This window comes from Triturus cristatus, chromosome 7 (genome assembly GCF_964204655.1).
Source record: "Triturus cristatus chromosome 7, aTriCri1.1, whole genome shotgun sequence".
Taxonomy (NCBI): domain Eukaryota; kingdom Metazoa; phylum Chordata; class Amphibia; order Caudata; family Salamandridae; genus Triturus; species Triturus cristatus.
Window position 1 is genome coordinate 771204669 of NC_140590.1, and position 121896 is coordinate 771326564.

The 121896-nt window shown below is 46.0% G+C and overlaps 2 protein-coding genes across 3 annotated transcripts in view; one reads left to right on the top strand and one right to left on the bottom strand.

Moving 5' to 3' along the window:
* LRRC45 (leucine rich repeat containing 45) overlaps positions 1–43929 on the top strand; it is a 416324-nt gene extending 372395 nt beyond the window's left edge. The window contains exon 18 of the mRNA XM_085617558.1: positions 41015–43929. Within this exon, the coding sequence (XP_085473684.1) occupies positions 41015–41211 (197 nt within the window). The 3' untranslated portion in view covers positions 41212–43929. The remainder of the gene's footprint in view (positions 1–41014) is intronic.
* Positions 43930–53820: 9891 nt separating this feature from the next.
* Positions 53821–119777, bottom strand: DCXR (dicarbonyl and L-xylulose reductase). 2 transcript variants are annotated; one of them, XM_085617560.1, is made up of 8 exons: positions 119637–119777; positions 115123–115220; positions 112758–112912; positions 112561–112603; positions 112188–112287; positions 76848–76912; positions 76326–76443; positions 53821–54833 (listed from the first exon to the last, which is right to left on the bottom strand). In XM_085617560.1, exons 1-8 carry the CDS (start codon positions 119686–119688, stop codon positions 54730–54732), a joined length of 735 nt encoding a protein of 244 aa, XP_085473686.1. In that variant the 5' UTR covers positions 119689–119777; the 3' UTR covers positions 53821–54729. The 2 variants fall into 2 exon arrangements, with proteins under 2 accessions (XP_085473686.1, XP_085473687.1); XM_085617561.1 differs by lacking the exon at positions 119637–119777 and adding an exon at positions 119166–119451.
* Positions 119778–121896: the final 2119 nt, after the last annotated feature.

Below are 121896 nucleotides of genomic sequence, written 5' to 3' on the forward strand. Positions count from 1 at the left end.
CCCTTTAAAGAGGGATAAAACAAAATATGCAATGTTATTTTTACTACTTTTCCCTCTCCAGGATGTTATTTCTCCAGGATGGCCTTCCCAGACTCCTCAGTGGAAATCTGTTGTCCCTAAAAATAGAGTTAATTACAGAGTTTTTTAGCTCACATGTCACTTTATAGAAAGATAACAATCACATGCAATTCAGCTGTGGCCCCATGTCAAATAAACAGATGTTTTTCAGCATCAAGATACCTCTAGGGGTGAACTTATCCTATAAAAATGCACATTGTTTTCAGACTTACATTCTTATCAGTGGAATGCAGTTTGAATATCATAATATAATAATCTTGTGACCCACGTTTGATAGTCTCCAAAACAAGTATTTGCAATGCAATAGGTCTCACATTTAAAAAAAATAATTTTTTTTTAGAGTTAGAGCTATTGGTCTTGTAATGGAAATGCTTTTTACTTATATGTGCGAGACCTCTTGGATGCTTTGAACACCTGATTCCATCCATTGTTGATTACCTGCTTTTCTACACTTGGAATCTGCAAAAATGCTCTTTGTTGGCTTCAATCGTTTCTTTCCAACAGATTACAATCTGTTGCTATTGCCCTATTCATGTCGGCAACTTTTCCTTTAAATATGGAGTGCCTCATGGTTGCTTTTTGAGCCACACATTATTCAATATCTATATGACAAAATTTGCTATAGTAGTAAAAACCTTTGTATTTCATCTTGCATCGAAGCCGACGATACACCAATAGTTGTATCCATCTCCAAAAATCTTGATGACACTCGAGCCAACTTTGCCATTTATATGAACTTCATGACAGAATGGAGGAGTTCAGACTGCCTCTAATTGAAAGGTGACAAAAGTGAGATTTTAGGTTTCGGCAATTGTTCCTGGTCATGGTCTCTGAAATGGTGGCTGGATAAACTGGAAAAACCTCACTTGCGCCCCAAATCTTGGGAATCATCATCAATACTCCGCTACCCTTCTATAAACAAATTAACAGTATTGCTTGCTGTACTCAAAGCACTGCGTAAAATCCTACCTCTTATTACAGTACCTTCTGAGGCACTGATAGTTTCGAGTACAGAGTACGGTAAATCACTATATCTAGGCACCCTCAAAAATATTACAAATTGATTCCAATTCATACAGAATGCTGCATCCAGATTTGCTCTTGACATTCCAAAAAGAGTTTCCATTAAATGTCTCCTAGACTCCTTGCACTGGCTACTAGTGAGTAAACGATTTCTGTTTGAAGCCCTGTGTGTCACCCACAAAACGTTCTACCAGGCTACACCATGTTACATTGCAAAACAATACTGGTGAGTTAAACCCTGGCCAGAAATCTTGATTGCACCAAGCAACATCTCTCTTCAGGTACCAAAGATTGGGAGGCAAAATCTTATCTTATCACACACTGGTGTCATTCTAGGCCTTTTAGAATAAGAGAAATGAACAATCACATGATTTTAATGAAAAACGTAAAAATGTAGTTGTTTCAACTGAAGCTCTAACCTCCCCTGTTCTTGGGCTGATTCTACTCAGGCGCTGGAATGCATCCTGTAGCTGAGCATCCTATAAAGTTAATATAAGTAGATTTAAACTGAAGTAAATTTTTTTATTTTATTTGAAAAGTTTTATAAAGCGCAAACATGACCCGAGACGAGTATCAGAGCGCTGTACATCAGAAAAGAGAGGATATGGTTAATCACTAAGCAAGTAAACATCCAAAACATTTGTAGAGAAACCAACCCGCATACAATAGGAGCGAAAACAAACAAGAGGAATCATGTAGCGAGAACATATGTTGCATCCCGAAAATGTCTCAAAAAAAGAAGATAACCATGATTTCTCTAGGGTATACAAAGATTAGTTATATTGACTTCGGGAGGATTGAGCCAGCTGGTTATTCAAGAGACGTTCTTTGACTTGAATTTTGGAAGAGGAGGTAAAAGTGTTCGAACGGATATCAGGAGAAAGAGCGTTCCAAATTCTTAGGGCGAGACCCAAGAAGGCGCGATTGTATGTTCTTTTCTTTTTGAATTTGTGCGGTTTCAGCAGGAGAGTGCAGGAGCTTCTTAGGGACCGAAACATACCAGAGAGTTCGAGCTTATTTGCCAAGTAAGAGGGAGTATTATGGTGGAGCGCTTTGTGCGTCACGCAAGCAATCCTGAACCTAATCCGATCATTGAGCGATAGCCAGTTGAGCTGAATTAAGTCCGGTGTGATGTGATCATGTTTTACGCGAGCCCGTGACAAGTCTGGCAGCAGAGTTCAGAGTGGTCCTTAGGGGGGTCAGACTAGCTTTGGGCAGCCCGGCTAAGGTCACAATTCCCTATTCCAGCATGGGAGATCACTAGGGACTGGACTACAAGTTGCAGGTCCACAGGAGGTAGGAACCGCTTGATTTTCCTAAGCGTATTGAGATGGTAGTTGGCTCCCCTAGTTGTTGCGCTGATATGTTCTTGCATATTGAAGAATGCATATTGCACTATATCAAAGATGGCCGCAGGGGTCAGAGAAAGAGCTCCGGGATCCAGGGATCACTAAAACGGGAAAATCCCTGCTGCCCCCCCCCTTCCTACGACCTCCTCTACACCGATGACCACATAGAATGCAAGGGTGACTCACCAGTCTAATACCCCCAAGCGGGCGTCCCGGGATAGCACTGTGGAGACTCCGCCATGAACCGAAAGCAAGCTGCCCCTGCATAGAAGAAGATCGGGAAGCCACGGCGGACTCCTCAGAAGATGATCCCTAACAGCCTCGCTTGGACCCGAAGGAAGTCGTAACTACATTTTTTAATAAACCAACTCCGGACGGCAATCTAGCAGGACTCTGGACGGTCAAATGCCTACAGCTGACAACGGAGGACTCGGATGCTCCCTGACGCCTTCGAGACAGAGGGAAAAAGTCCCTGAGGAACTGGACTGCAGCGAGTAAACAAAGAATCAAGAGCAGGGTGCGCTCGTCGGGACTGGTAAGGTGCAAAGAGGAACCCCATCTGGTTACTACAATGGGAGGCTCTGGACTCGATTCCTTTTGCCTGACCCTAAGATGGCGTCAATGTAAAAGCGAAACAGACACCTACCGATAGTGCAAGTCCCCTTAGCTCCCCCAACCTGCTTCACCAGCCACATATTTCGGGACTGCTGTCCCGGACTATGAATCGACGACCCAGTGTCACGCACATTAAGATCTGGAGGCACAGAACACACAGCCTCACAAACACAACCGGCCTGTCCCCAAAATGGCGGCCATTCGCCACGAACTCACAAACTCTTCACAGAACGCCCGGGTCCGGCCATCACTCACTGTGAACAGAGGAGTAGGACTAGGCACTATTTATTACTTCTCTGGCTGCAGTAAAGGTGAAGAGGTTATTCTTCCTAAACCAACCTGGAAAAGACCTGCTAACAGCTAGTGTGGGGTAACTATCTTCCTACAGGGCACTGTTGGAGAAGTTGTGTGTTTTTTTTTTTTTCTTTCTCCCCCCCCCCCCCCCCCCCAATCGGTTGATCAATCGATCTGGGCTAGTAAGGACTGCTCCTTGAACAGGGTCACCTCACGGGTCTTCCTCAAACCGGAAAGGAGCCTGTCTATTCCTGGCGACGCTTTGGCCATGTTAGAAAAACACTCCCACACTGGAAGGGTGGTGGTGTTCTCCCAGACATACACTGTGGTAGCTTGGCTCGAGGGGTCAGGAATCAGGCACCGTGCTAAGCATACGTCATACCCACACAATAACCATGCGTGCATCCGTTCCAAAAACGACACTACACCTTAAAAATTATACTGAAAATATATCTCTTTATCTTCTTTTCTCTTAGTTGCTGATTAAATAAATAATAATACAATCACAGTACACAAGGCTTTTCCTGTGGAAGGGTAAGTCAAATAAATAATACTTCAACGATTCAATAAATAAGGTAGATCATAAATAATCAAGGCATAAATATAAGTGCATTACATATAGGGCAATTAAATATTATGAGGCAATAAATACTGCGAGACAATAAATACTGTGCGACAATAAATACTGTGAAACAATAAATACTGTGAGGCAATAAATACTGTGAGGCCATAAATAGAATGAATACAATAAATACAGTGCTCTCAATAAATAATAAAAGCCAACAGTGACACTTGAAAATCAGTTCACATTCCTGAGGTACTATGGGATGATTTGGCCCAATCCCAGCTTGTAGAGTTTTGGATGACCTGAGGGGTGTACTACCTGGCTTGGACAAGGCTGAGGCCTAAACTGAGGTAGAACAAGGGGGAATCTAGAGATCTGGCTCTCCCACACTACACAACCCCTCTGTATTAGTCTCAGCTCACCCCTGGCACTATCAAGCTGGTTCCAGCACCTCTCTAGCCCCTAGGAGGGTCTCTTAGGGCTCCACAGGGCCTTAGGCGCCCTCTATTCCACTTACTGCCCTTTTTATGAAGTTCCGGCACCGCTGGAGTCGTGTCGACGCCGTGAGGCGGTTCCGGTTCGATGTCGGCGGCCTCGGCTCGATGACAGTTCTTGTCGACGCCGAGAGGCGGTTCCGGTTCGATGTCGGTGGCCTCGGTTCGATGACGTCGGGCGGTCTTGGCTCGATGTCGACTTCCGGCGGCTCCGGAGTGCGATCTCCACTCCCGACCTCTGGTGCTCCTTTCCTCAGGTTCCGGTGACTCCGGAGTGCGACCTCCACTCCCGACCTCCGGCACGATTCTCTTCAGGTTCCGGCGACTCCGGAGTGCGATCTCCACTCCCGACCTCCGGTACGCTTCTCTTCAGGTTCCGGCGACTCCGGAGTGCGATCTCCACTCCCGACCTCCGGCACGCTTCACCTCGGTCTCCGGCGACTCCGGAGGGCGGACTTCACTCCCCCGTCGACGCCGCACACTCGACCTCAGGTGACTTCCTCCTCGACCTCTGGTGTCTCCACGACCTCCGTCGGCGCCCTCTCTCGAACTCTGGCGGCTCCGGGTACGACGTCTGCTTTCCAGTCAGCGCCGCTTCTCCACCTCGGGCTCCGGGTCTCCAGGCTTCTCGACGTCGAACTTCAGGAAGTTACCAGTAACCAGGTCAGGAACTTGCTGTTCTTTACTTTTAAGGCCTGTTCTGGCTGTCCAGGTCCTTAAGATGGTTTTTCTTGCTTTCTCCCACACAGGGCTCCAGGCTGGGCTCAGTCAGCAGAGACTAGTATCAAGGGTGGGTTTCTGGACCCCACTCCAGGCACAAGTTTCCACCCCTGCTGCCTCACTCCTTCCTCCTTCAGTTCTGTGCTCCTCTCTCTTCACCAGTCAGGTGCCAGCTGCCAACTCTGAGCTGGCTTCCCAACATTCTAAACCTGCCTCACACTGTCACAGGGTTCTAGAATGTTCTGGAAGGTGCTGGTAGGTTCCAGTGATGTCACAGGTGACAATGGGTGGCCACCATTTTGTGTTTCAGGCCCTCAGACAGAAGTTCCAGGGGTAGATAAAATGGCTCCCTGAATCTGCATCAATACTAAAAAGTCTGGTGGTTCCCAAAAAGGAAAAAATACTAACAGGGTTTGAGGCAAGAGTGGGACAAAATAAATAATGATGAGGAGGGACCACCCAAAGGGCTGACAGGTCTAACAGGCCACTGCTGCTAAAAAGCCCCTGGTCTACTCACCACACCGATCTCTCCTACACGCAGGCTAACAGCTAACACCCCAGCCAACCCACTGAGGTCAGACACGTTATTCACTTTAAACATGTGGGCCAATAGCGAACACCCTAGCCAACCAGTGAGGTTAGACACAAAATTCACTTAAGTCATCAACCCGGGTTTTGCCTCGGTAGTCTAGATCAGGTGTCTCCAACCTTTTCTGCAGTGAGAGCTACTTCTGATCCGTGAAAATCATTGCGAGCTACTAAAGGCCAAGCAACTTGTACATATTCCCAAAGTCCCTCCATGCCTAGCTTCATTGACGAGGAATAAACAGACACCTATTTAGTGTCTTCAACAAATTGGCAAAACAGTTATTTCAAGCGCTCAGCAGATGTAGGTCAAACAGTCAACAATGTCCAAGTCCAAAAATGGTGCTCAGGAGGAAGGGATTGGTTCCCACAACCCCAATAGGACAACCAAGGTGGTCCAGAACTATACTCAAACACCTCCGAGCACTCAAAAATCCAGGTTGAAAAAGTTCCAAAAATTAGAATTGCAGCCCTGAAGAAGTTGTGAGTCTGATATGACTTTACGAAACACGTGTATTGAACTGCTGTCCTGATGAATAAACAGTGGATGAATCTTATCAACTGATGATTCTAATTTTTGGAACTTTTTCAACATGGATTTTTGAGTGCTCGGAGGTGTTTGAGTATAGTTCTGGACCACCTATTTAGTGTCTGCAATGCACAATATGAAACAAGAGAGCCTGTTATTAGTCCTGGCTTTCCTCTTCAACAAACTGCGTACGCCTGACCTCTGCCATAACCAGCTAAGAAACTACAATCATAAGAAATCATACAAAAACTATAAATTTCATACTAAAAACCATAACCTGTACATCTGTCTCTCACACCTTTTCATCCACCTCACTACTACGTTCCATAACTCGGTAATAGAACCTCAGTGATCATCACGCACAACATGGAACACTTCTCACATAGGCTCAAAAAATAAAGGCAACACCTTTCCGACCAGAAACCCTACCTGGATTGGCTTGCACTGCAGGTTAGTAAGCATTATAAACAAACGCTGCAATACAAATATTTTATTATATCATACCTCCTTTTTCTACATCATCACATGACCAGACCTTGAAATGCCGGAGTTCAGGGTGTGCACTGAACTAATTCTCTCATAACAGACTTTAAATTTGTTCCATGTAATAATAACCAATACCACATGTATGGTGCACATGACTTGCCACTAAGTTCAGTGTTATAGCATGATCATCAGGGATGATGGTAGTCAATGATTGGTTCATGTTCAAAAGTTATTAATTCTAAAAATGCCTCTCAATGTAAGTACTGTAAAATGCTGTTCATACGAAAGAAATATACATTATGATTTTCAAAACATTCCATCATATTTTTATATGCCTTTTGTGCCACTATTTGCATTGTTTTCAACTCTTTACTCACGCAAGGAAGGGGCCTCAGACCGTCGCTTCCTTGGCCCATGCTCAACTCTCCTAATTAATTTATTGGCCTCGTTTACAATAGAAACATATGGCCACTGCAAGGGTGAGGAACTGTTTTGAATGGGATACAGTAGAAGTGAATTGTGAAGCCTTGCACTTCATTTTAAATTACTCACATGATATCATGAAACTAAATGCGTTTTACACGTATTTTGTGTTTTAAAAAAAAGCACCTCTTGGAAGTTCTTCCTGGGCACAAACCGGAGCCAGTAATTTAATTTTACATTCCATTTCTTAAATTATTTAATCAAAATGTAATGAAAAGACTTGTAAAATTATGTTCTTGGTTCCGTTTTGTGGCCAGGAACAATGTGCAAGGTACACTATTTCAAAATAAAAGATGCCCGTGAAACGCTGCTTTAATTTAATGATTAAATTAAAGCATAGTTTCAGATTGATTTATTACTAGTTCGAACTACTGCTCATGTTTCAGATGCCTCGAATAACGGCATGGCCCGGCATCTATTAAAAAAAAATAAAGTTTGTCTTGGCCACAAACCTGATGGCTGTCTGGTTCTGCTTCAGGTGGCTGGTACTGCATCTCCTGTATCGCAGCATGGAGACCTAATTATGCATTCTTTGGACTGGAAGAGGAGAGTGTGTGTGTCTTCAGGCCAGCGGTCTGAGCCGCATTTCTCAGCAGTAGCAAACGACCTTATGTTAATGTCTGCACCAGATACAAGGACTGGACGTCTTAAGGTAGCTAGAAATCACGAGAGCTGTCACGGATCTTAACCCTGCACGCTAGGTTTAGAGGGGGCAAACAGCGTTTTGACGAGCAAATCCTCCCTGTCTGAAGTGATCATTGCCAGAGATGGAAAGATTACTTGGAGGAGGGAGCATCCGCGCTGTGGGTAACAGTGCAATGTTTCACCAAATGCCCCCCCCGACCCCCTCTCACTACTCTTTTTACAGTGCCAAGGCGATGTCGTTTCCACAGCAAAATTAAAGTAGTGTAAAACAAATGTCATCTCATTGATTGCTTAAACCTACGTGTTCTAAATAAATGTGCACTAAAGGCACAGGTGTACTCCATGCTGGCCGGATAGATCGCTGCGTTAAGAGTTTGCTGTTTATAGTAAATCACTTTTGTATATGGCATTTCATACCGCCTGCTGCCATCTGTAAGTGCTGTAAACAGTAGTAGATATTACTATTATTACCCATTGCATTGGTACTCAATCTACTGAGCTCAGACGGCTAGATGGCTGAGTGGGCCTGGCCGGCAGTTGAACCTGCAGCCCAGCGCGCGTTTCAGCTCAGTGAGCCATGCACCTGCTCATCTGCATCTGTGTGCTACAAGCAGCTCACTGGTTGGAAGCCCGGCGTGCCCGACGACGCCTCTTTTTCCTCCAGAAGTCGGTAAAGAGACTAACAGTGAGTTGAGCCGCAGTAGCACTTTTTATTTACTCTGCGGTAGCAAGTACTATATAAATGGAGAGTTATTAAGAAACGTTAGTTAAGACCGCAAGACTCTTATTATTTAGAAGGCATGTGTACCTCTGGAGTTTGCATGGTGCTGGCCTCATCAGTGTTAGGACCTTTCCATTTGGCTAATTCTGACGCGGGCTGCCGCTCCGGCCGCAAAATGCACAGGATCATGGCAGGAAGGCATGCAGCAAAAGGTGGGCAGCAAAAGGCGCGCATAGTGGTTCTCCGTGGGCAGCCAACACTGCCCATGCGCTGGCTGACGTCAACAGTTTCACCACGCCCTAGATGGGCTCAAATTGCAATTGGTTCCCACCGCGGCAGAGAAGGAACTGCAAAAGGCCTAAAAAATAAACAAAATGACAACAATAGGCTACTAAAGTGGGAGTCAGGCCGTGAGCTACTGGCAGGGCATCTGCGAGCTACCGGTAGCTTGCGATCGACCGGTTGGAGACGCCTGGTCTAGATCATTTCTCTACAGACTTCTGTGCTGAATCGCTCCTTAATCCCCTCACAAGCGCACCCCCTCCGTCCAACTAATTAGAGACAGTATGGCAACCACCACCTCATCCCGCCCCTCCCTTCCCAAAGGACTAAAACCACACGGCCTGAACTCCTTCTCCATCATTTCCCCCCCCCAACTTCACCCCTAAAGCAAAAAGGAACCTTAAACACCGGCTGATCAGGCAACACCCAGAAACCCTAATTGCGGACACATACTATTGCTCTTCCAAAGGCCAGATAAATATTTACCTCATTTTCTACACCATGAGACCTGGTAATTGGAAAAATGTCCTCAAGACACATCTGCACATATCTAAAATAACCAACACCACCTACAGCTGCAAACATACGATCACACTCCCTGATCGCCCCAAACTTAGCGGCAACACCTCCATAACCATATACACCAACGGCACAGTCTTGATCCAAGCCAATAACGACAACCTAGAAGCCTTCGACTCCCTCTTCCCCTCACTCCGTGACGTCCCTCCACTTTCTCATAGCTCCCGACCGTCCACCCTCTTATTCCCGAATAGAAGGCCCCGCCATGCGATTGCACAGGAAACTCACAAGACCCCCGCCATGCCAGACAACCTCCCCCCTCCAGACACCATCCGACACTCCGTTCACCCTTTCCAGAGAGGATTCAACTCTCTAACACACCCCCAATCAAATCAGAGCCCCGACATAGACGTGACTTCCCAAGCCCATTCCAACCAACACCCACCTCCCCCTTCCATAACCCAACACCCCCCAAGACCTCTGTCTTGCAAGCCTGCCTCCTCCCGCCAACCTCCATCCTCCCCGACTGCGCCCAACTTTCTCCCCCCACCCATTCGTAATGGATACCACAACACAGATCAGGCCCTCCAACCCCGCGAGCAACACCCACCCCCACCTTCCTTAATCACCCACTCTCAACAAACAACCTGCGATCTCAGGTCCCTACCCCTGAAGCCTATCCCTTTCCCTTCACTGCCACACAAGAGATGGCAGCGGGACCCCCGCCGAGACCGCCCGCTCTCAATATCCAGGACTTTCCATAGAGGAAATTGGGGCAACTGCAACACCAAAAGTCAATGCAGAGAATCCAGCCTACACCCATACCCAACACCCCCATTCATGATCACCACTCATGCAAAGCCGCCCAATATCCAACCGCCTAGATCTTTCACGACCCCCAACTCTACTCAGTCTCAGAGACCCAGAAACAAAAGAGCCGCAACGCCCGTCCGAGACGCCTCTTCCCCTCTCTACTTAAAGACGAACCAGCGACTGGCCCTGCTAGAGAGCCAGCTAGAAACGATCATTCTGGGCCTCTCAGAAAAAGTATGGAACCTCACCACACTCGGAAAACCCACCCGACATCCACTTCCAACTCCCCTACCCGCCAGCACTAATCACTCAAGGCCTCATGAGACCCAACGGCTCAGCTGGAACACAACCCCCCTCCCAAACCAGGCTCAAAGACCCATAAGAACAAGAGCCTCCTTGTCCACTAAAGAAGCAATAGATCCTGCCTCCACATTTGACACAACCACTACTGTCACCTCCGGATCCAAGATTCAGGTGATCACTGGTATGGGAAGAGACTGCCCTCCCACCAGACCCATAAGACCACCAGCCCTCCTCACTAATATCCCCAGAGCTCCCTTAACGAAGAACCCCAATAACGAGAGTTCCAACACCAACTGCATGCTCATCAACTGCAAGTCGGCATCCAAACATGCAACCGAATTGGCAGAGACCATCCTCACACATGACATTGACATCACATTCATCACCGAAACTTAGTTAAACGAGTTCTCTCCCCCAATTATGGACATGCTTGTGCCCCCGGGCTTCGCTTTCTTCCACAAAGAGAGAAAAAAACCAGAGAGGAGGGGGTATAGCAATCATACACAACAACAGCATCTCTGTAACCAAAACTGACTCCGTCAAATATAAATCTTTCGAATGTCTTACTACAACCATTAAGATGAGTGACAACAACTCACTACACTGTCATCCCCTCTACCATCCACCAAGAAACACCTCCTCCTTCGGAGAGCACCTCTCCGACCTATTAACTCATTCCTCACTCCATGGCTCAAACAACATACTTCTAGGTGACCTCAACTTAAACTGGAAAGATGAAAACATTGTGCTAATCAAAACCCTCAATGATTTTATAAGCAACCTCAATCTCACCCAACACTGCACCGAGGAAACCTACAACAAAGGTTCTATCCTCTACGCCATTATCGCTCATGCACACACAGTCTCCATCGACCACACCTTGCTAGTGGACTGGTCGGATCACCACATCATTTTGTTCCACCTAAACCAAAGGATCCAAGACAAACACGTGACTCGGGACCCACTGTGCTGGGTGAGAAATCTAAGCCAAATCCCTCTTGTTGACCTGGAGGAAAGGGTAAGCTCCCTTCTCCCCTTACACACAGATGAACAATCAGCAACTGAACTCACTTCTCAGTACAACTCCACCATGACCTCCATTATGGACCAAATAGCCCCCCTGAAACTAAAAAGAGTCAGGAACATTTCTTCCAGATCATGGTTCAATTCAGACTTAAACTCAGAAAGAAGAGAACTAAGAGCGGCGGAAAGACTGTGGCAAAACAACCCTTCCACAATCCTACGAGTTAGACTCAAAGCAGTAAGAGGGAAATACAACAAACACATAAAAAATGAAAAAACGTCCTTCTGTTGCAACACCCTAGACAAAGCTAAGAACAGACCCAAGGAACTATTCAGCCTCATCAAGCAACAAACCAACAAACCTCCTATGACACAAGTTATAAACTCCAAAAACCTGTGCGACAACTTTGCCAATTTCTTCAACGACAAAATCTCCAAGATAGAACTCTCCTTGGTCATACAGAAAAGCCCCCACCGCCCGCTGAGTCAGAAGATTTCACACCTAAACACCCCCCCAACTTATGGAAATCCTTCAACCCTATCACCGAAGCAGAGGTCATCAAAATGATCTCTAACACCAAACCCTCAGCACACGTCATGGATCACCTACCGGCCCAACTAGCCAAAAAGCTCGAACTATGCCTAGCCCCACACTGGACTGAGATTATAAACAGCTCCTTGAGCACCGGAGTCATGCCTGACTGTCTCAAAATTGGCCAGGTCACTCCTCTACTGAAAAAATCTGGCTCTGTCACAAATGATCTGAACAACTTCAGACCCGTCTCTAACCTCCCTCTCCTAGCGAAAATTCTGGAAAAATGTGTTCTCATCCAACTCACTCAACACCTAGACAGCACCAACCTTCTTGATCCCCCCTCAATCAGGGTTCAGAAAAGGATGCAGTACAGAGTCAGCGATATTAAATGTAATAGACGATATGCACAAATCTCTGGACAAAGGCCAATGCTGTCTACTCACACTCTTGGATCTATCTGCAGCCTTCTACACGGTTGACCACAAACTACTCATCAAAGCACTTCAAGAAAGGGTGGGAGCAGAGGAGGTGGTCCTACAGTGGTTCACCTCTATCCTACAGAACCGCACCCAAAATATAAAAATCAAGGATTTCTTGTCTGACCCACTCCCTGTATGTAGGGGTGCTCCCAAGGATCAGTACTCTCCCCACAACTTTTCAACATATATATGGAGCCCCTTACCGCCATACAAAAAAATAAATCCCTTTCCTCCTCTATGCAGACGATACCCAAATTTACCTGGAAACCTCCTCCATCGAAGACATCCAGAGACTGAACGTCATTCTACGAGAAGTCCTGCACTGGCTCTCATGCAACCACTTAAAACTAAATCAGGACAAGACGGAAATCCTCCTCATCTCTAACAAAGAGGAGAACACCCAAATCACAGAATTGATAAAAACCATCGAAGCTCTCAATCATAACCTCACCCTAGCTGATGCCGCAAAATCGGTGGGAATCACTCTGGACCCCAAACTAGACATACACATCAAAAACACCGTAAAAAGCGCATTCCTCAACCTACTCAACAAAATTAAACCCTTCATCCCTCTTAGTGACCTCAAACAAGCCACACAATCCCTGGTACTGTCCAGACTGGACTACGGAATTGCAACCCTCACAGGAGCAGCAAAATCCCATCTAGCTCCCCTCAGATCAACTCTGAATGCAGCAGCCAGAATGGTCACCGGAGTAAAGAAATATGATCACATCTCGCCTGCACTCAAAGAGCTAAAATTGCTCCCTGTCGAAATGCGTGCCACCTTCAGAACCGCTTGCCTCACGCACAAAGTGTTGCACACTGGGAAACCCGCCTACCTGGCTGCTAAACTACAGAAGGCCAGGCAGTCAAGAACCCTGAGGAGCACAGCACAAACACTCTACTCCTTATCCCCCCGAAATCTCACAGACAAAAATCCTCATCTCGATCTTTTGCAGGAAGTGCGCCGAAAATATGAAACTCCCTTCCAGTACAAATCAGGAATAACCCCTCCTACATAAAATTCAAAAGGCAACTCAAGGACTTCCTCCTCAACCGATCTTCCCCAAACGGATAGCTACAAGCCAGTCGCCAAAGACATACCATAGTAGCACACAAACACTTTGGCCTCAATGACCTCTACCTCACTCTCTGCAGTGACTACCTCCCGCCCCCCACTCACCGGCTGAACCCATCCGTGAGTCATGGGGTTTCCTACGACTACCTCATACAGTCCCTGTACAGTCTACTGCGATATCTTACTTACAAGTGATATGTTTCCTTTATATATACTAAATTGCTGAATGTATCCTATGAATGATTCTTGCTGTAAAGCGCTCCGATACCTTCGGGTCTGGTTAGCGTTATATAAAACTCATAATAAATAAATAAATATTGAGGTGTTTGTTTAGCGTGATGCCTGAGGATCTAGTGGAATCCACCACGAGGATTGCAGTTGAGGGCCGTAAGATGTTTGAGCCAGTCTTGAATGGGTATGGAGTGGGTGGGCGGGGCGATCAGGAGGAATCAATCTTGAGAGTGTTGAGCAAAAGATGATTGTGAGTTAGCCATTGTTGAGTGTTCAGTAGAACACAGTTCAGCATTTTGATATCTTCCAGAGAGCCCATTTTCATATAGAATTGCGTATCATCAGCGTACATGTGGTATTGTATGTTTGAACATTCCGGGATTTCAGTGAGGGGTTCCATGAACAGGTTGAAGAGTGTTGGAGAGAGTGTGGAACCTTGGGACACTCCAATTGAAACTGGAGAGAATGATTCTCTTTTATCCTCTGCTTTCTGTAGGAATGAGTTGAACCAATTTAAGACATGGCCGGATAATTCCATCCTTTTTTCAAGAATATCAATCGTGTTTTCGTGTTTTACCTTGTCAAACACTGAGGCTAGATCAAGAAGAATCAGTAGGCATGGCACATTTTGGTCTAGTAGACTCAAGGCGTCATCAACAATGTGGGTTAGGGCTGTGTCAGTACTATGTCCCCCACCTCTAAAACCAGATTGGTATTTGTCAAGCAACTGAAACTCTTCAATGTGATTGCAGAGTTGTAGGGGTACGCATTTCTCAAGAAATTTAGCTAGAGTCATGATGTTGGAAATTGTTGGGATCAGATAGGTCTACATTGGGCTTTTTTGGAATGGGAGTGACTTAACCTATCTTTAGGCAATCAGGAATCCTACCCTGTACGAGCGATTCATGGATAATCATGAACTAGAGAGGGAGGATAGCGGATCTAAAGTCTTTGAAGAGTTTAGCCGGCAAGGGATCATGGAAATGATTAGAGGGTTTTAGTGACATAGGCCCACATGCATCAAAGCAAAAACCGGTCGCAAACGGGAAGATTCTCAGAATCTGCCCCTTTGCGACCGGTATTTTTGCATTTGGGATGCATCATCCCAAATGCAAAAATCGCAATTTAAGGAATCTCTAAATTGCGATTCCTTAAATTGCGATTGCATTTAAGGAATCCCAAATTGAGATTCCTTAAATGCAATGCATCAAAGTAAAAAAATTAGCAATTTCGCTAATAGGGGGAGCAAATTACCATGAAGTTGAACTTCATGGTAATTTGCAAAAACTTTGAAAAATGCACTTTTGTGCTTTTTTCAAAGTTTCATGTTGCGCACACACCTGCCCTTAGAGCATGTGTGTGTGCAACATATGTGCACAGATCAATTTCAGGGGTGCAATAGGGTGTCATTTTGACACCCTTGCACCCTTGAAATTGCATGAGCAATTTGCGAGTACCTACTGGCACACGCAAATTGCTCATGCAATCTCCAATTCATTCCTATGGGCCTGGAGGCCCATAGGAATGAATGGGACGGCATTCCTTAATTGCGACTCGCAATTTGAGAGTCGCAAATAGGGAAAGTGTAGGAATCGCTATTTTTATAGCGATTCCTACATGCATAGGCTTTTGCAATTCCTTAATTGCGATTCCTTAAAAATCGCTATTAAGGAATCGCAAAAGTCTTTGTCGATGCATGTGCCAGATAATGATTCTTCGAAGCTCGACATCATCGGGCAGTCTGAAATTTTTCCATGATGCGTTATTTTTTAAAGTTAGGCCTATTCTACTGTAGGACAGAGCACTCTCCGAGGTTAGGCAGGTCGCTGTAATGGACCGAGCCCGATGAAGTCTATTATGTGATGCATGTTGGAGTTCTAGTACGATCTTTCTAGACTTTTCTTAATTGAAAAACCTCCATTTACCATTTGCAAAGGACCAGCCATAGGTTAAGCTGGCTTTTTCAAACTAAGGTACACATCATAACTTTGGCAAGCCAAGAGCTATGTGAGAAGAAGCCTCTTACAGCATGTTCCCAATCTCTCCCATAACCGGCATTATGACAAAAGAACAAGGCATAATGGTACTCATGGTCACTACAGGCAATAAGGGACAAGACTGATCAGTTGAAATGACAACTATCAAGGGGCTGCAACCACTTTGTCAAAGTCAGAAGTGGAAAGTTTAAAACAAATAGTTATAGCACAGTTTCCAAACTATATATTGTGCAGTAGGAAGTAATTTAAATAAGACTGCCTCCATGGAGACTGGCAGTGTTGCTTGAGAATCAGCGTCCTACACTTAATCTACTCTCCAACTGAAACACGCCATCATTAAATGGTAAGGGAGGCCTGGGTAGATGGGTACACAGGGGTGTACAACGTGACCTTACTTGATGTAGCATGCTCTGGGGACACTGGTGAATTTGAAGTATCACAGTTCCAGATAACTCTATTGGCTGGTCTGGAAGAGCTACCTAAATGTAGACGGTATGTCCCGATACTTCTTCAAACCATCCCTGGAAGTCTACTTAAATGCGGACTAAGACCGGCCTCTATGAAAATGTCCATGACAAAATGTCTCCTGTGAAAAATAAGAATAACGTTTCCTCAAAGAGTATACCGCTGCAGATAAGTTATGCCAATAAGCAATCTTATCTAATGTCTTCAAAGACTGAAAACTGCTCGAAATGAGGTCGATCCACCATAAAAACGCCAAAAGATGACTAACCTGCTAAAAAATCATAACGCAATGAATGCATTAAGAAAATACTGGATCAAATTAATTTGCAAAAAAAATTGCTTATAATTTCCTATACATTGGTTTTTAAAAAGAATTGCACTTTTGCAATCCAAAAGGCTTTTGAAACAACTTTTTACTTATTCACAGATAGCTTATAGTTTTCTAAAAACAGCACAATGTAATGTCACGATTACGAGAGGGAGCATCTTAAACAAAACACGCTTTTCGTGTTTATAAAGTATACAAAACAAAAAGTAGTGGCAAGTGGTACAGGAGAGAATACTGCGTACCTTTGTTAATTTATGGGAGTTGTTTCTGGCTCTGGTAGACACTAATGAAAGAAATGAAAGTTTGGAAACAGCTGCTTGTAATGTTTATCTGGGTCACGTGCCTGCTTATGGGCCATGCAGGCTGCGCACTAGAAACTGGGCAAGCAGGCTCCGTTCTGCTACCTCTGCAACTCCATCTGACAAGACGTCTCAAAGGTGGTGGGCAAGAGATCAATTCAAAAAGTTAGAAGACAGCTAAAAACAGCATAGTTTAAAAAAGCTGCAGTGGTGCAGAGCCAGAGTTTACACTGGCGTTTAGAAATAAGGAAATTCGGAAGTAGAACAGTATTATGCAAGCAAAGCGATAAAATACATTTATCTTATTTTAATTAAAGATGGGTCTGCGCTATGCGTCTTTCCTCTCCAAAAAGTACACTACACTGCAGCTACAGTACGACACCCTCTCTCACTCAGTCACTCCAAACAGCAGCGCCTTATTCGAGATATTATTATTCTTATAGCACATTGTGCAATTAGTGTGGGTTTGTATCGCTGGTGACTGGTAACTTCATGCCATTCCAAAGACCATTTGATGAGTGTTGCCTGCATGGAGCTGAGTATCTGTGACTGATCTACCATTGTGTTTGATAGATCAGCAGCAACTAAACCACTGGTCTGGTGGTGTCAGAAAGAACGAGGCCTGAGTGACCGTCTGACTGTTCGACTCCGGGACATAGTGCACCGGCCACTGAACCTAAGGCCTCTGAGTATTTATGATTTACATCATTTAGAGGCGACTCCCTGCTTTCTGTAGGGGCCCCATCATATTACGTTGTGCCACTGGCTAACGGAAGACTGGTCAGACATACGGCCGTGGCATTGTGGTTCGTAATTGTGTTTCCGTTGTTTAGTTTGTTCTGAACAAATAAACATGTCTGGCAGTGTGCCGACTGGGAACCTTGTTGAAGTCTTAGCATGGGGTCTCCACGTGCCCACAACACATGTACCGAGAAACCCACAGTTGCGCTTATGCTCGGAGGGTGAGGGGAGGGCTCTTAAGCGAGGAGGTAGGGGGAAGCTAAAAATATAAAGAACAGCGACGGAAGGGCAAGATAAGGCGGCAGTAATCTAAATGCCTTAAATAGCGTCCAAAACATGAAGTGTTGCGCCCGTGAAGCGGACGCCATGCTGAGACACGAGTGCAGGGAAAGGAAAACAAAAAAGAGTGCAGGAGGAACGAACATACATTAAAAATAGTACACATACAGTGTAAGAACCAAGTTAAGTGGCCAGTAGCCATGGTAGGTTCCAAATGAAGACAAGGTCGTACTAAGGAGGGACTAACAAGCCTATTAACAAATTCGAACGCAGCATTTACGAAAGACAATGACACAAACCAATTCAAAATATGGTCGGACAGAGGGCACGACTTCTCTCCCATACTCTACTACAGCAGTCTCGCAGAGTGAGCAGCGCAGGCGTGCTGCCGCTAGGCTTGACCTTAAAATGAATGGCATGTTCAGAGACAACCAATAATGAAAGAGGGCAATGCTTAAGCCACAACTTCTCAACTACAGGGAATTTCTCTGTGAATTTTTATTCCTTAATTTTAAGCACATCTGTGCCATTGCAGAACGCAGCAAATCTAATGCAAATTAGTCTTGGGTCCATAATACAAGGAGTAGTCCAGTTCTAACTTTTAGGTTATATACAGTCTGCTCATATACATACACATTATATGTTTTTGATGGATACTTTTATGCGCAGATTCTTCACCTTTTAAATATTTCCAGGTGCTAGAATGGATCTGGAAATTTTTATAGCAGTTGCTCCTGCTCCGCAGTATGTGAAATCGTTGGACTCTGCAACAACCTCGTACCGTTGCAGGAAGTCACAGTGCAGTCACATTAAGGGGCCACCCTTGAAAACTGACATCAGTTTCTTTCTTTCTTTCTGGACACTTCAACATGGATTTGGAGCTTGTTCCGTGCTTTCTCTATAGAAAGTAGATTTTGCGTCTATAAAAATCGGACAGTGGGGGCGGAGTCAAGATGGCGGCGGAGTAGGACATGCACCTCGGTCCCTCCGGCGCCTGATCAGCAAAGCATTGATTTAGCGGCCTCCCGAGGACTCCTAGGACCTGCCTGGTGTAGCGCTTGGTGCCCTGCAGCAGCGGAGGAGCTGTGAGATCGCCGGCGGGCCCTCCCAAGGTGCTGGCTGTCCCGTCCCGATTGCGGCCTGTGGCGCGGCTGGCGGAGGAGCCAGGACCTTGCCTGTGAATCGGGGCTGACGCTGTGGAGCCCGGCTTCCCATCGGGGGCGGAGCTACAGGCCGGAGGTGGCGACGTGGTGCTGTCGTCCGGCGTGCGGAGATGCGCGGCCTGTCCAGCGGGTGAACTCAGCAGTGGGGGCACGGATTCCCGCCCCGGCACTGGGCAGCGCTGCAGCGCCGGAGCTTGAGCGGACCGGGCCGCCCCGGTGACGCGGTGTGTGGGATGGCGCCCGGACCCCTCCGGGTTCCCGTGAGGGAGTTGCCCCTGAATAGGGCACGATGTCTGGCAAGGCCCGGGGAGGCAGATCCGGGCGGGACGGTCCGCAGCGGGGTGCCACCCCTTCGTCGCCGTCTGGCGCTGGTGCCTCTTCTAAGCCGCCTGATGATGATGCGCCTGTCACCAAGGCATTTATGCTGGACTTGTTCAACGCCATCAAGGAGGACATCACCAGCCTCCGCTCCCAGCTGGCTTCTGACCTCCGGGAGGTGCGTCGGGATGTGGATGGTATTGGGGAGAGGGTGGCGACCCTGGAAGAGCACGACTTGGGGCTCGCCGGCGACGTCCATCAGCTCCAGCAAGATGTTCTTCGGCTCACAGAGCAGAACTTGGACCTCCAGGCCCATGCGGAGGACTTAGAAAATCGGTCCCGACGGAACAATATCCGCATTCGTGCGGTGCCGTGGGATGGAGAGGCTGGGGACCTGCGGGACAACGTGGAGGGCCTGTTTCTGCAGATTTTGGGAGAGGACGACATCCGCGAAGTCCGGATGGACAGGGTGCATCACGTGGGGTTGCCGAGAGGGACGGGGGCTCCTCCCCCCGACAACCTGGTTTGCGTCCACGATTAGCATCTTAAAGAGCGTATACTTCGGAAGGCGAGAGGGACTCCATCGCTGCTGTACCGGGACCACCGTCCCCAGTTGTTTCAAGATCTGGCGGCGTCGACGCTGCAGAAGCGCCGTGACTTTCGCCCCGTGACGTCCTTCTTGCGAGACCAGAACATCTCCTACTCATGGGGCCACCCGTTCCGGCTGATCTTCCGGTGGCGGAACAGGCTGGTTCAGGTCCGCTCTCTGCAGGTTGCCAAGGACCTCCTTGGTTTGGACGACGTGTCCCCCCCGCTGGGGGCTGGGGACTCGCCGGTGAGGCAACGTCGACGCTCCTTCCCTTGGCAGCGAGTGGGGCGCCCTGCCGCTCCTGTTCGGCCAGACCCTGAGACCAGCGTACAGGAGCAAGATGCCGCGGTTGCCTCGGTGGTGACTGTGACGGAGGCAGCCTTGCAGGACTCTTCTTCGGCTGCCTAACTACTCGGGAGGCCTCTGCTTGCTCGACGCCGGAGGGCCACCCTCCTTTCAGGTACCACTGGGTATTGATGTACTTTGCGAGGAGACACCCTGGGTCTGTTCATTGGGGGATAACTACAGTGGTCCCGGCTTTGGGGTTGTTGGGTTTTCTTTTGTTTCAATTTACTTCTTGGTGAGATCCTGGTTGTGGGGGGTCCCCGGAGAGGGTGGGGGGGGGGGGGTTGGTTGAGATTGGGGAAGGGAGGGTCCGGTGGTGGCGGCCGGGGGTGGCATGTGCGTGATGTGTGGGAGATGTCGGTTGTGTGGGGGATGGAGGGAGGTCCTGGAGTGAGTGGTGGTACGCGCCTTGGCTACGAGCGGGGGAGTGGGGGGCGGCATTGGCTAGGGTCCTTGGTCTACTTGCCATGGCAGGGCATGAGGCGACAACTGGCTGCTGGGTCCGATGAGACGCATGACAACTTAGGATGTGACCTGGAGTCTCCCTGGGCTGGGATCCGAGAGCGAGGGATCTGGGGCACGCTGCCGGTCCTGGTTTGGAGAGGGTGTTTTGATCACGCTGGCAGATGGGTGACGGTGCTGGAGTGTGAGGGGGGAGATCTGGTGGAGCAGAGAGAGGGGTGTAATGTAGGATGCCTGTTACATTAGGTACTTGGAATGTGAAGGGGCTGAACTCTCCCCAGAAACGACAGAAGGTCTGGAAATACATTCTGGATCATCACCTGGATGTGGTGGGACTCCAGGAGACGCACCTGGCTCGGAGAGACGAGTCCCGTCTCAAGCATAGGCAATTCCCTCTTATCTACAGGTCTTCAGCGGCATCGAAGCACAGGGGAGTGGCCCTGCTGTTTCGTTCGACCCTTCAGTTTCAACCTCTGGGGTTGCGTGGCGATAAGGAGGGCAGGTGGCTCATTGTTAAGGGAGTGCTCCTCGGCAGGACTTGCACGTTCCTAGTGGTATATGCTCCCAATGCCGGGCAAAACCGGTTCCTCCTGGAGCTGTTGCGCTCGGTGGAAGACTTTGTGGAGGGCGGCCTCTTTTTAATGGGCGACTTCAATTTGGTCTGGGACAGGGACTTGGACTGTTCTCACCAGCGGAGAGCCGAGGCCGGCCTCTTTTCTGAGGAGACACGTCAGCGGTTTGAGGAGCTTGGTCTGTTGGACGGGTGGCGCTCTCTGCACCCCCTCTCTCATGATTACACCTTCTTTTCCCACGTGCACAACTCTTACTCCCGCCTTGACCATGTTTTCTATAGCCAGTCCCTCCAGGGGTCTCTGAGGGAAGCGAAGATTTTTCCCCTCTCCGTCTCTGATCATAGCCTCCTGGCGCTGGGCCTTCAGTGGGATCCGGAGGGGACTGCGCCGCGAAGGTGGTTTTTCCCGGCGTCACTGGTGCGGGACGAGTCTTCTTGCAACGACCTCCGCAAGGCGATTCGGGAATTCTTTCAGCTCAACCCGGTACGGGACACCTCGATCTTCACTACCTGGGACGCCTTGATCTTCACTACCTGGGACGCCTTCAAGGCGTCAATCCGGGGTAGCTGCTTGGCCCTCAATGCGGCGCTCAATCGGCTGCGGAGGGTGGAGCGGGAGGCGCTGGAGAAGGAGCTCTCCGCACTAGAGCAGGCGCACAAAGCCAACCCGACCAGGCAGACGTTGCGCTCCCTTACGGCTATTAGGGGCAAACTTCGAGCCCACTATAACAACAGGGCTGAGTTCACTCTTCTGAAGCTCCGTCATCTCTCTTACTCCCAGGGGAATAAGGTGGGGAGGCACTTGGCCCGTCAGCTTCGCCACCAGCGGGAGAGGGAGTACATAGGGGGCATAAGGGATGCCGCCGGCTCGCTACAGCACAACGACGCGACCAAGGCGGAACTTTTCGGGGACTTTTATGCGGCATTGTACTCAGGGGACGCCCTGGACCCCACTGCCCAGGAGGACTATTTGCGCACTCTTCCGCTTCCTCGCGTATCTCCCGAATGGAATGACCTGCTCTCTGCCCCTATCACTAGGGAGGAAGTGTTGGGCGCCATTAAATCTCTGAAGCCCCGCAAGGCGCCTGGCGCGGACGGGTTCACGGCCCTTTTCTTTACAGACATTTGTGGTGGAGGTCTGTGGATTTCTGGTTGGCCTGTTTAATGAAATGGCTCGCTCGGGGGTGTCCTCCGTCTCCATGGCGGAGGCGGTCATCTCGGTGATCCCCAAACCTGGCAAGGACCCCTCTGTTTGTTCATCATTCCGGCCGATAGCGCTTCTCAACCTAGATGCTAAACTCTACTCTTCTATTCTGGCGTCGCGCTTACAGGATTTGATGCCGGTATTGATTCACCCTGACCAATCGGGTTTCATTAAGGGACGGCAGACCCATGATACCACCAGACGGGTGGTCCACCTTATTGAGAAGGCCAACCGGTTTCATATTCCGGCAGTGTTGATCGGATTGGATGCCGAGAAGGCGTTTGATCGTGTGGACTGGCAGTTCCTGTTCCGCACTCTTCAGGCCTTTGGCTTCTCGGACGGGTTTGTGACCATGCTTAAAGCCAACTATAGCGGCCCCCGATCTAGAGTCGCGGTGAACGGATACCTGTCCCCCTTCTTCTCACATTCGCGGGGTACGCAACAGGGTTGCCCTCTCTCCCCTCTGCTGTTTGCCCTGAGCATCGAGCCTCTCGCAATGGCAATCCGGGAACACCCGGACATTCGGGGACTGCCCTTCACGGGGGAGCAACATAAGATTTCTCTGTTCGCGGACGATGTCCTTCTTTCCCTTGCGGATCCGGCGCACTCCCTCCCCCATGTGCAGAAGGCCCTGGCGCACTTTGAGGAGGTTGCGGGGTTTCGGGTCAATTATAGCAAATCTTACATCCTCAATCTCACGCTCTCATCAGCGGAGGTGGACCGGCTTCGCCCGCTCTCGCCCCTACCGTGGTCTCACTCCTCCCTCTTGTATCTGGGGGTCTGCTTGACCCCCACGGTGGGCAAGCTGTACTCGGCCAATTTCCCTCCGCTCTTGGCGTCTATCCAGGCTGAGTTGCAGCGTTGGAAGCCGCTGTTTATCTCCTGGCTAGGCAGGATCCATGCGATCAAGATGACGCTCCTTCCGAAGCTTTTATATCTATTCCAGGCCCTTCCTATTGCTCTGGACGGGGACTTTTTTCGCCGCATAAAGACTCTCATGCTCCGATTCGTCTGGCAGGGGGGCAGGGCTTGCTTTTCTTTTACCACTCTTCGGCGGCCACGGGCGGAGGGAGGGGTGGGCCTCCCTGATATGCATCTCTACTATAAGGCAGCGCAATTGAGGGTCTTGGTGGAGTGGACCCAGCCCCTTTCGGAGAAGCACTGGCTCCACATGGATAGGAGTGTGGCAGGTCGCACGATCTGGGACCTGGTGTGGAAGCCTAAGGGGGATAGGCCCAAGAATGCTCATCTTAGCACCCCTACCTGCACCACCCTTAATGTTTGGGATTCTGTCTCCGGAGACGAGCGATGGACTACTTTTCCGTCGACCTTCACCCCCATACATTTCAATCCGGCCTTTCCACCTGCGCTCCGGGAGGGCCCCTTTGACGCCTGGAGAGAGGGAGGCTGCCTAGCCCTCACGCATTTGTTCCACGGCTCTGCCCCGCTGACTTTCCCGAACTGTGGGCGGAACTATGGGATTGCTGAGAAGGAAAGGTTCCGTCACGGCCAGTTGCTACACTGGGCTCTATCTCCGTCGGTTCGGGAGGCGGCGACTAGGCCACCTACCCCCTTTGAAGCCTTTCTTTCCCGCACCTCGACCATGCGTGGGGCTATCTCTTTCATCTATAGCCACCTCCTGACCACAGCTGTCTCGCCTCGGCCACGATATATGGGTCAATGGGAGGACCTTGTTGGGCGAGACATCACAGAAGAGGAGTGGTCCCAATTATGGCGGGACATGGCCAGACATAATCATTCGATGGAACCTCCAAACTTCATCGCATTTTTCCTAACTCCTCCGACAGATGTTGGAGGGGCTGTGGTTTGTTGGGGGACTTCCGCCATATCTGGTGGGACTGCCCGGTTATCCGCCCCTATTGGGAAGAGATTTTGTCACATATCAAAGACATCCTGGGGTATCCTATCAAGGATTCACTGGAGCATGTGTTGTTGGGTCTTAGGGACCCACTTTTAGAACATCAGACACGTGCGGACAAAAAAATCCTTTGGCTTTGCATCGGAGCGGCTAAAATCACTTTGGCGGCGGCCTGGAAAAAGAGGGAGGCCCCAGCGATTTCTCTATGGCATGCGCGGATGTGGAAGTTGTTGAGCATGGAGCGAATGGCGGACATCTTTCTGGGGGACTTCAAAAATGTTGCTTTCCGCTGGGGCCCTTTGGTGCGCTTCCTTTCTCGGGGGCTACCAGCCGCGGTGTGCCCGCCGTCGATTCGAACCCTCTATTTGTTTCAAGTGTGAATAGCGTTGGAAGCTTGCTGTAGTGTGACTGCGTGCTGCCACCACTGGAGGGTTGGGGGAGGGAGGTGGGTGCTTGTTGGGGGTGGGGGGGAGTTTTCCTGGTTTCATTATTTTTTATTTTTTTCTCGTTGTGGAAGATTATCGTGTCAGTCCTAAACGACGAGAGGGGAGGGCCTGCGGCCATGGGTTTGGCTGGTCCAGCCCTGGTGGCTTGCCTGTTGATGTTCATTCTAGAAGGGCGGACTTTGAACGCTTGTATGGCGTCCGTACTGGCGGCCTGGACTTGGTCCCCTTTCATCTCCTTTAGATTTGATGCCCTGCTGGGCCGGACAACAGGACTTTTGCTAGTCCTAGTGGCCCCCCCCTCACCTTGTGCATCTCCCCTGCGTGGGAATTGTGGCGGGATTGCCACGTGTTTTCCTTTTTCTCCTTGGTTTTTACCTTCCTAAAATAAAAAACAACTTTGGAAAAAAAAAATCGGACAGTGTGCCAGGGAAAATATGTCCCCCCACTCCAAACGAAAGGCTTCAAACAATGGCACAATTGCCAGTCAGGTCCACACAATGTTTGCCTGTCATGTCTAGGCATGACTCAAACTTGCATTTGAATACCATCAGAGAGAGGAAAAAGTATGTCACGGAGCATCAAAAGTGAGGTAGGTCTCTATCCAAGAATCTGACCCACTCCTGCTTCAAATTAAGGGCTTGCTTTGAGGCTCGCTCCAAGTCCCCATCTTGGCACAAGTTGAATACTCAGTCCTTGGACAAATGGCACAGCAAGCGCAAGAAATCAAAGCCCTACTCATTGCAGTCTTGCCCCTCCCACACCAGGGACGTGCTATGCAGAAAGCATACCAAGGATCTGTGCCACAAGTACCATCCTCCAACTCCGAGCCTCTTCTGAGGCTTGACCTTATGTGCCCAAATCCCCTGGACCGTCATCGATCCCACAGTAGATAGAGGCTTTCAGGGAGCCCAGGCCGCAACTGTTATGGATGGTTTTGACTCCCTCTGGAGTGCTTTAGGGCCCAAGCCACAGCAATCACCAGTTGGGCTTGTGCCAGCAGGTTTGACTCTGGCACTGATTGACTCAGTGGTGCATTCTCTCTCTTCATTGCCGCTGCAGGCCCATGCCTCCATTCCAGCATCAGAGGCCTCGTTAGTGCCATCCACTGAAAAAGTCCTAACAGGAGTGCAGTGTGGCAAAGGCCACATCCTGTTTCTTTCTGCAACACCATGTGCCCAGTACCCTTCCTCAAGTTGACACTAGGCACCTGGTACAGCCTTTGGCAGCAACTAGCATGCAGTCTTCCATAAGAGACAGACATGAGGGAATACTGTATTTATGGAGAGCTTCTGTTATGTTAGGAAAGAGTCTTTCTCTCTGTACAAATTATTACAGGATACCACACTTTTTTATTAAATCATTTTATTGGCATTTTCAGCAAATAACAGTACATTAGTATCTTTTGTGAATGTAGCGTAACATCCATTATTTATACGTCTTGTCATGGATTACAGTAACATCTAAATACATGTCACACCAGGTGTTGTCATACAGGATGCCATTTTTATAGAATGGTAGGCAGGGCTAGATATGAGTCCATGCATGATAGTCAATAGGCCGTGCCTACAGTAGGGTGATCGCTCTCAATTTCAGCCCTGTGTATTAAATGGTTCTATATGCCAGCCAATGGTTTAAACTGGAGAACTGGGGTAATATAACTGGGGGTACACCGTGTCTAATGTTTAATCCCCTAAGAAGGGTCGCTTAGTTATCATAGTCTGGTTAGGTCTCATGTCTCGCCTGCGCGGGGGGGGGGCGTCTGCAGTATCATAGGGAGAATGTTGCGCGCACTGTACGGCTCCGACTCCCTGTCCGGACCCATTTGGGGGTCCCTCCAGAGAGTCCGGGGGCGTGGTTGTGTGGTAGGGGGACGATTTTCCTGGGACCCTGACTCGTCCGAGGTTTCTTGCACAAAGGAGTGAAGTAACATAGCCTGCAACATGGCTATAGGGTGTTTGCGAGTTCCCTTAACTTCTTCGGACCGAAGTACCTCCTCCTCTGCTGCGCCCCATTTTCCAGGATACTACACATACATTGATATTTATGAAGGAAGAAAAACTGCTGTTTGCATCTACAACTGTACCTTCCAAGCCGTAAAAGTCTTCCTTTAGGTGGCGCAACAGATGGGTAGCAGGGTTTGATCTACATCGAATTCACTGAATTTTTCTGCAGCAGTAAAAAACAGAGCTGGCAAAATTATCAAGTTTAGCATCACCCTTCCAACGTACACACACTACCTCCAGATCAACCAGCATCACTGACAAAGACTGGAACACCGCTCACAACACCCACCGGCTGGAACACAGCAATGGCCTCCCTAAAGTCATTAAGAATATCAACAATTGAATCATCTCCTGCTCCTACACCCTGGCTCCCTTCAAACAGAGCAATATAACAAGATCCAGACCCCAGACCAGTTTGTACATGGAGAAACTCAGGCTGATAAAATTAGACTGCAACCAACTGGAGCGCAAATGGAGAGTGAGCCAGGAGCATGTTACAATCTGCACTAAGACACTACCAAATGATCCGTACCGCAAACTGCACAGACCGCATCGATGATAGCACCAACAGAAGCAAAGAAATCTTTGATATTGTAAAAGATTCCACCTCACCATCAGCCGCCTCTAACTTGATTTGAATTTTTGTAATGCGCTGTCAAATACTTTGAGGCGTCTTGGCGCTAGGTTACAAGGCTGGAAGTGCGCCCACTGCTATTCTTGCCAGAAAAGCCATGTTTTTAAGAACTTTTGAAATCTAAAAAGAGATGAAGCTGTTTTCTATTTCAAGAGGGAGCAAATTTCAATTCAATGTGGCACAAACCACAAAGCTCCTACATCTCCAAGATAAAACTTTAGAGGGGAGAACTAACAGATTACTGGCCCAGCTTGAGCGAAGAGTCCTCTGTGGGACATACCTTCTGAGTTTTCCTCTCAGGTAGGCTGGACCTGAAATGTGGCATCCTAGCAGCCGATTACTGAAGAATCCGAAGTTTGTTCAAAGAGACGTTTGAGAGAATTTAATATAGGCCATTGCAATAGTCCATTATAGTTACTACAAGGGCCAAGACAACTGTTTTCAATAAGTCAGATGGTAGGACCTGGACTATTTTCCTGATAATGCGAAGCATATAGAAGGAGATAGAGATCACCTTATGGACTTGTTCCTTGTATGCAAGTCTGTCATCAATCAGTATCCCCAGATTTTTTACTTTTTTGACTGGCGATGGGAGTAAGCCTAATTCGCTGGCCACGATGAAGGGGACCAGAAAGAGGTGTTATTGCCGAATAGGATAACTTTTTCTTTGAACAGTTTAATTTGAGACAGTTGTTATCCATTCATAGGCTCGATGCCCTCATACAATTCCTGACAGTCTCATTCAAGTCTGGGCACTTGCTGGACAGTAGAGCCACAATTTGGGTGCCGTCAGCATATGATACAAACGACAACCCAAAGGATTTTACTAAATATGCTATGGATGTAACATAAAGATAAAAAATGGTAGGGCTTAACGACAAGCCCTGTGGAACCCCGTAAGTTATACAGAAAGGTTCTGGTCAAAGTCATCGAGGGTTACAGATTGCACTTGATCTGTCAAAAAACGCAATAACGATAGAGCAATAACTTCTATCGCCAAGCCTTCTAACCGGTCAATCAAGAGATCATGATTGATCATGTCGAAAGCTGCAGACATGTCAAGTAAGATAAGGGCTGTGTAGCCGCCCCTATCTACTGTGTCCCTGATTGTCTCAGTGGCCAAAATAAGAGCAGACTCCGTAGAATGCCCTTTGCGAAAGCTAAATTTGGTGTCATCCAGCAGATGGTTATGGTCTAGGAAAGCAGCTAGCTGGGAATTCGTGCCTTCTCAATCAGCTTGGCCAGTAACGGAAGCCTCAATACAGGTCTATAGCTATTTGGCTCAGGGGGGTTCAGATTAGGTTTCTTTAGCAGCGGAAGAATCGCTGCAGATTTCCACAGTTTGGGAAAAAGACCTGTTCGAAACATAGCGTTATAGATTTTCATAAGGTGAGGAGCCAGTAAGTCAGGCACAAGCTGAACAATCATGGGGGGAGGAGGTCAAGGAGCCTGACTTAGTAGCAAGAATGGTTTGTTCAACTTGCTACTTAGAAAGACTCAAATTCCATAAAAGAGATCTTCTTTTTATCCCTAGGGCGGATGCCCTTGGTGATCCGATTTGTGACTGAATTAGAGGAACATCTGTTCAAGATGATCTCAACTTTGTACTGAAAGAACTGTGCTCATGAGTCACAGAAGTCCTGATTATATCCTTCTGAATTCTTAATGGCAGTAGAGTAGAGTTTGGTGACAGCTTGAAGCAAGGCTTTATTGGAGCAGCAAGCCGTTCAGTAGATTTATTATAGAAGACCGGTTTTTCAGGAAGGATACATTTTTGTATTCTGCAATCGAGGCTTTGTATTTATGTTTTTCTATTGGGTCATAGGTTTTCCTCCAGATGCGTTACTGTTACTGACAGGACCGCTGCAACAATCTTTCAATTCTTCAGCAACAAAATCATCACCATTTACTGCAACTTCAACCTGAACCAGAAGACCTCGCCAAACGCATCCTGATCTTATCCAAAGAACCAATACAAAACATATGGCCTGTTATCACCCTAGCAGAAACAGCTGCCACCATGAAGTCATCCACTTCAGGGGCCCCCATCGGCACCCGGCCCCCACCAAACATACTCCAGAGGACCGCAACTCATCAGCGCCATGCTCACACACATTCTGAATGCTTCCATCTCTCCCCGGACTCCCCAAATGCTTGAAAGCACGCAGCTGTCCTCCCATTGCTGAAGAAACCCTCTGCGGACCCTTCAATGCTTGCCAACTACAGATCAGCCTCCCTGCAATCATTCTTGGCCGAGGTCTTATAGAAAATCATCAACAGATACCTCAACGAAAACCTCAATGATCACCAACTCCTTGACACCACTCAGTCTGGTTTCAGACACAGCCACAGCACAGAAACCGCCCTCATCTCTGCCATGGATGACATCCGCATGACTCTGGACAGTGGAGACACAGTGGTACCTCATCCTCCTGGACTTCTCTGCAACGTTTGACACATTGTCTCACCCCATCATAATCCAAACCCTACACCACATATGAATCCAAGGACATGTGCGCCGATGGATCTGCTTTTCCTGATTGGAAGGACCCAGTCATTTAGCAGGGCACTGCACACCTGCGACACCTGCAACCTCATCTGAGGAGTTCCACAAGGATCCTACCTGAGCCTGACCCTCTTCAACGCATACTTGCCAGTATCATCCGCTCTCACAACATCAACGCCCTCTCTTACGCCAATGACACACTACTCATTCTACCCCCTCATGGACTAGATGCCCAGTACCTGGATCAAGTTCAATGCCTGCATGACTGAAATCGCCCACTGGGTGAACACTGACAAGACCGACATTGTGATCTTTGGGAAGAGCTAGAACCCATTATTCATCCAAGAATCTCGGTATCATTAACAACAGCAAACTCAACACGATTGACCAAGTCAATCACATCACAGCCTCATGCTTCCATACCTTGAAGGTGCTGAGGAAGATTTTCATATGGCTCCCAATCTGCACCCAGAAAAACAAAATGCACATTCTGGTTATAAGCAAGCTGAAATACGAGAACACCGTCTATGCAGAGATTATCAAAAAGCTCACCAAAAAGCTGCAGACCATTCAGAACTCGGCAGCCATAATCACTCTCAACCTCCCATGCCACACACACATTACACCATACGTGAAGGAGCTCCACTGGCTCCCCATTCACAAATGAGCACAATTCAAACTAATCACTCACACTTTAACAGCACTACATAACACTGCCCCATCATACCCCAGGAATCATATCTGCTTTCACAAACCTTCCAGACACCTCAGCTCGCCCAGACTCCTACTTGCATAAATTCAACACATACGGAAAAAGAGATCTGGCAATCGAGCAGTCTACTACATCGCTCCTAAAGCATTAAATGACCTGCCGATACACATATGAGCCGCCTCCTTACTTCTTGAATTCCGCAAGAAGCTGAAGACCTAGCTTTTCGAGTAGTCCCACTAGTGACTGTAACTAGACACACCTGCTCAGTACTAGGATACACTCTGGGGTGATAGTACGCTGTACAAATCAGCATAACAACATGTAGCAACAGATGTTTTGCCTATTTGTCTAGCCTTTTGGCTAGGTTCTGCACTACAGAAATACCATATATTAATACATGCATGTATACAGATACAGATATACATTTGGGAGGTTTTCACAACAAGATCCGTTTTGAAAATTTGGAGTGGAAGCAGTATCCCACGTGTGCATATACCTCTGACTGATAATCACAGTTTTGGACAGCCATTGTTACGCACATCACAAACCCTACTGGATGTTGGTTTACCACTGAGAAGTGAACCCATAGATGAAGCATGACACTGCTGGTGGTGAGGGCACAACGTTCTTTTCAGATAATTTTGTGCATCTCAGGGGTTTACAAGTGACCATTTCGTGAGGATTTGTTTTGGTGAAAAAATGGTTTTCATTGGAGTGAAGTGAGAGAGCTGTTTTTAGTTAAGGAAAGACAGATTGCCGTCCTTTCACAGCTAGAGTAGAAAATGAATGATTTCCTTTACAAGTTCTTCTAATCCTGTGGGTAATTGACAAATGGGAGGAGGATCATAGGGTTCTGCTGCTCATGTACCTTTTCCGCCTATGCCTGATCAAAGGAGGGACTCTGTTAAAGAACGCACAATGGCAGAGTCACCTTCTTGTTTTGCTACAGGTAGCCAAGAAGTCAGACTGTGTGCAGAAACGTGGATCCATCAGCTGCAGACCAGGATACCTCAAGTCTCGAAAGGAGTTGCTTGGGTAAACCCAGGAATAAGCAGTTACAATAGTGAAAACGAAACAGAATAATTGCCCTTGTCAATGTTTTTTTGTAAATAGATAGGAGGGAGAACTGTGCTTAGTAGTTTAAGAAGGATTCGACGTAGTTGCTGTGACACTCGAGAAAGAGCTTGTCACCACAAACGATGGCAAAGTTACAAACAAATTTAGATGATATATGGAAGGGGAGGGTACCAACTCAGTAGACCACCATTGTCGTGACCAAAGTATAGATGACTGACCAAAGAAGAGCATCTCTATCTTACCAGAGTCAAATTGAAAGGAGATGCCTCACATCCTGGTGGCAAGAGCAGAAAGACAATTCTTGAATTCGAGTTTGAAATGTTAGTGCCTCCCTTCATGCAAATGATCATTCCAAACAAAAATAGGAAAATCCAAAGTAATGGTAGTCCTCAAGGGGTGCAACATAAGTGAGGAACAGTGTCAGCCTTGAGGCAGACACTTGGGCACGCCACAGATCACGTATTTGAAGGAAGACTTAAATGGGGTAGCGGAGACTCCTCGAGACCCATCATTGAAGAAGGAAAAATTACAAAACTAGGATTTACCTTGCTTTACAAAACCACTGAAGCAATGGCTGCTAACATTGAAGGAAGTTAGACATTACATCATCGTGCTTCATAACTTATTGTGGGTTGAACACAGCTTCATCGCCATTATGAAAAAGGTCACCCTCATCTGTCTAACATTGTCTGATATCAATATTGTGCAGGATGCAACCGAGCGCCACAACATAGCACATTTTCTTAGTAGCATATATCATTATTCCACCACCAAAGTGCAAACTGCAAATTACAGACTTTGTAATTCCGAAGGCACGCTCAGTGGTATGTCTCATTTGACACATCTATATGTAATTGGTTCATCATGTGCCACTGCCATAGCTTGTCTTAAGTGTAAGATCTGTAGGGCCTATGTGAATGTCTGAAATCTGACTTGCATATCTAGTACCAACCCGGGTCCTCTGGACACGGTGCAACCGCATGATATATGTCAATCAATCAAAGATAGCTTTATTCGATAACAAGTATCTTAAAAGCGGTAACATACATACAATCATCGATAAAAATACGAGTTATCAGGTGAACCAGTTTAAAAATATACAATAAATAAATAAAAAACATAAGTTCAAATTTCCAGGGAGTAGATAATAACAAGCTGTTTCAGGTAGAAACTTTATACAACCATAGAATTAAGTTCCAATGTATATATATATATATATATATATATATATATATATATTGGATTATAAAATGACAGTGCAATAAAAATTATCAGAGCAGTTTAAAAATATTTTAAAAACTCTAATTTATTTAGAGTTTCAGACGTAGGAATTTAAACCTTACTATCCAAGCACGGCCAAGATACTTGGCCAAGCCAAAGGCAAAGAGGGTCCGTGAGTCCGTCTTCAGAATACGCAAAGCGACTCTGTGCTCAAAGGTGCCCAATAGGCTACAGATTGGTTTTAGCCATCTTATTCTAGCCTTCTTATAGGCGGGGCAGGCAAACATGAAGTGAGCCACGCTTTCAGTTGGTGGTTTACAGCAGGGGCAGTCCGCTGTTGTCTGATGTGAAGCACTCCACTTTGCAGTTAGTTCTCGTATCGGGAGTGTGCCTAACCTAAACTGAATATAAAGTGCCCTGTCTCGTGGCATCTGGGTAAAATCTAGGTAGGGTTCTAAATGTATGCGCTGCTTGTGAAGATAAAATTCTTCTGTGAGCCTTCCTAATCTCGAATTACTGTGCTCTTGTGCATCTACCCATGCCCAATACCGCTTTTTAAGGTCAGCCTTACTAAGTGGGGTCTGGGTATCCCACGACTCCTTCATGCCGAGCGCAAGAACCAACTTTTTAAAATTAAACAGCCAGCTGATTCTTTGGTTACCATCCAGGGCCATCGATTCCGTAAGCGCGGAGGCATAGCTAACAAGCTCAGAGGTCCGACGCAGGCGGGCCCAGAATAACAAGGGCCTTAACCTGGCTATGTCTTTAAAAGAGCACCTACCCATATCGCTCATCAGAGGTTTTGATGGTACCTTACTGGGAAGCATCACTAGATCCCCAAAGAATTTGTGTTCAGATCTACTAATTCCATCCACATTATCAAAGCCCCACAATTCAGCACCATAAAGGGCTGAGCTAACTGCTTTGGCTGCATAAATCGCAATAGCGGGAGCCACATGTGTGCTCTGCGAGGAGCGATGTTCTCCAAGTAGTGTTCCTGCCACGCGTTTGTGGCTCAGAAGCCTTTTGTCAATATGATGCCGCCAATGCATTTTCTCAGCAAGCCAGATACCTAAATAATCAAACGTTGGGACTCGCTCTAAACGGGTTCCGTCTAGTGTGAAATTGCCTCTATATGGCCTATAGGGATTAAACACCATAAGCTTAGTTTTAGCGGTGTTAACAATCAACCCCCTAGACTCACAGAAAAGATGATATCTATCTAAGAGCTTCTGGAGCCCAGCCAGAGTTTTAGACATAAGAAGAGTGTCGTCCGCAAAGAGCAGGGTAGGAACCCTGTCTCCTGCCAGGAAAGGGGCATCCGATGGAAATTCTTGTAGATAACTAACCACTCTGTTGATGTATAAAGAAAACAGGATGGGCGCCATTACGCAACCCTGGCGCACTCCTCTGTTTACAGGGATCCTGTCTGTCTTCTGGCCTTGAGCTCCCCACCTTACTTGGGCATAATTGCCCTCTTGAAGGCGTATCAGCAGATTCAGAACCATTGGGGGATCCCCATATCACCCAATAGGTGCCACATCTGCTCACGGGGTTCCAGGTCAAAGGCAGTCTTTAGGTCAATAAAGTCCAGATAAAGACTGCCCTTGCCAATTAGAACAACCTTCCAATAGATTAAAAGCAATCTAAATGCTTGGTCCACTGTCCCTGTACACGCCCTGAAGCCCGCTTGATACTGGGAGAGGATATTCTTGTCATCCACACAGTGATGAATTCTCTGAAGCAACACCCTGCCAAATACTTTCTGCATGGCATCAATCAAACTGATTGGGCGGTAGTTGGCAGGGTCATCCCTTTCACCTTTTTTAAAAATAGGTACCACCTCTGCACCTTTCCATGAATCAGGTACTGTGATACCCTTTGCAATAGAGTTGATTAAAAGCATAATGTAATTTGCCCAATTGGGGGGGTCTGCAAGAAAAAGATCTCCCGGTAGACCGTCCGGACCTGAAGCCTTTGCTGGGACTATTTTCTTAATAGCCACCTCTATTTCTTTTGTATTAAATGGATCAATGGCATCTGTAGTGGGACAGCCACTTGTGTAGGCAACTGATCCAACCTGGGAAATTGGGCTGGACCACGAATAAAGTTTCCCAAAGTGGTTAAACCAATCTTGATTTGTAATGTGGTTAGGAATTAAGTCAGGATCTTTGTTACCTGACCGCCTGACCATATCCCAAAAAAGATTGGGATCTCTGGCTACACTTGCGTCCTTTAGGTTTTGCCAGTGTGTCTCATCCCACTCAATCTTTGCATGAATGATAGCAGTTTTGTACTCCTTTCTGGATTTCCTAATTAAGGGGCAGTGTCTAGTTTTTATTGCTGCAATCAAAGCCTTTTTCTTCTGTCTACAATCCCCATTAAACCAAGTCTGGCGGTTTTTACGGCATACGACTGGTTTACCAACATGATTCGCTATAATAAATAGAGACCCCAGCTGAGTCGTCATGTTTCCAAATAGCTCTGGAACCCTAGATAGACCATCCTTTTCGCTCAAGGCCTCCTGCAATTTAAGTGTGCTTTCACTGAGTGTACGCCTAATCTCGGTCATTTGAGATTCTTGTGCCGCAACTCTTTGCCATTTAAGGTACCCACTGCATTTTGAAGGGACCAGTTCTCTCGTCCTCATAAGGGGTCCTATGGCCTGGATTGAGGGAATAGAAAGGGCCCAGGGTGATTCCATAATCATACTTAACATGTTATGGTCGCTATCAGTAGCAGGAACTACTTTCATATCTATTATGGCTCTCCAAAATCTAATGTCAACTAATATGTAGTCAATTCGAGAGGGGCAAGACACTCTGTTGTATATGTGATCTTGCTGTTGCTGAGGAACATTGCATTTTGCATAGAGCCAGAACATTAGTTTGACATTGGGGCAGTTATATCATGGTGCAGGTCATTTTTACAGTGATTGACTAGGACATTTTATTATTTTGGTACCCTTCTCCAATATCCTTGGATGGCGAGAGTGCATTTGAATGCATCAAAATCTGTGAATGTAGCAATGGCATAAATATTGCATTGATGACATTTGTCAGTATGTCTGTAGATAAACAGTTTTGCCTCTGCATGAAATCTAATTTTCCTCTTTGGACCCTATTTTTGCTGGTATCAGAACTGTGTGCACTGGGACACCGGTATTCAGTGCTATAAAACTGGTTTCACCTAATTGGTGTAGTCAACTTTCTGGTAAGCCTATTGTAAGTTAGTGCAGAAAATGCACCAGTCACATGGAAGTTAAATATCGTCTGTGGGTTGCATTGTGTATGCACACCACCCCTATATGACAAAAAATATATAGCTGGCAGGAGCACCACAATGCTCTAGCTGGAAGCTGCAGGTAAAAAGAACTACAATGACAAATGCCAGGAAAAAGTGTCCTTACCATGTAGGACAACCTACTTTTTTATAATAAATAAGTCACCCCTAAAATATGCCTGGTAAGCTCACATGCGGGGTTCTTAATATATAAAGCATTGCATACAGTATATTGGGACTAGCAATCTCTCAATGTGAATAAGTACTCAAATGCTTTTTTTCAGTGGGAAAGGATGGCTGGATTTTCATTTTCCATGAACAGGTCTAGGTGTAAAAAATATCCTATTTGTGAGGAAAGTATCCTATTTGTGAGGAAAGTGGTGTGCTACATGGCATAGTTGTGCGACTTCACTGTGTAATATGCTCACAGTACTGTCTTGGGTCCAGTATTTGTGTGAGGAAGAAAGTCACACAACACGACAGAAACCCAACACCAATTTATAGAAATAGCTCTTATTTTTATGAATTTGTCGACATCAAAATGCTCCTGAAGTTTCTGGTGATATACATTTTCATGTAAATTGTAAATCACTGCAAAATTCCAATAAGCATTGGCAACCTCAAAGCTTGGAAACTTTGTATAACTTTTGAAAAATTTTGTCTGGCTACTCTGGCCCATGTTGGGCAAACAACTCTGACAGGGGGAAGGTCAGAGGGGCCCAATGAGGAGAAGTTGTCACCAAAGCGGTTTCAAGCTCAGTTCCAGGCTCTATGGTTGAACCACCATAGTGTTTACCGGAATGGTACTGATTTAAAGGATGCTGATCGTCGGCAAGGGGATTCCTGGGGCTACTCCTCAGTCTCCAACTTGTCAGTCCACAACTTGGTGGGGTGACTTTGGCCACAGGGGTCGATGTGCCTCAAAGTACTCTTCAGTCCAGTTACCACTGGACTACTGGTCTCTGGGCACAACAAAACCAGTGGTTCCTTTTGATCGAAGGCTAATGTCCATCTAGGGTGACTAAGCTGCACTCTGACGACTCTCCCAGGTCCAGCAGACTCTGGTGCAACTTTTGACCATCAGGACGCAGCCTCCTAGGCTGCAAGACCGCGTCAGTGGAGGTTGAGCGATATTGGCTACTGACTGGCCAGAATAAACTTCTTCAGCTTTTGGGGCCCTGTTACTGTAACAGGAAGTCAGCCAACTGACTCTTTGAGTTTACCCCTTCAGTATTGGGGCTTGGGAGCGACTTCTCCAGGCACTACAGGCACAGTCCTCTCTTTGGCAGCCCAGGGATTAGAAGGTGCAGTCCACTGTTTGGTGCAGCCTCTTTTGCCAGGTCCAGGGAACAGTAGATTAGTCCTTCAGTCTTTGCTCCAGTCCACATATGATCTTAGGTCCGGGTGCCATGTTTATGCCCAGAATGAGTGACACTTACTAGCCAATGGGCTACCAGGACCTTTCCTGCCTCATGACAACTCCCTGCAAAGTGTGGCATCTACCTATCCCAGAGTGCACTATTCTGCCTACTCCTAAGATCAGAGGACCCCTCTCTCGGTTTGTGGCGCTTGGTAGCCCTCCCTAGAGGTGTGGCTACATAGGCACAAATAAAATGGTTTGGCAACTAGTCTCCCCGACGCCTATCAGTCTACCTAAACAAAAGAGCAGCCCGCCACGTGAGAGTCCACCATTTGCCCTTCAGAGGCGGCTTCTACATCGGAGCTTGTTTTTTGGGCTCACATACAGTGTGACTTCATGCCAGGGAAAGGTTACACCCGTTCAAATGCCAGGCTCTATTGCTCTCACTCCTGGGAGTAGTCCACACCTCTTCCCCAGGAGGGCAGAAAGCTAACTTGTGGCCAGCCACTGCGAATGGCCACTGGAAGACTTGGGCAAGAGTGGAAACTTTCTAAAGTTGCCTTTCACTTAAGTTACATTAAATTCGACTTGGGCATTTAGTCGGGTTTAATATAATAATTATTTTGATGCCTTGAAGTACTATCTTTAGTAGTCCCATTCAAGAGTTAGCAACGCTGTGTTGTCCATGTTTAACCCTGTACTTGCCAATTGGGACATTTAAAATTACATGTCCTACTTTTTAATATATAGCACCCTGCCTTAGCACTCAACAGGGCTGCGATAGCAGGGACTTGTATACTTTAAAAAGGGGAAATTGGGCCTTGCCATTAAGTTAAATGGCAAAGTCAAGGTAGCAGTTTAAAACTGCTCTGCCAGTCTGAAATGGCAGGCTGGAAGTCATGTCTTCTCGTTGTCACATCCAGGGTGGCACAACAAATGCTGCAGTCCAGATGGGATACTTTAAATTACAGGCCCTTGGTACCATATTCTATGGATTTATACGTAAATCAATTTATGCCAATTAGATATATGTCAATCAAACATAAACTGTTTCAGGATCAAAGCACTTGCAACTGAGATCTGGTTAGCAGGCCCCAGAGCACTCTGAATCAAAACACCAGCAGTATCAGTCCAAAGCTTTGTGGTTGATCATCCAAAAAGAGGCATTTCCTTACACTTATTTTATATATTTGCTTTGAAAAATGGTAGCAAAATGATTCAGTCATTATCCACTTAGTTCCAGAAGACCAATGCAGTGATACGAGTAGATTTTATGAAAACCACAGCGGAAAAAGAACTTTTACAAAGGGTACTTTGTGCTGAAAGAAAACTGGTTCAGAACCACTTTGTGACTCACTCCCACTCCAGAGGCCCTATACAGATTCCTGGTTTAAGAATTAACAACCCTGATGCCATAGCCCTTTTGGCTCCCTGATCACAACCCATCTCGGCAGACCACATTACCTTCACATTAAGGACTCTCCCATTACTGCACCATCGCCGTTATCTGCAAGACACTTGAATTGTCACCTCATGGCCCCCTTCCCTAATTAAATGGCCTATGCACTTTAAGCTCATCGCCTCCCTTATTGATTAGTCTGTGATAGGATTGGCACATGGACTCGGCCCCTAACCACTGGGCTAGCGCTGATCATAAGCGCCCTTTCTCAGGCATAATTTTTCCGTCCCAATGATGATCTCTCTACGTTAGTGGGGATCGAAACGTCGTCGACACTACATCTTCACTCCAATAGCTTTTGCCTTGATTTATGTGGAGGACCAGATGTATTTTATCATGTGACTACTGTAAATAAGTAAATATTGCCAAGTCACTGCATTAGTAATTGAATGCCCGAGGTCTGGAAATCTGGTGATTTCCTACCCCATTTTTAACCCACTGCACTTCGGTTAATTAAACGGTGTCTGATTGCTTGTTCAAATAAATTATTTTCCTTTTTGATTACAAAATTGCACAGATCATTATGTTGTTCTGTTTAACATTGCCTATACTTACGTGATAGAGACCATTGTCTCTTAAAATAGATAGTACAGTGGCTTAGCACTTGTTTAAACTAGCATCAATTGATTTACTACCTCTTATTGGTGGTGGCAATTTTTCTGTTTCGCTGTTTAATTTCAGTGTTTTATTGTAGATAGTATGGTCATAGTGTGCTTCTTATTTATCGCATTTGTTATTCTGTGTTATTTTCGCAGGGGGGTTGCTGTTCTTTTGGAACAGGCTATTCATTCATGGTGGTATAAATGTGTACAGTATTTGTGCTATTTTTTGTTTTGCTGCATTTACAATTTTCCCTAAATGAGGGCTTTTGCTTTGGATGCAGGCTCTAGAATATATTCTCAAATTGGTCAATATTTGATCAAGAATGTATTTTTCTGGGCTATTCCTCTAGCTGGACAATTTATCGTTCTGCTTTCCATTAGTAATTCATGCTTAGTACTTTTGTCCAGTTTAGGATGTAAGCCCACACAGACGTTATTTATTATAGTAATTGCTTCAGCCCATTTAAAAAGCTTCCCAACTCTCCACATTCAACCTGACTCTGTTCTAACTACAATCTAGTTTTCAAGCACAGGCAAAAAGAAATACCTTGGTAACAGGAGTTGGTAGGGTGAAAAGGGACAGGAACCACCTAACTCATCTTCGTACAGCTTTATTTTCTAAACTTTTATAGTTCTAACACCCCGGCTGTCTGATACCATCCTACTGAAGAGTTTTCCAATTCTATGGCTGAAGAACTAATCCAGGTGGTTCTATTGCATCGGTGGTACTATTGTGATTTATCTTTGCTTTTTAAGTAACAGTTGTTTCAGTTTCTTTGTACTGTTCGGTGCTCCGCTTTCCCTAAAACCATAGATAATTTTAATTTGCCTTAAGCTTGAAGTCTCTTGTAGGCAGGGGCAGCTTGATGGGTTTGTATAGAATGCTGATGTGAAATCGGGCATGAATGGCCACCACAGATTAGTTTAAGGAATACACTGAGTGTTGGCTTGAGGTAAAAGTGAAAGGTATGGTATTGTGGAAATGGTGGTGCAGGAATGGGCAATTGTATAAAAGGGATGGGATTGAAAGGCGTGGGAAGGATTACTTAAAGTGCTGCATACTACAGGCAGCACTTTAGCAGCCACTGAAGGCTGCTTTTAGCTAGGGCATATGCATGTTGCATGATGTCCACTCTGCAGCACCGTTTAGCAGTCAAAGATAGCGATGGATGGTTTGAGCCAGTATGTAATGCATGTGCTTTTGGTTGTTCCCTTTCTACAGCACAATCCAGCAGTCATCGTGAGCTGCTTCTGGATAAGGAGAGTGAGATCGCCTCCCTGCTCGAGAAGCTCAGATTGAAGGATGCAGACATGCAGCGAATGCGTGAAGAAGAAGCACAGCGTGCAGGCTTCCTGCAGAATGCGATCTTGTCCTATGTGCAGGGCTCCCCTCTTGGTGCCTCCAGTCCAAGGAAATAAAGCGTTGCAGGAGAAGTGTCCACACCGTCAGGGTTTCTGGCAGTACCTGAGCATCTGTGACGGAAGAGTGGTCACAGCTATTTACAGCCCATTGAATGCAGGGGAGAATACCCTAGTCAGACTCATCCTGGAAGTGGCCATTTTAATGGACCTGTAGTTTGCAGGCCTCAAGGTGGCTGGCAGACTTTCATATGGTGCCTAGCTGCTTGCTATGTCTTGTAATAGGGCAATGGAAATCTTGCTACAGACAAAAAGTTTGCCAGGCTGTCTCATGGGCAATGGTGAAGGGCATATCCAGAGATAAGGCAGGCCATATAAGTTATTACTGTTCAATTTCCAGACTTTCCAAATGTGTACCACATCCAAGAGCGTCTTACTTGAAACGAGGATTTCTAAGCCAGTATCATTACTCTATAATATGCTGACTGAATCAATGGAGTGTCTCTTTACTTTTCTTACTGCATTTCATGACATCCCATTCCAATTTTCGTATAGAATGCCATGGGATTGTTGGACGCTGAAGTCATGCTTGACATCCAGTCTCGGTGTCAAAATAAAGTTCTGTGTAGACTATAGCTTTAATGCAAGTGACATTGAGGGCTGTCAAGTCTAGGATTCTGTTAGCACCAGAATTTAGAAGTAAAGGCTCTGGCTTGTGCACACTATTTTCATACTTTAAAACAACCATTTATGGATAGTGCTCGCACTCATTGACAGAAATTCACTTTGTGTCCAAATCCAGCTTACCATAGGGATATTTTCTTGGGGGGAGGGGGAGGGGCGTTGTGCTCCAGTTGATCCTGGTCATCGGTTCAGAGAACCTCTTCTGAAACAAAGGAGGTTCAGGAATAAAAGGCGAAAGAACAACTTGGGTTGAACATACTGAGCCTCTACAAGGCATTATACACCTTTGAAATTAAGATTGAAAAACTAGGTCTAGTCCCTGCCGGGATGACAGGTTTATCAAGGCCATTTCACACTAAGTGCCCTACAAAATTGTCACAAAACTATGAAAATGTTGCAGAATCTGTTGCTCCTGCCGAACCTTTGTGAGCCAGCATATTTCTCAGAGTACAGGATAAAATAACTTGAAGTCCTAATGGACAGGAGGCCTTGGACAATTTCCATCAGACGAGATACTGTTACCCACTAGACATGCTGACATTTCAGTCCACTTTCAACGAAAATCAAGAAAGTGCACTTTTTCTGGGCATGATGGTATTTTCATAGCTCATGATGGGAGTCTCTCCAAGAATGACAGGAAGACTGATAGTGCCAGAGTATTGAAGACTATAAACTGACAACATTAGCCTTTTGTCAGTCTTATCCCGTTGATGCAAAAAGGAGAACAGAGCATGGTCAGTCGACATTTTTTGAGAATAAATTACTGACTCACACAGTAGTCGGGAATGTCTTAATGGCTAGTAAGAGAATTTCTATAGTGTGTATGGCAATCAAATGTATAGTCCACGGCAGAGAAGAGATACATTGTTAACATGTTGGAACTGAGGGCTGTCCACATGGCATTTAATTTCTTTCTTCACCCCATAAAGATGAGTTCTGCTTGGATCCAGCCATGCATTAAACGATGCTCAACATCCGGGGTCCTCAAGCAATCTACAACGGTTTGTGAGCACAACTATTTACTTACCAGATGTGGAAAGTGTATACAAGAAAATACACCTTGGACAGCGTGTTTTCAGAAGATATTAAATGGGTTGTTAAAAGCAAAGTTCTCAAGGAAATTTTAATCTGGTGAGGGTTTCCACAGCTAGATGTCTTTGCACCACCAAGAAACATAGGGGCTTATTTACAAGCCTGGTGAGTCACTTTTAATATGGGAAAAAGTGATGTACCGGCGGCACAAGGGGCTTGTAAATAAGCCCCACAGAATACTGACTACGCATCAAGGTATCTTGATCCCAACTCTGAGCTGGCAGGAATTTTTCTACAAGCTTTTACCCCTCTACCTTTCCTGCACAAGTCAAAGGAAGGATCTTTTGCATATTCAGCAAGTAAGGAGTCTAGGACCTTCTACTGGAAGTCTCTTACTGAAGCTGTGCCATGCAGACTAGATTTCCTGTCCAAGATAAAAAGTACCATGCAATACCAGTCTTCCAAAAAGTAATTTAACAGCTTGGGTCCTGACTACTAGCAGTATGGCCATCTGAGTCTGTATTCCGAACTACATAAACAGCCTCAAGTTCAAAGATCTTCATTAATACCTTCCTTATGCTTTCAATATCTGAAATACTGCTTATGTTACTTGACAGTGGTTCTAGAACATCAGAGGAGATAAAGTACAAATATTTTTTATTAAGCTTAAGCTGAGCTCTTCTCCTACAATACCCAATTCTTCATGGAAGGTTTACATAGTCCTTTCCACATTGGTACGCTCTCCTTCCGAACCTAGAAAAGTTTCATTATTGATGGCCTTTGCATAAGAGAGAGTAGCTAGAGAGCTTCATAGCCTGTTTTTAACGAGTTCTTATACAATATCAACCTCTCTTAGCACTGCCCCCTCAAAATTATATCTGATGTTTTATCATTTGGTGTTCACTGCCATTATATCTCACCGGGTGAAAATGTCCTTACAAAAATGCACATTGTGTTATGTGAACTAAATTAGACACATTTCTCTTTAGATGAAGGTAAGGAAGTAAAATTGAGATAGTATGAAATTAATTAGATAAGAAAATAAATCCACACTACTGTTTCTGAACTTTGGCTCTGAACCTATGGGATTTCTACCTAATAAGTAGACAAGCACAAGGTTATTAGTCTTCCAATTAAGCCTCAAGCTTATTCTATGAGTAAAATAGCCTTGCATCTTAGAAATATTCCCTTTGCTTTATTGTTGCCTTCACCGTCATGCCATTAGTTGATTGAAGTGAGTCCTGTTTACTCAGTTGGTAGTTGCTAATGTTTTCCAAGATCCACAAAACCTCCTACCATAATAGGCCACTCCCTTAACTTTGGTCAGTCCATAAAGGGAAAGAGTATTTGCCGTTCTTCATGTTTTTGTGGATGTCTTAGGCGCCAGTGACTCTGGGCCTGTTATTGTGATAACTTGGTGCAGGGACCAGCTAGGTAGCCAAGCTTTGTTGGGCTTGGTTTGCCTGTCAAGGTTGAGCTTCATTGTTATGGCCAAACCAGGAATTGGGTCTTAGGGGCATATGTATCAAGCCCTTTTCCCGTTCGCAAACGGGCCGATTCTCAGAGTCGGCCCGTTTGCGAACGGGAAAAGGCCTTTTGGGATGCATCATCCCAAAAGGGCATCGCAAATTAGAGAATCGCAAAATTTGCGATTCTCTATTTTGCGATTGCATTTAAGGAATCGCAAATTGCGATTCCTTAAATGCAATGTATGAAGCCTAGAAAAAGTGCAATTTGGCCGCAAGGAATCGCAAATTACCACCAACTTCAAGTTGGTGGTAATTTGCGATTTCTTTGAAAAATGCACTTTTTGGCATTTTTCAAAGTGCCATGTGACGCACAGACATGCCCTTAGGGCATGTATGTGCGCCACATGTGCATACATACATATTTCAGGGGTGCAACAGGGTGTCCTTTTGACACCCTAGCACCCTTGGAACTGCATTCTCATTTTGCGATTCTCAAATTGCGAATCGCAAAATGAGAATGTCTTCCCATTCATTCCTATGGGCCTCGTAGCCCATAGAAATGAATGAGAAGGTATTCCTTAATTGCGATTAGCAATTTGCTAATCGCAATTAAGTAATGCCAAGGAATCGCAAAACATTTGCGAATTTTTTATTACATCCTGTTTTGCGATTCTCAAATAGCGATTCCCTAAAAATCGCTATTTGAGAATCGCTAAAACGGAATTTGATACATATGCCCCCAGGTGAACAACAGCCTGTGCGAAGGTCAGTAGCCAGCTTTAGGGTCTCATCCAGGGCTTATAGTCAGGTGGCGCGATAACCAATAAAGATGAAACTAAAATCTCAACACTTTGTGAAGCACATTTACTTCAAGATAGGAACATTGGGGCACTTGCCTTGAGGCTGAGCCTAGTTGTCCCACATTCAGCTTTAATCTCCGAATGGTATCCGGCATATGATGAAAAACGGTGTGAAGCTGAATATGTGTTGTACAGTTTGGTTGGGTTGCCCTACACTCCGAGCTCTCAGATGTGTGTGTCCAGCAAGAGACAGCACCTTTATTCCATGTTTCTTGGCACATGTCAATGTCAGGGAAGCCAACTGTCTCAAGCTGAGCAAGGAGAAGCCAGAAGTAGTGATAGTCAGCAAGAACACCTCACCATGGGACTCCAACTGCTAACCAGCCGAACTCGGACCCACACCCAGATCTCATGCCAGGAATCTCAGAATAATCATCTACAGCAAACTGGACATGACTGCACAAGCCAACAACATCACTGGATCCTGCCACCACACCCTGAAGTTGCTGTGGAAGATCCTCAAGTTGTTCCCAAGCAAAACTAGAAAAACTATCCCTCGCACCCTAATCACCAGCAAGTTGAACTATGGGAACACCCTCAAGGCTGGGATCACCAAGTAACTCACTAGAAGGCTACAGTCCACCCAGAACTCTCAATAATCCACACCTTGGGGAACTACACTGGCTTCCAATACACAACCATGCAGGTTCCTGCAATTCCATAAACAACACTTTTAAATCCAGATTTTTATTCTGCCTTAGGAGTTGATCCAGAAACATAATGTTCGAGGCATATGAGCTGCAGATTGTACACTTAGCATAGGTCGCCATCTGGTGTTGGGCCCGGATGTTTGCAGTTTGTTTTTCTTCTTGGACCGTGCTTGGAAGTCACGAGTTTGGTGACTCCTCCTTCGGTCCGTACTGCGCATGGGCTTCGGCTCCATCCTCAGATTGTTTTTTTCCGCCATCGGGCTCGGATGTGATACTTCGTGCTCCGGCTTCGAACTTCTACGGTTCCAGCCTCGACGGAAAATCCTCGATTCTTCGAGTTCCTTCATCATCTTCATCTCTCGAAGCGGCACTTTTTCCATCCCGTACATCGACACCGGCCTTCGGGCCCTCCGCGACTCCGGTCCCGGCCGATGGAAAGGACTCCGTTTAAAAAGTGCCCAGAATGTGGGTCTAAATTTCCCCGCACCGACCTCCATCAGGTGTGTAACCTTTGCCTCTCTCCGGAACACGAGGCTCGAGACTGCCCCGCCTGCAAGTCTTTTCGATCGAAGAAAACGATCCGAGATCGAAGGGCTCGACGCACCATGGCGCACTCATCCTCGACAGTTCCACCGGACATCTTCGGAGACGACGCCGAAGCTTCGGGGCAGACACACACCGAACTGGGAGAAGACATCGTCAGCGCTTCCGAGGCCGACGACTCCGACCTGGAGGACGTAACACCAGGACAGCGGGCCGTGAGTACAATGCCCCCTCCCAGCCCCGCACCAAAAACCAAAGAGACTCCGGTTACTCCCTCGCCTGCCGGCCTGGGCAAAACCAAAACCAAAGCCTCGATCACCCCACCTTCGGGCCCGGTGTCGAAGCACTCAAAGTCTCACGGCAGCTCGGGATCGAGCCAGCCGACGCCCGGTGCCGATAAACACCACTCGGCACCGAAGCCTGCAAAATCCAGCTCGACTCCGAAACCACCGGTGCCGAAGCCTGGACACTCGGCGCCGACCAAACACAAACAGAAATCGGTCGGCACCGACGCTCCGGCGCCGAAACAGCATTCGACGCCGAAACACACGGAGACCTCCAAAAAGCAAGGCGTACACAGAACATCGAAACCTCCGGTTCCGAAATCGCCGGTGCCGACAGACGACTCGGCGCCATTGGCTCTGTTTACACCAGACCCTTTACAAAAGACTTTGTCCAGAGATCCAAAGACTGGCCTTTTGACTGTGATTACTAAGAAGCGTCGCCTTGAGGCTCCGGCTCCTCCTCCTCCACCCAAAAAGAGGGACTCAGCTACTTCTCCCCTTAGAGTACCCTCCCCACTGCCACCCCCCCCCCCCACCACCACCCCCTCCACCTTTACCTCACTACGATCCGGCCCCATCCCCAGATCCGGATAACGGGGACCCGGACAATGACCCAGGGGACGCCCCAATGGATCCCACTCCACCAGGGACCCCAGATCCATGGGAGGATTATAATAACCCTGATGTACCCAATGTACCTCAAGACGACCTATACCCATCAAGGCCGTCTCCTCCAGAGGACTCTTTAGGGTTTCACCATTTAGTGCAGAGAGCAGCACACTACCATGGGGTGGACATGCACACGGAACCAGTGGAAGAAGACTTCCTACTGGATACATTTGATTTACAAGATCGTTCCACTGCTATTTTACCCATGCTTAAGGGTGTCACCAAGCACGCTACAGAGGTATTCAAAGACCCTGTCAGAGCCAGAGTACTAAACCCTAGAATAGAGAAGAAGTACAAGGCGGCACCCACAGACCCTGCATACATCAAGGGCCCTGCTCCTCTAGATTCCCTAGTTGTCTCCACAGCTAGAAAGCGGGCTAACTCCCAATCCTCAGGAGATGCCCCACCACCAGACAAGGAATCTAAACTTCTGGACGCGTCTGGTAAACGCACCGCCTACCAGGCTGCAAACATGTGGCGCATTGCAAATACACAAGCACTGCTTGCGCGATATGATAGAGCACACTATGATGAATTAGAGGCTCTTATGCAGCACCTTCCAGAGAAATACAAACGCCAAGCTCATGACCTGATACAGGAGGGCAAACTAATCACAAACACCTCCATTAAGTGTGCCCTCGATGCAGCAGACACTGCTTCTAGAGCCATAAACACCAGTGTCCTGCTTCGCCGCCATGCCTGGCTCAGGATATCAGGGTTCAAGCCTGAAGTCCAGACATCAATACTTAATCACACCTTTGACCAGCAAACACTCTTTGGCCCAAAGGTAGACGAAGCGCTCGAAAAAATGAAGAAAGATACAGACACAGCGAAGTCTATGGGAGCGCTCCAGACCCAAGCCTCTAAGCGTTCTTTTCGACGCTCGTCCTTTCGTGGCACAGGTAGAGGCTCCTCCACCGATAATGCCTCTACCTCCTACAAATCCCCTCCTCAAAATACCTTTTCAAAGGGCAACCAAAGAGGTGGCTACAGAGGCAACAACAATAAGGGCAGGGGCAAAACCAACAATACCCGTTCTGCCACCCCACCCGCACAATGACTCCCCTTCGCTCCCCCCAGACCATTCCACTCCGGTCGGGGGCAGACTACAAGATTTTATCCACGTATGGGAGTCCATAACATCGGACAAATGGGTGACCCAAATCATTCGGTCAGGGTACTGCCTCGAGCTAACATCTACCCCACCCAATATCCCACCAAGGCACCGCCCAATGTCCCAAGAGCATTCCACACTGCTCAAACAAGAGGTGCTCTCGCTCCTCCAGAAACACGCCATAGAGCAGGTACCCGACAATCAACGAAATCTAGGGGTCTACTCCCTATATTTCTTAATCCCAAAGAAAGACGAGACCCTCAGACCCATTCTGGATCTCCGGCCTCTAAATGCCTACATACATTCAGACCACTTTCACATGGTCACCTTACAACAAGTCCTCCCACTCCTCTGCCAGGGAGACTTTCTCACAACACTGGATCTGAAAGACGCGTACTTTCACATTCCAATACACCCCTCTCACAGAAAATACCTCAGGTTCGTGGTGGACGGGCAACATTACCAATTCAAGGTTCTCCCCTTCGGGGTCACCACTGCACCACGGGTGTTTACCAAATGCCTAGCAGTAGTAGCAGCACACCTCAGACGTCAACATGTTCACGTCTTCCCTTACTTAGACGACTGGCTCATAAAAGCCGCGTCCTACCACCAATGCGTGCAACATACAAACAGCACCATCCAACTGCTTCATCAGCTAGGCTTCACGGTGAACTACCAAAAGTCCCACCTCATACCATCTCACACAAAGCAATATCTCGGGGCCACCATAGACACCTCAAAAGGTATTGCCTATCCAAACTCAGCCAGAATCACAAGCATTCTAGCCTTACGCAAAATATTCCTTCCTCAACACTCTCTACCAGCAAGAGTGTTTATGAAGCTCATAGGGATGATGGCGTCTTGCATCCTCATAGTGCCCCATGCAAGACTCCACATGCGTCCACTTCAGGAGTGCCTAGCACAACAGTGGAACCAGGCCCAGGGTCAGCTGACGGATCTGGTGTTGGTGGACGGCCGCACACATCACTCTCTGCAGTGGTGGAACACCACAAACCTTTCCAAGGGACGGCCGTTCCTGGACCCGGTTCCCCAAGTGACTCTAACAGCGGACGCATCGCTCTCCGGCTGGGGAGCGCACCTCCTACACCTCACAATGCAAGGTCTATGGACGCCACAGCAAAAAACGCTCCACATCAACCATCTGGAGCTTTTGGCGATCTTTCTAGCCCTAAAATCTTTCCAAAAGCAGATTTCAGGCAAAGCAGTCCTCATTCGCACAGACAACATGACTGCGATGTATTATATACAGAAACAGGGGGGGACACACTCTCCCCAGCTCTCCCGCTTAGCCCAGAGCATATGGAGATGGGCAATTCCCCAAAACATTTTTCTCCTGGCACAACATGTTCCAGGCGTACAAAACACCATAGCAGATCTGCTCAGCAGACAGACTCAACAACTACACGAATGGGAACTGCATCCACAAGTTCTTCACCCATTCTTCCAACAGTGGGGGCATCCTCAAATAGACCTCTTCGCCACCCACGAAAACAAAAAATGCCCAAGCTTCGCCGCCAGATACCCACACCCATTGTCCAAGGGCAATGCGATATGGATGAACTGGTCAGGCAGATTTGCATACGCCTTTCCACCTCTCCCACTAATTCCATTAGTGGTCAGGAAACTACAACAGCACTCCCTCACACTCATTCTGGTAGCTCCGACGTGGGCCAGACAGCCGTGGTACACCACGCTACTACAACTATCAGTGGTACCACATCAAAAACTGCACCTTTCCCCATGCCTCCTAACCCAGAACCATGGAGAAATCAGGCACCCGGACCCAGCTCAGCTCAACCTGGCGATCTGGCTCCTGAAATCTTAGAATTCGGGTACCTTAACCTTCCCCCTGATTGCATGAACATCATCATGGAAGCCAGACGCCCTACCACTAGAGCATGCTATGCCGCAAAGTGGAAAAGATTTGTAATATACTGCCGTAACAATACAATCAACCCTCTAGATGCATCCATACAACACATCATATGCTATCTGCTCCATCTTCACAGGTGTAACCTGGCGTATTCATCCATACGCCTACACCTAGCAGCGATCGCTGCCTATCTACAAAACAGACAGCATTTGTCACTCTTCAGAGTGCCCGCTATTAAAGCCTTCATGGAAGGCCTTAAACGAGTAATTCCTCCCAGGGGACCACCCTCCCCTGTATGGAATCTAAATTTGGTCCTTACACGACTAATGGGTCCGCCCTTCGAACCAATGCACAAATGTGAGCTACAATTTCTCACCTGGAAAACAGCTTTCCTTGTAGCTATCACTTCCCTTAGAAGGGTTGGTGAAATACAAGCGTTCACCATACAGGAACCTTACATACAAATGCATCACAGCAAGGTCATACTTCGAACTAATCCGAAGTTCCTGCCCAAAGTCATTACCCCCTTCCACCTCAATCAATCAGTGGAATTACCTGTCTTCTTTTCGCAACCCCAATCTGTTGCGGAAAGGGCCTTACACACACTAGATGTGAAAAGAGCGTTGCTATATTACATACAAAGAACGCAACCCTTCAGGAAGACCAAACAGTTGTTCGTTTCCTTTTCTCCACCACATAAAGGCAACCCCATCTCAAAATCAGGGATAGCTAGGTGGATTGTAAAATGCATACAAATTTGCTATCAGAAGGCAAAGAGAACATTATCTGTTCCCCCTAAAGCCCACTCTACAAGAAAGTTAGGGGCTTCTATGGCTTTTCTAGGGAATATACCCTTAGATGACATATGCAAGGCAGCCACATGGTCTACACCGCACACATTCACAAAACACTACTGTGTAGATGTGCATTCCCAGCAGCAAGCTAGGGTGGGCCAGGCTGTACTAAAAACACTCTTTCAAACAGCTGCAACGGATACCGGTGGTCGCCGCTAAGGTTGGGTACTGCTATATAATCTATGCTAAGTGTACAATCTGCAGCTCATATGCCTCGAACGGAATATGCTACTTACCAGTATGCATCTGTTCTTGGCATGTAGAGCTGCAGAGTTGTACACGCCCACCCGCCTCCCCGGCTACCTGTATCCGTTCCAGTCCATCTTATTTAGATACAACACACATGGGTTTCTCACTGTTATTACTACGCTCCATCATTTCCCTGTTGGCGAAAAACAATCTGAGGATGGAGCCGAAGCCCATGCGCAGTACGGACCGAAGGAGGAGTCACCAAACTCGTGACTTCCAAGCACGGTCCAAGAAGAAAAACAAACTGCAAACATCCGGGCCCAACACCAGATGGCGACCTATGCTAAGTGTACAACTCTGCAGCTCTACATGCCAAGAACAGATGCATACTGGTAAGTAGCATATTCCTTCAAGGTCCTCCCACTCTTCTGCAGTGGAATGTTATGAATTCAAGGTACTTCACAACTCAGTCGTCACCTACCTAAACAGTCGCATCTCGTTACACCAACCATCCAAACACCTCCACTCCGCAGTACTCCAACTCAGGATGATGAACGTTCTTACATTGCTCCTAAATCTTGGACGACCTCTCTCTCCACATCAGATACCCCGCCTCTCTTCTTGAATTTCGCAAGAAGCCCTGGCTTTTCCATTAACCAACCTACCATAGGTACGGCTAAGAGCACACACCTGCTCAGCACCAGGATACCCTAGTGGGTGATAGTACACTTTACAAATACATATAACAGAAGATGGGTGCTATCTCCCAGTAGATCGGTCTAGAGAGCAAACTGGAGACTGCATCCCGAGAAAAGAGCAGCAGGTAGATGATGAAGGGGGATTGCACATCAATGGACTTTCATAACCACCGTAAATGATAGGATTGTGAAAGCTGCATAACAGAACGCCAGCACATTGCACATCCAGCACCAGGTTTTCAATAGTCATCCAAGTCTCAGGATAGTGACTTGGTAGCTGCACTAAGTTGCCTTATGCCATCAATAGTGTAAGCAGTACTCTTAGCATTCCAGAGAAAACCATTTTAAAATCGTGGTTGCCCACTGGCCCTAAAATTCAGTTTCTGTTCCCTACTAGTTGAGCCTGTGGATTCAACAGTTTCTCTTGGACATGTGGGTACCCCCCCAAAATCATGACCTTAAACTGTCCAATTCTCAGATTCTTGGCTTGTGGAGTTTAGTGCCCCAGGGGACCAAGTTGTAAATAGAAACCCAGTCCCCAAGCGGAGGTTTGAGATTCGCAAAATACCAACCTGGTCTCTTCTTTCTCACTGCCTGTGCCCAGTACACTGAAAACCCCAAACATAAATCCCCAAACATCCCTGTTCAGCAGGATACTGAAAGTATTTTGTGAACCTGCCTATGGCCCCCTGGATCTCTATTGATGAGGTGTAACCCCACTCCAGGTTGGGGGAGGGGGGGGGGGAGATGTCCTGACTTTGGCTGCCTTTGACACTCAACCACAGCAGCTCAGAACTGTCCTTCCTCACACCCAGGGTTGCCAAGTAAGTGGAGCAGATGACTAGCATACGATAGCAAACGTTGCTCCCATTATTGCATTCTATGGCACCTTTGCCTAGTTAAGTGACTTGGGAGTAAAGACAATTAAAACTGAGGTCCTATGAAGGATGCAAAGACTACAAATATCTTCTCTGCATGATAACACTAGTCACAGGAATCCATGTCGTAACCATCTATCAAGTTGGCTAGAGACAAATGGGACAAAAATGCCTTGATTTAGGTCGGTGGCTGAGGCAGGACAGTCCCATTTACACCACTAACATTTACAATCCCACTGCAGGAGAGTGGGAGGACCTTGAAATGTCATCTCTGGGTAAGCTTAAGGCAGTCAGAAAAAAATCGTGATTTATAAGTGTAGTTCATGAAAATGCAGGACCTTGGCAAGGTGCGTTTCTTTTGTTTGGGCAGTGGAATTGTAATACGAATTGCTGCACTGGTATATCTGCAATGAAGTAAGGACTTGGATGAGGAATTAATCCTCCACTTAATTTTTGGTTATCTACACTACGATTCTCCATCCCTCTCCTTACACCCACCATTCCCTCAACAGGCGCTATAGCCTCAATCCCTGGTGTGCTAGGGTAGGTACATGGGAGAAATAATGATGAGGTTTCACTGAATGGCCCACCCATTGTAAAGGATGAACCCTTTAGGTTTTTGGCAATTTAGAACCATTTGTAACGAGACAGTGGGGTGCCTCTGTGGTGAGATGGACTGACATCAATGAAGAACCGGGACATGGAAGGAGAGAATCGGGATTACAGGAATTATCAGTAAGCAATCAGAACAATAAATTTGCAAAGCAGCCAAGTAGGAGTCAGTCCACCCTTTTGCCTTAAACTGCTGTCCTTATTCCTATCCTAGAACAGACATCAAAGTGAGCCAAAGGTTCTCCTGATAGCATATTTTAATTGGGGGTGGGGAGGCAGACACGCCTATTCTAGTCAGTGCTTGTAAATGTTAAAGAAGGTCTCATGATGGAGAACAAAGAGTTCTGGATATCTGTCAAAATAAACAAATCATTGCAATTTATTTTGGCTTTTGTAATGTCTGGTGTACTTTAAATTGCCTTAGCCGCCTGTTCCCTTGGTTCTTCTGTTTCTCCTTTGAACTTAGACGTTCGAGAAATAAAGGAAACTGTGTTTGTGTATTATTATGGTCATATTTAAAAACATTTCTCTTTATGAAAAACTGTTCAGCGATCCCAAATTTCAATTATATTAACTCTGTTAAAATACCCATGATGAAGGCCAGGTTGTATTTCTTTTTTAGCTTCAGAGGTTGTACCCAAAGCTACTAATAATATCATGATATTGCGTTTGTGTCACTTAAATTAAACTTAGTCAGACATGCAGTGACAGCTTTGAGAAGCATGATGCATATAACAAATAGATCAATTGCAAGTTTGTTTTTTTTACCTTTGTATATTGCCGTGTTATATGTGTTCAATTTAATGTAGTCGACGTTTTTTTTCATAATTTGTATCATACTAAATATGAAATTATTTTACTGCAGAACTTTTTGTAAGTTTTTAAATAAATCATTTTTGGCAAGTTGTGAGCAGATCTGTCATTCTCTCTTTATCCATTTTGGCACCCTTTCTAGGAAACGCACTCACTAACTGTGCTAATTAAGGCTGAGTTTACTGAAAGAAGTAAATTCACCTGGATTATTAAGGAAAAAAACACAGATCTGAAAGTCTTTCTAGCAATGTTTCAAAGACACCTCGCAGCAAATATGAGGGCTCCGGGTAAGGGATGATTCTTATTCTCTGGTCCCGGTCGGTCAGCTTGGTATTTTAAGTTGCAAGGAATCCTCCATCAACTGGCAGGGTCACCCCATGGATCATTGCACTTTTGTCGCTCAGTAGGAAAAGAATTGTGTTCACCACGTCTTCCACCTCTAAAAGAAAACAGAGTGGTCAGTTCTGTCATCTACAAATGATCTGGGCAGCTTCTAAGACGCCTCCGCTTACTAACAGCACAGATTAATGATGGAGTCAAGGTTAATTTAAAAAACAAAACAAAAAAAAAACATTTCCATCAGTCACATCCTAGCAGCAAAGTTGGGCAAATGTCAATTACAGTATATTATGTATACAATGAGGGGGAGATTTACCAAATCCCCACGCAACGCAGCCCCCGCAAGGCTGCGGTGCGCGACAGGGAGGGAGCAGGAGAGCGCCATATTTCAAAAGATCTAGCTCTCTCTCCCCCTTTCCCATGCACCAGCACGGATTGCAGCTGCCATGTGCCACGCACCAGCTTAGCGCCACAGGGCTAGGGTGTGTATGTGTGAGTCTAGCTTACGTGTTGTACTGGAAGGGTACCCTTCCTGTACAAAATCCAATGTCTAGACATGAGTGAAAGGTTTTCCCACTTTGTATGCGTCCTGCTTTGGGGGGCAATTCGCAGTACAGAGGACAAAGTTTGATAAAACCCGTAAGTAGTTTACATTAGCAGTGAGTGATTCATACCCTTTTGCTAGAAGGGTAGCACCACAGATCAACTCAAGTCCAAATGGCCTTCAAAAGAGTTATCAACAACTGATTAACATCCAAGATTGTCAACAACAACATTCTCTGCGTCCATCTAGGAAATGGTGTACGGTTAATGGGAGGAGCACTGAGAGTCCCAGCTATCTGCCCAGGAATATCTCCCCCCCCCCCATCCTGCAAGCACCAGCGGGTGGCCCAACCTCCGATCTCCAGAGGCACACCTGGTCACATACATTGAAAGATGGAGCAGTGACTTTAAACCACTACTCAACTTTTTACTAGACCTTTCTTCATCAGTGTGCTGTAGAAAGTAATTTTTTTTGTACACGAGTGCATGTTCTGGTCTGCACCTTGCCGCAGCTTGTCTGATATGGCCCCTGGTGTCCCTTTATAGCATCAGACATCTTGCTGTGGCAACGACCAGAGACTATTATTTTAGCAGCTCAGAGCCACCTTCTCCAATAGGACTTTTCCATCACAAGATTACTTCGATATTGCCATTGCAGGTATAAACTAAGCCTTTTTTCTTCTAGATGAATGCTGATATTTTGTCCTAGCAGCCTTCCTTTCCATTTCCCACTCCTATAGGGACAGTTCCTCACAATGGCACAAGTTATCAGTATTTTGTTTTTAAAAAGTATTTTCATTAAACATGTAACGTTTGCAGTAGACAGTACAATATTACGGATAGCTGATGATATAAACATCGAAGCGTACAGTTGCAGTATCGTGGTCCATTGGCGCGTCAGACATATCGGACCTTACAGTTCTGACATCTGTATCGTAATGGCACATTCAGTAATCTGGTATCATGCCGACTGTGTTCCCTCCCTTCCCCACCCAACCTTACAACCCTATATGTCTCCCATTGGTGCCATATTTTCTCCCATTCCTTAGGGCAACCCCTACTCTCATGTACTACTTTCTCAGCGGTGCAACACCAATCTAGGTCAGGCTTCCACTGATCCACCTTCAGTGGGAGGGTGGCTCCCCATGCCCTGGCAACATGTCTCTTACCCACCATTGCTGCCACCATTAGCCAAATCTTCTGGTATTTCAGCCATATCTGTTCCCCTGATACACACAGTGTGTGCCACCTGGCATCTATAGCAATTTCTTGCCCCAGGACCGCTGACATCACACGTATTACCTTCCCCCAATATTGTTGTATAACTGGACACTCCCAAATAATGTGGAAGAAGGTACCACTGCGGTCGCAGCCCCTCATGCAGCTATCAGTGGGGATACGCCCAAGTTTGTGCATGAGTGTACTCGTAGAATAGGATCTGTGGAGCATTCTTAACTGTACTAATCTGAATCTCGCTCTGACAGCAACTTCCCTTGGACTTTGTATAGCCTCAGTCCAAAAATCATCTTCCAATAGGCCTATATCAGTCTCCCAGGACTCCCGGAGCGCCCCCAGAGGATCAGGTGAGTTGTTAATCTTCCTATGTAAGGGATAGTAACTTTTCTGGGATCGATCTAGTAAGAGTCGGTCTTCCAAGGGACTATATTCCTGAATGCGTTCCCCCTTTCTAATATGCCTGCCGAGTGCATGCCCCAATTGCATATCTATATATATTTCTGTTTCCGCTAGCTGAAACTCCTTCTGTAAATCTTTGAACTAGATTATCGCCGTGCCCCTCCATACGTCTCCTAGATGGGCTATATCTAGAGGTTTCCATTTACTGAAACCCTGTAATTTGCCAACCTCCTTCAGCATATCACTATCCCATAGTGGGGTACCTTCTGTCAGTTTATTATCCCACCCGAAAAACTTATTGGCCCCACACCATGCGTCCAGTACAATCTTTGTGTGTGAGAGCATGTGTTTCCCAACTTGTTGGTGATACAGTGCACCCAGATAGCCTCTGGGGCCCATCATGAAGTGATGGTCTACTTAGTATGCTGGGTTGTTGCTGTCTCAAAATATCCAGTTGTACAGTTATCAGCTGTGATGCCCAATAGTATTTCTTAAGGTCTGGTACAGCCAGGCCACCCTCAAATGCCTCGTTAGAGTTTAACCAATGCTATTCTTGCACATCCCACAGTAATTTCCGAAACTCACTATCCACTTCCCTGAAAAATCTGTCAGATATCTTGTATGGGGTGTTCTGGAGGACATAAACCAGACGCGGCAGTGACATCATTTTGAACAAAACCGCTCTCCCCATCAAGGAGATCGGCAATGTCCTTCAGTGCGCCACATCTGTTCTCAGACGTTCCACTTGGGGCAGCAAATTACATTCTATATATCCTGTTTCCGTTTTAGTGATAGTAATACCCATATATTTGAAACTGTCCTTCAATTGGAGCTTAATCTCCCCGGGAAGAACGGGTGGCGGGCGAATCGGAAAGCATGAGGGACTTATCCCAATTAATTTGATAACGTGAATATCCCCCAAATAGAAAAGAAGAATTTTAACAGTCTGCTAATTGTAAAGCGAGGCATAGTTGCGTATAGAAGGACATCGTCGGCATATAAAGATATTTTCTCTTCCCACTGTATGCCGCCTACGATCCCAGAGGCCACCGGGTCTCTTCTCACCCATGCCGCGAGCAGCTCAAGAGCCAATGCGAACACAGGGGATAGCGGACAGCCTTGTCTCGTCCCCCCTGTGCAAAGTGAAGGAGCGGGAGACAGAGCCATTCACCAATACTCCAGCTAATGTTTTTTTTATAGAGTAGCCTAATCCAGGACTGGAACCGTGGGCCAAACCCAAATCTATCCAAGACCGCAAACAGGTAGTGCCATTCGATACTTTTGAACGGCATACGTGCGTGCAATGACAGTAGCGCTGCTTCCTCACTCATACGAGATTCAGTTAGATGCATCACGCCATACAAAAAACGTAGGTTTAATCTGGTACTCCGTCGTGGCATAAATCTGGACTGGTTGGGATGCATCAGGGACGCAATCACTACCGAAAGGCGGTTCACCTGAACCTTGGTCAGGATTTTAACTTCTATGTTTAATTAGGATATTGGCCTGTAAGAACTACATTGGTCCAGTGGCTTGTCTGTCTTAGATATAACCACTATGGAGGCCATCCGCTGATCCAATGGCAGGCAACCCACATCTCTAGCCTCCTCAAGCATGTTCAGAATACGTGGCACCAGAATGCTCGTCATGCACTTGTATAGCTCCGCGGGTAGGCCATTTGGCCCTGGGGCCTTCCCTGCCTGCAAGTCCTGGATAGCCCCCTCAATCTCTTCGACTGTAATGTCTTTCTCCATGGCCTCCCTATCTGCATCAGACAGCGTGGGTAGCCGAACATCAACTAGCAGTTTCCGACATTCTACTTCTGTTCGGACGGGGTTGGAGGCGACAAGTTAACAGTATTGCGCAGAAAATACAGCAGAGCTCTATCGTGCTTGTTCACTTTATTATTATGTTCGGCATCATAATACATGCCAATTGGGAGGTTTAAAAAAAAAATAAAAGGAAGAATGCATTTCCCCTTTTAAAGGAGATGCAATTTCAGGCGGGAGGCAGCCAAAATAAAGCCATATTTGCCTTTAAAAAATGGGTGGTCTCCCGCCTGGGTCTTCTCTATTTTCATGTATTTAACCTGTACCATTGCTCGAATATAAAACACAGTATAATAGATATCAACAATTAAGTGAGCCATTGGATTTACCCTTCAGAGAATGGGGGTAAAATCATGACATAACACTGCAAACATAACAGTATGCAGTTAAAGGCGATTATTTCAATTCAAAGTGGTAAGCACATATAAACAAGAAATAGGCAGGAAAAAGTTATCAGGCATTGACAAAACCAATACCTTGTATGCGGACACATAAACATGCACTTCCAACAATTTTGTGATAGGTTTTCCATAAAAGAAAACCCATTCCAAGATAGGAACCGCTTTGTGTGGATGCATGCATCGCAATCCATGTGCATATTAGCGTCTCAACGCATGGTGGCCATTTTTAAGTTAACTGATCCAACATAGCAGTCGACCGTGTTCTACCAGTGAAAAACAAGTAAAAAAAAAAAAATAGCACACTCGAGCACAAAAACGGAGTAGCCCAGCAGCACTTTGCAGTTGCTTGGCTCTTGTATAAAAATGTTATTAATAAGTGAATAGAAATGTAAAGCGTAAGAGGAGTGGGGCGGGGAACACTGGCAAGTAAGGAAGGGAATAAAATCAGGATGCAGGGCACAAGAAACGTGAAGGAACATTCACACAAGCGCAATAGGGAAAATGAGTTGCACCTTAAGACTGCAGCTGCCAGGACCTCAGATTAAGTGGGATAAGGACTGGGCAAGGGGAGCAAAAATAAGAGTGTGGACGGGGGCACACAGAAAGAAGTGTGGAAGCGAGCAAGAAAACCCCTGCACTCATTGGGAGTGCTTAATGCAAAATGAAAAAAAAAGTCATCCTATTCACTTATCCAATCGCAATACAGAGACAGAAATTCTCCTGCACGGGACAAAGACCAGAATAAAGCGAAAATCCATCAAAACTTAAGACAGCCGACAAAGCCATCCACTCACGAGCAACGGATTGACTCAAAGCCCACTGAAGTATATAGTATGTATTGAAAATAAGAGGTCTTGGCAGTACAGACTTGACAAGTAACACATCAAAAGAATATTTAACTCCTGTTGGCTACAGTACAATGGACAAAGAGAGGATGACTAGCAAGTTGTGAAACGGTATCTGTCTGCAAAGGGGAGTTGACAAAAATAACATGCATAGTTAAGTAGTTTAGGCTGTAGTACAAAGGGGCACACATGTATTGAGAGAAAGAAAATACAAGTCTACTGCATAGAGTGGGACATTACAAATTTACCCTTACTGTATCTTTCACAGATTTACATTTTTGAATTATTCCCTGCTATCAGACTGGGAACCCCCAGTAATCATTAACGGAGCAGTACACGATGATAATGTAATCTTTGGAGTCCACACTCTGCATAATCCCCTCATTAATTCTCATATAAGCCTTTCAGAAAACAAGGATTCTTTAGTTGAAAGTTTTGAGTGTGATGGTATGTCAATATTGATTACTGTGGGTTCAGTGCATGACAACAGAGTAATAAAAGCATGTGAACCTGGGTTACAGTTAAGCATCTTTTATTTCCTTCTGTAGAGGGTGCATCGAAAGTAGCATTAGGAAATGGTAAGCACTGTAATAGACCAATGCCAGACAGGTGAGTTGGAGATTTACATTAAAATCAGGGAAATGCTTTTTATTACTTTGCAAAGGACGATGCTAGATCAGAAGGATGGATCACTCAGTCGATCCAGGATTTTTGGTCTGTTAATTAAAACGATAATGAAACTTTTAATGTTAACCAACACATTCCACTGCCTGGCCGGGCAAAACCCAAAACACAGTTATGGGCAAAAGCTGTGTGCCATGTGTCAGATTCAGAAAATAGTGTTCTATAAACAATACATGCAGAGTGGGAATTCTGAATGCACAAGTGTGAATACAGGATGGGGTCAATCAGACCTAGGTATTCTGAAATGTCAATGGAAATGCCTATTTTGTTTGGTCACACCCGTTTCTTTTTTGTTTTTTTAAACTGGTGCTGCTGTTTTTTGGGAATCTGAGAGTGCACCGAGGTCTGCTAACCAGACCTCAGTGCATATGCCCTTGCCCTGAACATCGAATTGGCTTCTATCCAATTGGCGGACCTAGCTGACCTGCAAGTCCCTAGTCAATGGTACCCGGAACGGCAGCACTGGTTGTGCCACCCAGGGTGGGACATGAGTAAAACGAGACTCCCAGCTCACCATTTTCAGGCTGAAAGAGCAGTTTAACTTCTGACATTTTATGGAGTGGCAAAGCCAGAAATCCCCCTGGACGATGTATGTCACCTTTATGGCAGGCCTAGCGAGTTCTATGGCAGGATGCAACATAATTTAATGAGCAGAACATGTATTTTACAGGTTCTGGAAGTAAAAATCGGTAAACTTGTAGTTTTTACTATAGAAAAACTTGGTCCCCCAATTGGCAAATGCTGAGTTACTTACTGACCCCTCAGCTGTGCTAACTCTGGAATGGTGCAGTCAGTCAAAGTGGGTCATCCAAGGTTCAAACAACTCGTTACATTAAGCCCGACCTGAATCGAAATTAATGTAACAAGTTACAATGTGCAACTTTAGCAAATATTGCACTTTGTTGCCTTCAGCCTCCTATTTCCATAGTGGTTGCACAAAGGGATCCTGTAACAGAGATAGCTTTTTGTCCTCATGTGGAAACATGCGACCGGCTACCCGGAAAGGATACAATAGGGGCCTGCTCTTAAAGGAGGTGTCACCTCTCTCCACACCGATATTGGCCCAAAAGACTAGCTTCAAATGCGAAGCCGCCTATGAAGTGTGAATGGGTAACACTTGGGAGATGGGCTACTCCATTGTTCAGGCAGACAGGCTGGCACTTGGGACTGTAGAGGGGAAACCGGTTTTACAGGGGCATGTAGCCACCTTGATAGCCACACCTCTGGGTCGGGCTAGGGAGATCCACACGCCAGCTGAGGGGTCCTGCCATTTTGGAAGTGAACAGAGTGGTCGAAATGCCACAGTTCACAGGAAGTGGTAAGATGGGAGTGACCCTGGCAGCCCATTGGCTACCCACCGCATCCTGGCCTGAGGGCATTTTCTGAGCATACTTAGGGCATCACTGGCACTCTGAAATAAGATCTCAGCTGGACTTAAAGCAGACCAAAGGACTGCCTTGCTGTACCATGGTACCAGCAAAGAGAGGCTGCACCGGCGTGGACTGCACCTGCTGAACCTGGTGCTCGCAAAGGAGAGGGACTGTGCCTGCTGTGTCTTGCTCTGAAAGAAGTCGTCTCCAGAGCGCAGCCAAAGCCAAGAGACTCCAACAGTCAGTGAGCTGGCCTCCTGTTTACAGCACTGGGACACAACAGCTGAGAAGCCTGCTGGGGTGTAGTGCAAACTCTTTAACCCGCTGCCAACTGCACCAAGGATCACGAGCAACGCACAAAGTTGCACCGAAGTTCGCCAAGCCTGAGAGTTCCATCGGAGTGCAGCTGGGACCCCCAGAGGATCAGTTATCGACCCAGGAAGGATTGGTCTGTGACCATGATACTAGGTGACTGGTAGTCCAGTAGTGACTAGACTTCTGCCAGCACTGAGGGGACTTTGAGGGACATCAACCCAGTGATCAAAACCGCCTCACCTCCTTCATGGACCGAGGAGTAGTCGCAACAAGACCTCTGTCTTGCATTTTATAAAATGACCAGTTAGTTGTCAGTCTCCTCACTTAAGCAAGAGGTCACTTCATATTTATGGTTCAAATCTCTTTATTCATTTATGTCAATACATGCAATATGAATGCAGCAATGTGAATGCAACACTTCATACCAATCTACAAATCTTGGCTTTCATTAATAATAAACTGAAACATGCCCCACCCCATCTCCCTCCCCCCTCTGCCCCCAAAACACTCAACTTGCTTCAATAAAAGAGCACCAACCGCAGCACCAAGTTCATTTCATGAGCCCGCTGGTGGGGGTTCGCTCAGGTGGCTCAGGATGTGGAGGTATTTAGGGCTTGTCAGATCACGGAAGTCCTGCAAAAGGAGAGACAGGTATGGATGCCAAAGGTCTCCAAAAGATGCCCCTTGATTGGTGATAAGAGTGTAATCTTTCCCATACCGAGGACATACCACAGGTGCTGGAGCAATCCTAAGTGTGTAGGTATATGTGTTGTCCCCCAGTGTGTGAGTACACTCTGGATCACTGCACCTAAAGCTAAACCAATCTGCCCCCCTGGTCTGGATTTTAGGGGGTAAGTGAGAGAGTTGTGTAAACGTAACAACGTGTAAGAAGGAAATTGGGGAGGTTGGGTGTATGTAGCTACTTTAGTAAGCGTTTCGGTAAGGGCTGTGTTGCAGGCAGTATGACGGGCCCTATAATCAATATCTTCCCACTCCTTGGTGGTCAACTGTCTCCCAAGCTCTCTCCCCCAGCAGGTTTATATATGTGTCTGGTGGGCTGGAGTAGGAGGGCATATAGCTCAGAGATTAGCTGTTTATCAGGCGTTTTAGTGATCAGCCACTTCTCATAGGGAGTGAGGTGTCTTTGAGTTGCAGTCTTGTTGTTAGAATGGAGAAGCCAGTGGGAGGAGTTGCCAGTAATGTAAATGTTTCGTCTCTGGAAGTGTGAAGTCTGCCCATAACTGTGTGAAGGGAATCACAGGTCCCGCTGAGTAGAACTTGGTCTGGCGCCACTTTGTAAATGCCCCAGGTCCATAATTGGGCAGGAAATCCGAATTGTCGAGCAGGGGTGTCAGTGGGGAAGGAAAGGACGAGAGTCCACATCTAATCTACTCTGGTCCCAGACGTCCATAGATGCTTCGGTGCAGGAGGTGTAGACTCAGAGTTCTATGTGATTTCTTAAGAAAGGGGATTTTCCATAGGGAGGTGCCAGCCACCCCCCCCCCACCCCCGATCGTGGAAGAGTCAATGTCGCTCAGATTCGTCTTTTTTCCACTCACTCAAGTACCGTAGCTGGGCGTCTGGAAATAAAGTTGGAAATTTGGGATACTGCGGCCCCCAGTGTTCGGAGGGAGATGGCTATTTTTTCTCCCCATTCGAGGCCTCTTCCCAGCCCATACAAATTGGTGTAATACAGCTTGAAGGTTGGGTATCATCCCTTTTGGAGGTGTCAAAGGGAGTGTTTGGAACAGATAGAGAATCCTAAACAAGGATAGTCATCTTATGGGCTGCAACTCTTCCCTGTCAAGAGATCGGGTGGTGTCTCCAACGAGCGAGCTTAAGTTTGATGCGACTCGTAATTAATTGAGGAGGTAGTCTGTATAGAGGAAGCCTGTCGAATTCCCCAGTGAGGGACTGCAGTCTTCATCCATTGGATGAGATATTGTGCTGCAAGTTGGGCTTCCACCTCGGGGATAGGAATAAGTTCAGGGCCTGGGATTTAGCAACATTGATTCAGAAGCTGGTGGCAAGGCCAAACGCCTCCGGCTCGGACAAGAAAACTGGCAATGCCGAGGTAGGTTGGTCCAAGGTCCCCAGCACGTCATCGGCGTGAAGCTGATCGTCTTTTGCCCCCGCCCCCCCCTTTAAATGTGGTTACGGTAATTCAGGGGTTATCTTGGACTCTCTAAGCCAAGGGCTCTATTTAAAGAGCAAACAGCAGTGGTGACAGTAGGCCCCACTGTCGAGTACCCTTGCTGATGGAGAAGGGAGCAGATACACAGCCATTTACCCTGACTGACGCCGAGGGGAAGTAGCAGCACTTTAACACCCAGGTTCTAAATCTCCCCGCTATTCCGAAATGGGCCAGAACTGGTTCTAAAAATAGCCAATGGACCCTGTCAAAGGTCTTTTTGGCATCAATTACTAAAAGCGTAAACTTACCCGATGTGCGTGAGGCCTTTTCTATGATGTGCAAGACAGGTTTAGTGTTGTCACTAGTATGGCGCTAGGGAATAAAGTTTGCTTGATCCAGGTCTATAATAGATGCCATGTGCGGTCCCAGTCTAGATGCTAGTGAACAGCTTGCGGTCCACAATGAAGAGAGATATTGGGCGATATGAGCTACGCTGTTGTCCATCTTTGCCGGGCTTGGGAATAACAGCTACTAAAGCGGTCAGCATCACAGGGGGAATGGCCCCTGGGGCAGTGAAGGAGTTATATAACTACGTTAAGATCAGAGTGAGCACATGACAAAATATTTTATAGAAGACAGATGAACAGAGGAGAATCCGTCCTTGCCTAGGGATTTCGAGGTCTTTTGTTGGGAAATCGATGAGAAGACCTCCTCCATCCGAATATCATTTTCTAGAACATCTGCTTGGTCTTGTTCTGGGGATAGCTGTGACATGTTGGCTTTGCCGAGATACAAAGCGCTATCTGCGGGGTTTAACTGTTGGCTAGAATATAACTCTGCGTAAAAGTTTCTAAACAAGTCAGGAATAGAATCGTCATCCGTGATTCCCATCCCAGTTGCATCATGGAGTGAGTGCACTCCCAGGTTTTGCTGCTGGATGCACAGTTTGTTAGCCAAGAGGCGGACACCCTTATCTCCCCCTACATAAAAAACATGACGCAGACAAAGTGCTGCGTACTCTGCTCTGTTGAGGTCAATGCTTGCTAAATGCACGCATGCAGCTGTCAAGTGATGCCAAATCCTCAGCTCTCCCTTGCGCTGGTGTAGTATGTATCCAGAGAAAGGTGAAGGCTAACCAAGTCTGTGTATTTTCCTGGAGCTAGCATGGCATCCCCTGGACCTCGCTTTGTTGTGGAGGCTGTGAGCATGAGTGTATCACCAAACGAAGCAAAAATTCTTCAGAAAAAGAAGGAAAAATGCAAACAGGAACACGAGTACTCAATCAAGAGGGAAAAACAAATCCACAGGTCTGAGTGTCAGATTTAGGGGGTCCAATCCATGGCCACACCTCCCCGTCCTCCCGCCCACCACCCAACCGCCAGCAGTGCAGTCCACAAAGGTACTTGCTCATCAGTTTGGAGGAGTCAATCTTAGCCAGAGCCCCAGGAAGCGACTTCAAAGATGCCTCCTGCCCCTTCGCGATAGTGGCCTTTTCCCAGGCCCGCAAGTTTGCCAGGGAGGGCGACCATTTGTTGAGCAGGACCGGAATGCCCAAGGTGTAGAGCCTTCCGCTCCCAAGTCGATGCCCAGCGCCCTGCATGTTTCTTCAAGTAAGCTGGAAAAGCTTCCCATCAGGCGGAATGGATGCCCCTATGAGTAGGGCACCCCCATGGTCTGAAGGCACACCTCTTTTGCAGGTAGATGTTGCACATCTTGTTAGAGAGTGGGTGTTTGATCCCTGAAGATGATGGGATGTTTCTCTCTGGCCTTGTGCAGGATGTCCTTCTTCACCTTTGAAATCATGAATACAGACAAATATGTCTGCCGGACAGGCAGTCTCCTACCGAGGGGGGGTCGACTGTGTTTGCATTGTCCATCTTTATCTCCTGAGTTGGGAGAGGAGGGGGGGGGGGAAGCGTCCAGGATTGGCTGAAAAAGATCTACAATAAAGCCCCTGAGATCTAGGCCTTCTGATTTCGACGATACGCAGGTCACAGGCTCTTCCGGGACATCCTCGTTCTGTGTATGAGGCATAGCAAATGCTGGGGGGCGATCTCCAGAGGCAACTCCCATCAGCCCAGAGAGCATATCATCCAAGTTGCGCTCTTTTTTTGATCGGACTGTAGCCGTCACAGCTGGACAATGTAGGCTTCCCTCAAGGCCGTTGTGTGCGCAAGCTTCTAGCGCTCTTATAGCAAGGCAGGTTTCAAGGTCACGAGGGTCCAGCTGTTCACGGGGGTGCAGGCCCCTGAGGGGTGCCAGGTGCCTGAGCTCTAGCCACTCCCATCCTTCCTCACAGGGGGTGTTGCACAGAGAGTTGTGGTCAGGCAGGTCCAGAGCAGAGGTCCCTGCCAAATGTACCAGCCCAGTTCCAAGTAGCCTCTTCGAGGTTACATCTGGTGTCCACACACGACGGAGGCATTCACATGCGAGTTTTGATCTATTGAGGTGGGGGATCACTGATTCAATGTCAGTGTATGGCCTTGTTGTGTTGGGGTGTTCATTTCAGCCACAAAGAGCGGGCAGTGTCCAATTCGCACTTCTCCCCCTCACGGCAGACAGACCCCCAAAACCTCACCTATAGCCCTGGAGGGTTTCAGTCAACCACCACCCAATGATCCCTGAGGTACATAGAGCAGAGGCCCAGGGCCCAGTTGTAGCCAAGTCCAGGTGCTCAAATCACCCAGATTGCTCAGGCCTCGACTGCCCACACTGATTGCAGCCCACGCCAAGGAGCCCCTCTCCGCCTAATCCAGGTCCACCGCAGGGGCGCGCCTGCAGCTCATATGCTGGAAGTCTGCTCTCATGGCCCCCCCACATGAAGGCAGGCTCCAGGGCATGTCGAGCATGACACCCAGCAACAGCGATCTCAGGCCCTCCCCTGGCCAGGTATCTCCTTTGCCAGGGTATGCAGCTCTTCAGGGACTCTCGGATGGGCTGTCCAGGCGACCTCTGTAGAGGACCTGAACAGATGCGGCAATCCGGGACTCGAGCCACGCTGCTGGGCAGCACGTCCACAGTAGAGCACGGCTACAACGTGCAGGCCCCTTCTAGGTTGGAGCTCTCCATCATGGCACCGACTCCCGGCCTCCGACCTATAACATGGAAATATTTTAAGGGCAAATGCCCAGCACATCGGTCCCCAATCCTCAGCGAGGAAAGTCTCACTCAGTCGCCATCTTAGCCACGCCCCCCTCCCTCCATATTTAAAATTAGATACGCATCTTAAAAGCAGTCGTTGGTTTTGGTGTGAATAGACAATGTGTGTTAGGGACTACTCATCCGATGTGCAAAGACTACATTTGGACGTCTGTTCAGATAACAGTAATGGAAACGTCTAATGGGAAGCTGGTAAAACTTTAATCTTGATTGAATGGTAATTCTAAATATTTTTGATCTGCACTATTTTCAAACGTGCTGAGATCCATCATTGAGCGATTTCTAAGTTCCAAGTCAGTCTGGTCTTCAAAGAGCGAAAAAAGCTTGGACTACATTGTGTTAAACTGAAGGCTCTCTAGCGAGTCCTCCAAACATGTGCCTCAAGGGTTCATGCTTGGGGTATTATTTATTTCTTGTTTAAAGAACATTAGAGATTTCAAGTCCCTTCTATACACACATCAAAACACTCTGACGATACATAGACAATTCTCCTGTCAGAAACTATGTACCCTGGTGTTAGAAATTAGGACACTAGTTGGCAGAGGTATGCACCCTGTCCAAGTAGGGAACGCAATCTTAGTCAGGGTAAGCTAGATACACACCTAAAGATAACCTGTGCTCACCCTCTGGTAGGTTTGCACAGAGAAGGCAGGCTTAAGCAGCAATGTGTTAAGTAGTTGTGCAACACACACAGTAAGACAATGAAAACACCACAAAGAGACACCACACAGGATTATAAAAATAGAGAATATTTATCGGAGTAAAACAAAAACAAAACAACAAAAATCAAAAGTCAATAGCGCCAAAACATTACTTGAGGTCACGTTAGACTGGGGTAAATCCAAAGTTCAGGCCAACCGCGATGGAGGTCAGGCCGGCTACAGGACTCAGACAGGTCCCGCTAACAACGTACCTTGGATGGAGCAAAGTGTTGACGTAGTTGGGTTGATGCGCCGAAGTTAAGCCTCGCAGTCGGATCCTGCGTTGTTGTCAAACCTCTCAGACGGGACTTAGGATCGGCGCTGTGTCGAACATCGCAGTCTGGTCCAGCATCGTTGTCAAGCCGCACAGGCATGTCTTCAGATCGGCACTGCGTAGACGTCAAAGAGCATTGCATCAGTTCCAATCAGCACAAAGGTGACGATGCATCGGTTTTGGAGCAAAACAGTGGCAGAACCCACTTCTGAGGCCCAGAACTGGAGAGGCACCTCAGGCAAGGGAGGACTCACAGATGGCAGAGTCCAGCTGCAGCAGCAGAGTTGCAAGAATTCTTTGATGGCCTGAGACTTCAGAAATAGAAGGCAAGCCAGCAAGCCCTTGGAGTACCTATGGGTTCAAGGGAGACGAGTCCAGTCCTTGTCCTCAGCAGGGCAGAGATCAGCAGGCAGCAGGGCAGCTCAGCACAGCAGCTGAGCAGTTCCTTAAGAAGAGTCAGTCAAGCAGATTAGTAATCCTTGTAGCACAGCAGTCCTTACTCCTGGCAGAGTTCTTCACAGGTCCAGTAGTGTATTGTCTTTGTAGTGTCTGTGCCACAGTATTCATACCTAAATGTGCCTGTGAAGTGGGGGGCGACTTCAAAGCTGGCCCTTGAAGTGTACAGGTCCCCTTTCATCTCAGCCCTGTCTGCCAGGCTATCTGTGAGGGGTAATCAGCCCTTTGTGTGGGACACGGGACACTGTCTATTAAGATGTGTCACCTCCCTCTCCCCCGTCCTGCCCAGGAAGAGCTATCAGAATGCAGATGAGTGCTCTGTCACATACACCCTCCCTGTGTTTGTGGTGGTCTAGAAGGAATAGACAAAGTGTAGCTGTCATCCACCCCAGACGTGTATTGGAGACAGGCTACAGGCACACAGAGCTAAGCTAAGAGCAGAGAAATGTCCACTTTCAAAAAGTGGCATTTCTAAAATATAATGTTAAATCCAACTTTACCACTAAAGAGGATTTCTCATTACGTGTACAGAGAGATAAAACATGATTTAGCTACTCCCATCTATTCAGTATTTATAGGTTAAAAGTGTTTAAGGAATTACCAATTCAAGCCGAGGAGAGGAGTAGGCCTCACAGTAGTGAAAAAACAATTTAGTGCTTTGTCACTCCCAGGACATGTAAAACATAAAAGTGCATGTCATAACTTTAAGTTACACAGCACCCTGCCCTTAGGGATACCTAGGGCCTACCTTAGGGGTGACATATTTGTAATAAAAGGAGAGTGTAAGGCATGGCAAGTGGTTTTAAATGCAAAGTGAAAGTGGCAGTAAACTGCACACATAGGTCCTGCAGTGGTAGGCCTGAAACAGGTTTGAAAGGCTACTTGTGTGGGTGGCACAACTGGTGCTGCTGTCGCCCTAGTAGCATTTAGGTTACAGGCCCAGGGTACCTGATATAACACTGAACAGGGGACTTCTAAGTAAACTAAATATGCTAGTCATGTATGCACCAATGTCACCATGTTTAGGGGAGAAGCACTGGACAGCAGTGGTAAAGGTGCTCAGATTCCTAAGTTCAACAAAAAGATACAGCAAAAAATTGAGGTAAGCAGCAAAAGGAATTTGGGGGGAAACAGATCTAACACCTGATTATGCACACATGGTGAGGAGGGCAAGGGGAGAGGTGGTAAAGTAGCATTTGAGTATGATGATTTTTGTTTAATTAAGTGCTCCAAATAAGGTATTCAAATATCATGAATTCTCATTCGATATGAGCAAGAATTTGCATGGCCTCTTTATGTCAAAAACAATGTTAAGCTGCAGCAGGGCAAAGAGTACAGAAAGTACACAGGCTTCAGGAGTGCTGTGCAAGCAACACACACACACCCTCCTCCTCTGGCACCAAGTGGACACTGCCGGACAAGGCGTAGCACTAGTGGTTCGCTTTTTATACGGAAAAGTTGTAGCATATCAAAAACTTGCAGGGTTGATATATTTCCCAGGCTGCGAGGAGAATCTACAGACACATGCATGTTAAATTTCAGTGACAAATCATTCATCCAAAACACTCTTCATATGGATGCAGGTTTGGTCCACTCTGCTCATACGGGGCATGGCTAGCCCCAAAGTGTGATTTTTGGCACATGAATGAAGCTAATCAGTGGATAATATAACTGAGGAGTTTATACAGGGTACCTGAAATGCCCCCTAGCAGCATTCAAGGCCCCCCACTCCATTTGGATTGTTCTGTTGTTCAAAACATGATCAATGATGTCCATAGGACATTTTAAATCCCACGCAGAAAGGCTTATCAGGAAAAACACCAACAGTGGCCTCCCCCATTTTCAATAGTGAGCTTCCCAAGAGAATTTCTACTCTGGGAATAAACAAATCCACAAAAAATAAACAGGAATCACTTCAGATGGGCATTGGTGCCCCTGTAGAAAGACCTGCCAGAACCCTCGAACTGGAATCTTTTTGGGAGTGGCACCAAGGAAAGGGGAGTCTACCCTTTCCAATCTTCTGTCTCTAGTCTCCATGTCGTTATTTAGAAATCGGTTTATTGAAGGTACACCTGTTAGCACATAGTATATCATACAGTGTCATATTGCATAGTTAGACATATCACAGGGTATGAACTTTTGAGAAGATACAGACAATCATGACAATTTATACCAAGTAGGCAGCTTGCAGTCATTTGAAGTGGTATGCTTGAGGCGACAAGTTAAACTACCTCTGTGGCGTGTGTTTTGAGGTCTTGCCACATGCAGTAATTATAGTCAGCCATTTTGATTGCTAAATGCGATCTCTCTATTTGTTCCATCAAACAGGTAACCAAACGTGGCCAGTAGCCCCACTTTGCAACTAGGGAGCTGCTCCTCCACAGCTCTATAACCAAAATAACAACCAACAGCAGCTCTCAACATGCGTCCAGGTGCCCCTCCCATCTCAACCCCCCTCCCAGCGGGTCCTCCCCTTCAGCCCGCGCCACGAAAAAAAAAGAATTTAAAAAATCCTGACCACTATGCTCTGCGCGCCGCCACGTCTCATCACCTATGTCCGAGCAGCAGTGCCCAGCGTCGCGATGCCCCACCAGGCTGGTCGGCCCCTTAGCCACTAATGCAGTCCTCTCAATTCTCCCCTATCAGCTGCCGGATTTACCACAGTTGGTTGCAGCAGAGCCTGTAGCATCTCTCCCCATTGTGACGCAATGGGCGTCTTCCTGAGGCCCAGTGTTTCCTCACGCCGAAGTACCACCTCCTCTGCCTTTGCCCAGACTGAGAAAGAGCTACCCCATGCCTGCACATGCGGTGCGGTGTCTGCCTTCCAACGCTTAGTGAGAAGTCGCTTAGCCACTATAATCCCCAGGTCTATAAAACGAGCAGCAACCTTAGCTGAGGGCGGCCTATGGAAAAGGTGTAAGAGGTAGACAGCCCACTCGGAGGGGAGCTCCCGCCCCGTGACGGAATCTCGTGTTCCTGGGCACCCTCCTTGGTCCCCGTAACACCCACCCCCATTCTTTATCAGTCATAGGGCGTGCACCTCCCATTTCTCACACAGCGTTCCTAAATTCAGCGCCGTGTGCGTTCGTAAAGCTGCGGCGAACCATTTAATCAGGCGTCTCCCTCGTCCCATGACATGTAGATACTGCACCACTAGGTGCTGCTCTGGCTCCTCCCGCAAGTCTCCCCAGCAGCCTGCCAGTGTCTCTACCAGAGCCCGATGTCGGAGAAACTGGCCACGGGCCAGTCCGTCTCTTCTGCAAGGGTCTCAAATTGTAAAAGGGCTCCATCACGGTAAAGATCCTCCAAGGTGTAAATATCTGCTTTATGCCACTCCCTCAGTTCCACGGCCCCAAGTACACCCCGCCCACTGGGAGAACCCTCCAAGGGTATGGCTGGTGCATAGGGGATCTTAGAGCTGGTAAGCCGGAGACTTCTACGATAACATTTACAAGCCACTGCTAGCAGCATCGGCGCGGGTTTCAACGCGCCCACCGTTGGCTGAAAGATCCTGAGTAGCTCAGCCAACGACAGCGGGGGGTCCACTGCCGTCGCCGTGTCATCGCGACTTCTGTCTGCCAGCCAGCGTGCTACCCACTGCAGTTGTGCCGCCAAATAGTAATGCTCAAAACATGGCATTGCAAGCCCTCCCTGGTCTACGGGGAGATAGAGTTTGGGCAGTAGGACCCTGTTCCGGGCCGTTCCCCATATAAAGTCTCGGAGGGAGCGCGTGAGGCCTGTGAAGAAGACACCGGGACGTATAGTGGTAGGTTAGCGAAATAGTACAGCAATCGAGGTAATACTGCCATCTTAACTAGTGCTATTCGGCCAGTGACCGAAAGGGCAAGTGTACTCCAAAATTTCATCTGGGACCTTATTGCAGCCACAGCTCTTCCCAGATTACCCTCTATCAGGTCCGCCGGCCGGCGATAAATCTGGATTCCTAAGTAGCGAAAGGTGTCAGGCTGCCACTGTACTCGTACTCCTCCTAGGTGGTAGCCGGGGTCTCGAGCGTCAGCCCCGAATGCGTATAAGCAGGGTTTAGCTGCATTTACCCGAAGCCCCGAGAGCTTTGCGAAGTCGGACAGGATACGTTCCAGCCCTATAGGAACGCAAGTCACGTCCCTGACAAACACCAGAAGGTCATCTGCATAGAGAGACACCTGGTGCGTCGCGTCTCCCAGCGGGATGCCATCCGCCAGCTCCCTGCGAAGTGTGGTCTCCATGTCGTTATGGTAAGACACTGGCCCCATTCATAGGTGCAGAAATATGTCAAATATACTAAGCTGCCAAGTCACCTATCTGCTCCAAAGGGGCTGAAGTTAAGAGTGACTGGACAGCAACAGCATAAGAATCCTCCACTTTGTACGGGAAACACTACTTGTGGGCGTGTTCAGCAAGGCCCTCTTTTGAGGGGGTAGGTGGTGGTGTTGGTCCTCCCACTTAAGATCCCTGGTTCCAAAGTATAACATTGAAGGTAAGGGATTGCAACTGGGCCACAAACCCTTTGTTCTAGTCACCAGGGGCTTCTAAAGAGGGCAGTTCCCTTGTCACAGATATCCACTGCACCCCAGCCTTATAACCAGAAACTGCATTTGCACAAAACTGTGTGGGCAGCAGTGGTATGGTGGGGTTTAAAGCTTTCTCTAATGTTTTTGCCACCTTTATGTGCAAAAGAAAGGACGCCCTTCTCAAAAGAATTCCTGCTCAGGCGGACGGTTAATACCGTGATCTTGAAGCAGGAGTCCTTTGAGGTAGGCGTTCGCCCTTCCTGAAATGGCTACTGCTCTGGATTATGGTCCTCCCAAATCCTAAAGTAGGAATCCTTTTGGGAGGGCAACAATTGAAAAAGAGAGAGGGGGCTGCAATGGAGACCTTCTGCCCCATACGGAGGGTGCCAAAGAGAGAATGGCGGTAGGGATCCACTTCTGAGGCTCCATGCCCACACGATGGATGCAAGAGGGAGGGTGGGATGGGGCCTTCGCCATTCCTCCACATTACTCATCCCTTATAGCCTCTCTTTAGGCAATACAACCCTCTAGACCTTTACTAGTGACCCCTAGATCTTCCTAGATCTTCCCACTGGCAACTGCACTTGCGCACGCCTGCATTCTCCAATTTGAGCCGGCTGTTAATGGCACCTAGTTTGCCTCAGATCACCTACTGGCTCTCAAGGACCCTCTCATTACCTCAGCCATCCCTCAGAGCACATTATCTGGGTGTCACAGAGCCTCAGTTAGCCCTTAATAATCCTTTTCAAAAGCTGTGGGATAACCCCTATCTAGTCCACGCTCACTCTCAAAGACCCTGTGGCACCCCAGAGATATTACCTGCAGGCTTTCAGATCACCAACTGACCACCAGAAATCATAAGGTGGCAGTGAGATCCTACACTAAGCAATGCTCAGGTGACCCTGACACAATATGATGGCAGTCAGGACCACAGTGCCGGTGCTCAATCTCTCTATGGTCCTCTCATCTTAGCCTCAGCCTTCCCACAGGCATTGTTGGCATGCCTTCAGATCACTATAGGTCATGGTCTGCTTGCCGCAAGGAACCCAAGAGGCACATAATCAGGTGCCCCTTATGTACCCGCAGCCTGCCCTCAAATTATTTTAGCTAAGATTAAGCATCACCCCACCACTCAAAGCCCCGGAGACATCTACTGAGTCTTGCAGCAGATCACTCAGCCCTGGCGAGCAGCATAACTGACTCTCACTGCTAATGCTCAGACATCAAAGCAAGCACATCTGCTAGCTCCCAGTTCCTCTCGTTGAGCTGCAAGAGTCTGTCAGTCTCTCCTCTGAAGCCGGATAAACCCATTAGAAATCCTCAAAAAGCACCTAGAACCCCTTTTGTGGCTTTCACAATGCATGAGACCATTGCCAGCCATCAGCTCTTCAGGCATGTGCTGTGCACCTAGGGGCAGCACTTACTTGCTGTTCCTAGGGTTCCACTATTGTTACAAGCACATTCATGTAACTTGTGCCCTGCCCATGAATACATGGCAGTCACAAAAGACTGTTTTTCTGAATGAGGGTGTGAAACGCTTGGCGTACCAATTTGGTTGCTAGGAGAAGACGTGGCAGCCCTGTTCTTCTAGCGTTCTGGACAGTCTTACTCACAGGATAGACTTAACCACAGACTACAGTTTAATAGCACTATTAATGTGCATTGTTTACATGTAACCTGTAAGTCACAGGTTTAAATCCTAGTAACATAGCTTAGTGGGTTTTTGTGGCTTTGAGCAACCTTCAACTCATCAGTTCTGATCCTGAGAAAGAATTCAGTGGGAAATGCACCACGGGGTTTCTAGGTCCTGTATTTGTTGTATCTCGCCATACAGGCAGACAGACGGGGCCCTGGATTTCCCCCATCTCACTATGACATCAAGGCCACAGGTTAGCCCAACAGTGCTTCCAGAACACAGCATAACACACACAAACAACAGAGCTAAGATATGCCTTAAAGGGCTATCATGAGTGCCCCACAGCACTTGACCCTCACATAACCTCCAACACAACGCATTCAATTCACCTCCTGTCACAGTCATGTGCAGAACATGTCTCGAAGCCATCTAGTTTACCTTCTCAATGGTACATTGCCTCACATACATCCACACCTGCATAAAAAATAGAATGGTATCAAAAACCACATAATTAGGAAAAATGTCTCAACACATAACAAGCACCAGAAGGCACAAAATGGAGAACTATTTACCCCAGCAGAAAACAGATAAACTGCAATGACCACTAGCACACAAATCCAAGCCAAATCTAGCCAGGCACACATCCCAATACACTCAATCATTAGGCAACACATTAGTCCGCTTCAACCCTTTCAGCTGCTGTACAACATGACTCACAGATAAACAATCAGTAACAAAAACAAATACAATTTCAATAGACCTCTTTCGGCCTGGTCATCAAGAATCATAGCACCATAAATGTCTGTACTCAGAAAACACTTCAGGACCATACAAACAATGGTAATGCAGTATATAAATACATTTACCATAACCACTATACTTAAAAGCACAAGCAGTCAGAGGATCATCTTGAATGACAAATGTACAAGGGGCGGAGTCCAGCTCTTCACAACTTCATAAATCAGAAATAAAGGTACAAATGAACAGAGGACAATTCATAAACCATTTACTGCTCAGCAGGAAAGTGTAGACACATTCCTCCATGACTAAACCCCTCAACTCCTCCCAGTATAGAACGCCCAAAAGACCTCATACTGACCTGCAAACTGGCCAAGTGGGATTCGGCTCTTCATCGGAGCAGCCTTCTGGGGGTCGCTCCAGCCTAGGCGCCCCATGTCTGTCATTACCACAGTGGGATTCACTGCATTCACACGTATCTAAAACCAACGCAGAAAGAAAAAAATCTTCACAATGTATATGCAGATATTTCAGATGCTGGGTAAGATATTGACTCCACTGCATTAAGGTGTGCAAAGAGCATCAGCCCACTCTTAGTTCACCTATTGACACTGGGAGTGAACACATCTCGGGACCTGTTGAACCTATCCAGAAAGTAGCACGTCCCTGGTAGTGTTAGGACTGACTGCACTTAGCCCACCATTAAACCTTGCCCGCACACACTCTACTGGAGGCAGCATGTACCCACTAATCCACAGAGCTGGTCACAAGAAAAGTTGGCCTTGTGTGACTGTACCTTGTGCATCTCTAACTGAGGAATTTGCCCGTTATTAGGAATACTCAGCCCACTGAACATTTCATGAATTGCTCCACCATATCTTACCTTCTTTGGTCCAAGTTCTAAGGCCATAACTTTGGTCAACATGTCCAGAGCTCCCTTTGTAGCACCTACGAGGAAAGCAGAGATAGTGGATCGTAAGCTGAAGATACGCACTCTACTGCTCATCCATGGTATACGGAAAATGTTACATACCGTTAAGCATTAGTTTGCAGCTTGATCTATTCAAATGCTCTGCAGACTCCAAAAATCCAGCATAAGGGCTTGAAAAGCTGTGTTTTGGCTTGAAGCATGCCTCAGAGGACATACATCACCCGGATGCCCGCAATACATTAGGACACCCACTTCACCTTTGATTACTTTTTTCCACAATATATGATGTGTCTGCTTTCCCATAAAACATCTATAAATGGTATATGTTAGCTTCTTATTGTATTGACCAGGGAAGGTCTCATATGAATCCACAAGAGAACAAGCCACAAACTAACGGTAAGTAACAATTTCCATTTGGAGCAGAAGGACAGGCAAACAACAAAAAGCAGGTTAGTCTAATAAAAGCGCTTTTGGTTGATCAATGTAATGTATGGTGGCTCTTCCTACAACTAGTGTGTGTAGCGAATGCTCTACTGTGGTTTGTTTACTTATGAAAATGAACATCTTACTTGCCATGACTTGGTCCTTTGTTATTGCTTTTACTGTACTGTACTGAAATTAACTTCCCTCCACTGTTCCGCTTTTTCTGCCTGCCCGCTCTGCCGTTGCTGCCCCTGTGGCTCCTCCCCCCGGACATCCCCCACTCCCGCCTCCTAGCCTCTCGTCCCTCCCCCTCCCCTACTTCATGGTAGTTAATCCCGGTCCAGGTCCACCCTCTCCCCGCAGCGCCGTGTCCTGCTCTGTCTCCTGATCCCCGATCCCAGATCCCGACCTCCTCCTGGGAGGTTCGAGGCTGCTGCCCACGCCTGCTGCCTGCCATCAGCTACCCTGTAATTATTCTTCCGCTCCCGGTATTTACTGCAGCACCCCACTGGGTAGTGTCTCGTAACTTGGTCCTTTGTTATTGCTTTGACAGTACTGTACCGTTTTTAGGTCTCGGCTAGCGAAGGCTGCGCTTGCGCAGTCTCGCTCGCGAGATTTAATGACTTGGAGAAGAGGGGCTTGAACCCGCCCCTCTTCTCTCCTCTTCTCCATTGGCTGGCCTCTTGAATACTGGCCAGCCATTGGAGAAGAGGTTTGTCTCTACGAACAGGCCCCGTCCTTTTGGAGGGGTGCGGGGGGGGGGGGGGGGGGGGTTTAAAAAAAATTCTCTGGCCGTGTTTCTCTCCAACACGCCCCCGAATCGGAAAACGCCGCTGCCTTTCTCCGAGGCATTTCTGCTTGACCTCGTAGAAAGGCGGCAAGGCTCAGCTCAGGGCACCGCAGTCTGTCACCTTCATTTCCGGCTCCCAGAAACAGCCGTGGCACAAAAGGCAGATCCCGCTGTGTAGGTAGCCACCGCGGGGAGCCCCCAGCAAGAAGGCAGATCCCGCTGTGTATGCAGCTGTCTCGTGGGGCCCCCAGCAGTCTCCAATGTCGGCTGCTCTCCGCAGCGCGGCACGAACCCAGTCCCGGCAAGTCACTCACCAGGGACCACCTCGGGGAGCACACCACTACCGGGGAGCAGATCGGAGGAGTGTCCGGTTCCCAAGCAGGGCCACAGGTTTCCGGGCAATGCAGGCACAGTATGGGGGTAATCGTGCGGCTCCCGCAGTTCGAACAGCAGCCGCCAGTGTCTACTGCGACACAGCGCGAGGCCCAGTGGGCGGGTTCAGACCACGGGCTCGCGTGAGCCGTCACACCAGTTCAGCAGCACTCCACCGGGCCACAGGAAAGGCCATACACCCCGGGGCGGAGTTGCAGCGTGAAAAAACGCGCTGCATACGGATAATAGGGGCTGCCCCGGAGGCCTCCGGCGGAGCCCTAAGCCAACACGCCTTCCTCCATTCGCCACAGTAAATGCGGGAGAGAACGGGGTTGTTGAGCAGGGCCGGGCTGGCTTGCCCAGGCATCGGGCGTTTCCTGTAGCAAAAGTGCTTCACAGTTCACCTCCCCCACGACCCTCCAGCTGGTCCGACATAATTGCCAGGCCTACTTTGGGGTTCCAGTTCGGCCCTGTTGTTGAGTATCCTACTCAGGGCTTTAAGTGGGATAAAAAAAAATGCGGGGGGGGCGGTGTTGCGCGGGGTCTATACGACTTGTATTTTGCTGTCTTTTTTGTCATTGCATCCAGGCATAATGATACAACAAGTAACATGATACCTACAACAAGTTAGGACTATTGGCTTTGTCAATCGTTGTTAGTTGCATAAGATAAATTAGTAGTAACTGTGGCTTGTATATAATATTGAAAAAGCATCCACTTGAAGCCCTAGTGACACCACGACAATGTTACTGCTCCTGAGTTTCAAAAAGAGACAACAATATAATCATGCAGTGGCTGAACTCGACAGATTAAGAAATATATCCCAAATTATATATAACAGTCAGTAGACGCATGCCTCTACAGTGTTCTCTTATATTTTGAAACCAGAATTGGTCAAGTTCGTATAGTTTCAAAGTTCCCTTTTCAAACAATCATTATCAACGCCAAGTCTGGCCCTGGCACGGTAGTGCGATTTTTGTTTAGTATTAATAAAATTTGACACTTCGGGCAGCAGTTTCAGCAGAGAGGAATCCAAATACTAATCATGCATATTAGTCTGGGCCACTGGCATTTTGCAATTCTGCAGCTGCAGCGTTTTCCTTATAATTATGGATTTGCCAAACTTCCCAAATAATGCTCGCATAATAAATCTCGCTTTTGAGAGTGATTAAGCTATTGACATTGTCAATAACAATGCCGTTTCTTTAAATGTTTAAAAAACAAAAACATACACAAAAATAATGTCATGAGCAATGCCAATAGCTCTAACTTTAACAATGCCGAGACCGTTGCATTGTAAATGTTTGTTAAATTAACTTCCCTCCACTGTTCTGCTTTTTCTGCCTGCCCGCTCCGCCACTGCTCCCCCTCCCCCACCGGACAGTCGCCGCCTCCCAGCCTCTCGTCCCTCCCCTACTTAATGGAGGCTGCTGTGTGGTTGCGCCGCTGGCGCGCCAAAGACAGGCACGTCTGCGCCGGTCCGTGACCCGACTGCGACCAGCTCCAGGGAACCTGCATCTCATCCCACCCACCGATACAGCACGGCCGTCCTGAACGCAATCAACCCCGGCAGACTCAGCAACTGTCAACAGGCCACGCCGAACACAACCCATGGACAGTTCTCCTACCTCCGCTGCTGAGAGACTTTCACCATCACCCCGACCTTCAATGCCGCAGAAACCAACACCGGCGACACCCTAAGATGCATCATCCTCAACGTGTGCTACGTACACAAACACGCCGTGGAGATCTGGAATCTACTCGACTACCTCCAACCCGACATCACCGTCTTCACACAGACCTGGACCAACACCTCTTCCGCACCCAACATCAACAACGCCATCCCGGACGGATACAAGATCCAGAGGAAGGACAGCCCAAACCAGCAGGGAGGGGGCCTCACCATCGCTCACAAGAACACACTCCGGCTCTCCACCTCCAGCAAAACCTTCCCCTCTGCCGAACACCTGCACTTCCAGATCCAGACCAGCCCCAACTCCACGCTCCGGGGAACCCTCGTCTACAGACCCCCTGGCTACCGGGCGCCCTTCGCCTCCACCATCACCGACTTCATCGCACCCCACTCCATCGCCTCAATGAACTACATACTCATCTGAGACCTGAACTTCCACCTCGACAACGCCAGCGACCCCAACTCCACCATCCTTCGTGACAACCTCGCCAACATCGGACTCAAACAAATAGTCTCCTCACTGACCCACCGAGCAGGACCACACTCGACCCAATCTTCGCCACAGGCAACAACGTTCACTTCAGCCACACAACACAACCCCGACCATTACTGCGTACATTTCACTGTCGACAAACCCAGAGCACCCAAACCAGCCCCATGTCCTCCACGAAGGAACTGGAGCAACGTCACCAGAGATCCGCCCTCACCCGAAACAACCACAACTGTATGACCAAATGTGCAGACGAGCACGCCCTGCTACGCAACCCCGACCAACAGCGCCCCCGGAAAGCAGCCTGGTTCACCACCATCCTCCAAGAAGCCAGATGCACCTGCAGACGCCTGGAGAAGAACTGGAGAAACACCATAACACCCAAAAAGCATGCCACCTACAAGATTGCCATGATGGACTACCACAACCAAATCAGAACCACCAGAATCCTCGCCAACTCCAAAGAACTCTTCATGGTCATCCAGGAATTCACCAACCCCCGCAGCGAAGCCACAGACATCACCCCTTCCCAAAACCTCTGCGACAAGCTTGGAACATACTTCCACCACAAGATCAAAGCCCTCTACGACAAATTCATCGACCTCCCACTGGACACCACTGCTGACCCGCCCCCAGACGCACAACCCAGCCCACCATCTCCACTTGGACGCCGATCACAGTTGAAGATGCCTGCTCAACCATGAAAGGCATTCACTCAGGGGCCCCTACCGACCCCTGCCCCCCTCACATCTATCACAGAGCCGCAGCCACCACCATTGTAACTGAGCTACAACGCACCATCAACACCACCCTCAAAACAGGCACCTTCCCAGACGACTGGAAACATGCAGAACTTAGGCTCCTCCTCGAAAAGCCAACAGCCGACCCCACCGACCTCAAGAACTACCGGCCCATCTCGCTCCTCCAGTTCGCGGTCAAAGTTGCAGAGAAAACAGTCAACAAGGAACTGACACGATTCATCGAAGACAATGGCATAATCGACCCGTCCCAATCCGGATTACGAAGCAACCACAGCACAGAGACCATCCTTCTCGCCGCCACAGTTGACATCAGCACCCTCCTCGACCAAGGTCACGCTGCGGCCCTCATCCTACTCGACCTATCTACAGCCTTCGACACAGTCTCCCACCGCTCACTCGTCGCCAGACTACATGACACCGGCATACAAGGAACAACCCTAGACTGGATCCGATCATTCGACACTAGAAGAAGCCAAAGAATTAGACTGCCACCCTTCCTCTCCAATCCTGCAGAAATCACCTGTGGAGTTCCACAGTGATCATCGCTGAGCCCGACCCTCTATAACATCTACATGGCCCCCCTCGACTCCATCGTACGACAATACGGCCTCAACATAGTCTCCTACGCTGACGAAACCCAGCTCATCCTCTCCCCCACCAAAGGCCCCGCCACTGCCAGACTCAACTTCTAGAAAGGAATGCAGGAGGTTGCCGCCTGGATGACCAACAGCTGCCTCAAACTCAACGCCGAGAAGACAGAAGTCCTCATACTCTGAACCAAAATCCACCAGGGCTAAGATCCCACCTCAGATTGTTTTGCCCAGCAGGTGAGTAGTGTTAGTGGAGTGCTGTGAAGTAAGAAGAAAATATGTAGTGTGCATTGTGACTAACAATAGTAAAATCCTGAATCAGTATTTGCTTCCGTGAGGGCGCATATGAATCTGCAGTGCTATAAGCAGATGATTACGAGGTAAGTACCATTTTCTGTTTATTGCAGATGTTGATGTAGATACAAATGCTTTGCAGAGTCTCTAAATAAGTGCCTCCAATAAGTGGTGGCCAACAAGCTCAGGATGCAGACTTCTGAATTAGAGTTCTCAACACAGTTTGGCCAAGCAAAGCCTCTTGAAAAACACAATTATCAAAACAGTAAGGCTTTGTGAACATGTGTGGTGTTTACCCTGTAGAAGCCTTACAGATCTCTTCTACAGATATGTTTACTTTAGAGGTAGCTGTAGGTCCCTTCTTACGAGTGGAATGTGCTCTAGGCAGTGTATGTAGTGTATACTTGGCTTCAGCATAACTAGTTTACATACATTTTACAATACATCTGGCAATGCTACCTTTGGAAATGGGAATTCGCAAACAAACAAAAATTAGTTGTTTGATATCGTTGAGGGTCTTTGTTCTATTACTATAATAAACTAACGCTCTTTTGACATCTAGTGTGTGTAATGCCCTAGCTGGAACTAACTCTGGGGCACAAGAAGAAAACGGGAAACTCAATTATATGGTTTACATGAAAAGAAGAAACAACAACGTTTGCCAACAATTTGGAGCTTGTGTTCTGTGTACCTGGATAAAGGGTTCCTCTGCTGGTGTATTGGCTCAGAAGGATACCCCATTTGTTTAGTTAATACTATATACATTCATATTGTGGACTGGAGGGGGTGTTACCAGGAATTATCCTCATAAGACTCTCCACGAAGGCCTTGACTACTGGTATTTTAAAGAGGGAAAAGGGTCGCCCATTTTGTTTATAAACTGCTTCTGCAGCTAAAAGTATGCCAATCACGCTTGTTAAAGCTGCAGTAAGTAACAGATGATATCTTGAACTGATGCTTCAAGTCGCTATACATGTTTCCCTAAACAGTAATAGGCAAACCTTTCCCACTTGGCTGCATAACAGAATAGTGTGGTGGATTAGTGTGCCTACCGTATGCTTTGCATATGCTCTGATAGTTTAAGGTAACCAAATGCTAAGAAATTAGGTGCCAAAGTGCTATTTTCATTTCCCTGTGATTTGAATGTTTTGACTTCTCCTGATGCTGAGAGAGACAGACTGATATCAGTGGAAATCTTTCATGTGAATGGATTGGCATTCCTAAAACGATGATTGCCTCATTTTCCTCGCTACATAAAAGGATCAAGGGAAATGGAGGAAAGTTATAAGTACAGACCAGTGCATCCATATTGTTTTGCGATGCCTTGAAAAATGATACGAGAGAAAGAAACAAATTCTTTGGGGTTTTTTACAACCGTAAAGAATAATACAAATTTTTTTTTTTATTTAGTTTTTAGACTATGAAATAATTTATCAGAAAAGTGCATCATTATGTCTCTGTTTATGCAGACTTTTCCGACTCATTTGGCACCTTCTATGTCCGCATTTCTTAAAAGTGAGTCAGAGTTAAAAGCTTCGCCCCTCGGCAAATTAAGATATTTGATGTTCCCCCCATCTAGCGGGTTATGGTCTGCCTGCATGTATGAATATTAAGTTAATTTAAAATTGGTTTTAAAAGCGTCCTTCTAGCTTCTTTGACTGTGGGACAAACACACATGTGGCATAAAGATTCGTTGTAATAACCACATAGACGACAATTTGCGTTTTGGTGTTTCCTTTCCATGTTGGTCTTAAATCTTTGGTTTCATGGTTTCCAAGCCGATACAGCATATACCTCTTTTTTGGTGTCAATCTGAAGTGTGCTGCTAAGTAAGCTTGCGGTTTAAGATTTACATAAGAATTTATCACAATGTATGTTTATCTTTAAGAAACGATTGTTTCTTTGCCGCGCTCTTACACACTGTTGAAATCCACCCTCTCCATTTTACTGTCCCATTCCTCTTGGATGTCCAATTCCATCAGAGCTGCTCTTAAGTGTTCGCCCGATAAATACGTTTTTTTTCCCTTCAAACTGGGCCTTTATTTCTGTCCAGCATAGATGATTCATGGAACCAGGTTCCGAGGCGCGAAATTTCCAGCATAATTTCACGAAAATAGATTGTCTCTGGAATTTTTGATTTTGGAGCCCAAATTCAAGGCAGACCTGCGAGGGAGACACGGCTTTGGGAAGGCTAAAAACAGCTTTATACACCTTTGTCTGTAGCTCGTTGAAAATGTCAATTTCCCGGCCATGCCATATTTCTAAGCCGTATGCCAACGTTGGAAGTACTTGTGCTGCCATAACTTTTAAAAGATGGCTGTATGAGGGGCAACTCAATTTCGATTGCAGCTATTTGTATGCAAAGGTTAGTGTTTGGGCCTTAGCTCTTATTTGATCAGTAAAGGACACGCATCGCCCTAAATTGATGCCCAAATACTTGTATGTGCCAACTTCCTCAATCTGTTCAGCCTTGGCGAACCACCTGAATTTTTTTGGGCGTTGGGCCCGCTAAACGCACTACCTTTGTTTTTTTCTTGTTAATCTCCAGCCCTTGTTGGTCAAAATAATTTGTCAGATGGTCAATGACTCTCTGTAAACCAATTGGAGTTTGACTCAAGACCACTATATCGTCTGCGTATTGCAGATACTGTATGCGGTCTTCTGCAAATTTCGGTGGCTGGCCGTTTATTTTTAGCAGGTGGATGTGCAGGTCAGCAAGGTACAAGTTGAAAAGGCTTGGGGCCAAAACACACCCCTGTTTCAGACCACTGTATGTCTATCTTTGATGATACTATACTGCCATCTCCCAACTTCACCCTGGCACAAGTTTTGCTGTGGAGGGCTACTATGGTGTTAATTAGTTGATGTGGGACTCCCCATCCTTTCATTTTTTTCCAAAGTCGATCTCGTGGGACTCTGTCGAAGGCAGATTTTAAATCGATGTAACATGCATAAAGGCCTACTCTCGAGTGTTGCTTTTTCCGTGAGGATTGCTTATGCTGCCAAGTTCTTACTTGTGCCCATTCCTCGCCTGAAACCGGTGTGATATTTGGGAATTATGCCTTTCACCTCCATCCATTCTTGTAATTGTAGTAATATACACGATGCGTAAAGTTTTGCTTCGACATCCATCAGGACTATTAGCCTGTAGTTACTAGGCTTGTTACGACTACCGTTCTTGTATATGGGGTGAAATAGGCTCCCTCTCCAAGAATCAAGGATCTTATTTTGGGAGTTTAAGTGATTGAAGAGCGGCGTGAGATAGTTTGCCCAAAAGTCCTGTTCATGTTTGAAAAGTGCATTCGGAAGGCCGTTCGGCCCTGCTGCTCCCTCCGTCTTCAGTTTTTTTATTAATCCTTTTAGTTGTGTATTGTTGGTTAAAGTATTTGAGCCATTATAGCATGGTTCCAGTGGATTTTCTTCAGATTGCGCTTTAACTTGTTTGAGTGGGGTTTCCTCTGGTTGTACTCTTTCCTGAAAAAGGAGACTGATGACTATTTTATTAAGCTTTTCCTCATGCGGAGCTTCCAGCCTAGATTCTGAATTATTTGTATTGTTATATACGTTTTGAATTTGTTCTAACCCACATTTTCTCGCTTATTCCTGCTTTTTGGAGCATTCCTGTTCCCTTTGTTAGATTGTTTATTGTGCCCCAAAATTCACAACTGTTTGGCAATTTACTGGCCCAAAGTAATTTCTCCCAGTGGTTTTCCATGTATTCCTTTTTTGCCACCCTACACCTCTCCTTGTATTTCTTCCTCATGTCTGTAACTTTATTCTTTTAAATTTTTCCTGCTCTTGCTGCGATGGCAATCTTTCTAACTTCCCTTGTGATTTCCCTTTTCAGATTGCGCAGCTGTATGTTGTACCATGGGTCTTTCGTTCTTCTTAGCATACCTTGACGTCCCTGGAGTACTGGGAATTTATTTAATAAAATCCTTCCTAGTTTCTCCCAAACGTCTTCTAACGATTGGGTACACTGTGACACGCTCCCATTAATGTATTTGTGCACTGCATCCATTATTTGGGTGGTATTTGTACCGCGCCATTTCAGTTTCCTCAGGTTATATGTTACAGGCATTTCTGTTAAGGCAGTTGTTTTCTTTTTATGAAACAGCTTTGCATTGAGAGACAAACTTTGCAGCAGGTGGTCACTTTCCGGGCGGGGTTGTATTCGAAACAAATCAACTGTGTGGTGTAGTTCTTTACGGACCATAGTGTAGTCGATGATTGATTGTTTTTTCCCGCTCAAAAATGTGAAGCCTGCTGGTTGGTCTCCTGTTGTTTTTCCATTTAGAATGTGTAGACCCAAGGTTTCCAATTCGCATTTCAGATTGTTAACTTCCAAATCGTTGTGGCTCGTTCTCTTGTTTACCTTGCTTCCTATTATATTCAAGTTGAAATCGCCTGTAATTATCATCTCACCACTTTGATGGCTATTTTGCAGAACCTTTATCAAGTTTATCAGGCTTACCAGTTTATCCTTTTCCACTTTTTGTTAGGGTGGATGTATATATTTAAAATCAATAGCTGCCAGTGTTTTGTGTTTTCGGGATTGTTACTCTCCAGTTTGATGACTTGAAGCCAGTTTGATGACTTGAAGCCAGTTTTCTCCTGTGTCAAGTTCCTCCGTTTGATTTTTCTGTAACGTAAGTTGACAGCCCACCCCTTGGGTGCTCATAGTTGTAATTTTTTTCCGCCATAACATGACATTCAACATATCCCGTAATTGGTTTTGGTGTCAGGTTCCACGTTTCTTGTAATAAGACGATGTCGAAACTCTGAAGGAAGGCTAGGGTCTCTGGGTCTTAGCCCATTTCGCTGAACCCATGAATGTTCCATGAGCAGATTCGGATTTTGTCTTCCTTGGGTGTATCTAAGTCTAACTCTGTTGGCTGTTTCCTTTGTGGACCATTAAATACATCAGGGTCGTTGTTGGCTCTGAAATTGGGGAACCCATGACCAATATTGAACTTCTTATAACTGTTGTTTTAAATGTTTTGGGCTCTGGTTTGATGTTTCCGGCTTCTTGCTTGGTGACTGTGTTTTTAGTAGTGGTGCTTCTGGCCCCCCTTAAGCAGGATGTTGGGGGTGACCAGTTTCCTGATGTGTACTGAGTCGCTAGGTCGGTTAATAGGGGGTATGGATATTTTGGGCTTATTGGGTATGATATTTATATACCCCATGCTACAAAGTTTGCTCTTACTGAGAATATCAAAGCTGTTATTTCATTTGAGGACCAGGTTGTATGGGTCGCCTCTGTTTCAGATCTTTTTTCCATTTGCAGAAATTCTACGGTCAGGAGATCTGCTGATGTAATATTACGCAGCTTTGATATCTCTTTAAACAATCTCATTAGGTTTCCCCTATTTAAGGAGTCCATTCTGCCCTTTGTTTGGTATTCTGGCTCGAAGATCAATTTATTAGATGACCCTGCAGGCACACTTTGGCGAATTCCACTTTGATGTATCCTATCTTGTCCCGTTTGGGGTTCGTAAATCTTGTTACCGTTTTGCGCTATATTATCAGGCCCTTTCTTGTTTTGATAAATTCACTTTTCCATCACCGAGTGTTTCACTTACTGGATTTACTATTTTCTGGCTTGTTACTGTCATATCGAGTTCTTGTAAAATGGATGTTACTGTTGGTAGTTTACAGAACCGTCCCTGTTTGTCACAGAATATTTTTAATTGGTTCCAATTTTTCTTCTCCATATTTCCACTCGGATTACCTGGCGATTTTTCTGATTTAATTGATAGCCTGAAATCCTGTTTTTTTTTTTCTCGTCTTCTTGAATTTTTGTTCTGGAACTTACCACTCTGTGTTCTTTGGAATTTCCTTCACTGTTTGGGGATGTAATTTGTAAATTTGGTGAATTACTGTTTTCGCCCTCTTGTCTTTTGATTGCGTTATTTTGATCAAGCCTTGATTTCGTGATTATAGTATGCTCCTTTATTTGTTTGTATCCTCCACTTGGAAGAGCTTTGTTTTTTTCTTGTTTACGTTCCGATTGATTTTCTTGAAGAGATTTATTTTAACTTATAATTGGGTCATGTATTTTTGCGATTGTTATGCACTCTTTGTCATATTTTATTTGCTTGAGACCTTCGCTTTGGGGTACTTTATTATTTTCTTGTGAGCATGAGGATGAATCTCTTTTAAAGGATTTGTTGAAACTCACGATTGGATCTTGCGGATATAATCTACAACTGCGTGGGTCCTCGGTAGGGATTTTATTACTTTGATCATTGATTTTATGGCTAGGCAGTTGAGAAAATATTGGATACATTTGTTGCTTTTCTTGGCCACTTTGCTTGCTCACATTATGCCTGGCCTTACGGGCTCTTTTTCGTTGTCTTTTTGTTAAAACGCCATTTGATTGACTAAGTGTGGATGTTGATTGCTGAGTGGTTTGCATTTCCACTATTCCATTTAAATCCTTTAAGTCATTGTTTTTAATGCTGCCGTCACGTTGGAAATTGCATATATTCACTTCAGCACCTGCTCTATCGTTTATCCCGTCTTTTGGGTCTTTCGTTACTGAACATTCCTTGTGTTCCGTGGTTTCTGTAGGTTTAACGACATGTAGGATTTCTGTTAATATTTCTGGTAAGAACGCCAATTTATCTATTATCTGACCACATCCGCAATTTATGTTCAGTGGGCACCCACTGCCTAGAACCTCACTTTATTTTCCTCGGTGATCAATACTGTTATCGTATCCAATTTTGTGTTAATACCTGCGATATGTGCCACAATCAAATTCATTAGATCTATCTGGACCCCTAGTTTATCTGATTGAAAGTTTAATCAGTCTATGGCTCGCTGTAAAGATCTTAGTAGGGATTCACTCCATGTTGCTGGGTTGGTAGGTTGTGTTAGAATCCCTGAGATTAGTTTGATTCCACTAACTGATGAAATAGTGATTGGGGGTGACCGGGACGTCGGTTTTCCCAGAAGACTATTATATTGAGTGGTGTTTTTCCCCTCCTGCAGCTCCATGCTAGCTTGATTTTTTATAAGGGTGGAAGCTATACCCCCTTCCTCCCTGGCTTGCCGATACAGAGGATGGTCGAGGGCAGGGCTTTTTCCTTGATCTTGTGTATAGACATCCTCTTTGGTTTGTGTGTTTATATCCAATGCTTGAATGAGGTCTGCGCCATTTGATATGGAAAAAGAGCTGATCCATTCTTCGGTTTGTACATTTTCTTTGTCTTGGGCTTTTTTTTCACCTGGAGCTCCTTTGTTTTGATTTTTTCCACATTTCCCTTCTTTGTTTTGTTCTAGCAGGGCCTTGGGCAAACGCACCTGCGCTGTTGTAGTTGTCAAACCTCTTATTGTGGGAACCACTTCTCTGTCTGCTTCACTTTTACTTCTTGGCTTGCCTTCCTTGTGTGATGGGCCTTTCACTTCGTAAACTTGGTTGTAATATTGCTACCTTGGAATTTGAGCGTCCCGGTGACTGGAGACTTCTTTCTCCATATTTGATGGAAGAATTGGACTTGGCAAGCCTTGAGCCCCGTCTATAGCATAAATTGCATCCATAGGGTCCTTTAAAAAATGGAATCTCTGCTTGTCGTTTTTATCTCCAAATTTAAAGAATGCAGGTTTTGTTTGTACCGAAACCAACCTCTCGTTTTGGAGTGTTGAATTCTCTTTCCTTCTCTTGTTGTTCGAGGTGGTATTTGAATCTGTTGTTAGCACTCTCTTTTTGGATTTTCTCAGCTGTGTCTGTCGGATTTTTCCTGATCTCATAATCCTTTGTAGTTGGACTCAACCTGCTGGTAAACACTCACTTTTGATGCAAGGCGAGGTAATCAAGCGCGATTCTACTGGCCCGACTGCGGTCAAAATCACAGGATATTGCCATCGCCACTGAGACTTGAACCTGGGTCTCACCAGCTCCGAAGTCGGCAGCTCAGGCCATTACACCACAACCAGTCATCACCAGCTGAACAGAAATGGAATGCTTGAAGCGATCTGACACATAAAGCTGGTCACTCGGAGGACTGCACACTAGTCAAGCATTGCAGGTCCCAATTAGCTACATTCTATGCGTGCTGCTTTACATCTCACAATGACACTCAAATATGAGATGCTAGTAACAAAGTCCATCCGAGCAGATCTTCCCTACCACTTCTCTCACCAAACATGCCTGCTCAGGACCATGAACTGTAAACAAAAAATCAAAATGGACAACCCAGTGCAGTAACCATATAAATAAATTATGATCATATGAAATACCATAAAAATACCTGCACAGATGCTCAAAGCTGCATGCATACAGAGAAAACCGTGAAGTCCATGATTATCACAACTTAATATGAACTTATTTTGACTTGTACTTATATTGGTTTGCTATTTATGTACTTATATACTATTGAGCGACCTCCTCTGATTTGTCTGTAAAACTTACCTTTTGTCGTGAATTTTTGTCCTGAATTTTAACCTTCTGTCCTAAATTTTTGTCCTGAATTTGGACCCTTTGTCCTGAATGTTTACACTTACAGTCCTGAATTTGGACCCAAGCCAGTTGGTCACCCTACCTACACTCGCTCAATATTCGTATATCAATGGTTCGGCCCAGCGAGAGAACGGGAGTGACACCTCTGCCGTTGATAAGGGGGAGGTAATGGACGCCCATTTACCTCCAGAAAGGCCACTCAGGCACTCACCGGGCTGCTGGCGGCATCGGACATGCAGAAGCCGCCCATATCGACCCCTCAGGCTGCTCAAAAAAGCAGCCCACGGCTGGAATTTGGATACCGGCCCCTCGGGCATTGCCCAAGTGCCCCCGTTACCAATCCGCTGCTGCCAGCACCAGGCGAGGTGCAAGGAGCGCGCCACCTGTGCCTGACACTTGTGGCAACTTCTAAGCCTACTGGGGTCTATCCTGTGAAGCTGCACCAGCAACCAGCGTGATGTAGACATGGTACAAGATATTTAAATGGACCAGTTTAAATCGTGCATTACAGGATACCGTCCTGACTGTAGAACATGACCTAGTCCATTATGCATCGTCCAGGGGCACTCCCAGCTCCTCCTTCCATGCAGCCCTAGCCGGGAATGGCGTCCGAGTTCTGTCAGCGATCATGGCCCTATGGAGCTGAGAGACTGAGTGGCGGGCTCCCCCCAGCTCCAACAACCCTCAGAACAAAAGTGAAGTTGGCGGTGCACCCAGAAACGTGGGCTATATTTCCCAGGGTATGGCAGCAATATTGGGGTATGTTATGAATTGCCCATTTTCGATTCCAAAGGTCCCCTGAGCAGCTTCAAAAGTAACAAAGTCCTCATTGGGAAACAAGTCCCGAGGGTCCTGCACCGCTCTCAAGCCATGCAGAAACATCACCGACTCCGAAGGAGAAAGAAAAGCTGGTAGATCCCAGGAGTAAAACTCCCATGCAAAGGGGGCTCTACCCAGCACCACCTTGACGGCTCTCTCCCAAAGGGACAAGGTGTGCTTAAAGAGGTATGATACAGGCACCCTATCTCCCCCACCCCCCGAGAACAACAGTGGGAGAGTGGTACCACGACCAGGTGTGAGATCACTAACCGCAGCCTAGGAGCGAGTACCTTACAGAAGATCTTCATGCCCGTGTTGGTCACTGTTAGCACTTGATAGGCAGATGGGTCCGAGGCCACTCTGTTGTCACTCACTTAGGGAAATAAAGGTTAGCATATACCATGAAGCTTAACACTGCTGTGTAGAAGAGTGGGGTTTTTGCTAGCCTCACGTAAATCAGCATCTGTTATACTTACGTTAGAAGATACGCAACTGGAATAATCATAATGTCTACATCGTTTGTCAAAGCGGAACTTCATGGAGGATGAGAGCATTATATTGTTTTGCTACCAATTGGCCACAAGCGCAATTATTTCAAAATGGAGCAAAAATACCATGGGCCTATTTTTTAGGTGAGTGTTATAAAATGAGATGTATTTTTATACAGGGGAGATCATTACATAAACAGGAGATATTAGAGTATGACTGTTGTTTTGAGGTTTATTATTGGTCAACTAGGTAGTCATTCTTGTACATACACAGAGGGGTGGGGGGCGATTACCTTATGACCAGAGGAGACATAGTGGCGTAAAATCAGTCACAAGTGTTTCACTGATAACCTGATTTGGGACCATGGGATAACATCATTCAACCCTCTGCTATCAGTCCTTAATCGATATACATATGAATGCAAAGCCACACAGTGCACAGGCGACCTACATCATATCGGCCTACATTTCCCACTGAGCGCCACATCAAGCATGCTTACACGCGACGTGTGATACCGGAAGCGCGGCGGCTGCAGCTCTCATTTTAAAACAGGCTTCTGAGTCAATATCTACTATCAGTTCGGGTGCTGGAAGACAAAACAGGCACACTTTATGACACACTTTATGATGAAGTAAGGATATTTGGGGAGGCGAAATCTTGTGAGTAACTAGATGGATGGATTGATTGAGACCATTTGAAACTCTTTGGGCTGTTTGTCTATAAAGATCTTCCCATTTGGTAAATGTAAATAGCTTTTAAACCGATGCTCTTCATATGCAATTAGACATACCCTCCTCCCACTGCTTACTCACAAAACCAATTTTCTGTAAAATGTGTGAGAGTACTGGATGCCTTTCTTTTTCCTTACCTCCTCCCCCTAAGAGCCACCACCTGTGATCACCTTCTTACCAGTGAATGAAGATGTGCGAGGTCTAGATTGCATAGACCAATGGCCTCGGTCTCTATGTATATTTGATCAAATACCTTTAACATCTCATTATAATAGAGATTGTCTGCACTGTGTGTAACGAACATCCCCAATATTTTTAATACTCTATAAAGGAGTAGTTAGTTTGTTTTTAGCCATTTTTAACAATACCTTTGTTGTATATGCTGACCTCTATTTCCCTAAGTATGTGACAATAGAGGGTGTACCCTTCCGCCAAGACCAGGTGGCTATATCAATCCTACGCTAGAGTAAGTAGGAACACAGAGTGCATTCACATTTTCTCACGATTAGTGTGTTCACTGCGATTTCACAATTTTATAACCAGTTTACTGCAACAATAGGTGTTTTAACTTCACACATGAAATGCAGGTCTAGAATGCCATAGAGTTGACCTAAACTCTTAATATACTTCGACGTACAGTCCTTTAGGTCAGAATATACACTTTATGCCTCCATTCTTATATTCTTATTCTAAGACATTCTTACCTTAATATGCGTGAACATATAGCTCATAGAGTAGAAGTCCCCAACACCCTGATCAAAGTCTGCGACCTTTTATAGGCGATCTTATAGGCTGAAGCATTTTAGCACCATTGTGGATCACAGAGACTCAGGATTCAAGTCTCCTCCATTATTTGTTTTTCAACCCTATCCTGTATACCAGTGAATAACTGATTCCCACAGGAATACGCAGACATAGGTTTCCATGATAAACTGGATCTCTTGATTATCCTGCTGCTCCTAATCTGCACTTCCTCTCACATAGGCAGGGTCCACCCTGATAGTATCAGCTTATCAAGGTGGGATGAGGTTGCTTACGATGAAGCATGCCCCAAAAGTATAACTGAGGCTTCTGTGGTGTCCCTCTTACAGACGACAGGATCCAACATCACGGTAAGAGATACGTTTATTTCCAAGCACCCCAGCCACCGCCAACTGAAAATCTCCAACTGTCTTCGCCCCACATTCCATCTATTACCTCACCACATTCTCTAAGCTCATCTAGAATCTGGAGTACAATACTTTAGATTTCATCACTGTATTCTATAACCCATGACATACGCCACAGTTTCCTCAGCCAATATAAAGAGTATTGAATTAGAAAGCTGCAATGCATCTGGCTCAAAACGAACAGCAATCAAGACAAACTTCACCCATACAAATTTAACAGAATATACAGTTCAACAATCAAAAAAGCTAAAGAAAGATACTATTCAGACAGAATTCAAAAGGCTAAATGTGGCAATTAACAATTTTACAGAATTCTCACCAAATTTTGTAAACCGAAAAGCACAAAAGGAACTCGCCCCATTACTCAAGAATTTATGGACAAACTGGCAAATCATTACACAGCCAAGCGGACATGTAGGACTCCTATTTCAAACAAAGGAAAACTGCAAGTGCCAGCCTCTCCAAAACTCCCTTCCAAGAGTAGGCAAACCCAACTACAACTACATGAAGTCATTACCGGTAATGATAAATTAATTTTACCTCACATGCTACAACGTTGCAGATGACACACAAATACTCCTTAACCTGGAAATTCCCAAAGACATTAGAAACTCACAAATCTTCAGTTGTCTCAGAGCTGTTGCTCAGTGGATGACCTGGAGACATCTCAAACTGAATGCTTCCTAAACGGAAATTCTCACATGTGGCGATTGAAAAAAATTATGATCCACTCTGCACCGGTCCTGGCGATCTGGGAACACTTCCTAAAGTATCTAAGAAAGTAAGAAATATTGGAATTACCATGGACTCTAAGTTATTCAAGCTTCATTACCATGAAAACTGCAATGCATCTTCCCCCACCTGGGATTTCCACATAAGGTTCAAGCTACTATCTCTCTTGCACGGTCTAAACTTGATTACGCCGATAGCCTCTACCACGGTTCATCTTTGTCAACTATGAAAAGACTACAACAGATTCAGAACTCTGCTGCCAGACTACTCCTACACGTAAAGCAACTCCACATCTCCCCTGCCATGAGGGCCCTACATTGGTTACCGGTTGTCAGAAGATCCACCTTCAAGGTGCTTTGTATCACCCACAAAGCAATACATGGAACAGGACCGCTCTTCATCAGGAATAAAATCACCAAATACATTCAACGAAGAAACCTTGGATCAAGATTGGCACCTCGCCTCAAAACCCAACCATACAAAAAAAAAAACATAGGTGGTGCATCTTTCTCTGTTCAAGCAGCCAAACTATGGAATTCATTGTCCCCAAACGTAAGATCTGCGGACAACTATCTAACCTTCAGAAGACTACTCAAGAGTTGGCTCTTTCCTACATAACCACCATACTCAAACTTAACGTACAGCATATCCCTGTATTAATATTATTATGTACATTTATGTATCTAAGTATGTGTATAAGGATGATACCTCTGTAGTGCCCCTCAACTCTGTCTTGGTGTCCTTCTTGATCATCTGTAAAACCTCATCTACCACAAGGCCAAACAATTTTTCACTGTCAAAAGGCAGCCAGATTTACAAAGTGAATTTATACCCAGGAAGGGACGCTCAAGACTCTGAGCCAAGACTGAAGTTGTATGATAATGATGGTATCAAGTTCACAGCAGGCATCTGATTTTTAAATCCTGCAGGTCCGCTACAGCTTTTGTCCCCCAACCCCTTCTATCAGAGCTGAAAATACTTGGGAATTATAAACCAATTTTCCCCACAAAAACATACTATGTGAGTACACTGGATCCACCTGCCTAGCCTCTATAAAACAAAAATCCTTTCTGGTCTACTGGTCTCCTTAGTAGACCGCCACGGATCCAAAATTATATTGCTTTGCAATTTAAACCTCACCATGGCCTGCCAGACCTTGATTTTGTTCTAAACAGCATAGGCCCACCCACATGCACAAAGCAGGGGCAGAAAATGCCCCTGTTGAGCACCCTTTAGGCATACCAATCATATGACCACACCTCTCTCTCTTAATTTGAACCAACCACAGAACCCAGCACATAATCCATACCTCAACAGCCCGATGTCACAAACTCTCACTCCACTCTTCTACAGTTTAAGAGTACAGAAAGATTGGATTACAGAGCCACCTTGAGCCATTTGCATCTACAGTAAAGGTACTTGCACCCCTCCAACCATCATATGCAAAACTCCTACTCAATCCCACAGCACCACATGTATTACTGAGGAGCTACAATCCATGAAACAGCCGAACCATAGACAGGAAAGACTTAATCTCCTTCAAGCAGAATATCAAACTGGATTAACAGGGTACGAAAAAGCCATCCTAGAGAGTAAGCATCCTGTTGGGAATCTGTAATAACTAGATCACCATGTTGTAACAGTATTTCTAAAGTCCAATCATCTACACATGGGTATCTTGGCAATAAAGCCCACGTGAACACCTGTCAGTGTACAATCATGCCCAACAAAAAGTCTACACAAACAGCACGGTTTTTAAAAGTTTCTAAATTTTAATAAGGATTATCCTGCTCCAAGGTACAAAGGAAGGCCATTCCATCGTTTAGCAGCTTTTAACATCCTGAGAACATCCAATATAGTTTCGTTTCACTTCCCATCCTACAGAGAAAGTTACAATTCTGGGACTCCTTACCTCCTTGTTTAGCTTCCTTGTGCCGTTCTTTAACAGATATGAACTAAACCCTCACCCCAAGACAGATCACCCTAAATGCTATAATTGATAGGAAACATTTTTTTCCTTTCCCACACAGTGAATAGCCTTTCTTCTTTCCCTTCCTATAGTGAGGTCCCATCCCTCTTGCGAAGAACACGGCTACCAGTCCCAGGCACTACCTGCTTTTATCCATCTCCATCTGGAGACGATGACAGTACTACATTTGTTTGATTCGACCTGTTCTTTTTGTTTAACAAACTGTTTTATGTCCCTATATATGCGGTGAAGTTTTTCATTGAATGGACCATGGTCTGCTCAGTCAGGTGCTAAAGCCGGGGCGAGGCGGGTGGTGCTGTGAATCCATGAGAATGAGGTTGCATTGCCCAGCAAGCTGCACCCTAGTTTGCTGCTTCCTCCTTTTCCATGGAAAAGCTTGCACCACATTGCCAGTCCCAGTCAGTGGTCAACATTCTTTAGCTGGGCCACAGTTTCCTTAGTCCTGGTAATGTGTTCTGTGGTAGTTCATCCACAGAAGCTGGACTTTGATGTCCCTGGCGTTGATCTGCTAAATCACTTGCCATCCTGCTGGAGGACGTGTGAACACCTTTCTCCGGAGCAGGTATTGTTGCTGGTCTCAGAGAGAGTGGGCTCTCACCTGCAGGGGGTCAGAAACAGGTCTGTGGTGGCAGACTGGACAATACCAGTCCACCAGCTCACTAAAGGACTAGTAGGTTTCAGGAGGCACCTTTACAGTGCTCTCTGGGTGCAGGTCATAATAAATCCAATACTGGAATCCGTATGGATTTATTAAGACAAGGTGTCTGATACCAAACATCATCATGTAGCTGGGGAACTCGTAATGACCAGTGCCCAGTACATATACTTAAGATGACTGCTCTGTTGACTCGTACCATATAGTAATTGAACTAGACAGCACAGGGGCATATCTGCACAGGCAGATATGCCCTCACATGTAATATAAGGCACCCTGCCTTAGGGCTACAATGCCTGCTGTAGGGGTGACTTACATATACTACATGCAGTAACTTTGGCATTGCACACAGGGAGTGTGTAATGTCCTGTTTTCACTCATGGTTTGCACAATGACACGCAGTGTGCAATGGCAAGGTGCATGCAATTTGAATGGGTGCTGCAGCCCTTATGGACCCTCTTTAGTACCCATGCCCAAGGTATGAGGGGTACCACTTACTAGGGACTTACGATGGGGCTGAAGTATGTGCCAATAGTAGAATAACTAGACAGTTTTACCTTGTTTTAGGGAAAAAGCAGTGGCACTGGGCAGGGACTCAGTGCACAGCAGTCGAAAAACATCGGTACCAATGTCAAAAAGTGGGGGTGATCATTACTTCGCCGAAAACGTGGGCTCTGTTAAGTCTGCATCGACACTCTGGGGCGCGTTTGGCGTAGTGATAAAGGGCAGTGCTCTGTCTTTAATGGTGGGGCATAGGGTCAAGGGATCAAAAAGGGTTGTGGAGCTGGAAGCGGACATACTGGTCCGGGGGGGGGGCGGGGAGGGGTCGCGTGCGGCTCCGACCAGGTGACCCAACACAGCCTCAAACTTAAGAGGCAGGACTAAAGGCAACTGCTCCAGGAGGAAGCCACAATGCGCTCCCTGCTTCTCGGCATCGGATCTATGAGCAGGGGGAACGACCTGGAAAACTCCTGGCATGGCTAGAACGCAAGGAACAGGCTTCCAGATGGGTCCAGGTGATATTTGTCCAGGGAGGTTTGAGGTGGTTCCTTGTCAGACAGCCATTGTGCTTCTATTTTGCTTTCTATACTTGGTTGGTTGTACCCAGGAACCATCTGCTCCACTTTGGGTTCTTGGCTGTGATGTGGTCTTGGGCGCTTCTTTGTATGGAAGGGGTTAACAACAGTTTTACAAGGGTTTAGATGCCCTAAGTGGGAGCTGGACTGGGGGCTGGGAGCTGGTGAGAGACTGGTCTCTCTGACCAATTTAAAGGTAATACTATTGCTGACTGGTGTTGAAACAAATCTCTTTCCTTTCACTGCCCTTGTGTACACCACTAAAACTGACAAGTGAGAGGTACCAAACAGTAGTGTTGTGCATCTAGCTTTTAAAAAGGCATTTTCTGTTACACCAATTCAAGAACCTGTTCCACTCTGAGGTGTACAACCTTCTGGCCTCTTTTAGGACCTTCATGGCCCTAAAGTGTCCTCAATAGAAATGCCACTAGGCACAGGGCATCTGGTTCTGGGTGGTGTACCTGACCCTTTTGTATTGTCAACAAGTCCTTATGATTATGACAGGTTTATAACGCTGTTCTGTGCAATCTGTACCAGGTCAAAAAACCATGTTTGTCTAGCCCATTGGTGTACTATCAAGATTAGAGTGATTGGTGCTTGCTTGAATTTCTCTAGCACAAGTGTTTGAGGGCAGGGGTGTAGGCAAATTTCCCTAACGGTTTTAGCAATGGGGCATTCCCTAGTGACCAGTGGTGTGAACACCTGGATGCAAAGCTTTGTCATTTTGCATTCTCTTGAGTTGCAAAAAGGTCTATGTGTAGTGTGCCCCATATATGAAAGATTAGTTGTTTAGCTCCCATTCGTATGAGGCGTTTGAGTGTCTACTGTTATGTTACGATAACTTGATATAGCGCGACATCTCGGCGCTTGGATAGCAAGTCAGGTAGGAATTAGCCATTAAAAAAGCCATGTCCTAAGATGTTTTTAAAAGCCTGAAAACTTGGTGCGTGACCCGATATGAAGGGGGAGCTTATTCCAATGATGGGGAGCAAGATACAAAAAAGATCGACCGCCGTATTTTTGAGTTCTGATATGTCGTGGGTGGAGGAGAAACTGGTTTAATCAATCTGAGATTTCTTTGAGAAGGATAGGGGACAAGTTTATCCTGCCGATATCTCAGTCCTTTGCTTGACCTAGCTTTAAAGGTCAGACAGAGCAGTTTAAAAATTGCTCTTTCCCTTATGGGTACTAAAGGAAGGGTCTTGAGCAGAGGGACTGACGGTGTGCCCGGTGGCTGTTTATTAACCAGTCGGGCAGCAGTATTTTGCACCACCTGTAATTTCGATAGAAGGGATTGGTTGGATGCTGCCAGTAGACATTTCTATAGTCTATGCGACTTCTTATCAGCGCCTGGACGAGGGCCTTCCAGGAGGACACCCGAAGCCACTGGAAAACCTTCTTGAGGAAGCGCATTACCCCAAACCACGTGCTGCACTTGCGATAATTCTCATAAATGGTTTCAGTCCGGAGTGCCTTCGGAAGGGAGTTCCACAGAGAGGGGCCAAGATAAGAGAAGGACCGACCGCCCATGCGTGACAGCCTGGTCCTAGGAACCGTAAATTTCGTCAGAGTGGCAGAACATAAGGAACATGAGGGAAGGTAAAGGTGAACTAAAGCATTCAGATTTTGAGGCGCTTTACCACTTTTGGTAGTGATCGCCTGCTCTTTCATTGATAGTTTGTTGTCTATCAAAATGCCTAAATTTCTTCCTGTATTTTTAGGAAAGAGAGAAAGACCGAGCTCGTGGGCTACCAATCAGTTGTCCAAATAGACTGTGCCTTTCTAAACAGTAAAATCTCAGTCATCCACGTAGCAATGTTTCTCATGCACGTAGTGAAACGTATTTGACATTCTCTATCTCTGGTTCAAGGGTGATGACCAGTTGTGTGTCGTTGACATATGAAAGTATTTCAAAGCCAAAGGGGAGATGTAGACGTTAAAGAGCATGGGGTTCAGAGTCGAGCCCCGAGGCACCCCCTCTTCCTAGGGACAGAGTGTCCAGCCCTTGAGAAAGTCAGTTAGCCAATTCAGTGCCATGCCATGAATTCCCATCTCATGCAGACGCTCAATCAGGATGGGATAAAACATGGTATCGAATGCCGAAGACAGGTCGAGAAGAACCAGCATCGCAGGTGTGCCTGCATCCAAGGAAAGGCTGAGCGAGTCAACTACCGCTACAAGAGTGATTTCTGTGCTATGAGCGGGACAAAAGCCTAATTGAGAGGAGTCCAACAAGTGATGAGTCTCTAAATATGAGGAAAGTTGACTTTTGACATGAGTTTCCAACAACTTGCTAATCGAGGTCAAAAGGGAAATAGGATGGTAGACTGCCACGTCCATGGGATTGTCCGATGTTTTTTTAAACATAGGTGCAACAAAGGCTTACCGTTTCTTGGGCACTTTGGCTGATGACAAAGATAGGTTGCATAAAGATGGAACCATTGTTGCAAAAGAATTGGATAGCATGGCTGTGATATGGGGCGGGGGGCAAAGGTCTGTTGGCGAGCCAGATTTTGTTTTAACTAAGAGTTCCACTACTTGAGTATATGTGATCAATTCAAATCTTTCTGATATAGCCTGGGAGTTATTACCTGAAGAATTATCGAGTTCGGGGTATATTGGTGCCAACGAGTTATGAAAATTATGATAAATATTATCCATTTTTATTTCAAAGTGTGAAGCCAAGGAGTCACAGAGTGTATGGGAAGCTATTGTAGCTGAACTGCAGGAAAGGGGGTTAGAGTGCTCCTTTAAGACTTTATAAAGCTATTCTGCAGAACTGTCTGCTTGTTCAATTCTGCCAATAGTATAGAGTCTTCTGACTGATTTTATTTTGTCTCGTAAGCCCATAACACTTTTTTGTATTGGTATCTGTGGAGGGTGTCTTTCGAAGACCTCCACATATGTTCTAATTTCTTACAGTATGATTTTACAATTTTTAATTCTGCTGTGCACAAAGATGCATTGGGTCTGGACAATGTAGTCATATGGGTTTTGTAGGGGGAGACTATGTCAAGAGCCCCAGAACATGACTCTGATAATACACTGAACATCAATGCTGCCTTGGATAAGTTCTCAAAGTCTGGGGTTCTAAACACAACTTGAAAGCTGGCTGCAGATAGCGGATTCCAGCATCTTGTTCTAACCTTTATTCCGGTTTTAGATTTTGTAGGGGATATTTACAAGAGATATTACATTTGATTAAAAAGTGATCTGTCCAGGTGAGAGGTTCAGGTTCGTCGACATGAATACCCTGGGAAATGAAGAATGGTAGGTCTAAAGTGTGGCCAGCAGAGTGCATGGATCCCGTTTTTTATCAAATGGAGATCAAGCATTTTAAGGTTAGACAGCAAGTTAGAAATGTCTGGAACAGGATGCTTGCTCAACATGAAGGGTAAAATCTCCAATTAGGAGGAAATAGGCAAAGATAACAGATAGGGAGACATTCATTCAGTTAAATTAAAACTGAATTATTTCTTAGGACCCGGGGAACGATATACTGTAGCTCCTTTCCACATTCCCCCGTGGAGAAATTCAACTTTGAATATTGCCATTTCTGCCCACTCCGAGAGTAAAAAGTAAATTAGCAGTAATTTAAGAGTATCTTGGAAAATGAAGGCTACTCCACCCCGGTCTTACTTCCCTGTCCAGTCTGACCAGTTTGTAGTTGTCAGGAAGTGCGATAGGGACACAAAGGAGGGCTGAAGTGTAAAGCCAGGTTTCTGTAATGTAGCATATACCTGGGAGCTGATGAGTAAGTAAGTCCCATATCTCTATGGTAGGTTTTGGAATAGACCAGGCATTAAAATAGAGACAGTTTAGCGTAGAGAAATGTGCTGGTTGTTTCTTAGAAGAGTGACCACTGTCTATAGGGATTTACAATTTGAGGACCTAGGCTGCATCATGGGGTGGGGGGGGGGGGGGGGGGGGGGGGGGAAGTACAATTACCATTTTTTTTTTAATAGAAATAGAAGTTAGATTGGGAGTACCTACAAATTTACATTTTGGGCAAGAGAATGGTCCCTCTAAGTAATGGGGAGGGTGGGAAAACACACACTTGGTCGGAGGGCTTGAGGTGTTTTAAATCAGTATCTGTATAAAAATACTATGAGGAATGGTTACTTCTGTGACAAACGATACAAGGATCAGCGCCATGGTCTGCTTAAATACACAGAAGCGGAAACAACTGGACCGCTGCCCGTCATGCTGGCTGACACGAGCGGGGAATAGGACTCTATGCTTCCTCTGCTCAAACAGCAATTAAAACGTTGTGGCGGACAGTGAAGCAAGGGATGAGCCACACAGAGTGAGCGGTACACGGAGCAAAGCTGATATTGATAGAGTAAGTGCCCAAATCAAGAAAATATGTGCTTTTTAAAAGAATATTAAAACCGATGCTAAAATATCTCACAATGAGCATGTCCTCTTCTGTGCTCTGCACCTATGGTGTGTTGCCATTAGTATCCTCTTTCTCTAAATGACACATTTCTATTTGTCCTGTGCTGGACTGCTTATCTAACCTTGTCCCTTGCCGTTTGTTGAGGTAGAACATGGTGGTCATATTGTTATGTTGTATATTTATTTAGTGCACAACTTTCCTGGGAGCTGAAGCAGGATGGGCAGAGCCCAGGGTTGGGGCTAGGTGTAAAGCCAGGTCGTCAGTTTCTAGCAGACTTGAAGAATGGAGGTGGAGGCTCTGATGTGCAGGGGTAGGTCATTCTAGGCTTTAGGCGCGAGGTATGAGAAGGCACAACCACCAGATCTGGTCCTGCACATGCAGTGGCTGTGTGCGAGCAGAAGTCCGGCAGAGCAGAAGTTCCTGGTAGGTCTATGAAAGTTCTTGCAGTGCATTAATTCAGTTCAAAGAGTGCACACCCCAAATGTCAAAGAATACAGAGATTCAAAAGTCCAACAAGAATCCTGCTTTATTTATCATCCAATTCTTTGATTAAGATTTGCAGTAAACACTTTTCATTCCTTTAACATCTGCTGGAACTGCTTCAGGGTACAAATATCTTAAAATTCTTTTGTTGTACAGTTAAATGTCCATTCCATATTTAGATTTTTCAGTCATTTTGGTAAATTATCATGTGCATATGGATGTAGCAGTGCTCATAGCAGTAGAGTACCATAAGGATGAGCACCTAAGGATAAACTAACATATTGGATCAATCTGGGGTGTGCTGGCCCTTTGTCTTTGCCACTGCTTCTCATTTTCTGTATATCGTCAATGTCTGTGGAGTTGCTGAGGTACATGAGGCCAATGTTGTGTAAGGCTTTGCATGTGAGCGTGAGGAGTTTAAAGAGTGCTAATTTTCAGATTGGGAGCCAGTGGAGCTCTTTGGGATGCAGGCTATGCGAGTGCAGGGTGGGAAGTTGAGGCTGAGCCTGGCCACCGAGTTCTGTATGGTCTGGAATCTTCTGCTCAGTTCAGCATGGATTGCAGCATAGGGTGTGCTGCTGTTTCCAGCTTGTTGGTGATGAGGGCTTGTGTGATGGCTCTGCAATTGTTGGTGGAGAGCCATGTGAAGATCATCTTGAGCATCTGGAGTGTGTGGAAGCAGGAGACCTGCTTTACTTGGCCAGCCATGGTGAGTTGGATGTTGATTACTATTATGAGATTCTTTGCAGGGGTTACCGGGACGGGTAAGGGTCTAAATTCGGCATTCAACCATGTGGAGTCCTAGAAAGAAGGGTCTTTGCCAAAGATTACTACTTCCATCTTGCCTGTCGTTGGATAAGGATGGGGTTGGAGTGTCGAAGGCTGTGGACAGATTCAGTAGGAGGAGGGCTGCAGTGTCACCTCAGTCCATGATCATCCGGATTTCTTCCATGCCAGTGATGAGGGTGGTCTCTGTACTGTGGTCTGGCCTGAATCCAGATTGAGTGTTTTTGAGGAGGTGGCTATCAGTGATGTAGGAGGCTAGGTGTTTATCATCATTCCAACAACATTTGTCGGGTATAGTAGCAGGGAGATAGGCCGGTAGTTGGTGAGCATTTTGGGCCTGCTTATAGTTCTTTGAGCCAGAGGAGTCCTGTGGAGAGTTTCCAGGCATCCCGGCAGCTGGCTGTGAGGATTTAGTCATTCAGATTCGGGGTGATGGCTGCGCTGATTAAGACGGAGGGGCATGAGGGTGCTCCGGAGTGTATGGACTGCATGATCATTGCAGTTTGAGTGGCGATAGTGGGCCAGGTGGTGAGGATGGTCCTCTCGGTGTTGATAGATTGACAAGAGGGCTGCAAAGGTGGAAGGATCTGATTGGGGTGCAAAGTTTTCGTAGATGTTGGGGGATTTTGTTGCTGAAGAATAGGGACAGCTGAGTGCAGAGGTTCTGAAAGTGAGTTACAGTGGTGAAGCTTTCTGCGAGAGAGGTGGAATATTTAACTGTAGCAAAGATTTCCTTGGCACTGCTGGTGCTGCTTTCAATGCTATCAGTGGGAGCAGAGCATTTAGTGTCTCTGACTGGCTGATGGTAGCGTCTGAGGGAAGATTTGTAGGTGCTCGTCTTGTCATTCCAACTCTGTATCCTTCTGCATTCAAGTTTCTTGCAGTGGCATTTGGGGAGCTTGAGCTCTCCCATGTACCAGCATGCCTGCAGTCTTGTTCTTGTGGCTTTGAGAGGAGCCAGGGTATCTGCGCAGGCAGCAGATACAGGCTTGCAAGATGGAGAAGGGGAAGTTGTTGTGTTGAAGCCTGTGGTGTAGGAGGTTGGAAAACCAGGATGCTTCTGGAGGTCTTATTCCTGTCTTGTCATGAAGATTTGGTAATGTTGCTTCTGTGGTGGTATGTGTGAAAAATGGTGCTGTTGGTTGAGGGGGGATCTGAGCCCTTCCTAAGTAACAGCTACAATCCTTGGAAGGGTGAACCACAAACAGTCACTAAATTAACCCTGTGCTTAAACCTATGGTAGCTTGGCACAAAAGCAGTCTGGCTTACCCAAGAAGAAATCTGCAAAGTATTTATGCAGCACACAAACAGTAATAAAGTGGAAACACAACACAATAAAACTCCCACACCAATTTAAACACACAGAGTAAAATGTAAGAAATAAAATGACACCAAAATGACAAAAATCAAATCGTTAGAAATGGAGATATGCAATTTTAAAGATTTAGAATAAAGTTGCGCCACAAGGCGCAAAGTTCCAACTGAGGGTATCTGCTCTCGCTGGACCGGGACAAACTCACAAGTTCAGGCTAACCGTGATGAAGCACAGAGAAGGCACAGGGCCAAGTTTGGCCCACTGAGGACTGTACCTTTTATGTCCTTGGTGCGCTGTCTACATGATGTCACTTTGTGTCGGATTTGATGGAACCTTCACTTGGGCTGGTACAACACCTTTACCCCCACTTCCAAGGGCCCAGGACTGCAGCAGCACTACTTGGAGGGTCAGAGTTCACTCAGGCTGGGTCCAGGTGCAGGTTCAAGATGGTTGGAGCATTTTTTGACCCTGAAACTCTGATGAGAAGGCCAGCCATCTAGCCACTGAAGTCACTATGGTAGTCCTGGGTACAATCAGAAAAGTAGGACTCAAGCAGCAGGGCAATCCGCTGAGGGCACAAGGCAGGTTTCAGGCATCAGAGCAATTTTCTTGGTGCAGCAGGGCAGTTCTTTGAAGTGCACAGCAGGCCAAAGACAGCAGGGCAGTCCTCAGAGTTCTTCTGCAGGCCCAGAAGAGAAAAGAAAATTTGGTCTGAGGGTCCTGTTTTCATAACTAGGGCTCCCTCTGAAGTGGGAGAAGCTTCTGGAGCCCCCCCCCCATACACCAATGGGGCTCCTATGGGCTGTTTTGGGCCTACCTTAGGATTGACATGCGTATTAAAAAGGAAGGTGCGAAGTGGTGGTTTAAAACTGCCCACAATCTGCAAAGGCAGGCCTGAGACATGTTTTAAACAGCTATTTAAGTGTGCAGCACAATCGGTGCTGCAGGTCCACATGCAGAATTACATTTACAGACCCTGGGAACCTATAGTACCAGTTTACCAGGGATTTACAAGCAAGTTAAATGTACCAAATTGGTGTAAGCCAATTTTACTATGTGTAAGGTGAGAGGACAAGGGCTTTAGCAATGGTTATCAGTAGTGAAATGTACAGAGTCCTAAAGACAATAAAAACTGGGTCAAAAAGCAGGAGGAGTGAAGGGAAAAGTTTGGGGGGACCCTGCAGAGAAGGCCAAGTCCAACAGTGAGGGACAAGGCACAGCTCACACAGCTGCCAAGTTTGGCTGGTAGTCTTAATTATGAGAGATGAAAAGGCAGAATGCTATGGGGCGGGTCTAACAGAACAAATGCCCAAAATAGATCAGGGAGGACTTCCGGATATATATGTTATATCCTGCTAATGTTAATCCAATGCTATTCTACCACAAGTGGAATGATAATGTGATGATGCTGTCAGAATGTTGGGGATCTGTCACAGAAGGAACAGTTGACTGGGCTGAGCTGCCTGCTGGCTGCTCCTGGTGGGGTCTCCCTCTGGACCTGAACTGATCCTGATCTGGTCCTGTTCTAATCTTCCTGTGATCTTGTACCATCCTCAATAAAACCTCCTTAAATCATCTCAACTGAGTGGACTTGATCACTACAGAATTTTGGCGACGATCTTCTAAAGAACCTGCTTCTGTCACCTCTACAAGGATTTCAAGCAACTTAAAATACAGAACCTCCTGCAACTCAAGTCAAGGTATACCAACTGGCATCCTGACCTCACCAGTGACCTCCCAACGGTCGCCCACAGCAGTCTGCCAGTTGTTCCTATAGTCTGCGCAAGTGCTGTGCCCTCAATGAGAGTAAGCCTGCCAACATCTTCAGCGTTTTCGCTTTGTGCTGTGCCTTCAAGTGAGGGTAAGCCTACTGATGTCAGGGGATGTGTTTTACTTTCATCTGGACTTCTACAACACCTGTAAATACGGTTACAAGCCTGCATACACCTTGGAGAAGAAACTATCCCACAACAAATATCTGCAGTAACACAAAAACGTCTACTGTGCCACAACCAACGTATTTTGTGAAACTAGAAACAAGGTAACCTGTGGCTGTTAGTGTTTTTGTCTCCAGTGCGTAGTGTGCTGCATCTGTTTTACATGAGGCATTTTTCTTCAAGTTCATCATCCATCACTTTATTCAGCTCAAGCTTTCCCTTTCTGTGGGTCTGGATGTGTGACATTTTATTTTATTTTCCATTAGCGCTCCTCTGTATTAGCGCTGCGTCCACTGGTTTGTAGTTACTCTCAGACGGTTTACTGCCATGAGGTAGATCTATTTGACCTCTGCGTTATGAAGTAAATCACCTTTGGCTCAGCAAAACTGTGCTACCGTTTTGGAGGCAGTTTGTCAGTGTGACACTAAAATCATCAGAGGTGCGACAACTTTATTATGCTGTCTCTTACCGCATTTCAGACTCAATTTTTACATATGATTTAACGACGTTCATTTCTTGGATTGTAAATTTTCATTACATTTTAAACAGATAAGACTACTGTTGGACTGTTTTTCAAATTTCGAATTTAGCTTGCGCTTCTAACCTGGCTCTGGGTGTCGCACGAGGAAGCTACAGATCTCCATGACGTCTTCTTCCTTGTGGAGCATGCATTTCTGCCTTTAGACGTTTTTAGTGCTTGGCGATGCCGCGAGCCATCCGGTGCGACGTAAAATACGTGCCGCCATCTTGCGGTAGGCACCATTGTTACTGCATTGCCTTGCTTCACAAGCCATTTGCCAACCACGCTCATTTAATTGGAAATCAACGCTCGCTCACAGTCAACCATCTCGTACTTCGTGTCAAGAATAAAAAACGTTGAGTACATCCTTCAGTTTATCAGTCCTCCCTTTCAAGTCACCAGACATTCGACACCGGCCTATGTTTTGGAGTCCGGAGACATCCCATCGAGGTCAGAGAACACTTTTTAGTTGTCTTTCTACCAGGAGATCTTATCTGTTCCTCAGTGAAAGGCTAATATCTTACGATGGAAAAGCTTCAAATTGCTCTATTGCAGCTTGATAAAGTTTAAAACTGCGAGATTGGCCAGAGCTACACTGCCATCTACTGCCAAGTTGAAATAAGACTAGTTTCTGTTTCCAAGGAGTGTTTCTCACAGTTTTCCTATGTGTGAAGTTTTTCCGCACCCCTTATTTTACTGCTTCTGTATATGAGGTGTCTATTTTCGTTTCTTGGCTTGTTTTCATTTTGTTCCTTTAGGCAAGGGCATTTGTTTGCTTGGGATGCTCGGGTGAGTAGTCGCTCACCGGCGTGTGACATAGGTCTATGTCATTACATTTCTGCGTCTGTTACAAATGTTTTGTCATTTGTCTGCTGTTTTGTTTTTGCTTGCTTCATGTTCCCCTACACTGGGATTGCAATGAGTCAGTAGTCCTTTTTGCCAGCAGTGGGTTTAAGTCCCATCTGCGCGTTGTTCACTTGTACACATTTCACATATGCACTATTCTTTTTCCCTCTCTTGGTGGATACATGCAAAGATTACACTCCTTTTGCAGCAGTGCGGGTTCCTACCCGTACGCTTTCTAATGTACCTGTCTACAGGGTGAGTCTATGCGAAGGTTACAGTCCTTTCGCATTAATCAATTTGCGGGTTCTTACCCGTACGCTTTCTACCGGTACGGTTTCAAATGTACCCGTCTACAGGGTGTACCCATGCAAAGGTTACAGTCCTATTGCATTAGTGCGGGTTCTTACCCAAACACATACTGTTCTTACCATATGGGTTCCTACCCATATATTTTTTTTTTTTTACATCATGTCAACTTTACAAGGACTATGTTCATATGGGTCTTAGCCCCATCTGTTACTGTTGTTTTGCCGTATATTTCTAGGGCGTGTTTTCGGGTTATAGTCCTCCCGAACCTCACATATAGTTAAGAATTTTATTATGCACTGTTATCTTTAGATTATATTTAAAATTTTATATTGATGATGGCGTTTCTTGTAGGTGAGGATTACCCTTATATTTTTCCTCATCTTCCTTGTTTCTTTCTTCTTTTCTGTTTTCCTTCTGAGGTCTTCTTCTCGTGTCTCTTGTGGATCCTGGACTTTCCTTTGTTTTTCTGTCGTGTTTTCTTCCTCTGCGTTCGTCGCTGCCTTTAGCCCTGTGTTCCGTTAGTTTTCCATTTTCAGCCTCCATTTCATTCCTGTTCTGGCCAGTGGGTGTGCTTTGAGGTAGTCTTTTGTGCTTTCTTTTATCCTTTTCTCTTACGTTGTTGTTTTTTCTTCTTCGCTGTTGTGTAAGAAGGGAGGATGGTTTCTATGTTTGATTTCCTTTCTTCTCTGTTCCTTGATTTCCCTCTTGGTTGCTCTTCTATGGTTGTTCTCACACTGCTCTTCTTTTTATGGATGTTCTTTTATTGTTGTTCTTTTTCCTTTTGTATAATCATTTTGCTTTCACTTTCTCAGGTTCTTCTCTTCTGTTTCTAGCTTTTTGTTCTCCCGTATAAGAAAGGGGGATATGTTATATCCTGCAAATGTTAATCCAATGCTATTCTACCACAAGTGGAATGATAATGTGATGATGATGTCAGAATGTTGGGGATCTGTCAGAGAAGGGACAGTTGACTGGGCTGAGCTGCCTGCTGGCTGCTCCTGGTGGGGTCTCGCTCTGGACCTGAACTGATCCTGATCTGGTCCTGTTCTAATCTTCCTGTGATCTTGTAGCATCCTCAATAAAACCTCCTTAAATCATCTCAACTGAGTGGACTTGATCACTACACAGACCAAATGCTCAAAATAGATCAGGGAGGACTTCCGGATATATATTTTCAAATAAAACGATGGAAGCGGTGATACCAAGCAAAACGAATAATAAGACATAGGCTCTCACAGAGACTGTCCATCTCCTGTGCACAACAATTAAAAGGGTATTTGAACCCATTAAATGAAAAACACTGCTCAAATCATTGTGCACAAATACCCACTAGACAATGTAGCGGGGAATGCTACTTGGCTTTGATTTTTCTGTCAAGTTTGTTTAAATAACGATTAGAAAACACATCAGTGATTATCTGATTGATGTGAACATTCGTAAATCCTTCTCAAAATTAATTCGGTTTTTGTTACTAGAACAGATCAATAAAGTCTCCCCAATATTTGGAAAGAACATAAAATAAACAATTGATACCAGGAGACCTACAGACTTTGCAGCTTGAAAGGCCAGAGGGCACATTCTTTAGTGAAATTATACATAGTTCAGGATATTGTTAATACATTTGCCCCATCTTTCCCACTTACTCCCAGTGCTCCTAGAGATTCTGCTGACCTAAATTCACCTTTAGGAAGACTTAAACACCCTCGGATCTACAGTTTGCTTAAGTACTCAAGTAATCACAAGAACAAATAAAACAAAAAAAGTCACTAGCAAAGCTAAAGCCGCCTTGCTTGCCTGTGAGGAACCCTCTTGGCTGCTGGCTCAATGTCCTTCCCATGCGGAGCAACCTCCTGCATCACCCAGTAACATGGGTTTGCCTTAGTGATGAAAATAGAAGCAGGAGTTGGAGAGGGCGCATCAGATCAGGACTGTGACGGTGAGTACTCAGACACAGATTGTCAAGTACTAGACAAAAACTAGTTTTATGACCTTGCACCTCCACCTATCTCGGAATTGGGACGAAAGATCCCTCTATGGATTGGAAAAGCTGTGCCTCAAAAGTCTTTTTTTTGGTCTCCCTTATGGTTTCTTCAATAAAGTCAAGAACCTGAAAATCCACTTTAGGACCGCAAATTTTAATATTTTCGTTCCCCAACAAGAATGAGGGTGGCAGCAACAATTTAATCTCAAGCTATGAAGTCTCTGGCAGGGCAACAGCAACATCATAGTCCAGAGCTACTGTTTTCTAAACAGGGCGATTGCTAGTGGTTGGGCAAATTGCAAGCATTTCTCCCGTCACTTTTTATGTACTTGATATACCGCCTTAAGTGGCAAGGTTATGCCCAGATGTGGGTCCCGTACTCACTATGCTACTGGAACCAAGCTACATTCAACTGACGAGCCCCGATCAGTGTGAAACCAGTCTTGGGTTCCTTGCATTTCAGTACCGGGAGGACATGGCCTGGCATTTCGGGCTGAACTTTTCCTATTGGAGCAGGGTCTGATTTGCATGTGGCTAGGTCTACACTGAGGTGGCATGATGGGTAAAAGAACAAAGGGGTGGATAGCTACCCTGAGCAATAGCCAGTGGTTAGACAAAATGTAGGCATTCCTCTGGTCAACTTTCATGCGTTTGATGTTTAACTTCTCACCTGTGTTGTCTATCTGGATTTGAACTGCAATGTCCTTCCAGGAATAGTGTGAATTACGTTGGGAGGCAGATTAAAAACAGGTATTCTCCATTATCTCAAACACCCCACTCTGGAGTTATTGTCATATGTACTGACTGATTCCATAAGCATACTGGTTGGAAATGTTGTTGATGCTTTTCCAGTTCGACTCAACACTGAACTACTTTTTCCATATCCTTCTTGTTTTGGCGGCATATTTATTACAACTCCATACCCCAATGGCACAAAAATCTAAATAAAAATCTGAAGTGGAGTCTGCAAGCAAACACTTTGTGGGCTTCAACGTGGTATAGGGGGTTTTATCTGAATCACGTTTGAAGCCCAAACAAAAGATTTCAATTAAAACAACTTAAGATTTTCTGGACTCAACACTAGATAGGAGGCATGTGTACAACATGGTGATCCACAATAGTTACATCTTGCAGACATTCAGTGTGATTATGTGGACATGAGATGGTGGGAAACTTACAGTAGACGGTATGATCCTGCAAAGCACACTTAGAGGCTTGGCTGGAGATATTCACTATTGACCCCTGTGAACCACGCTTGATCATCTCCCGTGCAACTATCTGAAATACAAATGGAAACCAGTAAGCCATAGTGTAGAGTCACCAGTCTGCCGGGGAGCCGGCCCTATGCATGCTACTCAAATATCACTGCTTGGAATAAATAGTCGGTGCCCATTTGCAGCTCATTTGAAAGGAACATTTCACATTATGCTTGTTCCAACCCCTACCAGAGAAAGACAGTGTATTTTTAAGCTGCCTCCAGCCTTGCCAACGTGACTGCTTGACATCACATATATGATGGTGCAGTATACCAACCCGGAGTTTGTATCTCACCTGAGACACATGAGCCACTGCCTTCACGTTCACATCCAGGGACCTAGGAAGAAACAGGAGTCAGTTCTGGGCCTGTCACCATCGGGAACTTTTCCACAATAATACGGATGAACCTAGGAAGATAAAGGTTTCCTACAGTATAGGCTGAGACCAGGATTTGGAAGGCAGCCTGGTTATCTTATAGAACGCAAACTTACCGGTCCCAGGCATCCTGAGTGACCTCCAGGAAGGGTTGCAATACAGCCACAGCAGCATTATTCACCAGCAGGTCCACAGCGCCTATGGCCTTCAGCGCCTCTTCTGTCTCCTTCCAGCTAGCGAGATCCACACATATAGTCTCGATCCCTGGACACTGGAGAAAAGGTAAGGTATGTGTGATCATCAGAGGGCTAGACTGCATGAAGAGTGAAAGTGACCTGATGATCAAACCATGCCATCATCTTTAACTCTTCACCAGTTTATGGGTGTTCACACCTGTGTGTACCACTAATGGGGAGCAACAGATATCTGCCAACAAACATCTCAGCACCCACGCTCCTCTCCTCGTACTGTTTCAGTGGTGCTCGGGCATTCAGGGAGAGGAAGGCTTGGTGCCCGAGTAACCATTCTCTTGTCCCTTGTAACAGAAGGTTCACAATTAGTCTTGAGCCCCTGTTTCTGGCAGGCAGAACACCAGGTACTGACAGTCCCCGCAGTTTGAAGGTATCCGAAGCAGCATTGGGACCGTGTTTTGACCCTCACCGCACCCAGGTGCAGCAGAGAGACATGGACTGGTGCTGGATTACTTGGTGATTTTCCTCTGTTTGTGAACCCAAGAGAGCACAGATCGCAGAAGTTTGCTAACTCAGATAAGGTGTATACACACGGCGCTGGTGAAGCAAATGCCAAAAGCATAAATCAATTACTAAGTCTACAATTAAAGTGACTGCTTCAATGCACGGATACTAATGTTCCATTTTAAGTGAGGAAAGGTGCTCTAACTTCAGGTTTTCATCATTCTACAACTTATTTTTTTTAATAAAGTGTAGCTGCACTTTCAAGAGGTGACAAGAATGAAGTAAGAGTCCTGCACTCTAGAATACTAAGACAAAATGTGTTTGATAGAAAATACAGGTGAGCCACAAGCAAGACTTTTAAGGCGAGTTCTTAGCTTAAATATGGCATGAAAGCAGCAACGTGTCTGTGCGTGTTAATTGTACTGAGAAGCAGCGGAACCTCAAGCCACAAATTTCCATAACACCAAGAAGAAATGTAGCTTGCAACGTTGAACTGATACTACAACTTGCAGATTTTGATTCTCAAATGGTTTAAAACACTTGGATACTAAATCCTGAAACATCTTCCAATGCTTTCCAAAACACCAACGTTTTCCTAAAGTTTGTGATTTTAGCTTTTCTTTTTACATTTCTTCAGTAAATGTGTACTATAGTTTACTGCAAGTATTAGAATTTTAAGCAAGAAAGGCCCTGCACTCAAATGAACAGATAAGTGGTTAGTGAAAGGATGGTAATGTCCATAGTCCAACATAAAAGTAGTGACGTTGTATCTTCCCAAATGAAAAACGTTAGTCTATGTTTTTGCTGTAGAAAACAACTCCTTTTATTCTTTTAATCCATAGAAAAGCCTTTTCGATCTTTGAACCGGATGACCCAACTAACCGCTGGGAGATACATATCCCATGTACTTGACTTACCACTATTTCACTCGCTCACACCAGGACTAACCACAAAGAACATATGGTATATGTCTCTACTTATCAAGCCCTGAAGAGGTCCCAAGAGGGACGAAACACGCCGGCTGTCTTGTCACTTGCATGCTGTGATTTTAAAGAATTTCTATGGATTAAAAGAATAAAAGGAACCGTTTACTTCAGCAAAAACATCGACTACCGTTTTTCATTTGGGAAGATACAACGCCACATCTTTTATTTTGGACTATGGACATTAACATCCTTTCACTAGCCACTTATCTGTTCATTTGAATGCAGGACCTTTCTTGTTTAAATTTGTGTGGGTAGGTTACATACCACCCTTCTTGGGGCGTATGAAGGTCACATCCTGGGTCCATTGCACCTGGTTCTAATCATGATATTGTAGCCACTGCATATAATAACGACTGGTGCGGGATACTGTTGCCCTGACCTTACTTCTTTGCTTTCAAGTATGAGATTTTGTTTCAGAAAATTAAATGGGCTTATCGTAACCTTCATTTAATTTGTATTGTGCCAACTATTGTTGTACAATCCTTGCACTAGAGAGTAAGGAACCCCTACCACAACGGTATCAATAATTATGTCCATAGTATGTGTTCAAAGCCAATTAATAAGGATGCAGGTCACTTCTGGATCATAATCACATGTTGTAACCAGCCTACTGTTTAGCAGGGTGGATGCAGGGACTGTCACAAGGATTGTTCTGAAGGACCGACGGGACAGCGTGGTGTAGCGGAATCATGGGGTGTTACTCTCTAGCACATTGGAGGTTACACTAGACAATAATAGGATACTTTGGTTTGCCTTTGTGTTTGAATGCCAGTTTTTGGGGGGGGGGGTGCTTTCCTCACCTCGTAAGCCAGGCTGTCCAGATCCGCCTGAGTCCTGCTGACTGCAATGACTTGAGCCCCTCCACTTTGAAGTGCCTTGACTGTTTCCCGTCCAATCCCTGCAAGATATCACAGATTATCAAAGAAGAATGGGCACTACCCTGCAAACGTCTTTCGCCATCTGTAAGTCAACCAAATCTACAACCCTTACATGCAATTCATATTACCTTCTTCCAATCTTCTGTATGACCCAGGAGCCCCCACACATGATGCTTATCAAAGACCCTCGGGACAACCTGAGAGCTTCTCCTGCACAATACACTTTGCCAGATTACTTCACTCATAAGTTTTCCCCTCTGAAACTCTCTCCCCATGTACCTCCAGCTTAAAACAGCCATCTAAAATTATCTGGAAGGCTTGAAGATCCGCTCGCTAGTTGTCTCTGAACATTAAGTCATCTTGTTTTGCCTTTCTGCCATCTCTCTGTCCACCCCCCCCCCCCCCCCATATTCAATAGTGGATGCAACCAAAAATTGTAATACTAAAAGAATTCACAGGAACCTCTTCAATACCATATCAGACTTTTTGATAAACAACGTGCATGTCCATTATCCATGCAACCTACAAGATCTTGACCAATATTTCATGCTAACCTCATCCACAATCGGTCTTACCCATGATGCAATGACCCTCACAATCCATGAGACTCTTACCCAAAACCTGTCTGCCACAATACACTTGACCCTCTACCACAACGCAAGTGATTCCCATCCACCATGCACATTGGCTTCCCCTTAAACACAAAATGTGACCCTCATTCCCCAATCCAGGTAGGATTGGAGCTAGTTCAGTATTTCAATGGTATAACATTTGCAAAATAAGCAATACACATAACTATACCATTAAAACAAAAATGAGAACTATTTGAGAGCAGTCTAAAAAACCTTCCTACAGAATAAGAACGCAACAAGAAGTGGGAATTCAGTGCTAAACTACCAAAAAAGGGGGTTTGGCATTGATTATTTTATGTACTGCCACCTGGTCCATACAGAATCTCAAAAGATGAACAAACGGATCGCACTGAGGCTGCGAAGTGTCACTCCTCGCATGTGACACTAACACAAACTGGTTTATTCCTGCAAAGTAGTGGTTTAGTCATCCATACTTTTTTTGGTGTTTATATAACCGATTCCGTTTTCGTAGGGCTTACGTCAGCACTGAAATGTACTTGAACCAACACATTTGCCAAACATGGTGTGTTTCTGCAGAAAATAAATGTTCACAAGCTGCCCTTTCTGACAAGGATAAAGATGCAGACAATCGTCATCACTCACCCTCCATTCACAGGAGCTGCAGATAAAAATACATATAATCCCTACATCCCTCATCCCAGTCATTACGTTTGAGGTGAGCTCACCTCAGACATGAGGAACAACAGGAAGTAAAAAGATGAAACTCCACCCACCCAATGGGTATTATATATACGGCTAAGATTACCCACAGAACTTCCTTTTTCTTCTTATCTCTCATGACAAAGACTAGGATAGTGAGTATGGATTCGCTGGATTAAGAGTGCAGGGTAAGAGTATTATGGCACCTGTTCATGCGCACTAAAATATAGTAAGTCGTTCTCTGACCAGTATACAGGCACGGAGTCCAAAAGTAGGAAGGGCTCACATGTGATCAAATCCTGCCCCTCTGTCTCAGTGTGTATGCTTAAAGCTGGTTCAGGCATGCGTACTTGGTAGTAGGTATCGCGCATGCTCATACTCCTAGCTAACGTGTTTTCTCGGATTTAAATTGATGGGTTCATGAACAGTTGTTTACATTGTTGCTGGACACTGAGAAGTTGGTGCCTGTCCCAGACCTGCTTTCTTTCGGTGGAATGTAGAAATATAACCAAGAAGAGGCATTTTATTGAGGATCTCTTCCTACAGGTCATCCTCACTGCTAAAAAAGTTAAGTATTAGGCAGGAAGAGTCAGTTCAAGAGAATTCTTATTCAGCAATTAGGAGCATTGTATTATAGATTGTGGCTAATATACAGTCTACCACAAAAACTCCAGGACGTCTCTACCTCTGGCTCCGATTCTGATGGGAATGAGATGGATGTTCACACTCCTGGCCAAAGGCGAAAGTATATGGACAAAGAACTTCTACAGGAAATATTATCAAGAATGCAGCAAAATAAAGTGTTTCTAGTGGAAGGACTTCCATTAGCCACATCAGAACATGTTGTGGGGCAATTCTTGAGAGGAATTCTCCTGATCTACCCGATCATTAACATATTAGGGTTGTCATAATGTGAGAATGGAAGCACCCCGATACAAAGGCAACAATCTTCCTAGGTTGATGTCCAGGTTATACCTGCTGGAAGGCATGGATAAAAACATTACTGAACCTGTGGCTATAGATACATTGCTCACTGTATTGCGGGACCCACTTTCCTTGCTGAGGAAAGTATCATTAAGGCCAAGATTGATAAGAAGAAAGATTCGGCTTTAAGAAGAGTTCTGCTGGTGCACATTTAGAAATGAAAGCGGGAATCTATGGCGTCTACACAACACAATTTTAAATTTCTGAAGGTAAGGAGTTATTTAAAGCAGTTCAGGAAGGAGGTTGATGTTTGGTCTGTTGGAGGTGATTGAGAAACAAGAGGAATTCCTTTCAGACATTTTGTTCAATGTAGTACATGCATCTGCATTGACTGAAGGGGCTAATATTGAGGCAAAATGGAATGTGGCATTTACTGGGTTAGAAAAGAGCAGTTTCTGTTGCCTTAAAAAGAAGATCTGATTTTCTAAGAAAAAAAGGATAATTTGTGATGTTGGTCTTAATGGACAAGGAAATAAGGCATCTAATACTTTTATTAGCAGATGGATTTCCTCTGCTACACTTATAGCGTATTCTTTATCTAACATACCTGTTCCGGTTGGAATTCAGGGGAGCTCAAGAAGGAGTATTTCTGCATCATGAGCGGATTCAGCGGGTCTCCTTGAATGAGATTTGTATGGCTGCTATTTGGTTCTCTGAATACACCTTTGATAAACACTACAGAGTTGAGGATGTTGGTTGTGGTGAAAGACCTTTTATTCACAAAGTGCCACATTTAGTCCTAGAAAATGACGGTGTTAAGAATTAAAGGCTTATGAAAGTCAGAAACTTTTGTATGCCTCAAAGGCTTCCTGTTCTGTGTCGTCTGCGGTGAATTCCCCTCCCAAGTGATGATTTTGAAAAGTAGGGCTAAGGATAGTGACGACTACTGGTAAGTAATTAGGGCATTAACCTACATCTTTATAAGTTCAAACAGGTTACATTTGAAAAAAAGTAATGGTTTAACTAAAACGTGAATCAATTCAATGAAGGCTATTGTGACTAGATGGCTGATCTTTAGAAGTGCAACAATAATAACCAGATGAGTCTTTGAAAACTCAACTATAAAATAAAATTCCCCTGACAACTGTGGTGTTCCCTGTTTCCAGAAATACAAGTGCATGCAAAAAATGTCCCATGTCACGTGAGAGTAGTTCATACTGTCAATTATTTTTCCCTTATGTCGTTGTGCTTAATATTTTCATTATAAACACGTAACTACATATTCCTGAATGCAAACAAGAAAAACAAGCATTGGCATAGCCAATAGGTCTCAAGAGCCCTCTCAATAAGTCTCGCCAGACCAGCGCATGCGCTGGGTCAGGTGAGACCTAAAAATGAATTCGGTATAAGGAAGGGTGGGAAGTTCAGGGCCTGCGTCTTTCGGACAGGACAGTATTTTTTGGCAGCGCAGCACTAACCCTATGAGTGGGTCCCTACTAATCCCACAAAACAATAATAGAACAGTGTAAACAATGGAAAAGTGCAATAACTTCAGCAATTGTTTCACTTACTACCGTAATTGCTGCATTGACTACCCTATACTTTCTTCACACTAAGAAAAAAAATGATGACCGCAACATTGCACACATTTTCCATTTGCGATAAAGTGTCACATGTGAAGCGTGCAAGCGTCAAACACTAGCACAATGCAAATGTAGAACTGTCACATATAGCAGCTAAAGTTCGCACCTTGATCCCAGGTCATCATGGTTAATTCGGTCCTGGTTTTCACACAAACGATTAAGCATTTGGAAGTAGTTTCACATTGCCAATGTGTGCTCAACAGCTAAAGTATGTTTACTGCTGACGGCTAAACGATGGGGCCAGACAGTTGACAACTATGAATAATTAACATCCTGAAGTGATGATCACAAGACACGGCGACCCAATACTCTCGCGCCCGCCAGGCACCTCCAATCAAGGTACCCTCACTTCTGAAGAATGTGACCGGAAACATGTAACGCTTCAATAGCATGATTTTCGTCACGTGACCACATTTCAGTATCACGTGCTTATGTTCTTACGGAATCCAATAACGTAAAACTCATTCATCCACGTGACTCTCAACCTAAGCAAAACACCCGGCTAGTCATACGTCTCTCTAGTCCACACCCCCACCCAAAAATCAGTCCCTGTATTCGAAGATGGCCCCCGCCCGACCTTTTCCAGCCCCAGTCACCAAGGCTCTGCGGCCGCTGAAGTTGATCTCCATGGACGCTGCGAGCGCGGGGCAGTCTAGTATCCCAGAGCAGAGGACGGGCTGCAGGACTCAGGAGAGCGGAGCTGCAAACTTATTGAAATGGTGTGAGGCGGAGCTAAACGAAAGGGTGGGGCTACGAGCACGAGACAGAGCCGGACTCACATAGTAGAGGGCAGAGACTGACCCTCAGCGGTCCGCCTCTTAACGGAGAAAATAAGTTACAAACCAAATCAGAGCAACTCATGGGGCAGGTGACTCACTCGGGCTATGGAGAGATAATGGGCACTTTTGCCCAGTGGTGGTCATTTGGGGGAGGGAAGGCAAAACTGGTTGCTGCACTGGGCGCCACCAGCACTAAAGCTGGCCTTGCTGTGACCATTAGGGTGACCAACTGGCATGGGTGCAAATTCAGGACAGTGAGTGTAAAATTTCAGGACTAAAATTCAGGACAAGAGGTCAAAATTCAGGACAAAAGGTAAGTTTTACAGATACATCAGAACAGGTCGCACAATAGTATACAAGTAAGTAAATAGACAACCACATAAGTACAAGTGAAAAGAAGTTTATATTTGGTTGAGAAAAATGTGTGCACTTCATGGTTAGGTCGAGCCTAGCGCAGCGCGCATGAGCTGCTCTATGGGAGGCTTATTGTGAGCGTTCAAAACTTCTCCGTGTGGCTTTCACTCCTCCCACACATTCCATTGGCCTTTGCATGTGTCTTTCAAGAATGAAGGCACAGAAACGGCCAAAGAAGGGTGCATGTCCTACCTCTTCTTGAAATGTTTCTCTCCCCCCCCCCCCCCCCACCCCCCATGGCATTTTGGTCTCAGGAGCGAGCAGCGTCGTGCAGGGTGCAGCTGCATTCCTCCCTCATCGTGGCTCATGTTACTAATTAAACACAGCGCAGTCACTTTCGCGGCTGCGCTTGTTTTACTTTTCTCATCCTAGTTATTTTCCCAACTCGTCCCGGTTTCTTCTTCCCCACTAACACCCTCCCTCACATGCTTTTTTATTTAAATTTTTTTATTTGCCCTTGTTGCTTGTTAGCTCATGCCGCGATTCAGGTATTATTTATTTAAGAAAAATAACGCTATGACTCAGTCAACGCTGTCCGCATCAAAACACTTTTTTTTCCTATTACCCGCCTCCATCCTGGTTCTTCTTCTCCTGTTCCCTCAACCCGTCACTGTTTATTCTTCCCGGCTTACACACACCCTCTCGAGTTCCGTTATTTTTTATTTGCCATGTTGATTCTTTTCCTTGCCACGCACCACTTATTTGTGTCGTGTTGCTGCCCCCCCCCCCCATCGTCTCTCTGCTGCTCATGCTGTCAATAGCAGACCTGTGTTGCACATCTCAATGTAGCCATAAGCTGCTTTTGTGTAGCAAAGGCACTATTGCAGGTGTAAGGAGGCTGCCATTTCCTGGGGCAGAATGCCATGACTGGGGTGCAGGCACGCTGATATCAGTCAGGCAGGGTGCCATCTGGTCCCAAAGCCAAACAGCACGATCCCTCGATCGGCGTGTAAACTTACCTCCTTTGCAGTAGCGTGGGCCACACAGGCACCTTCCACTGGCCAGGACCTTGCGCTCTTCATGGGCCGTATGTTGGGAAAGTTCATTATCTCTCAGTGCTCCACCACTGCTTGCTTACCCCTCTGCCTCCCAGAAACTCACAAACAGTACCCAGAGCGAGGCCCAAGAAACAACCTCTGTCCTTTGTAATGCTGTGTGGCAGCTCAGCCCAAACACCTGCCTATCAAAGGAACATACTTACATACGAGAATCACACGTTCATGTTTGCAGGTCGATAACATGAATACAATGGAACATGATGGCTACAGTTACGGAATGGAAGTGCCTAGATGAGTGTATGGTGTGCGCTATGATATCCTGGTGATTTGTGATGTCTTATTGCATTTCAGATGAAAGGGACAGGGCGGACATGGTGTAAATTCGACCACTAAATACACCTCTAGATATCACCTGCAAATGACTGCATGGTCCTCTCCAATAAGGGTGTGAAGGCATCTGTCTATCTATCTATCCATCTATCCATCCATTCACTATATTCTCTTTTTATCATTCTCACTCTCTTTCTCTGTTGCTCTTACCCTCGCACTCTTTCTCGGGCTCGTGTCCACGTCCATCCGTTGCAGCTGATTACCTAGATTGGTGCAGCGACCCAGTAATGTAACAAGCATTGTCAAAGCCAAAAGG

Bases quoted from the DNA above. Each gene is read 5' to 3' on its own strand.
- DCXR (XM_085617560.1), bottom strand. From the start codon at position 119,688: ATGGAGATCAACTTCAGCGGCCGCAGAGCCTTGGTGACTGGGGCTGGA. The intron at 115,221-119,636 runs GTCGGGCGGGGG...GATATCTTGCAG, and splicing joins GGTGACTGGGGCTGGAAAAG to GGATTGGACGGGAAACAGTC. The intron at 76,444-76,847 runs GTAAGATATGGT...CGTTGGTTTTAG, and splicing joins TAGAACTTGGACCAAAGAAG to ATACGTGTGAATGCAGTGAA.